At 51.4% G+C, this 139511-nt stretch overlaps 7 protein-coding genes across 13 annotated transcripts; 5 read left to right on the top strand and 2 right to left on the bottom strand.

Annotated features, from left to right (window-relative positions):
- Positions 1–29826: 29826 nt before the first annotated feature.
- LOC308182265 (olfactory receptor 52B2-like) lies at positions 29827–35154 on the top strand. The gene is made up of 2 exons (XM_080566542.1): positions 29827–29994; positions 31679–35154. Exon 2 carries the CDS (start codon positions 31716–31718, stop codon positions 32688–32690), a length of 975 nt encoding a protein of 324 aa, XP_080422668.1. The 5' UTR covers positions 29827–29994; positions 31679–31715; the 3' UTR covers positions 32691–35154.
- Positions 35155–39529: 4375 nt separating this feature from the next.
- LOC308182309 (olfactory receptor 52B2-like) lies at positions 39530–41370 on the top strand. Its single transcript, XM_080566702.1, has one exon. The coding sequence runs from the start codon at positions 40273–40275 to the stop codon at positions 41227–41229; it is 957 nt and encodes a 318-aa protein (XP_080422828.1). The 5' UTR covers positions 39530–40272; the 3' UTR covers positions 41230–41370.
- Positions 41371–45013: 3643 nt separating this feature from the next.
- LOC308187860 (ubiquilin-1-like) lies at positions 45014–48578 on the top strand. The gene has a single exon (XM_080576252.1). The coding sequence runs from the start codon at positions 45948–45950 to the stop codon at positions 47715–47717; it is 1770 nt and encodes a 589-aa protein (XP_080432378.1). The 5' UTR covers positions 45014–45947; the 3' UTR covers positions 47718–48578.
- A 1056-nt stretch (positions 48579–49634) lies between these two features.
- LOC308181944 (olfactory receptor 52B2-like) lies at positions 49635–58488 on the top strand. 4 transcript variants are annotated; one of them, XR_013941625.1, is made up of 5 exons: positions 49635–50112; positions 54173–54279; positions 54587–57055; positions 57156–57230; positions 57552–58488. XR_013941625.1 is itself a non-coding variant. In XM_080565813.1 (3 exons), exons 2-3 carry the CDS (start codon positions 54235–54237, stop codon positions 55553–55555), a joined length of 1014 nt encoding a protein of 337 aa, XP_080421939.1. In that variant the 5' UTR covers positions 49635–50112; positions 54173–54234; the 3' UTR covers positions 55556–58488. The 4 variants fall into 4 exon arrangements, 1 of the variants encoding a protein (XP_080421939.1); XR_013941626.1 differs by having other exon boundaries at positions 57156–58488; XR_013941627.1 differs by lacking the exon at positions 49635–50112 and adding an exon at positions 51493–53374 and having other exon boundaries at positions 57156–58488.
- A 21834-nt stretch (positions 58489–80322) lies between these two features.
- On the bottom strand, positions 80323–94216 carry LOC308182392 (folate receptor alpha-like). 4 transcript variants are annotated; one of them, XM_080566939.1, is made up of 6 exons: positions 93922–94103; positions 92881–93139; positions 92035–92223; positions 91591–91726; positions 91112–91360; positions 80323–89579 (listed from the first exon to the last, which is right to left on the bottom strand). In XM_080566939.1, exons 2-6 carry the CDS (start codon positions 93016–93018, stop codon positions 89575–89577), a joined length of 717 nt encoding a protein of 238 aa, XP_080423065.1. In that variant the 5' UTR covers positions 93019–93139; positions 93922–94103; the 3' UTR covers positions 80323–89574. The 4 variants fall into 4 exon arrangements, with proteins under 4 accessions (XP_080423065.1, XP_080423063.1, XP_080423064.1 ...); XM_080566937.1 differs by lacking the exon at positions 80323–89579 and having other exon boundaries at positions 90598–91360; positions 94086–94216; XM_080566938.1 differs by lacking the exon at positions 80323–89579 and having other exon boundaries at positions 90598–91360; positions 93922–94107.
- A 20815-nt stretch (positions 94217–115031) lies between these two features.
- On the bottom strand, positions 115032–126861 carry LOC308182051 (olfactory receptor 52B2-like). Its single transcript, XM_080566081.1, has 5 exons — positions 126217–126861; positions 120238–121894; positions 118037–119575; positions 116816–116965; positions 115032–116412 (listed from the first exon to the last, which is right to left on the bottom strand). The coding sequence occupies exon 5, from the start codon at positions 116373–116375 to the stop codon at positions 115425–115427; it is 951 nt and encodes a 316-aa protein (XP_080422207.1). The 5' UTR covers positions 116376–116412; positions 116816–116965; positions 118037–119575; positions 120238–121894; positions 126217–126861; the 3' UTR covers positions 115032–115424.
- Positions 126862–129269: 2408 nt separating this feature from the next.
- On the top strand, positions 129270–138044 carry LOC308182679 (hemoglobin subunit rho). Its single transcript, XM_080567688.1, has 4 exons — positions 129270–130577; positions 134921–136456; positions 136571–136793; positions 137873–138044. Exons 2-4 carry the CDS (start codon positions 136365–136367, stop codon positions 137999–138001), a joined length of 444 nt encoding a protein of 147 aa, XP_080423814.1. The 5' UTR covers positions 129270–130577; positions 134921–136364; the 3' UTR covers positions 138002–138044.
- Positions 138045–139511: the final 1467 nt, after the last annotated feature.

Here is a 139511-nt window from a genome sequence, read left to right as displayed (position 1 = left end):
GAACTGTTTTCCTGCTGGTTGTTTGAAACAGACCAATAGCCTCTGAAAATGTTGTGTTTGGGGCAGCCAGATCCTTTCCCAGCATGCAGGTTTGGCCTTTGGGGTACCTTGAAGTCCATTTGTATTGCTGTGCTTCCCACCACACTGCCCTCTGCCAGGAGCTCTGGGTGCCTGGGACACCGGTCCCACAGGTCCCGCTCGTCCCAAGGGTCCCACGGCCACAGCCCTTGGGCTCTGCTGTGGGGCAGAGCTTCCCTGTGCTGTGCCTGGGTGTGTTGGTCGGGGTTCTCAGCGCAGCGGTGCTGCAGATGGTAGGGGTGCTGTGCTGGGGGCGGGTGCTCGCTGGGGTCCAACTGAAATGAATTCAAATCGGTTCCTTTTTACACTTCATTAAATCATACAATCACAGAATGGTTTGGGTTGGAAGGGACCTTAAAGATCATCTAGTTCCAACCCTGTATGGGCAGGGCCCCCTGCCCCCAGCCCAGGCTGCCCCCAGACCCCCCACAGCCTGGCCTTGGGCACCGCCAGTGATGGGGCATTGACAGCTCCTCTGGGCAGCCTGGGCCAGGGCCTCACTGCCCTCAGAGGGAAGAATTTCCTCCTAACATCTAACCAAAACCTACCCTCTTTTAGTTTAAAGCAGTTACCCCTTGTCCTATCACTACTGTCCCTGATAAAGAGTCTCTCCTTCATTGCTTCATGTTTTCTGCTGGTGGTGTTCCTTGGGTGATCACTTACTTCATCCACACGCTAAACACTCCCAAGTACCAAATGCTGACCAGTACAATGCTGATAGCATTGTGTGCTCATCACGTATTTTATTTGAATTCAGTTCTGCCCATCCTCTTTGTTATGGTGTCACACGTGTCCCATTTAGACCTTTGTCAGGCTGTTGGTGCTTATCTGGTGCTCATCGGGCATGACCTGCCCAGTCCCCTTGGCCAGCTCCTTGTTCCAGGCAGGTGGGTCACGGTCCCTGCTCCAGACCCGTGTGCTTGGTGGGTTCCTCCCTGGCCATGTGAGCAGAGCTGCTGTGAGACCACAGCACCCATGTTTTCCATCCCCTCCTGTAGATTATAGAATCATAGAATGGCTCGGGTTGGAAGGGACCTTTAAATCGTCCAGTTCTAACCCCCCATCCGCCATTAGCAGGGACACCTCCCACCAGATCAGGATGCCCAAGGCCTCGTCCAATCTGGCCTTGAACACCTCCAGGGATGGGGCATCCACAACCCCTCTGTGCAACCTGTGCTAGTGCCTCACCACCCTCTGAGTGAAGAATTTCCTCTTAACATCTAATCTAAATCTCCCCTCTTTTAGTTTAAGACCATTCCCCCTTGTCCTGTCATTGTCTGCCTGAGCTAGAAGTCACTCTCCATCTTTTTTATAAGCCCCCTTTAAGTACTGAAAAGCTGCAATGAGGTCTCCGCAGAGCCTTCTTTTCCTCAGGCAGAGCAGCCCCAGCTCTCTCAGCCTTTCTTCGTAGCAGAGGTGCTCCAGCCCTCTGGTCAGCTTCGTAGCTCCAGACCCCGCGGGGCAGGGCTGCGTGCTGGAGGCAGCTCCCTCCGCCAGGGAGCCTCTCTGAGCTCGCAGCTCCGATGGCGTGAGTGCTGCCAGGCAGGGGCAGGGGCCCAGTGCCCCCCACCAGGATTCACAGGTTGAGGACTTGATGGGCCTAGGTGCAGACTATCCATGGACCTCACCAACAGTATGGGCACCTGTTGAACTCTGTCCTGGGCAGCTCAGGAAGATGCTTTGGTCCTGCTGCCCCTCGGGCACACCCCACGTGGACCCTTCCCACCTGTGCTGCACGTGCTGGGTCCCAGCAGGGGCAGGGATGATGCCAACACCTGCGTTCTCAGCCACGATGCAGCGAGGGCTCGGTCATGGTGGCTGGGCTCCCATGACACCCCTTTTCCCCACCCTGCCCTGCAGCTCAGCTCTTGAACAGTTATTTTGTCCTGGGTCTACAGCTCGGTGTGATTTCAAGGCTCCTGTCCCTCCTTTATGAAAAACTGGTGTGACCAAAGGGTTTCTCTGATAACTGGGAAACGGCTAGCACAGCTCCAGTCCTTCAGAAGGAAAGGCAGGAGAAGGCAGAGGATTGTCGAGCACTCAGCCACAGCCCAGTCACTGGAAAGAGCACGGAGCGTGTCCTCTTGTGATCCCTGTTTCCAAACAGGCAACGCGTGGGGAGGCAATCAGGAACAGCCAGCGCAGATTTTACCAGCGGCAAATTGTGCTTGACCAAGCACAAAGTTAAGGCTTAAAGTGCTTTAAAGCAGTAGCCCATTAAATATTTTGCCTGTTATCTTCCTGCCATCCCTCCTGTTAACGTCTCATTAGGTCTTTCAGTGATTGCTAGCAGCCCTGATGATGAGGGTTTGCAAAGCAGCAGCTTCACATGCTCCTGGCACAGCTCAGTGCTTGAGCAGACCCCCAGAGCCGAGCGGGGGCGCTGGGCGGGTGAGGGGGATGCGAGCGCTGCCCGAAGCCTCCCTCCCTCTCCTGTCTTCCTGTGAGCGCGAGGAGCTCCTGCACTGCGAGGAGGGGACGGCTGGCATTTACGGCATGTTATGTTGAGGAGCATGTCATGTCCTGGGTGAGGCAGTGCAGAGCCAAAGACAAGAGAAAAGCTCTGCCCCCCTGGGTGGCGCAGCCGCTGTGTTCCTGCGCTTGCCCCTTCCCAACCACCCTGGCTCAGAGCAGGGAAAGCGCCTGAGGGTGGCCAAGGGCTCAGAGATGCTTCAAGTCCGGTGCTGACTTGTGGTTAGCCAGCAGACTGGGGGAGCCTTCCTGCTAGTTACAGCGGCTGTCACGTGGAAGCCGGTAGAATCACAGAAGCACAGACCCACTGTTGGAAAAGACCTTCAAGATCCCTGTCTGACTGTCACCCTGACCTGTTAAGTCCCATCACTGTCCCATGTTCCTCAGTGCCACATCCACACATCCCTTCAATACCTCCAGGGATGGGGACTCCACCACCTCTCTGGGCAGCCCGTTCCAATACATGACCGCTCTCTCCATGAAGAAATTCTTCCTGACGTCCAACCTAAATTTCCCCTGGCTCAACTTGATGCAGTTTCCTCATGTCCTATCACTCATCACATGAGAAAAGAGACCACCAGCAGGGACCTCCTGAGAAACTGGAGAGCCTTCTGCACCATTGCTTGTGGTCTCTGTATGTCAGAACCCACATCCTCCTCTTCTGTTGAAGCACTTTGCTCTTTCTTTCTCAGTGTAAGTGCGTGGCTGTGCTCTTGCAGGTCTGTGTGACAAGGTTTGTTGGGAAGTTACAGGTTGTAACACTGAAGACCCAGTGAAATTAATGGTACTTGTATGACCTTAGCTTAAACTCTGAGGCTTGTTCAAATATTCCAAACCTAAAATATTGCCAAAGGCTCAAAAGCAGTTAGCTCTAGCACATCTGCAGGGGCCTGTAGCTCACATAATGCACCCGAGCAGGGTGAGACTGCCAGAGCTCGTGCAATTCTGCACACTATTTATTGTCCCATCCTTGGAAATTTTTTATTTGCCTGAAGTGTGGTACCTGCACCTTAGGTAGACTCAAACTCCTTCATCTAGACATTGTGATCTGAGATTTTGAAATCTAGCAGATTTAAAAATTAATTTGTAGTGGCACTTTCTCCACAATGTGCTTAGTCCTACAGGAAGAAGGCTCAAAAGCATTCTTCGAAAGATTTGCAGCCTCGGCACAAAGATGCAGTTAAGTAGGGCAACAGCAACTGAACAATCAGCAAAACAGGTTTATAGATTATTTACACAAAACTACAGCCCAGCTGTGGCTGCGGGCTTTGCATTGTAAAGCTCTGTCAAAGACATGGGTGTGGAGGTCACCCACTCTTGCAGCCCCTGCGCTCGGATGTGGTGCTGAGCTGTCCCCTGGGAAGGAGGGCACAGTGACTGCTTCCCGGCTCACACGGACGTAGACCCAGTCTTTGAAGGAAAGCAACCAGACAAAGCGTCCTGAGCACAGCCTTCCCCTCCAGCCAAGATGCTTCAGGCTTCCTGGTGGATTTCTTGTGTCTTCATGCTACAGGAGTAACTGCCTCAGTCCTGGCTGTTGTGGCAAGATCACAGAACCCCTGGGTGTGACCCCTGGGTGCCGCCGCTCGCCCCCTGCCCCAGCAGGGCCCCGCGGGGCCGCTCGCCCAGCCCCACGTCCCGGCGGCTGCCGGAGACCCCGCGGAGGAGCCCCCAGCCCCTCTCCGGGCAGCCTGTGCCAGGGCTCCGGCACCCGCCTGGCACAGCAGCGCTGCCTGGGGCCCAGAGGGCACCTCCCGGCCTCCAGGCTGGGCCCGGGGCCTCTGCTCCTGGCCCTGGGCACCCCCGGCGAGAGCCCGGCTCCGGCCTCTGCGCAGCTCCCCGCAGGCCCCGGCAGCCGCGGGGGAGCTCCCCCGGAGCCTCCTCCTCTCCGGGCCGAGCAGCCCCAGCTCTCGCAGCCTCTCCTCACGGCAGAGGTGCTCCAGGCCCTCCCGCACCTCGGGGCCCTGCGCTGGGCTCCTGCCACCAGCTCCAGGCCTCTCTGGCCCCGGGAGCACCCCAGGGGCGGCCTCCCCAGCGCGGAGCAGAGGGGCAGGATCCCCTCCCTGCCCCTGCGGGCGCTGCTTTGCCCCGAGCAGCCCAGGCCCCCCGCAGCCCTCTGTGCCCGAGGGCCCCCGGCTGGCTCATGCTCAAAGGGGCCGTGGGTCCGGCTCCCTGCCACGCCGCTCTCCCCTCATGCCCTGCAGGTACCCTCGGGATGGGGTCACCACATGGGCTCTGTCGTCCCAGCACTTGGCTCTCACCGTCAGCTTTTGTGCTCCCTCTCAACTGGTCTGCCGCGTGAGCTCTCGTGTCAGCATGCCCCCAAAACTAAATCCATCCAGCTTCCCACTGATGTTCTCCAGGAAAACTCGTAGTGGCTTTTAACCAAGAGAACAGAGCCTGCGGATTGTTGCCCGTGGTGCTGCAGCTCCACAATCATGATCTGTTTGTCTGCTGGACTGTTAACATCAGCATGAACGCATGCAGGCAGATATGTTTATTGGTAAGGTTTAGGAAATTAGGGACTGTCTGGAGATCTTCAGAGGAAGTGATTGCATCTGTCTCGAAATTTCTTGAATATCTTGAAAAAGAAGTGCTGCTGCACTTTATGCCAACAAATTGATAATCCAATTTCAAGTTTATAAATAAAGCTTTGTTCAAAAGTTATTTCAATTTACCCTGTACCCAGGTACAGAAACACCATATTGCACATTTATTGTTCTCTCTTAATGTGTGTCTGCAAGGAGGGCACAGACAGGCTCGATGTCTGAAGTCGGTTATTGCAGAGGAGAGGATGCCATGGACGAGCACCGAATACAAATGTAAGGAGAATTAACTTTTTCTGTTGTGAAGAAGGTTCAGACGTTCAGATTCTTTCCAATACACAACTCGGCTTCTATCCACACATATATGCAGGATTATGTTCTGCTTGGGGAACCTCCAAATACAGTGCTTCTCCTTTTCTCACCAAATAAATGCAAGCAATGGAATAGATGGAGCTGAGAGGACACGGGGATTTGTAGTGACTGAGCAGGGGTGGCACTGGGGCAGTCTGGCTTCTCGGTGACTATGCTGCTGTTCGTGAGATTTGGATGTGGTAGCTTATGCTATAATTATTTTGTCCCCCATTACTCCTTCTGCTATGCAAATCATTGCTGCAATCACTGTGAGTCTGGACGTGCTGCACTGAGTGCTTGTCCGCATGTCTGCCTGAATTTTGGAAGGTGAAATAATACTATATTGACATCTTAACATTTTTCATGAAAACTTTGGTCAATCTAGTTTGCCCAGAGAGCTCCTGGAGTCTCTGTGCTTGAAGATCTCCAAAAGCTGCCTGGATGTGGTGCAGAGTGGCCTGCTGTGGGTGGCCCTGCTGGAGCAGGGTGGGAGCGGATGGACTTGCCATCCAGCGGGGCACAGTGGATGGGAAACTTGCAGAGAAACCTCTGCAAATCTTCCTCTGCTGGCCCTGCTCCTCCTTGCTTTCTCCACTGCCTGATCAGCTGTCCTTCACCTGATTTTCCCCTTGCTCTATCAAATTGCTCGATGCAAACTTCTTGGAAAGGCTGTTCCTTCATGAAGACCCCTCTCCATCCTCCCTGTTCCTCCTTCATATTTCGTAGCCTATTTCCCCCCTGTTTCTGGACCTGCCTCAGGCTTCCCCACCGCAGTGCTGTTGTGCTCTCCTGGCAAGCGCTGAGTGTGGCAGGGGTCCATCACTGGGGGGAGACCCCAGGGCAGCCACTGTGATGGACGGGGGTGGCAGGAGGGGCAGCAATGCCCATGGTGAGGTGAGATTTTCTGAATCCGCTTTGGTGCCATACTGATGGTGGTGCTGCCTGGCTCCCATGGCACCAGGCCCTGCGGCCAGTTTGTCCCCACGCTTCCCAGCCACCCAGGTGTGATGCCAGCATCTGGCAGTGCCCTGAGCCCCACTGGCTGCCAGGGAGGCTGCCATCACCTCCCACGTGGAAATGCCTCCACCATTTTGTCCTTGGAAGATTAACCAGAGCCTTTATTCACCAGAGCAATTAGTCCTTCGCCTTTACTCCTGTGCTTTCCTTAAGCAGATTTATCTGGCTGATGCGCTGGTCTTGCGAGTAATCCCAACAAGCCCGTTTGTAACAACCCAATTATAATTCTTGTCAAAGACAAGTGACATACAGGAGGTGGGGAGGCTGACTTGTGTCTGAGCCCTGCTTGCTCCTTACCTCTCCCACTGAGCAAGGAGCATCAGCAATGGCAGGGCGAGCAGCCCCCACGTGACAGCGCTCGCTCCTAACACCCCAAAGCTGTGCCGCCTCTGCCCTGCTGCCCCTGGCCAAGCCCCCGCTGCTTCCCCTGTGCAGCTGGGGCATGGGGCTGCCATGCTTTGGAGCTTTGCCAAGGCTCTGTGCTTTCCTGCTCATGCCGAAATTTACAGAAACTGCAGTGTCGGAGGACGAGTGACAAAAAGAGCTTCTGGAGGCGGGGGCTGGGCTCTTTGCCCTTTAAGGTCTTTTCCTCTTCTAAACAGAAGGTCCTTAGCTGCGGGCTCTGGGAATGGAGGAACACGTCCTGGAAGTGTGCACTGCCCAAGGCGGTGGCAGCAGCCAATCATCACCCGGGAGGTGTCTGGGCCAAAGACGCTTTGCTGTGGTGGGCATGCAGCAGGAGACTCTGCGTGGTTCCTGGCAGGGGGACCCTGCCTGGCACGAGCAGAGCCCAAGAGAAGCCGATGGCTGGGGACATAGCGTGGAGCAAATGGTGTCTGCGCCACCCCTGGCGTGGGAGAGTGGCAATCTCATTAATGGCTTCAGTTTCAGGGTGCACTTGATCAATTTTCTGTCTACGTCCAACTTTCCCAAGGTCAGGGATCTTCAGATAAATTTTGAAAAAAATTCTCTCATCTGGAAACTAAATTATCCCACACGGCACTTATTTCAGCTCCTGTTTCTGTCTCTGCGACTTCGTGCTCTCTTCAATTCAGCTGCTATGCTATGGAAAATGAATTTCCTAGCCTTCAGACTGTCCGTGCTCTGTAGTCTCCAAGCCTCCTCACTGACATCCCTTTGCTGCTGCATAAGCCCGCATAAGTCCTTCAGGCTGACCAGCTTCCCAGCATGGAGCTGCCACCCCAACAATGGTGGGGGCTCCTGGGGCCCCTCTGCACTCTCAGGGGTCTGGGAGCCTCCACGTGCCTCCATCGCCCTTTCTGTTGCATGGACAGGCTGTGTGTGTAACCTCTTTTGGAGAGGCAGAGCCCAGAACTGCCGATACAACACTCGGAGAGGAGAAATTGGCATTTTTTAAAGGCCCCTTCCTTGTTCCTGCCTCTTTTCTGTGCACATGCCTGTGCCTATCCATGGCTGCCCACGCTCCTCCTGATGCCACCACGTGCAGCACCCATCACAGGACAGGACCTGGCTGAGACGCAGCATCCCCTTGTGCTGCGAGGGACGTGGGGACACCGGTGCTTTCTGAGCTGCTGCTGCCGGCGTCCCCAGCCCCAGGCGGTGCTGGCTGGGTGCTGCTCGGCGTGGGACGTGGGAGGATGGCTGTGCTTGTGCTGCTGGGCTATGAGAGTGTCAAGGTATATCCACAGATGTATACTTAATGAGGTGTGATGTCTAACATGTGAGGGGCTTCTATCAGCTCTAGGGGCAGCAAACACACTGCGCATCTATTGGTGTTTATTCGGCTTTAAAAGCAGAGCTTGTACCAGAAGAGAAATGTAAACCACCGCTGAGGAGTAAAACAGAAAACACAGATCAGAGCAATAAGCTGCAGAGTAATGAAAGACATTTCCTCTGGCAGCAAGCATGATTTAATAAACTTGGAGGGCAGCGCCGGTCCCTGCGGCCCCATCCCAGGCACAGCCCCGCGAGACCGCGGCCCCTGTGCGCTCAGCCCTCGCAGTGCGGCCGCGACGCCCCCCCGGTGAGCTCCCTCCACCTGCTGCAAGCACCAGGACGCTTCCTCTGGTGGCTCCCAGCATCCACACGACTCTGTGGGGGCTGCGGTTCCATCCGTGCCTCTGCGTCAGGATGGGTTTGGCCAAGGTCTCTTTCTGCACCCACCCTCGTGCAGGTTGGTGTTCTCCAGAGGCAGCGCTGGGATAACCCCCCCAGGCGCTGAGCTGTTAACCGCAGCATGAGCGCTCTTGCTGCCTGTGTGCTAGACACAAACATGCGCTAAAAGAGGGTTTCAGGGAAAGAAGAGCCCTGGATCACCAGTGAAGCACCGTAGCTCGTATCTCAGGGACTACAAGTTTCATCAGCACAAGGCAGTGACTGATTCCTCCATTACCAGCACCACCTATATCAAACCCAAACGGGATTAATGAGGCTGTGTTTCAAAGACTCAGCGACGTGCATGATGGCCATGGAGCAGAGGTCGCTTTCCTGCTGGGTTGTGCCCTGGAACTTCCCCTTTGCTCTCACCCGCGTGTCCTTCTGTGCACACCGAGGTGGCCAGGGCGTTCGCATGGTCCCCCAGGTGTTACAGCCCCACAGTTACCCTGCGGCACCTCAGCACCAGAGGCGAGGGAAAGCAGTGCTGGCTGCAGAGCAGTGCTGCCACCTGGGCACAGCGCTGGCCACGGGGCTGCTCCTGTGTTGCTGCTCCCCTGCCCAGTGCCTTCATGCCCCTGTCCCCACCACGGCAGGCTGTGCTGTGCCTGGTGTCAAGAGCCAGCCTCAGCCTCCACGTGGAGTTTAGGGAGAAGGCTGCAGCCTGGATTTTGTGCAGCCACTGCTTGCTTTAGGCCTCGGGGCTGAGTTTTTCTTAGAGAGGTGCCCCAAGCCTGTCAGTGCTCGAGACATTTGGACAATGCCCTCAGTAATATGCTTTAATTTTTGGTTAGCCCTGAAGTGGTCAGGCAGTTGGGCTAGATGGTCTCTGGAGGCCCCTTCCAGCTGAACTGTTCGATCCCATCCCATCCCCATCCCATCCCCATCCCCATCCCATCCCCATCCCCATCCCCATCCCCATCCCATCCCCATCCCCATCCCCATCCCATCCCATCCCATCCCATCCCATCCCATCCCATCCCATCCCATCCCATCCCATCCCCCTCCCCCTCCCCCTCCCCCTCCTATCCCATCCCATCCCATCCCATCCCATCCCATCCCATCCCATCCCATCCCATCCCATCCCATCCCATCCCATCCCATCCCATCCCATCCCATCCCATCCCATCCCATCCCATCCCATCCCATCCCATCCCATCCCCATCCCCATCCCCATCCCCATCCCCATCCCCATCCCATCCCATCCCCATCCCCATCCCATCCCATCCCATCCCATCCCCATCCCATCCCCCTCCCCATCCCATCCCCCTCCCCATCCCCATCCCATCCCATTTCCTTCAGTTCTATGTGGGAAGGTTTGGTGAGAGGTTGTATAATACAGATGACAACACACGCCAGAGGCAGCACCCTCACGGTACTGCTCCAAAGAAGCAGTCAGGTTTCAGGTGACGCTGCCGCCAAGGCAACATTTCCTCCATCTCCTGCAGCGATGTGAAGTAGAGAGAACTCAGGGGAGGCGTTTCATGCAAGCAGCGCTGGAAGGTGCGAAGTCGTACCAGAACAGACATTAACGTAACAGGTCTGACATTAGCGTGTGAGAGCGGCTGTGATAATGCAATAGCCCCGGCACTGCTGGCAGCGTCCAGCTACTGCCAGAAGCCCAAGCAGACCTTGTGTTTGTGGCTCTTGGGGGTAATAAAAGGGCTTTTCATCAGCCAGCCTGGCTCAGTCCCTTGTTTGTGTCATTTATCTACGATGTTTTTGCTCTTTTCTACTCTCTAGGAGGAACTATGCACATGTACCAAGTGCATTTTAAAAGATTAATAATTATTTAATAAATTATTAAAAATGTGCTTTCTTGTGGTGCTGCACTGATGGATGCACTTTTGTCGTGATAAATACGCTCCTGCTGAGGTTGTCAGCACAGAGCCTCCGCCCAAAGCATGTTTTAAGTGTTTATGATTGAATTGTTGTTTTGTGACCTTCCCTACAGTGGTGAGGCAGGATGGCTGCACTTGCCCCGGTGTCTGTTGCAACATCTTTCTTCAAAGAGAGCAGGTTAAATATGAATTTTGAAAAGCAGCAGCTGAAAAGGTCAGAATGATGTTATCAGTCAGTTTAAATTCATTGAGTACAGTTCCTGCTTTTTACCAAGAAAATACTGCTGGTGGAGGAACAGCGTTAATTAAAAAGCCCATGAGATGTGACGAAACCATTTTGCAGACAACACAATAAAACATTTATCAAGGTAAAAATGACAGGAGCATAAGTGACCGAGGATAATGAATGGGTCGTCCAGCGTCGGATGAGGTTCAGTGTTGAAACGTAACGCAGCGTGTTCAGGTGAGCCTTTCCCATTCCCTCCGGTGTAAGCAGCGAGGATGTGACCGCAGGGCCGGCGCAAGCGAGGGGTGACCTGGTGAGCCCAGCGGAGTGCCACGAGGGTCTCGCCGTGTTTTGGCCTGGCCCTGGGGCCGGGAGGGCCTCTCCCATCATGGTGACACGTCCTGGGTCTTTCTTCTGGGAAAACTGGAGAAGCAGTGATGCCGTCCTTTGTAAAAATGCCTGCTGGTCACTTTGGGGTTGGTGGTCAGCAAGAAGCACAAATAACCTGTCCGCCTTCCCTCTGGAGGCCCTGTCGGCCCTGGGGCTGGGACCACCCCTCGCTTATGGCTCTGCCTCGTGCCCTGCCCCGGCCGTGCTCAGGGAGGGCTTGGGGGCAGCGAGGAGCCCGTGCCCACCGCCACCCAGCCCTGCATTCACCCACCTGAGTTGGCACTTGTGTTCTCTCTACTCTTTCTTCAGCAGCCCTTGCTGTTCAAATCTGGGTTGTTTGCCCACTGCTGAGCTGAATCACTGCCCCATGATGCGCGGAGCCCACCTGAGGCCGCCCCTGCCTCTTGTCCCCACGGGGAGTTTGTCTGGTGCCGCGCTCCCCTGTCATGCCCCAGCCCACCCCAGCCGGGCAGCTGCTGGTGCAGATTTGGTACGGAACAGATTTAACTCTTCCTCCTTAGGCTGAATACCAGTCTCTGCATATTTCGTTATTTGTTGAGGAATTTAATTAGTTAACTCAGTTTGGTCGGGTGCTCTCCTGGACATGGGGGAGTGCTATGCTGCCAGCAAGAGCTCCTTTCTCTTTCTGCACACTGCTTGGTGTTTGCATCCTTGTGGTTGTCTTTTTTTCCACCAGGCTTTCAGGATGCTCATTACACCGGTGCGTTCAGCCAGGGCCAGGCATTCCAGCGTGCGTTTCCTAGCCCCATAGCAGCGCTGTTGATGCAAGCGTGTTGCTGTTTTGGTTCTCTTCTCTGCACTTCTATCAAGTGTCGCTCTACTTCATTTTCATCCGTTCCCATCCTTCACTCGAGGACTCTCAGTTTCCACGCTCCCCGAGCCGCAGACATTTCCTCTGACAGCGCTGCTGCTCCACCACGCTCCTGAGCCATCGGGGCTCCCCTCCCGCTGCCCCCCTGCTCTGCTGCGGCTGGCCAGGGGTCTGCGAGCCCTGTGGCACGCTGCCTGCCATGGGGGGACCTGCAGCGTGGTGGGAGGGGGTGCGAGGGGGGGGCAGGTGGTGGATGGGTGCTGAGAGCACTGCGGGTCTGCGCCCTGGTGATGTCCCAGAGGGGAGAAGCACCTGGGGGGGTCTCACTGCTACTGCTGGTAGGGAGCAGGGCAGGGCAGGGCGGGAGCAGTACAGCAGCACATGAACATGCACTGTGGAAATGTAGTCCAGCCTGTGCCAGCAGGTACATTATTATTTAATACCCGATTTGCCCTCAAAATATGTGCTCATATGCCAAGATTTTCCTACCAAGATGCCTAAGACAAGACCCACAAGCACCGTGGTGCTGACGCGGGGTGGGCTCAGCGCAGCGCTCAGCACGGTTCGCGGTGGCTCGGGGCACTGGAGAGTTTCTGGGCTCGCCTCTCCCCATCCCTGCCCCTGCTGCCCAGCGGTGGCTGCAAGAGCTGGGGTCAGGTATGGGCACTGGTTGTGTTAGCAGCCACCACTCTGGTCACTGGCACGTGGAACCCTTCTCACGAGGTTGTTTACGAGCAGAGCAAGGGTGCTGTGCCTGGACAGCTGCACAGCAACTGGGCGATGCTGTTTTCATAAGGATGGGAGCAAAACAAACCATGGGTGAAGTCACTGATTTAGCTCTTACTGCAAGTCCTACAGAGAGTGAACCCCACCAGGAGTCTTGGGACTGCAACGCTCTCTGTGGCCAGCCCTGAGCTGTGCTTCTCTGCACCCAGAGAGCAGTGTGGACGGACAGACAGACAGACGGGGCTGTCACAGAGCTGCTGCTGCTGCTGCTGCTCCTTGCAGGAGCGTCCCGGTTCAGGACCAAGGCTGAGCAACCCCGGTGCCCCGACACCGCCGCAGGCCTCTCGCTGGCTGGGACACAGCTTTCTCTGTGAATGGATTTTTAGATAATACCTTCTGGATTAATTAAAATTTGCTGGAGTAATTGGGAGATAACAACCTCAGCACTTATTGGAATACGAAGCTTAACAGCCTGATTATTGCACCATTTAATTTCTATTGGCTATTAGAAATTTCAAGCATAATGCAAATTATGATACTTTCAACCTTGCAGAATATTGAATTGCTGAAAGACCTGGAGCCACCAAGTGTCCCCTCCACTGGGGACGGGGAGCACAAGTGCATGGGTAGCAGGGCCATGGTGGCCTCCCCTCCCCGACACTGTCCCTGTCCCCACCCCTGCCCTTCATAGGGAGCTGAAGAACCTCAGGCTGCCAGGTGAGGTGGAAGCCAAACAGGCTGGGAACCTGCAGTTTTAGAGCCCTTCAGGTCCCATCATGGGAGCTGCTAAATGTTTCCTAAGACAGGTGAAGGACAATATTCATCATTTCCTGGAACAATATCCATCACCTCCAGGGACAATGTCCATCATCTCTTGGGACCATATCCATCATCTCCTGGGACAATGTCCATCATCTCTTGGGGCCGTATCCATCATTTCCTGGGGCGATATCTGTCTTCTCCTGGGACAATGTCCATCACCTCTGGGGACAATATGCATCTTCTCTTGGGGACAGCTCAAGACAGCGTAGGGTCAGGTCCTGGATGGGTTTGTCCATCAGCCTACCACACGCAGCCCATCCTGCAAACGACAGAGAGAGGCGCCCACGTGCCCCGGGGATGTGCAGGGGCAGCCCTCACGCTGCTGTGGGCTCTCTGAGCCGCTGTGCTGCAGGCGCAGCTCCTGCCCCATGAGGGTGCTGCCCGGCAGCGCCCCGCTCAGCTCTGCCACCCCGTGTGCCCATGGCAGAGGCACTGCCGCTGCCGGTGCCCCTGCACTGCCACCACCGTGCTGGAGCACAGAGACTCGATGTGGTTCTTGTGCGGGGACAACGCTCACAGAGGTTCCTGAGAACTCTTCCACTTCTCACGCTGTCACATAGTAAGACTGAACGTGGAGTTTCACGCCAAAGGTCTTTCTGACCCTGTAATCCACCAGGCATGGCCCCTGAGGAAGGATCATGAACAGGGCAAGCACGCGCAGCTTTAGAGTTTTTGGAATTAGAATAGTTGAGCTGGAAGAGACCCGCAGAGACACTTAGTCCACCTGCCTGACCACTTCAGGGCTAACCAAAAGTTAAAGCGCTAATGCTGAGGGCATTGTCCAAATGCCTCTTGAGCAGTGACAGGCTTGGGACACCAACGACCTTGCTAGGAAGCCAGTTCCTGTCTCTGACTGCCCTCACAGCAGAGAAAAGTGTCCTAGCGCCCCGTCTGAGCCTCCCCTGGTGCAGCTCTGTGCTGTTCCTGTGCCCTGCCATCAGCTGCCGGGGAGCAGGAGCCAGCAGCTCCCCCTGCACTGCCCTCCCGGGAGCTCTCCCAGGCTCCTGTCAGCTCCAGGCACCTCCCGAGCCCATCGCAGCCGATACGCTCCCTGCATGCAGGGTGCCAGAGCAGACCACGGCCCTCGCTATGTTACGGGCTCGCCATTCCCTGCAAGTTTGGTCCCTGCAGGCTGCCCGGCTGTGCCAGGGGGCCAGGAGGTGCCGCATTCCCACCGGGGCGCAGCCGCACGAGTCACAGGGCTTTCTGCTCAGCCCCTGCATGATATTCTCCCCGGTATCTCACGGGGGTTCCCCTGCTGCCGCTTGCCCTGCTTCCAGCCCCCAGTTTTGGGGCTCCCAGGCAGCAGTGATGACTGCATGCCTGTCTGCCTGCGCACACCCGGTGTCCCTGCTCTGTGGGGCCGCATCCTGCTCCGGACAGGGCCCATGCCCCGGTGACCCTGCCCCATACCTGGATGGGCACATGGCAGCTCCAGCAGGGACCAGTGCCCGAGTTTGGTTTCGCACGTGAATTTGGGGCTGTTCTTCCTCACGTGCATCACGTTGTGCTTGTGCAGACTGGCTTTCATCTGCAGTCGTGAAGCCTGCTGTCCTGCAGGATCCCTCTGCAGTTCCCGGGATTGTTCCTCCTCTGCGCCACCCTGCGCTACTCAGACTGACTGTAAATTAGCAGATAATGAAGTAGGAAAAGAACAGTATGTGTTAAGAGGAAAAAATCAGATATCAGCAGAAAATGCAAAATGCAAAAATAAAAACAAACCCCAGAACAATAATGTGCTGTGATTAAGCTGCTTAAAGAAGTGCAAACAAATTGCAATGAAAATGCAAACAAGTGGTGCTTACAGCAAGCACCAGAAGTAATTACACCAAAAGCACCTAAAACTGGTGACGTTTTTCACTCTTAGAGCAAACCGAGACTACCGTTTGAAACAGAACACAAGTGAATATTGTGCTTGAACAAATCAGTTTAAACATGCTGAATTAACTAATGAGAAGGTTTGGCTCTTAAAATTCCTCTTTAAAGCGCTGCCCTCACAGTGTCTGTGTTCGCACTGGTGCAAAGAGCCAGCCAGGGAGGCCCAGAGGCTGCTGAGGGCTTTGGCTTTGAGGAGGATTTGCCACGGGCAGAGGCTGAGCGAGGAACCTGCAGGCACGGTCCCAGCAGCAGGCTGGGTGCTGCAGCCCCCTTAAAACATGAAACTATGGCTCTCATTTCACCAGCCCCACCACTGTGGCCTCCGCTGTGCTGGGGAGGATGCTACCGGGACTGCCAGCATGCACTCTCCAGCTCATGGAAGCGTCTCTTCACCATGCAGATGTGCCTGGAAAACTACCTCTGTTGAACCGTCATCGTGGCGGTGCCGTGTCTCATGGTGGGGCTCACCAAATACATTCAGCTTGTAAGTAATAATTACAAAGGCATGCTTCTCCTTCCTGGCTGCTCTGCATCTGCCCAGAGTCAAGCTGAGATTTCTGTCTTGCTCAGGCAGAAACAGGGACAGATTTTTGAAAAACAAACCTCAGAAGGAAGGTCTCAGCAGTGCCCCTTGGCTCAAGGGATGCTGTGAGGGGAGCCTGCAGCCCTGTCCCGAGAGGGGCACAGAGGGAACTGGCACAGTGCTGTGGGGCCGCTGGGGGGACAGGGCTGAGGGTACCTGCACGGTGCAGGCGCTGCTCCGGGAAGCTGCTGCCCTCGGTCTGCACGCAGCAGAGAGCGGGGCTTTGTGTTCAGCACGAGTCACGTGCGTGCAGCTATACGTAACGCTTTTCACGTACGCTGTGGAAATATTTGCTGCAGTTAATTCACCACCAGCCAGGGCAGCATTTCACATATGGCTGCATACCACGAGATTTCCCCTGTGGGGCTGTCGTACTGCCACCCCCATCCACTTTCTGTGGATTCAGGTGTAGACATTTCCAGCCCCTAAGCACTGGACTGATCACAGAATATCCCGAGCTGGAGGGGACCCACCAGGGTCATGGAGTCCAGCTCCTGGAAGGCGCAGTGAAAGCAGAAAGCAAGGCTTCCTGTGCGGGGGGGCATCTCTCTGACAGATGTTAGAGCGACGAGGAGCCCTCTGCGGGAGGTTTTGGGCCTGCCCCCTGCCCTTGGCATCCCTCCTGCTGGCAAACACCTCGTCACCCACATCGTGGCCCGTTGCCCTCTCGCATGTCAGCCTGTGCTCCGGGATGATCTGGAAGATGCTGGTTTGCCTCATTTATCCAAAATGTGTGAGTGTCTCAGCTCCCACCCCTCTGCTGGGAGGGAAGGGCTTGGGTCCTTTTTGAGACACAGCTGGGGGCAGACTCAAGCAGATGTTTGGTGTATTGGCAGATACAACGGGTCTACCGAGTCAGCCACCGGACTGCATTTGAAGAGAGCTGCTGAGGACCGAGGGCAAGGTGTTACCTTTGGGACTACGTTGGGACCACTGTGTACACCCGAGGCTTGATTCACACCAGAGCCCCATCTCCAGACTGGTCCTTGCTGGCTCCCGGTGTGCTGGGGAAGGGGAGGTGACGGAGGAGCAATCGCGTGAGCTCTGCATGCCCCGGAGGTGGCAGCGGCTGGCCACAGCAGTGGACTCTTGGTGTTGGTGCCTGAGCTGGCCAGATAAAGACTCTGCTTTTGCAGCTCTGCTGCTTCTCCCCTTGCAGTACGCTGCCCCGGGCACCGTGCCCGGGGATGGAGGGCTTGGTCTGTGGGCACCCACTGGGGCAAGGGCTCAGCTTCAGATGGCGCCGCAGACGCATGAACCTGCACCACTGCAGCACCTGGACGCTGGCTCCATGTCATCATTTTCCCCCATTGAGTGTCATGGCTGGGAGCCTGCTGTGCATGAGACAGAGAGCTTGGGTGGGGACCTGCCTGAGCAAGAAGAACTGCTTAGCATGAGCCAGGAGCCAACAAGTCCACGTCCCAGAAAATGCTGGTGTAGAGAGCACAGCTTAAACTGCAAGCTAAATACATGGTTGAGATTAAAAGCAGAAGGGCAAAGAAAAAGTGTTTTTATCAGCAGCCACAAGGTCTAAACACTCTGATGTCTTGCGTATTAATGTAACCATGATCATCACAAAATAAAAAATACCAGATGTCACTAGATTTGTGAGAAGTTCCCACCTCACCCAGGAGGGCTGCGCTGGCTGTTCTGTGGGACGGCTGGAGGACAGCCACAGCCTCAAGACAGGCAGCTCCTTCTGTGGTGATGAGAGCAAAGGCAAACGTCTCTTTTGCTTCCATGCACCCACAAATTCTGCCAGCTCCCACTCACAGAACATTGCCTTTCCTCCACTTGGGAAGCAGTTACTATTTCAGGATTACTATTTGTAGCTTGGAGGTTTTCTCTCTGCACTCCCCTCTGCTTCTTTGGCCAAGTGGATTTGTTTCCAGCACCTATACTGTTAATTGTCAGACCTGCATTTAATCACCCGTATCTGGAAGCACCAGAAGAGAAGAGCCCTGTGCCTCTCCTTTGCCTCTAAGCATCCTCCAGGGATGGGCATGGCACGGGCAAGGCTCTAGCCCGGAGAGCGAGTGGGGCATGCACCCAGCGTCGGGGGGGCTCCAGAACCTGACATCCTCATTGCTGAGGGATGTTTGTGCTGTTGTGCTGGAATCAGCTCGGGCAATGACAATGGAAAATGGGTTGCTAAAATTAACTGTGTGGCAGGAACATTTTTTTCCCTAACAAAGGACTCAAACCACTGTACTACCAGATAAGATGACAAAGAGCGAGAGACAGAGACAAATCCATGAGCCACAGCCAGAGATTTCAGCTGCTGATGTCATGGAGGCAAGTAAATTCCTGCTGCTTCTGAAGATGTCAGTGCCTGTGTTCTTCTACTGAACTTCAGCTCTGCTGTGGGATAGATCAGCAGTGATAATGATGCTGTTAAAAATAATGGCTTCCTAACCTGGGATACATATTTGGTCATTATTAAGTTTTTGTCTTTTGGTGAGAAAATAAACCCTTAATACTAGAATGTGGAAGCTACTCATGATGGGATGCACCACAAACCAGAACAAGGATGCCCTTCCCAGACCCTTGCTTCTGCAGAGACCTGCTGTGCTGCCGTGCTGGTGTCACGCTGACTCTGCCTTCCCGTGGTGCTGGGGCCAGGGCTGTGCTGGTGGCTTTGGGAAGGGGGAATTCATGCATCAGGACCCCCAGCCTGGACCCGGCCACCCCCTGCCTCCTGCTGCTCTGCTCTGCAGGGCCCCATGTCTGCTGGAAGGTCCTGGTGCTCGCCTTGCCTCCACAGCTTCGCTGTGACTCAGGGCAAGGGGGATCGTACTGCTCCCGTGCAAAGCTCCCGGCTTGATGTAACACAAACCCTTCCACCAAGGCTATCAGGGCCCTTGCAGCACCTTTCCCCTTTGTGCCATGTCTCTGCTGGTTCCTTCCTGAGGACCTTGTGCTTGATGATTTTACTCTTGGGGATATTGTCGGCAGTGGTTTGGGTAGTGGAAGCCAGGGTTGGTGAGTAGTGCCAGCTCTGCTCCTGCAGCATGCCGGGTGTCCCTGCTGCAGCTGATGCCCAGTGGCTTTGGTGCTGCCACCACTGAATGGCAAGGTCCGTGCAGGGCCCGGGACCTGCCCATCCACCTTTGGGCTTGTGCTGCTTTGTGCTGAGCTGCTTGCAGCCCGAGATATCCTCTGTCAGGTTTGTGCTTCAGCAAGTGGCCTGGCTGCTCGTCACCATGGCAGGCACCGTGTAGCACCTCTCCCAGTGTAGCGCTGTTTTCTAGCTGGGTCCTCCTCGGCTTCTTGTGTCTCCAACAGTGGAAATACCTTGAAGTGGAACAGAATCAGCAAGCAGATGATTTCCGATGCCCATCTTCTTGCCAGTATTTCCTACACAAACAGCCAGCTGGGCTGTGTTATCTGAGCATCATTAGTTATTGCTCAGGTCTGAGATACAATCAGGTTTGTCCCGTGTGAGGGTGATCCATTAGGAGCCTTTCTTGGTAGTGTTCAGAAATGATTCCCAGGCCATGTTTACCCTGCTTGTTTCGTGCAGCACTGGACAAACATTGGCACTGTGAACACAGCATGCTGCTTGCAGTGCTCCGGAAGGCAGTTTCAACCTCCTCCATGCTTTTGTCCCCATCCAGTCACTGGAGGGGAAAGGAATCATCCAGGTGGCTCGGGATGTGTACCCAGTGCCCTCCAGTCTCAGTGTGACGCAAACTGTCACCGTTCACCTGGAGCTACCTGGGTTACGTGTGTCCTCATGGTGCATTACGAGTGGCCACCACCGCACCCTCGCTCTGTGCTCTGCAGGCACAGCTACGCTGCTGCAGCCCACGGTGAAACACCGGTGTGTGGGATGGCATGGGGACACAGCAACGCTGATGTGGTACCGGCGTGCCCCCAGCACGACTCTTACTGTAATACCTGATTTTCAGTGCTGTGACTTTCCTTGTGGAGAATGGGGGTGCTGGGGTCTGATGCCCAGGGCAGGCTCAAGAGCCCCATGGGATGATGTCTGTGGTAGCAGCCCTGTCCTCTACACGTCTACCTGCCGGGGACTTGGAGGCTGGACAGGAGCCCAGCAGGGCCCTGAGGTGCGGGAGGGCCTGGAGCACCTCTGCCGTGAGGAGAGGCTGCGAGAGCTGGGGCTGCTCGGCCCGGAGAGGAGGAGGCTCCGGGGGAGCTCCCCCGCGGCTGCCGGGGCCTGCGGGGAGCTGCGCAGAGGCCGGAGCCAGGCTCTCGCCGGGGGTGCCCAGGGCCAGGAGCAGAGGCCCCGGGCCCAGCCTGGAGGCCGGGAGGTGCCCTCTGGGCCCCAGGCAGCGCTGCTGTGCCGGGCGGGTGCCGGAGCCCTGGCACAGGCTGCCCGGAGAGGGGCTGGGGGCTCCTCCGCGGGGTCTCCGGCAGCCGCCGGGACGTGGGGCTGGGCGAGCGGCTCCGCGGGGCCCTGCTGGGGCAGGGGGCGAGCAGCGGCACCCAGGGGTGCCCCCAGCCTCAGCCACACTGGGAATCTGTGCTTGGCTCTAATGGTGGCCGGAAGGCTCCAAGCTGTTGGCACAGATCCGTGAGGCTGACGGGGAATGGGCAGACTTTCCACGAGATGTGAAAGGGGGAAAGAGTAGTGCCAGTTCCTCCACAAATGGGAAAAGGGGAAAAATAAGAGAGCAATCCATCTCCCTCTTAGTTCATTGAAAGTAACATAGAGGAACCTGTGACTGCCATAGTGCAATAACTGAGGAAAAAGGAGCACCCAGCTGGTCTGGATTCCTGTTGCAGTCGGTGTCAGCTTGGTTCAGAGAGACCTGTTAATGGCACCTCTCGCAGCCACAAAGCCAGAGGAGCAGGGCTAGGGCAAGCATGGCGAGGTGGCTGCAGCAAAGCTGCATGGAGCGGTGTGCCCGGGGCAGGTAGTCCCAGTCCTGGGGCACCACCTGTCCCCCCAGGCTTCTCAAGGCAGACTGCTGCCAAATCTGCAGCCAGCCTGTGGGGGCCCTGCATCAGTGGTGTGTCCATGAGCCTGAACTAATAGAGATGTGCTGTGAAGGCACCAGAAGGCGCAGGGGCAGGACCATCAGCTGCACAGACATGGAGCGCTGTGGCCTCAGACGAGGACGCACCAGCAGGACACAGCGCTGTGAAAGAGGTGGACACCGTCCTTGGGCGGGTGGATGGGAGCACAGTCCCTAGGAGATGTGAGGTGATCGATGCTCCTGTCCTGCGCGGCTGCAGCATGGCTGCAGCACCAGGCAGGCGCTGCCCCAGCACAGCGGAGAGCAGTGGAAGTGGCCACAGAGCTGGAGAACATTACGGAAGGATCTGGCATTGGGAGGCTGGGGAAGGGTGGACAGGGGACTTGCAAAGTGCCTGGGAAGAGGAAGAAGAGCTGCTCTCCTGGGGGGTGAATGAGGACGAATGTGTTCAATTCACAACACAAATCAAGAGTGAACATCAGGAACAAAAAGATAATGCAACAAAAACAAAAAACAAAAACAAAAACAAAAAACAAAAACAAAAACAAAAACAAAAGATTGTGGGGCAGTGAGATGAAACTCCCTCAAAGCAGGTTTGTGGCAGAGGAACTGATGTTCTTACACACAGAGGAAATATTGTCCCTAGCTGTGCCTGCAGGGGTGGCGCAGTGGAGGCGAGGCAGGGGCACATGGTGTGGGGCTGGTCCTGCTCTGGAGCCTGACGCTGAGTGAGGGGCTTCTGCAGGCTGGCCTCCAGCTCCGTGCTCAGCCTTGTGATTGCTAATAAACTGCTTCTGCAATGTGCTGAGCCTGGGGAGCTCCTGGTTCCGAGCCCCTGAGGGCACGAGCGTGGGTGTGCTCCCCCTCTGCTCTTGATAATGATCAGGAGAGGATGAGCCCCCTGGGCTTGGCAGAGGAGCGCTGCTGGTGAGTGTGAGCAGCTGAAGCTCAGCCCTGGCCATGTACAAACCCTTTCCAGGAACAGGTCCTGCATTCACTGCCTGGTGTGCCATGCTTGCAGCTTGCCCAAGAGCATCCCCATGCATCTCAGCGCTGGGAGGAAGAGCTGGAATCACCTGCTGTGAGACCCTGATGTCTCCGGGCAGGGTGATGGCCTCAGTGACGCCTCAGCCCCACAGGTCATAGAATCACAGAATGGCTCGGGTTGGAAGGGATCTTAAAGATCATCTAGTTCCAACCCCCCTGCCATGGGCAGGGACACCACCCACCAGATCAGGTTGCTCAGGGCCTCATCCAACCTGGCCTTGAACACCTCCAGGGATGGGGCATCCACAACCTCTCTGGGCAACCTGTGCCAGTGCCTCACCACCCTCTGAGTGAAGAATTTCCTCCTAACCTCTAATCTAAATCTCCCCTCTTTTAGTTTAAAACCTTTCCCCCAGTCCTGTAATTATCATATTGAGCAAAGAATTGCTTACCATCTTTTTTATAAGTCCCCTTCAAGTACTGAAAGGTTGCAGTGAGGTCCCTCTGGAGCCTTCTCTTCTCCAGGCTGAAAAGCCCCAGCAACAGATGGGCAGGGGAAGCTCCTTCTACCCCTCTGCTACTGCCAGGAAGAGCTGGCCCCAGGCTGGGACTGGGGCAGGGCTGCAGCTCTGACAGCGGCAGGGCAATCCGGTGCCCTGCTGCCACTGGGGACCTCTGCAGAGCTGTCCTGCTCTGATCCCCTGCTCGGGGGCTGCTCACACAGTGTCTGCCAGTAAAACATGCAGAAGGCAAGCCTTGGTGCTGCCTGGGGACGGGGTCCAGCAGCTCAGCCTTGCCCTTGGCTCTCTGTGGCTCCTGGCTGCGTTGGGCTCTGCTGGGAGGAGGACAGAGTTATCTGCAGGCATGTGCAAGAGTGAAACTAATGACAGGAGGGAGGGAAGAGGCAGATGCAGCCATGGCCACAGCACCTATGCAGGTGAGGAACGGTGCCACTGCGTGATGCTTTGCTGGTGCTGCATGAATCAAAGCTTCATGTCATCAGCTGGCTGCTTTCGATAGTGCACGACTGTTGTTTTGTACCTTTTTAGCTCATGGTAAAGGTGGTGATAAATGTGCTGTGGCAGTTTGTGAGTGCCGAGGTCAGAACAGACTGAACTTCTGCCGGTTACAGCCCTGCCCTCCAACCCAGTGTCCACTCGCTCTCGCTGCGTGCTCTCCACCTCGTGCAGGCAAAGCTCTCATAGGGAAGATGATCCTGAAAGCAAAAATAGCATCTCTGGAGCACTGGTGCTGTTGTTTCTCTGCGTCTTTGTTCTCTTGACCTCAAGGATGTGCAGTGTTTGCTGCTGAGCTATTATGAGCTGTGACCATCATGTTCTGCCTCCCCTCGCTTACTGTGTTCTTCTTCCATGGAGAAAACACTTAAAGGTTAAATACATACTAGTGGTTGCTCAGTGATTTTCTGTAGTTGAAAAGACAAACACAAAACAAACGCTGTGCGTTTGGGCAAGCACTGAGTGAGGATTCCAGCGTTGCTCCCCAGAACAGTAAAGCCCAGCTTTGGTGTTGGAGCAGGAGACGGGGCTCCTCCTGAGCATCTTTTCTGGTGTGAATGATTCCCCTCCCTCTAGCAAAAGCATGTAAAAGAAACATCAAAAGCACCAGCATCAACCCAGTGCGGTTCTCCTTAGCTGGGACTGTGCCACAGCAGAGGGACCAAGTCTCATCCAGGGCAGTGTCGTGATTTCTGTGCTCATGGTGCACCATGGAGTGGGAAGGAAAGCGTCACACGCCTGCTGTCCCTGCCTTGTGAGTTGCAGGTGCTGGGAGGAAAAAAGACTGTGCAATGAATAGTAATAATTAAAAATCCTTCCAAACAATGAGCTGTGTTAGTGTAGCCGGTGAGAACCAGCTGAGCCCTGCCTGGGAAAGCGAGCAGGTGAGGCTGCCGATCTCGGGCAGGGAGCATGGACTGTGCCGACCCTGTCAGTCCTCCTCGTCCTCCTCGCTCTCGAGCTGCCGGGCCTGCTCCTGTCCCCACAGCCCTGCTGCAGGGTGAAGCTGCAGTGACGGTGGGGGGATGTGAAGTGGGAGCAGTAGAGTGGGGCCTCCTGGTAGCTGCTGTGCCCCCAGGCTGGCCACGGCCCTGGGCGCAGCCCGTGGGCCTGCAGAGATGCCCCGGTGCATCACAGGCAGCCCCCAGGAGAGGTCTGAACCACCTGGGGCCCAAGCCATGTGCAGACCTTCACTGGTCAACATGCATGCCTCCGTGTGAGGTTGTGCCGTGCCATCGGGGAGCAGTATAGAGCAGCCAGGCTGGAAGCCGAAGAGCTGTGGCAGTGCTCACAGGCTGCTTCCAAAGTCTGACGAGTCAGAGCTCACTGCAACGTGTTCTGCACACCTGAGGTATCCCAGCGAGGACTACGAGGGTCCAAGCAGGGCCTGCACCAGGATGTATGTGCCTTGGAAACCCATCATGTCCTGGGGGCTGGTGTCCCCATGTCATGCCAGGCTGTGGAGCCCCCTCACTCTCTCTTCTAGTCCCCCACCGCAGCACTGCATCTCGGCTGGAGCCTCCGCTGCCATGGTCCCACTGCAGCAGGGTCCGTCCCTGAGCTTGGGCCGTGGGTCTCCACGGGCTGCTGGCTCTGCGGCATTTCTTACCTCGCAGAGACCTCTAGAGTCCACTCTCCTGAGCACTCAGCGTTTCTCCAGACTGGTACGCACGGTGCCGGCTCCAGAGGCTGCAGCACTCACAGAGCAGCTCTTCTGCCCCGCTCTTGGCCAAGCCCCTTGTGGCCTAGACGCAAGGGGTCCCACAGATATCCCTGTGCATGACCCATGCAGGGACAGCAGGGGACACGGGGCCTCCCCTGTGTGCTCACCCTCTGGGCATCATCTGTTCCAGGGCCCTGACCCTTGCCCTTTCCCCATCCTCTATCCCCACGGTGCTGGATTTTGGAGCAGGGAGCACTGTCCCCAGGAGCAGCCCCACAGGATCCCAGACTGCTTGGAGGCACCCCTGGGTGCCGCTGCTCGCCCCCTGCCCCAGCAGGGCCCCGCGGAGCCGCTCGCCCAGCCCCACGTCCCGGCGGCTGCCGGAGACCCCGCGGAGGAGCCCCCAGCCCCTCTCCGGGCAGCCTGTGCCAGGGCTCCGGCACCCGCCCGGCACAGCAGCGCTGCCTGGGGCCCAGAGGGCACCTCCCGGCCTCCAGGCTGGGCCCAGGGCCCCCTGTCCTGGTGCTGGGCACCCTTCCAGTGCCCACGAGGGTGTGGGATGCAGAACGGCTGGGCAGGTGGGGGCTGTTCCAGGACTCCTGGCCACTTGCTCTGCTGCAGCTGCTGGCACCGAGCGTGGGGAGGCAGTGTCTGTAGAGCAGGCTGCTGGCAAATGGACGTGTCTGGGGGCAGGAGAGGCAGAGCTCGCCTGTTTGTGGTGCAGCAGCAGCACATCCCTCCAACTGCGGCGCCCTGGTGCTCGCTCTCCACTGGGAAATGGCAGCTCAGGAAGGGCAGCTGTTGTTACTGGCTGTAGAAGAGACTGATACCCACCCTGGAGGAAACCCAACTTGTGCCATGGTTAGCTTGGCATAATGCAAATTCCTTCCTAAAATGAGGAGTGAGGGGAATCTGAGTGATGCATGTTGAAATGCACAATGCGTACGAAGAGAGACAAAAGCATTTTTTCTAATTCTGGGCATGACTCCCTTTGAAAATTTCCATAACTACTGTGTTTGTTGTGACCTCCTACTGCCCTCCAAGGAGCCCAGCGCCTCCCCTTCACCCCAAAGCCATGGGGAGGCATTACCTGGCTGGGGAGGAGAGGTGCCTGGCGGGGGGGAAAAGGGCCCTAAAGGGATGGGGTGGGTCGATGTCCATGCAGGGCACTGCTCAAGTGCTGTCTTCTCTGGCAATAAAGCCCTTCAGACAAAGTGTGATAAGCAGGATATATTCTTTTCCTGCCCTGGAAGATCCCACCAAAGATAAAGGGGTTTTAAAGTGAAACTCTTGCTTCGTGATGCCAAGGTTTTGGGGAGGAAGCTGGGTGCACAGCCCCGCTCTGCTCAGCCCTGGCAAGGCTGGAGGGGCCGTGGCTCCCCCAGCGTGATGCCGGCTGATGGCCTCTGCAAAGCTCAGTGCACCAGAGGAGCTGCAGAGGCTCCGATGTTACCACCATCCCCACGTCTGCAGGCTGTGCAGGGTCTCAGTCTGCCCAGGCTGCATCCGCAGGGAAGCAGTAAGCAGGGACATCGACTGGACCCGGGCATGGGAGGGATGAGGGGAAACCCCAGACTGGCCACATCCCAAGGAGGCAACAGCCTCAGCCTTGTCCCCAGACCGTGCACCTCACCATCTGCTTGTTGCTCCTTCCGTAAAGAGAGCATCCAGAAATCAGGGACAGTACTGACAGGGCAAGGAGTAATGGTTTTAAACTAAAAGAGGATAGATTTAGATTATACATAAGGAAGAAATTCTTTACCATGAGGGTGGTGAGGCACTGGCACAGGTTGCCCAGAGAGGCTGTGGATGCCCCATCCCTGGAGGTGCTCAAGGCCAGGTTGGACTAGGCCCTGAGCAACCTGATCTGGTGGGAGGTGTCCCTGCCCATGGCAGGGGGGCTGGAACTGGATGATCCTTGAGGTCCCTTCCAACCCGAGCCATTCTGTGATTCTATGAAAAATCCACAGCATGTTCCCAAGGCACTCGGGAGTTAGCAGGGTTTCCAGGGTTTCCTGCCCTGTGCCTGTTCCAACCCTTGAGGAGTGAGCACGGAGCTTTCTCCACAAACTTCGACAGCAACAGCCCGAAGCAGGCATGCAGCAGACCGGGTGCAGCAGGCCGGGTCCAAGCAGCCTCTCGAGGCTCCTGCTGCAACTAGGCGATGTCTCATGCACCCCCGAGCACTCCCATCACTGCCCTCTGCAGGGCCAGCCCAAAGGCCCTGTGGGGCAGGAGGGCTGTGGCTGCGTGGGCAAGCTCCATGCTTTGCTGCTGGGAGTGCTGCAGGGTGCGGGGAAGGTGTTCAGAGCACTTCGTGCTGGGTGGGGGCCAAAGTTCCTCCTGAATTAAAGGGCTGTGAACCAAGCTCTGGAACTGGAAGAGATTCCCCACAGCAGGTATGGTAGAAGCAGGGCCCGTTCCTGTTCTGTGCCTGCTCCATCAGCCAACATCCCTCAGCGCAGCACAGCGGGCACCAGCTGAGCCTGCCAGGTTTGCGTGAGGAGCTGCCTGCCTGGGACAGCTCATCAGGGGCTTTATTTCAGAGCACCACAATAGGAAATGGGCCCTGGGTACAACCAAGGCGTGCGGTGGGTTTGGAATGTGCTCCAAGGAAGCGGACGGTGGCATTTGTTTTGCACAAGTGCTCCCCAGTGGTGCACCAGCGAGGGGCCGGGGGTGGCGTTCTGCTTGGCTGTGCCTCAGCGTCCTCAGGCCCCGTGCTCCACGGCTGGCACTGCAGGGGTTGGCTGCTCGGTGCTGCAGCTGAGCTGCTGGCGATGCCGCACTTGTCACCCCTGCCCCAGCCTGGTGACAGCAGGAGGTACATAGCAGGGAAGAAGCTGTTTATCTGCAGGAATTTTTAGAAAACTGAGAGCCCAGAGCCGTGCTCATGAGCGCATTTCCTCCTGGCTGTGTGTCTGCACCAGTGATAAGTGCACGGGAATGTGCACGAGCTGCAAATCTGCATTGCCAGTGATGCAGAGAAATATCTTCCAGTGCCCAGCAAGCACGGCCAAAAAGGTCTGGCCGCAGGTGCCGTGCCAGGATCTGCCCCAGGCACCGGGTGGGACGAGCTGGGGTGCAGCACTGCATCCAGCCCCCCATGCCCGCATCGTGTTCCTGCACTGCCCTGTAGGATGAGACACTGCTGCCCATCCAGAACTCTCCACTGCGATCAGAGCTCAGGTGACAACTGCTTCTGTAGCTTCGTTTTGAATCCCCCTGCTGCTGTGGAGTCTGCAATACCTGCCCAGCAAGATATTTAACAATTATATTATGAACTGGGTGAAAACAAACTTAGTTTGGTTTATCTTAATCCTTCTACCACATTACTTCACTGAACAACATACAAAAGTTCTTTGCGTGAGTCTGCAGGTTGCCCACAGGTCTGTAAGGGAACGTTTTCAGGTGTGGCTTTGCAGCACGCGCCTGTGTCACCTCTGCCTGGTGCGATCATCCCTCCAAACTGCCAGGGTCTGACACAGCACCGGGGTTCCCGGGGGGGCCTGCAGACCCTGCTGCTCATGGCAGGAGGAAGACACCAAGGGGGAAGGTGAAAGCATCCCCCAGGGCTCCCCCCTGCAGGGCTCAAAACAGCCACAGTGACCTGGGCTAGCAGGGGGACAGTGCTGCTACGGGGCTGGGCAGGTGCTGTGCTCTCTGTGTGCTGAATGCCCATTTCCACGAGCTGGGAAGTGGCGTGGCTCTTCCTCACAGGCCCTGTGCTTTCAGGCTGAACAGCTTTGCCCAGCTTTATTCTGTAGAAACCACAGGGAGAGAAATAAAAGGAAATTAGAAAACACGCACTGGTAAGATGAACCTGCCACATGGGCTTGGAAGAACTCCTGCACGTGCAGGTGCCAAGATGCAAGGCATGGTCTGATGGGAGCGTGATCAGCGTTACCAGAGCAGCCAGCGGGAACGGGCACATTGCTGGCACAAGCCCTTCCAGACACTGAGCTGTTCAGGAGCCTTGGAGCACTCCTGCAGAAACGGGGTCTCCTTGGGACGTCCTCGGTCGCCACACACTGTGGTCCGGCACAGAGCAGGGCAGCAGCTGGGACGTGGCGGGAGGTTCTCGGTGCCCCCATCCCCACGCCCAGGGGCCAGCAGCAGCCGGCGGCAGCACAGCCCTGCCTGGCGGGGCCGACCCCTCCCAGCCCTGGTGGTCCTGGAAGCCCCTGCCCAAACTGGGAATTGCTGCAGTGCTCCAGGAGCAGACCCCTCTTCCTGAGCCAACTCCGGCAGCAGCTTGGGCAGGACTAAGCGAGGCATTACTGACGGCGTGCACAGCGCCTGGAGCTTTCCGGGTGTTCTCCGGGTGGACGAGGCGCGCGGCTCATGCAGCGCGGGCTGTGGCCGGGCCGGGCAGCTTGCTGGAGGCAGGAGACCTGCGCCGTGCGACCGCTGACACACTGGAGGCAGCTCCCAGCTGCCTGCCCGCCCCGGTTACCTTTTGTTCTGAGCCCGAGACACCGCAGCAGTGAAACGGAGCACAGCATCGCTGAATGATGAATGTTTCATTGCAGACCAAGAATTCATACTCCTTGATTTCATCCAAAAAAATACAGTTACTCTGAATCATTTTGCTTTGGTTCTTGGTGGAAAGAAATAATCAGTTCATAGAGTCCTATGAGTTCAGACCCATTTTTCTGCAGCATTGATGGGTCTTTGACATGTTGTTTGCAGGCAATATCTGACTTTCAAATAATCTTTTATTATTATTTTTTTTGCATCCTTTGAACAGAGCTGTTGTTCCAGTTCCTTCTTCGCAACCAACACGTTCTTTAAAAATGACTTTGCAGTAATGGTGTATTACAAATTATGCAGTCCTGGTGTTTCTGAGTTTCCAGTTGGTGCCAGTTCAGTCCAGCAGTTCAACCTGGGCACAAATCTCTGCAGCCTTTGCTGTTTTGCAATGCGATCAAGCCAGCTTGGTGCTTGCGGCCACTCTCAGGCTTTTGTAGATCATTGACCAAGGGCTGGAGCCTGAGGGAGGAACCCCTCCCACAGAGGCACGGGGCATGGGAGGCAGAGCTCAGAGCCTGTTTTGGGAGGTTTCACCAGCACAACAAGACAGTGGCTGCTCCATGGGGGACACAACATGACCTGGGCACCAGCTCCCTGGCTGCAGGCACGCGGCCGGCTCTGCTGTCAGTCTGCCATGCAGCCTGTGCCTGGGCAGGGAGAGCATGGAAACACTCGCAATGCAAATGATGGAGAAGCAGGAAATGTCTTGACTCACCTCAAGAGCGTTACCTGTGGTTAATCTTTAATGCACATGCAGTTTAAATGCCCACAAGCTGCCAGGCTGATGCTCCTGCTGCAGCTCAGGATGGGGAAGGTCCCCCTGCTGCCCCGTGCCTATTGGGGCTGAGCTCCTCGCTCGTGCTGGGGCTGCTGGGGTGAACTGCTTTGTGCTAACATCGGCGCCTGGGGCACCGCATTCCTGTTTGGAAAGAACCAGAGGCAGTAAATTGGCAGGTGAGAGAAATCTGTTTCCATACCACCGGAAGGGGAGGCGTAAGGGCTCGCTGGACTGCTTTGACCATATGCATTCGGGCACCGGCAGGCTTTTGGTGCCCAGGAATGTTCCCAGGTTCATTTAATTTACTATTCTAGACCTAGCCTATCTTTATCTGTCTCTGTTGAGTTATTAGTGTGTTCAGTTCTGGGGCCCCCTGCACCGGAAGGACATGGATGTATTAGAACGAGTCCAGAGGAGGCCGCAAAGATGATCAAGGGGCTGGAGCACCTCTCCTACAAAGACAGGGTGAGGAAGTTGGGGTTGTTCAGCCTGGAGAAGAGAAGGCTCTGGGGAGACCTTATAACAACCTTCTAATACCTAAAAGGAGCTACCGGAAAGCTGGGGAGGGACTTCTTGTCAGGGAGCGTAGTGATACAACAAGGGGGATTAGCTTTAAACAAAACTAAAAAAGGGTAGGTTTAGATTAGATATAAGGAAGAAACTCTTTGCCATGAGAGTGGTGAGGCAGTGGCACAGGTTGCCCAGAGAAGCTGTGGAAGACCCATCCCTGGAAGTGCTCAAGGCCAGGTTGGATGAGGCTTTGAGCAACCTGATCTAGTGGGAGGTGTCCCTGCTCATGGCAGGGGGGTTGGAATTAGATGATCTTTAAGGTCCCTTCCAACCCAAACCATTCTGTGATTCTACGTGACTTTAGTAATGGAAGAAGTATTTGGATAAATATTCATGATGTGCTGGAGGTCTCTATACTGACTGATGCTTTCATTGGACTTCTGGCTCATAGAGGACAACTTCCCTTCCTCATGAAAATGCTGAGAAACACTAACATGTCATGCACTCAGATACCCACAGTTGGAATAAAAACAAAACTAACTACAAGTGTGTCTGAAGATGGAAGGTTTAGCTTTGGTCCAAATCAAATCAGTTTTCATAGAACCTTAATGATCATCTAGTTCCAACCTGCCTGCCATGGGCAGGGATGACACCCAATAGATGAGGTTGTCCAGTGCCTCGTCTGCTGTTTTTGGCTCTGTAATCCCCGTGGGATGAGCAGGAGGCACTCTTGTTAAAAAAACAAAGCACTTTGCATCATTTGCAAATAGACAAACATGCTTCTATGGGTGGAAATTAGGGGAGAAACAAGTCCGGCAGAAGTTCGAGGGGCATGTCATGTTGTATGTCAGTCACACCCAAGACACCTAGCCATGTTGGAGCTAGTACAGTTTTTATGCCAGTTTTAACAGTTTCTACAAGGAGTTCTCAGAAATGAACTGGTCACTGATCTGAACAGATCAAGACACTATTATTTTACAAACAAAGCTGAACATAGCCCACTGGCTGTGACTAGGCAAATAATGGTGACTTTACAAGCCTTTTTGTGATAGCGCATAAAGTAGAGATAGATAGGACCTGACCTGTTGCACGGTGCAAGAGGAGGGACAGAGATGTTTTTCTTGCAGACACAGTTCATCAGGGTTGATGGGGAATAACGAATAAATCCATCCATACAGCGAAATGCACCAAGTGAGGCCCTGGCATCATGAACGGCTCAGTTGCAATTAGGACATTGCATGCACTGGTTTTATCATGTCTGGATGTGGGCATGGGCTGGCCTGCAGCATGTTGCTGGCTTGCCAGCAACACCTGGCTTGCCAGGCATTTATCCTGTTGTCTTTCTCATAGATAGCAGAATCATACTGACAGTGGGCACAGCAGCACCATGTATGAGCTCAACGAAAGCAGCTTTGATCCCATCACCTTCGTCCTGACAGGCATCCCAGGCATGGAGGAGTCCCACATCTGGATCTCTGTCCCCTTCTGTCTGATGTACATCACTGCAGTGTTCAGTAACTCTGTCCTCCTCTTCATCATCATCACGGAGAGGAGCCTCCATGAGCCCATGTACCTATTCCTCGCGATGCTGGCTGTTTCTGACCTCATGCTTTCGACCACGACAGTGCCCAAGATGCTGGCAATCTTCTGGTTCAGTGCCAGAGAAATTTCATTTGATGCCTGCATTACTCAGATGTTCTTCACTCACTTCAGCTTCATTGTGGAGTCTTCTGTCCTGCTGGCTATGGCATTCGACCGCTATGTTGCTGTCTGCGACCCCCTGCGGTACTCAACCACATTAACGCCCTCAGTGATTGGGAAGATAGCAGTGACTGCCGTGGTCCGGGGCTTCTGCATCATGTTCCCACCCATCTTCCTGCTGAAGCGGCTGCCCTACTGCGGGCACAACATCATGCCCCACACCTACTGCGAGCACATGGGCATCGCCCGCCTGGCCTGCGCCGACATAAGAGCCAACGTCTGGTACGGGCTGACGACGGCGCTTCTCTCCTCCGGCCTGGATGTCGTGCTCATTGCTGTCTCGTACGTGCTCATCCTCAGGGCTATCTTCCGGCTGCCATCCCCAGAGGCCCGTCTCAAAACCCTGAGCACCTGCGGCTCCCACCTCTGCGTGATCCTCATGTTCTACATGCCCGCCTTCTTCTCCTTCCTCACGCACCGCTTCGGCCACCACATCCCGGGTCACGTTCACATCCTCCTGGCCAACCTCTACGTGGTGGTCCCACCAATGCTCAACCCCATCGTGTACGGGGTGAGGACGCGGCCGATCCGGGAGCGCGTGGTCCGCCTCCTCTGCCCCGCTGGGCAGTGCCCCTGCCCCAGCAGCGGGGGCCACTGCTGAGCATGGCAGAGGGAAGGGGGATGCAGGACGGGGTCTGGACTGCAGGGCCAGGAGCGGCTGCTCTTCTCACCCTGGAGGAACAGACTTGCCTAAGAGGTTCTGGAGAAGCTGAGGGTGATGGGGTTTCTGGAAACACGAGCTTGGCTCATCAGCCTGTTCATTGCTGTTGGTTTCTCCTAAAGATGCTGCCCCTGAGTGCTCCATCTGGCAGAGACTGGGGCAAACAGGTCAGGTGAGGAGCATCAAGACTCGTGCTTGCTCATTTACCGTTGCCTTATTTTGTTTGCTGTCCTACAGCTTCATTTCTGTTTGCTCCTTCACTTGTTAGTGCCTAGACCATGAGCTGGTCATCAGAGCGGAGCCTGGTATGCCACCCACCACAGGATGGTCGCAGCGCTGCTTACCGTGGTGCAGATAACGATCTGCCCTCCTGTCCTCACAGGCACAGCTTGCGTTGCAGAGGGACCCCAGAACCTCCCACTGCTGAACGTGTTTACATGCTGAGAGCCCTGTGAGGTCTGGATGGGCTCTATTGCCCTGTGTTTAAAGGAAACATCCATTAAACCACAATGTCCAAAACTGAATTCAAGGCTTTAGTACGGACAGCAGAGGGACAATGGTCTCCCACACCCCACACATCCCATAGGAACATTTCTCTCTTTGCAAAAACGTTGCACTGCTGCAGTGCCCAGTGTGAGGTACAGCACACTTCGAGATCCTTTCCTGCCCGTACTGCTGTCTGATGACCCACCACGTTGTTGCTGTACGTTTGATTTATCCTTGAACACCAAAAGAGATTTGCTGAACTTCTTCTTGTTCCTCACATTGGTGTACCAGTTGTATCAATAATGCCTTGTTATCCAATGTCTACCTAAGGCTGTCAATAATACCTTGTTTTACCTGAAGCCAGTGGCAATCTGCCTCAATGAAAAGACACAGAGTGAGCACTAGGTATTGCTGGAGGAGCAGCAGGGCAGTTCTGCACACCTGTGTACAATCAGAGTGTAATTTCATTGTCAATCTGATCAGCAAGGAGAGCCCTTTTCCTTACCTCTTCCTTCCTCAGCAAAGACAGCAATGCAGGCTTTCAGGGCAAACTCATCTGCTGCCTCCCCTGCGGTGAATCTCATGCGTGGCAGAGTCAGAAGGAGAGGCTCTCATCCCGGTGCCGTGAGCACGGGCACTGCTGAAGGTCCCATGGGCAGAAGGGAGTGGAGGCAGCACGGCAGACCTCAGGGGGAAGCTTGCTGGAATTTCAGGTCTCCCGCTGAAAGATCAGTGTGCTCTGCACCACTTCCAAGGCGGGCTTTTGTCGTGTTGTTATGAAGTGCAGGACCATGGTGACTCCGACAGCAGCAGCCACAGTTCAGCCAGGATGGGACTGGTCCTCTGTCATCCTCACAGCAGGGTCCTGGTGGCCGTGCTGGCTCAGCAGTTAAATGCCAAAACTGCCGTAACCCATTAGCATCGCTGGGATGAGGAGGAGGAGGGGCTGCACCAGAGCTTGGAGACCTTTCCTTCATGTTTTCCTTTGTGTTTTACTGGGTGGGAAGTTGAGATAAACACTTGGTTCTCCTTTCTGCATTGCACCTATTGTCTACTCCATGTCTCATACACATTACTCAGAGACAGGGGAGTCTGGGCACTTTTTAGTGCCGCTGTTGAGCTCAGGGGCTTCCTGAGTCTGGCCAGTGACAGCCTTCCTCAGCTGGGAAACTGCCAGTCTTTTAAATGCAGTAATTGGGTAATTCAGTAATGCCTGAAGGCTCACACTCTGCAGTCCAGTTCCCACAGCAGTGCTAGGATCTGGCATGCTCTGGCCCCGTGTCAGCTGTAGGACCTGAAGAAGTGTCTGGTGTACTCGTGTCAATGGACCAGACCATCCCATGTTTCTGCAGAACATTCTTTTATGCCTGAGCAAAAGGGCAGTGGGCACACGCCAAGACCACAGCCTGACCGTGCTGCAAAGCCACTCCAGACCTGGGGAAGCTTCCCCAGAGGTGGCCGCATGCCTGGACGCCGGAGGCATCTCTCTTGGAGAGCTCACCTTATCTGTTTGCCCCACAAAATCTTGTGCCCCACACGAGGGGCCAGGAGCCAGTGGCTGAGGCTGGTCTGGCACGAGCCAGCACCCAGGGCTGAGAGCAGGAGCAGGGAAGCTCTGCAGGACCCAGCTGGCTCACGGCTGAAGGACGTAGGAGACGACAGGGCTGCAGCCACCCAAACCCTGCTCTGCTCTGGGCATCCCAGTAGCACAACTGCAGCTCCAAAAGAGAGGGAAAGAATCACAATTTCAGAATTTAAAACAAAAAAAAGTGTTTTACTCTTTCAGCATATTTCTTGTTTTCTTTGGGTATTCTCTGATTTCATCAAATTGCGGAACCCTGTGACAGGCACAACGGAAATGGAAGCGTTCACCTAGATCTGTTTGCTTAACAGTGATGATAACGGAGCTGGTTAAAAAGCTGTTTGTATTCCTGGGCTTTTTTTAATGTCCTCAAAATATGTATGTGTCTCTCTTAGCAAAAGGAAAGAATATTTGCACAGAGCAGCCCACATGATTTCTAATAGGAGACAGAGCTGTCTCAAAGGCAATGTGTCAGGAGAGCAAGCTGGTATAGGCAGAACATGAATACATTTGGGCTGAAATGAGATGCTTTAGGGTCTTTGGGGCAGTCGCAGGTGTTACAGCAGACTGGAGGCTGTGGTGAGGTGCTGGAAAGCTCGTGACAGCAAGAGACTTATTTGCTGAATCAGGGGTTTCCTCCAGCTCTGCTTTCCTACCCAGAAACAAGAACTGGTTGACAAAGCAGCCCTCTGCTGCTGTTTTCTCCTGAAAGCTTTCTAATCAGCTCGAGTAGCAGTTATCTGCCACCCAAATTTGTCAATACTAAAAGACAATTCTGCACCATGGTATCTTGGTTACATGGTCCAACTCATGTGGTTATTTCTGCTGCCTTCTTCACTGCTTCCCTTTTCTTGCCTTCCCTCATTGAGGAACTTAAGCACACGCTAGGCACAACAAATGTACATGCTAAGCACAACAAGCGTGCATGCTCAAAGCACACCAGGCAGTGGTGCTGTGAAGGGCCCCTTTATAAATGTCCAGGAGGAGCCTCATGCCAACACCAACAGCCTGGAGTTAGGGAGGAGGTGGCACTGCCTTGGGCAGGTGCTGCACAGATGGGACACAAAGCAATAGACTTGCTTCAAAGAGCTTCCAAACCAAGTATGAGTAACAGAAAATACACAGGGATCAACAGCAGGCAACTGCTGGCCCACGTGCTGGGTCTTGGCACCCCAGTGACCAGAACATCACTGATCTCAGGACCCGCTGACACTTGGACCGCTCCAGCGCGTGGTCCTGCAGCGCTCAGGGAAACCCCTCAGGGGCAGGCATTCCTGCAGGTACCCGCATTTTCACCTGGATTTAGTAGTCAGCTAGGTAGGGATGGGCTTTGTGTATACCAGGTGAATTCATTCCTTGTACCCTTCTGCTTCTCTGGCTTTCCAGGAACAGCTTAATACAAGTGAGGACCCAGTTTGAAGCTCCCAGCCCTGGCACTGCTCTGCTCCCTGGATGGATGTGGTGGCTGGGTCAGGGAGCAGCCTGCATGGGAAAATGTCCCTGAGTCAATGAATCACCAGCTCAGCAATTAATGTCCAAAGGGCATGCATAATGGGATATTAGCCCGTTGATCAGGAAGATTTATATTACTAACATGGTTAAAATGTTAGCTTAATAACTCACAGGAACTGTGAAGCCAGAACTTCTGCACTTTGAATTTAATTTCTCTTAACAGACCTATTTTTTGTTGTTGTTGTTGTTGTTGTTTTGTTTTTTAGCTCAGTTGATGTGGGCTGTTTGTAGGCATGTTGGGACTGCAGGGACCCTTTCCTGGGGAGGAGGAAGTGATTTTGGCTGAAGTTGTTTGTAGTTGTAGCATACGTAAAATGTAAATGAAATCTCAAAAACTTTGGGACATAAGAGGAAGTCAATGGAGTCACTAGAAGAGACAGTCCCCAGTGAGTGTGTGGGCAGGCTTACCAGGCTTCCATGCTCAGGGGACTCAAGCACGGGCCCGAACTGAGACCAGGCTTCAGGTCTGTGCTGAGTCAAGCCCTAAGCATATGCTATTATTGCGAATGCTCTTCAGCTGCATTTGAGTGCTTCACGGAACGGAGGCCGAGATAAGCACGGCATTCAGCGTGAACAAAGCCTTGAGTGTTCTCTGTTTAAGTACCACATTTCCATTCCTTTTGCTGCCGTCTACAATGGTGCTTTATTAATTGTTCTTCATCTGCAGATCGCTGTGGGTAATAAATTAGGGTGGCAAAGCTTAACGGTTTTACTGCATCTCACCTCCATCATCATTATGATTAGCAAATGTTAATTAATAAAAATCCCCAGTACAGTCCATAACTGGCAGGCAATACACAGCACATCCTCGTAAGCTGTCCTGCCTTCACTGGTTTGCTGTGATGTATGGGAAGTCCCTGCTGGTCCCCAGGGGTCCCGGGCAGCGCGAGGCGGCTCTTCCTCTGACCCCAGTGCCCAGTCTGCCCAGGGTCTCTCTGCAGGTTTCTGGAGCAGAAACATCAGTCCAGTAAGTCCATTGCTCTCCTTGGAAATGAGGAAACATTGGAAATGAGGACAAAATCAGCTAAAAAAGCTTGCAGCAGCAATGTTTGCTGATCTCCACCTCTGAGCTCCCAAATTCTCCGTTGTGTGCCACAAAAAGCTGAAACAGGACCTGCTCACCTGAAGCACGTTCAGCCCAGGTGTGGCAATGACTTCCAAACTCACACGTGACGGACAGGACCTGGTTTGCCCCTGCTGGCACCTCTATGGCCACTGAAGTCTCAGCCTGACCTCGGTGCCAGGGAAGGTGACGGAACAGGTCATCTTGAATGCAATCACACAGCATGTGTGGGACAGCCAGGGGGTCAGGCCCAGTCAGCATGGGTTCCTGCAGGGCAAGTCATGCCTGACCAACCTCATCTCCTTCTATGACCGGGTGACCCGCCTGGTGGATGAGGGAAAGGCTGTTGATGTAGTCTACCTAGACTTCAGCAAGGCCGTTGGCACGGTCTCCCACAGTATTCTGGAGAAGCTGGCAGCCCATGGCATGGACAGGTACACTCCTTGCTGGGTTAAAAACTGGCTGGGCGGCTGGGCCCAGAGAGTAGTGGTGAACGGAGTGAAATCCAGCTGGCAACCAGTCACCGGTGGTGTTCCCCAGGGGTCGGTGTTGGGGTCCATCCTCTTTAATATCTTTATTGATGATTTGGATGAGGGAATTGAGTGCACCCTCAGTAAGTCTGCAGATGACACCGAGCTGGGGGGAAGTGTCGATCTGCCGGAGGGTACGAAGGCCGTGCAGAGGGATCTGGACAAGTTGGGTCAATGGGCAGAGGCCAAGGGATGAGGTTCAGCATGGCTCAGTGCTGGGTCCTGCACTTTGGCCACAACAACCCCATTCAGCGCTACAGGCTTGGGGCAGAGTGGCTGGAAAGCTGTGCAGAGGAAAAGGATCTGGGGGTGTTGATTAATGCTTGCCTGAACACGAGCCAGCAGTGTGCTCAGGTGGCCAAGAAGGCCAACGGCATCATGGCTTGTGTCAGGAGTAGTGCAGCCAGCAGGAGCAGGGAGGTGATCGTCCCCCTGGGCTCTGCTCTGGTGAGGCCGCACCTCGAGTGCCGGGTTCAGCTTTGGGCCCCTCGCTACCAGAAGGACATCGAGGCCCTGGAGCGTGTCCAGAGAAGGGCTGCGAAGCTGGGGAAGGGCCTGGGACACAAGTCCTGTGAGGGGCGGCTGAGGGACCTGGGGGGGTTTGGGCTGGAGAAGAGGAGGCTCAGGGCAGGCCTTATTGCTCTCTGCAACTGCCTGAAAGGAAGGGGTGGGGAGCTGGGGGTCGGCCTCTGCTCACAGGTAACCAGTGATAGGACCAGAGGGAATGGCCTCAAGTTGTGCCAGGGGAGGTTCGGGCTGGAAATGAGGAGACATTTCTTCTCAGCAAGAGCGGTCAGGCGTTGGGATGGGTTGCCCAGGGAGGTGGCGGGGTCACCGTCCCTGGGGGTGTTCAAGGAAAGGCTGGACGTGGTGCTTAGGTTTAGTGGGTGATACTGGTGGTTGGGGGACAGTTGGACCAACCATAATGATTCTATGTTTCTATGATCCTATGGCCCTGGGAAGCCTTCAGGAGCCAGGAGAAGGCAGTGATTTTGCACAAGCTGTCATATTTGGGGGGGGGGGGGGGTAGGGGGGGTGATGCTTCAGCTGATTCACCAAGGCTGCTCTGGGGACAACCCAGAGGTCTTCAGGGCTCGTGCAGTCCCCACACAATTAGCACTACCTGGGGACAACAAGCTGGTGACAACCACAGTGCTCTTGGGATGGAGCTAGGAGCACAACTGTCAGTGCTGGACACAGTATAACCACTGCAGGACAGCGTGGGGTCTGGCTGGTGACCACCTAATACCTGAAGAGCACTGGCTCGGAGCTACTGCAGAAGTTCACCTGTAAATTTTCCATATCTTCTAAAATAGCAGTCCCCAGTGCCAGGCGGTTCAGAAGGTATCACTCTTTGTTCATAGTGCTGGCTCAACAGCACGCTGCAAACCAACAGCAGCTCAGAGCCCTAGTTTGTGCTCTGTGGGCATAAGACAGGAGGCGGAAGCCCCTGACACACAGCTCCTTACTCCTCGTGGCACTTTAAAGTCCCTTCAGACCCTCGACACTTTGATAATAATAATGCCCTGCTGCGCGTGGCTTTTAATTGCATCTTTGTTTATCTGATGAGGATTTCTCCAGATACCTGGCTGAGCAGACACTGCGGTCTGGGGATCCTTCATGAAACAGAGCATTTGGGATGGAAAGGGCTCTCCCCTGCCTTTCATGTGCCTTGCGTGCAGAGGAGCGAGCTCATGCCATTACAGAATTACGGACAGAGCTTTCGTACGGGCAGCCAGGAAGGACAGGACTGAACCAGGCTCCTTGTGTCCTGATTTCATCGGTAGCTTCCAAGCCACTCTGACTCCCTGAAGCTGGGTGCTCTTCAAACAGGATCCCTGAGCAGGATGGACACTGCACATGCCTCATTTGTGGCAGTCATAGGAGAGTAGGGAATTCTCCTAAAAATATTTCCAACCCTGAAGATTTTTCAGTTACAACATAAACTATGATCCTATCCAAAAATGTCTCCCAGAGAGGCATCCCTGTGACTGATGACTCAGGAGCACATCTTCTGCATATTTTGCTCTAGTTCCCAGCAGCTGCAGGCAGTTGGAGGCAGAAGATTCTCCTAACTTCAAAGACTCAAAGACCAGAAATGAGGCTGCCAAGCTCCAGTGAGGGGACTTGAATAATGGAGGGAAACCCTGATGGCCCAAACTGCCCAGTATTTAGCACTTCTGGACAAAATATGGTTCATAAGGTAAGTGTCTGAACCTTGAGCAGTGATACTCACGAGCTCAGCTCCTGTTTGTATCCTGGGCACTGTTTAGCTGCTCTCAGAGCCTTTCTTCCTATAATTACACAGCAACAGCAAGCAAGAAAAAACTTGAAGCATTGCATTGAGTCATGCTGGTGACGAACCTGTCAGGGTCTCACCCTGCATTCTTCATCTTGGTGGGGATACCCGGGATGGAGAAGTCTCACACCTGGATCTCCATCCTGGTCTGCTTGATGTACACCGCTGCCCTCCTTGGGAACACTGTCCTGCTGATCACCATCGTGAAGGAGCACAGCCTCCACCAGCCCATGTACATTTTCCTGTGCATGTTGGCAGTGTGCGACCTGCTGTTGTCCACTGCCACCGTACCCAAAACCCTCGGTGTTCTCTGGTCTCTCTCCACCCATATCTCCTTCAATGGCTGCCTGGCACAGATGTTCTCCGTCTATTTTGCTTTTGTGGCGGAGTCGGCCGTCTTGCTGGCGATGGCCTTTGATCGCTACATCGCCATCTGCGACCCGCTGCGGTACTCGGCCATCCTGACGCGCTCCGTTGTGGTGAAGGTCGGTGTGGTGGCCTTGGCCAGGAGCTTCTGCATCATGTTCCCTGCCATCTTCCTCCTCAAGCGGCTGCCCTACTGTGGGCACAGCATCATGCCGCACACTTACTGTGAGCACATCGGCGTGGCCCGCCTGGCCTGCGCCGACATCTCCATCAACATCTGGTACGGGGTGGCCGCAGGCTTCCTCTCGGCCGGCTTGGACGTGGTCTCCATCGCCGTGTCCTACACGCTGATCCTCAGGTCCCTCTGGGGGCTGCCTTCCTCACGTGCCTCCCCCAAGGCCCTGCACACCTGCGGCTCCCACCTCTGCGTCATTGCCATGTTTTACATGCCGGCCTTCTTCTCCTTCCTAGTGCACCGCTTTGGCCACCAGGTCCCTCGACATGTCCTCATCTTGCTGGCCAACCTCTACGTGGTGGTGCCGCCCATGCTCAACCCCATCGTGTATGGGGTGAGGACGCGGCCGATCCGGGAGCGCGTGGCTCACCTCCTCAGCCTGGGGGTCTCGGGCAGGGGGGCGTAGCTGTTCACTGGCACCTCCAGCAACACCTCCAGAGCTCCTCACGCTGTGTAGTATCACGGTGCACTTCGCAAGGCAGGCTCTGCCTGTCAGTATTTTCATTTACATTTTCAGCTGCATTTATCCCGTCCATGGCCTTTGGGAGCTGGGGTCAGGTCCAGGTGACTCGTGGGCAGGCAGCCCAGAGGGGCTGGTGGAGGAGCCACCAGGCCTGCAAGGCTTCCTCAGTTCATGCCAGGCTCAGAAAAACAGAAGAAAAGCAACTCCTTCTGCCATGTTCCAGTACTAAAAAGGAGAAATGGGATGATCAGAGGAATTTGACACTGCTCAGTTTGACATCAGCTCCAAATAAAGTAATGGAAAAGTGAATATGAGACTTAATCAATAAAGCGCGAAAAGGCAAGAACGCAATCAGTGGCAATCAGTACTTATTTCTGATGCTTAGTTTCCATAGAATCATGTCATTTCATTTTCCAATGACTTCCGTATTTGCGTGATAAAGTTACCCGAGGGCTGAATAACATAGTATATTTTTTTTCCCCACAACATTCAGATAAATAAGTCATTGTAACAAACAGATAGTCAAAGAAACAAATGATATGCCTACTTATAAATAAAGAAGTTGTTAATGGAGTTTGGCTAACTGCAGAGTCTTGATGCAGTGATAGTTCCCCACTGAGAGCTTGTTTTCCATATATTTCTGGGGAGATTCAGCAGAGATTGGACACCAGGTCTGACACTACGTATGATTTTTATCAGTTGTGTAAAAACAAGTATAAAATCATTGCTAATGAGGTTTTTAGATGATGCAAAGACCAACATGGCCATACTGTTGACAAAGGACAGGCTGTTACACGGCCAAGTCAATAGAGGTGGATGCAAAGTCATGCTCAGGAGGTGCAGAGAAGGGGCTGCAGCCCCTTCCCCTCTGGGGAAACGCGGGGGGCTGAGGGAAGGAGCACTTTGGTGGGGGCTCTTTGGGTGATGCTTGGCCGACAGGCCAAGTCCCAGGGTATTCCCACAGCCGTGCAGGGGCGCTGGTGGCGATGAAGGTCTGTGTTCCTCTCAGCCTGCTCTCACATCCTTCCGCCAGTCCCCAGCAGCACATTTCTGAAAACTGTTGGGAGGCTGGGAAGGGCCATGCGTGCGTGCTGCAGCCCCCTCCTTGGGGTGGGGAGGGAACAGGGAGGCTGGAGCTGTGGAGGCTTCCCGGAGGGACCCCGCTCCTTCCCCAGCACTGCCCAGTCCCTGTGCAACAGCTGCAGAGGGGCCCTGCGATAAAGACAGGGACAAAATGAGGGGGAGAGCACTGGGAGAAAACAGCACTTTGAGCAGCTTTGCTCAGCAACAGTAACGTCTGAGAGCTGGTTCAGTGTCCCCTTGTAAGCAGGGCATCTCACAGGGTTGTGCTGAGAAAGACGAGGTGGGGTGACCCCAGCTGAGTTAAAGGCTGTGAGAAATAAACCTTCGGCCCTAGGAACTGCTGGGTGTCACAGCCAACTCCTCGGAGCCCACTGAGCAGACCCACCCATGCCCACCTGTGCTAGCCATGGTGGGTGCTCCGTGCAGGTGAGTCTGGGGGGAGACATTTCATCCCAAAACCCACAGGAGCCAAACTGCCGCCTGACCAGCGCAGGAGAGCAGCCTCAGCAATGATCAGAGGCACAGCGCTGATGGGGTGCAGTGCAGTGCAGGGCAAGGGCTGGACCCAGAGCTCTGCTCTGGTGGCTGGGGCACTGCAGGGATGCTGTCTGCACAGCACAAGCTCAGGGAAAAAAGCACTTCTGACTAGCGACATATTTACATGAATTTCCCAAAAAATCCCCATTGCTGGGCTTGGTGAAAGACAAGCAGGTGAATTCTAGCCTGGCTCACCTGCCTGTGGCTCACACGATCCCACAGGTTGCTTCAGCCTTGAGTTGGCTGCCCAGGGAGGAGCAGGTGAAGGTGGGCTGCGCACTCAGCGAGGGGCTGGAGTGGTTCGTGGTGGGAGTGGTGCTGTGGTCCTGCCTGCTGCTCTGGGGTCACGACTTGAAAGACAGCAGAGATGTCTGGAGGGGAGGGAGGCACAACAGACATATTGTGCGAGTGCTGGAGAAAACACTTGATCTGTAATGGGAGCAAAACATTAACTCCTGAAGAGATGTAGAGGCATCTTCACTGCAGAATGGCTGTCCCAGGAGAAACCATCTGATGCTGAGCATCATTGTAATGCCCTTGAGAAGGATGAATTTGAATGAGTGGAAAATGAAGCCAGACATATTCTGATTAAAAGTAAGAGCTTTATTTTGAATAGTGAGAATAATTAACTGCTGTGAGAAGCTCCTGAGAGCAACAGTCGATTTTCCAGCAGTGACTATCCCAATCCAGATAATATGCCCATGTGGAATGGAAGTTATTTGGTACAAAGCTGGGCTCCCCTGAGCACCACCAGCCCCTGCGCCAGCAGCAGCGCCGCGGGTGCCAGCGGAGGTGCCTGCAGCAGCACCGCTCACCTGCTGGGGCCAGGCTGCTGCTCGAGCACCGTCCTGGGTGGGAGCAGAGACGGCTGTGGCAGAAGGTTCCTGGAGCATGTCCCACCAGGTCACGGCATCCCCCCATGGCTACTCATCCCCACAAGGAGGATGATGCCCTTGCTGCCGTGGGGGTCCCAGCAGGCGGCACTGTCTGCGCTCTCCACCGAGGATGCGGAGCAGCAAAAAAATCACACAGAGGATGACAATTTTTTTCCAGCAAACCTGGAACTCAGAAGGGCTGGCAGCAGTCTGTAACACAAAGACCTCCCAGGCTTGGTCACAGATAAGCAAGGTCTGCAGCTCCCTGTGGTGGAAGCACCAGTCGGTTCCATGGTTCATGCTGTTTGTGGGCCCTGGGGGCACCAGAAACTCTGCACAAGCTGCAAGCAGCAATTCTGGGTCAAGAAAATCCTCCCTCCTGCCCCCCCTCCGGTATGAACAATGTCTGAGGAGGAGCAACAGCTTCTAACATGCTGTAAAACCACAGGCAGTTCCTGGGACAGCCTCCAAGACCAGCAAGCTCCAGAAATTAAATTCCAGGAAGAACCAAAGCTGCTTAGGTTAAGGGCTCTCCTTAATGGGGAGGGAAATGCAAGAGTGGCTGGGAAAGTCCATCCTTCTAAGTTTCATCCCAGATTTACTTATCTCCTGATTTATTAGCGGAGAGGCACTACACAGGCACATTATTGGCATTTAGGATAAATCTGGGATGCGGATAGGAAGGAATATCCCAGCTGTGAGTCTGCCAGGTTGCTCCAGGGGGTGCAGCATGGGTGAGCTGTGTGAGCCTTTTAACATGGAGCTGTGCTGCGTGGTGGCAAATCGGAGGATATGGGTGCCAGTGGAGTGATGGAGAGAGCAAGCTGGCGCCAGTAGGGGTGTGTGTGCCAGCACAGTTTCATCAAACAAATAATTGCAGAGGAGCTCTGTTACTGCAAGCAAGCGTGCTGGGGCTCTGGACGTGCTCTTCACCTGGCATTTTGTCCAGAAGCAGAAACCATACCGCATCCTTCAGGGAGTTACCAGGTGACATGGTTAGTGTCCTTCAGGTGTGAAACAAGCTCTACAAATGGATGACATTTTTTTTTTATTTTTTTAGTTAAAAAAATACTTTGTAATTTATAAAATTGATATTAACATCAAATAACCTAAAGGCTATGAAAAAAAGACTCAACGAGTGAAGCTGTTGTTCTGATATGCACCTGGATTTTCATACTGGCTCTATGAAAGTTAGTCTCTGAAGTTTGCTGGTGAAGAAATGGAGCAGCAGCCTGGGAACAGTGAGAAGTTTTTCCAAGCACCACATAAGCGGGAAATAAAGAATGGGATGAAAGGAGAAATTTACCTCCTTTTGGCTTTGTTTTGAAACAAGCATTGGCTTTCGCAGCTGAGTGAGGTGCACTTGGTGGTGGTGGTGTTTCCCGGCTGAAGAGGGGAGGATGCCCCGGGCTCGGGCTGAGGAAGGGGGGTGTGCCCTGCTCCGACAGCTGTACTCAGAGGGGCGGCTGGCATGGAGGTGGCACTGCCAGAGTCTGTGGGGGGACAGTGCTGACCCGGGTGTGCATACACAGGGCTGGCAGCAAAGCCTCGGGGGGACACAAAGGCTGGCAGGCACCAGTGTGTTCCTGAAGCAAAGCTGGTGGGAGGGGTGCTCAGCGGTCCTGGCAGCGTCACAGCAGGGCTGGTGGGGCCAGCCTGCGCCGGGCCGGTGCACTGAAGTGGTGGAAGTGGTCCTGGAGTCTTCTCAGCCCAAATTTTCCTGTGTTGCAGTCTCCCTGTGTCCCTGAGACCCCGTTGGCTGTGCATGGCAGAGGTGAGGGTGCCCAAGCTCGTCTCCAGGGGAGGTGCCCCCACCGTGCCCTGCTGGTCACTCTGACACCAGCGTGATGTCACAACACGGGGCTGGCAGCGTGGCAGGGCTGCGTGGGCAAGGGGACGGGACGAGGAAGATGGGGGGACCCCTGGGGCGCTGAGCAAGGGGAGCAGCTGTGCAACTTCTGGCTGGTATGTGCACTCTGGGCGCACTGTGGGGAGAGGTGGTCCTTGTCCCCTTGTCACTGCTCCCTCCTGGAAGCTGTCACCATAGCAGGCACCACGACCACCCCTTGTTTCAGCTGGCAGCCATTGCCCCCCATCGCTTCCCACCTTCTGCCAGTGCCTCTGCTTTCTGACAGACTGAAGCACAGCCCCGATCTCAAAGCCACCATGTCTGAAAGCAAAGGGGATAGTCAGCCTCTTGTCACCATGGATTCCTCAGATATCATCAAAGTGACTGTAAAAACCCTCAAACAGAAGGAGCAGTTTGAGGTTGCTCAGAGCAGCACCATCCAGGAGTTTAAGGAAGACATTGCCAAGCGTTTTAAAACTCCCCCTAATCTCCTGGTGCTGATATTTGCTGGAAAAGTCCTCAAAGATCAAGATACTCTGAGCCAGTACGGAGTCCACAATGGGGCCAGCATCCACCTTGTCATCAGGTCCCAAAAGAGACCACAGGAGGGCCTGCCAGATCAAGGAGCTGCAACCACCCTGATGCAGCCTCCCAGCCGCAGTAATTCCAATTTGTTCTTCTTGGAAAGCATATCTGATCTGCAAAACCCAGGCCTGAGCCATCAGAATTTGTCTGAGCTGTTGATGTCTGGCCAGGAAATAGCGGTGCGGACCATGAAAGAACTCATGTCTAGGATCCTCAGTTCAGAGCTGGATCTGAACACCATCAACAACAACACGTTTTTGCAAGGGTTCCTCCTTGGGGTGACAGGTGTAAATATCCTAGGCCTGGACTCAACAGATGTGTCGGACTTGGTGAGTAGCATTGAAGGACAAGATGTGTTTGTGCATGGCTTGATAAGCGAGGTGGCGCAGAGCGCCTTTGTGCAGAACATCCTTGCCAACGCCAGCCTTGTCAGGGACATCATCATGTCCAACCCTCAGGTGCAGCAGCTGGCTGAGCAAAATCCCGAGATTGGTCACATTCTCACCAACCCACACACTCTAAGGGAAATATTAGAGGCCTACAGCAGCCCTGCTGTAATGCAGGAGATGGTAAGGAACCATGATCTGGCCATGAACAACCTCGAAAGCATCCCTGGTGGGTACAGTGCTCTGGAGCAGCTCTACAGGGAAATTGAGGAGCCCATCCTGGATGCTGTGCAGGCACAGATAGGCAACAACTTGTTTGCTGCACCAGACAGTAACCTGTCCCTGAATGGAGCCCAGCTACCAGCCCGGACAGAAAATCGGAGGCCGTTACCCAACCCATGGGCTCTGCAGTCCAACAGAGCCAGTGATAATGTATGTGACTGCGATGGACGATTGGCAAACAGCGGCACAGATGAGAGTCTTATTGTGCTGAGTTTGGGTCCTGCAGCAGGTGTGGTGGTCTCCAACTCAGGGGAGGCCCAGAGCATGGTCCAGCAGCTAACAGGAAACGCAGAACTCATGCAAAACCTGGAGGATGCGTTAACAAACCCCAACGGTCCAGCACAAATGCTGCTGAATAGCGATCATACATCAAGAAATGAAAACTCTCCACCTCAAGATCAAAGTGCACAGCAGCTACCACCAGAGATGGAGAATGCTGAGATTTCATCCTTGCTGAGAAACCCCAGGGCGCTGCAGGCATTGCTGCAGGTCCAGCTGGGATTACAGATCCTCACCACAGAGGCACCAGATTTCATGCTGAGTTTGGGGGACTCGCACGTGGAGCTGGATCTGGAAAGCATGGACGACTCGACACAAAGCAATGAATCTGAGGATGATGTAAGTTTGGTGTCAGAACAGGGTGAAGAAGAAGACCAGACAGAGATGGACGAGCAAGAACCACAGATCAGATATGAGAGACAAATGCAGCAGCTCCATGCCATGGGCTTCCAGGACCAACGTGCAAACTTGCAGGCTCTGATGGATGCAGAAGGTGAGATCAATGCAGCAGCTGAGATACTGGCAAAAGCACCGTCATCAAACAAGATACCGTAACAGGTTCATCCAAATGATGAACCTTGTTTGTTGATGATTGCGTTTCAGTCTCGTCGTACACTAAAGGTAGCAAGGTGCATACTAAGAAGTTGTGTGCTGTAGCATTCTTCAATCTATGAGAATTAATTCCCTCTTAGCTGCAAGGACATCTTGCATTCAGAAATGAGGTGTTCTGTGCTGTGAAACAGTGAAGGCCCTACCTGAATGCGGTGCTACCCATTTACAGATATGATAAGATAGATACAGAGTCCAGATGTGTATGCAGGTGAAAAACATGCCAGCAAAAGACACCAGGGAGGTAAAATGGTAAAATATACATTTTTTACAGGTTAGGAACCGAGCTCTGGAGATCATAGTATGGTAGAATCATTCAGGTTGGAAAAGACCTCTAAAACCATCAAGTCCAACCATTAACCTAGCACTGCCAGGTCAACCACTAAACCATGTCCCTAAGCACCACATCTACATGTCTTTTGAAGACCTCCAGGGATGGTGACTCAAACACTTCCCTGGGAAGCCTCTTCCACAACCCGTTCAGTGAATAAATTTTTCTTAATATCCAGCCTAAAGGTCCCCTGGTGCAATTTGAGGCCATTTCCTCTTATCCTATTGCTTGCTGCTTGGGAGAAGAGACCGATCCCCACCCCACTACAACCTCCTTTGAGGTAGTTGTAGAGAGTGATAAGGTCTCCCCTGAGTCTCCTTTTCTCTAGATTAAATAACCCTACTTCCCTCAGCCGTTCCTCATAAGACTTGTTCTCTAGACCTTTCACCAGCTTTGTTGCACTAATGCTGAAGACCAGATGATAAATGAGCATGGCTCCCATATGGACTCCAAAATAAATGGTGGCACTTTGACAGCTGTTTGTTTGTTTGTTTTTTTTTTTTTTTTTTGTAAAGGCCCTAAAGGAGAGAGGCAGGGAGTATCTGAGCCACCCAGCCTCATCCCTGCCACTGCAGGCATCAGCTTTTCCTCTGCTGAGCAAACTGTTTTGAAAGTCAATTTGTCATTTCTGCCACTGCTTCTCCTCTGGGAGTGAAGTCCAAGGGTTATGGTGAGGATTATGGCAACTATCCATGATGGTTATAACCTAGCTTTTCATCCTGAATATGTTCACAGCTGGTTTCTACCCACCTATCGTTGCACAGTTTTTAGTTTCATGCACTAGGTAAGAGTTTCTCTGATTAGCAAATCCCAAACCCTTTGTGCTTTCCCCAATGTCATCCACAGCACCAGGGATTAAGATAACTTTGTAAGTCTTGTCCCTTTTGCTTTGCTGTGTGTGAGCCTGAGGCAGTGCACAGGGTGGTGCCATATGCAGCCATAATGCCTTTTAAAGCCTTGTCTTTATAATACAAAATATGATAACTGATTGGGAGCTTTAGGGGTTTGAGGTTTGATGCTGCAGACTTGCCTATAATGACTCAAAACTGTGGTGTTAGGGAGATGGAGCAGCTGGGGATGTGCTTGTCTGGAGCTTCATCCCTTCTCCCAGGCCTGCCCTGGGTGAGCAGGGTCAGGATCAGCCCAGACCCTGCCCTCCAGCCCCTCTGCCAAGTTCTGCTCCAGTCCCATCCCTTCCCTCCCCTTCTGCTCCTGCCCTTCCCTTCTCTGCCCTTGCATCCAAGCATTGAGTCTCCTTCCTCCGGCTCCAGGTTTCCCACTCATTTCTTTTGCAAATGTTTCTCTCCCAGCATCCTTCCTTTACAAAATGTCCCATGAGAGGTTTTCTACCCATTTCTTTTTCCTCCTCCTCCCCCTCTATGGCTCTGCAGCCAGTAACAAATTTAGACTTTGCGTTTAAATAACTAGCAAGCAGTTTAAATAACTGCTTGCTATTTTGCATCTTGTTCATTCTTTCTCCTCTCTTCACCTTTCTGGAGGTGGTTGGAGGATTGGTCTGGGGAGATGGGCTGGGTGCTTGATGGACTGTGGCTGGAAAATGTCCTCCCTGTAGCAGACCCCATGCTGATGGTGCCTATGCCAGCAGGTGTGCCTCGTCTGACCTGACATGATAAAGCCAACCCCCTGCAGCAGCAGCTGCCTCTGGTGGACTTCAGCTCATCCCTCTCTCAGGAAGCCAGTCTCAGCTTCAGCCATAGGGATGTGATTGATGCCAGGGGCTGGTAGTGCTGGTTGCCACTGGCTTTTTGGGGTCCCCATGCAGCAGCTGTGACCTGAGGCATGCTGCTTGCATGAGGTCAAGAATCTCCTTGGTGGTAAACATTGCCACTGCTGCTTTGGGACCATGCTGCTGTGAAACGTCTCTGCTTTGGGCCATGCGCATGGAGTCAGATGGAACATCTGCTGCTAAGGTCTCCTGAAGCTGAACACATGCACAGAGCTTGTGCGGCCTGTCCTGGGCTGTTCATCCATGGCTGACAATGGAGTGAGGTAGGTGCAGGTGGTGAAATATAAATGTAAATGTAAAAATTTGATGTGAATTGTGCATCCAGCCTCCTCCTGCAGCCTGTAGAGTTGTTGGCACAGCTCAGTGTTCAACTGGAGGAGCCCAACACCACCTGAGATGCCCTTGGGCATCTGAGACATCCACATGGGGCTGGAAGATGTGACATGGGACTTACAAGACACCTGTGTCCCTCTAGATGAGTGGCTGGAGATGAGGCAGGACAGAATAGAGCATCTCAGAAGGTGCATTAAAAATGGTGAACACTTACACACAAAAGGCTGTTGGAACAAAGTATTCCATTAAAATGCTCATGTTTCAAATTCAAGCATTTTTAGTGTTTCAGTTACAATAAAGTGCTAAATTAATTTACAATTTTAAACACATTTTTGCTTTGTTTTCTTATAATTATTTTGGTAAACCTGGGAGGAACTCATGGCACATGAAATTTAACCAAATACAGATTTCTTTTTTTTTCCCCCCAACAAAAATGTCCCCCTGGCTTTGCTCAGCTTCTGAATGGGATGTTTGGTGTGAGCTGGGAGTTGCTGGAGCAGTGTGATCCCTTGTAGTCTGTGTAGCAGGGAGCATAGGAACCATCTGTGCTTGCAGGACAGCAAGGACTCCACCATTGCTTCCACATCCCCTCTCCTTGTTCTCAGAGGCAGCCAGGCTGACAAAAATCAGCTGTCTGCCTTGTTAGCAAGCCCATCCTCATCCTGAGAGCTGGGCTTCTTTAAAGGTGCCTAGGCACCAGAAGGCACAGGTGGTAGGGTTCGTGACACGAGGTGGCACCAGCACTGAAGGGGCTCCCGCAGCCCACTCCCAGGTCTGCCCCTGTCCGCCCCGTGCAGTGACCGTGCTCTGGTCCCCAGCCGGGATGCCGGCCCCTCTGGAGCCCTCGGGGTGCAGCAGTCCCAGTGCCTGCGTCCTGAACAAGCCAGAGCGCTGAGGCACTTGTGTCTGGGGGGCTATGCACCTTGAATGCTGCACTCCACCGTTGCTCCCGTGGAATTGTTTTTTTTTATGATCAAAGTCTTACTCCAGGTGTGGGTGTGCTGCTGAGTCTGTGACATTCACAGCTGCCCCTGCTTGTAGGCTACTTTGTACTGAAATGATTCAGCCTGCAGGAAACAGTTCCTACAGACTAATGTACTACTCATCCTGTGTGTGGAGTTCCTGAGGGGCTGCAGAGGGTCTCCACTGACCAGGGAGGTGGGGCAGAGTCCGGTCACTCGTGCGAGCAAGGTTCCCAAGCTCGTCCTCCCACATCCCCCATCCCGTCCAGGAGTGCAGCCTATGGCTGTCTGTCATTGCTTTATGGAACTTCTCCAAATTCCTTTATTGCAGTAATCACTGAGGGCATTATGTATCATGCCCAATAATCTATTCAAAAAGCAGGCTGTTATTTATAAATACGTGTTAAACTATTTGCAAAAGTAACTGCACCGAGTTTCTATGTCTGGCTGCTTGGCACTTTGGATAAGCCACAGCACTCTTAGACCTCATCGCGTCTGCTTTTCCAAAGGCTGTCTGTGGCTTGCTGCTGCCTGCAGTGACATTGTGACAGTCCAGCCAGGGCCCTGGGGACAGGCTGTGCAAATGGCACAGGTATAATTGTGCAGGTGCTGGTCTGGGCGCTGGGGACCTGCCTGCACTGAGCGACGTGCTTGTAACGTGTGTGATGTATGAGGGGCCTGGGGCAAGATCCCCGTGCCGCTGGTGGCTGCAGGGCGCTTTTGGCGTGACGCAGTGGGTGCAGTGCCTCCACCCGGGCCCCGTGCAGCCGGTAAAAGGGCTCCACGCTGCAGCCCTGCCTGGCTGCTGCCACGGACCCGTGCTGCTGCGGGGTCAAGGATCTGGTGAGCTGCTCGCGCTGCATGTTTGGGGCCAGGGGGATCGCTAGGACAGAGGGGCCACATCCCCAGTTCGCAATAACCTGGTGAAGCACCTTCCCTCACTGGCCAGCCAGATCGGCTGCTCTTAAGCTGAGATAACACGGTTTTGGGAGCGAGGCTGAGGTGGCGGGGCAGGAGCGAGCCCCATGCAGGGCGATGTCCGTGGGGCACTGCAGTGTGCACCGACCTGGGACAGCTGCAGCACTGAGCATCTCCCTGCCGCGGGAGAGCTGTGGATGTGCTCAGGCCAAGAGGGAAAACACTTGTGTTATTTTCATTCTCTCATCTGGAGACAGTAAGTCACTAGCAGGCTGTTTTCCCCTGCCCTGTTCTGTGTCCCCGGCTCCCTTCCAAAGGCTGGAGCATTGTGAAGGCTGCCCCTGGGGCGGGGGCTCCATCCACTCCCCCTCTGCAGCTCTGTGAAGCTGCTGCTGTGGTGTAACCGGGCAGGCAGCACACCTTGTAGCTGTCTGCTCTTCCCTGCAGTGGGTGGGGGAGAGACTCAAAAAAAAAAAAAAAAAAAAAAAAAAAAGGTAGATGTGTGAGAACACGTGGGTTGAGTTATGACCAGCTTAATAAGAAAGAGAAGAAAATTATATAAAGCCAAGAATAAGCAAAGCAATCGACGCACAATGCAATCGCTGAGCACCTGCCAACTGGTGCCCAGCTGAACCCCGAGCAGTGGCTGCCCCCCACCTCAGCCAGCCCCCCAGTTTTATATTTCCGTGTGATGCCACATGGCATGGGATATCCCTTGGGCCAGTTGGGGTCGGCTTTCCTAGTTCTGTCCTCTCCCAGCTCCTTGTGCACCCCCAGGCCCCTCACTGGCACGGCAGTGTGAGAAGCACAGAAGTCCTTGGCTCTGCATAAGTACTGCTCAGCAACAACTGAAACATTGGTGTGTTATCAGCACTGTTCTCATCCTAAATCCAAAACACAGTACAAAGAGTTACTCTGAAGAAAATTAACTCTATCCCAGCTGAAACCAGGACAGCTGTGTCCTCAATCAGAGCCCTTGCTTCTGCCACAATGACAAGAGATCAGACCTCTTTGTAATCCTCAGGCAGCTCTGTGGGAATGTCAGTATTTCAAGTTATTGCATTTAGTTAAGTTAAGCTAAAAAGATTTTAGGAATAAAAGGTTCCAAGGAATTGCTTGGAGGTAGTTGTAGAAGATACGTCCTTTGTGCTGTACTTGTGTTAGTGCAGCTTGACAGTGGTGACTAAGCTAGGAAGGGTCTGCTGCTGAGAGGTCCCTCTGGCACAGAGCTTCTGGCTGCGCTGTGATCCCAACCTGCAGGTGCAACGGGCCCTTGTTTATCTGCAGTTCAACATCTGGAGTTTGGCAAGAGGTGACTAGCTTTTAGTATAACAGCACAGAGTATATATACTATTAGCATTAGTAGTGTTTTCCATCTGTTAACATGCCGCATCTATTTTTATTTCATGCAATATTTATAATGAATTGCTTTAATTCATTTACAGCATTAGATAGTTTTTTATCTTCACTATTTTTTAAAGACTGTCCACTGTTATGTTCTTTCTATGGAGCAGGTTCCTTGGACACGAAACTGTGTGCCTCTGAGCATAAGCTGGGAACCAACTCCATCTTTAAAAATGCAATTGCTTTCTCATACATGGAGTCAATATTTCGGTATGCAGTAACCTCACAGGGGTATGGTTTTAAGTACTTGCAACACTTGTTCATCTCAGTTGCACTACGGGTAATTCCCATTTTGAGTCTTGGTATTTAAGAGCTGACTGACTATTGCACAAGCTGCTGAAAAAGAGAGGCATCCCACTCTAACTTGTGCGAGTCTGGGGGTGACCCAGCCTCCTTCAGACCCTCTGCAGGGCAGCGGTGCAGCCCTGTCCTTGGCTGCTGGGGGAACTCCAGCTCAGGGTCTTCCCCTGACCCAAGAGGCTTTCCAAGCGCCTGATTGGATTTTATTTCCACTCGACTTGCACTGACAGTGAGGTGCAGAGTGAGCCAAACCAGAAACTTTTCAGTCCTAAAGCCAAAAGGAAAGGGAGACAGAAGTCTGGAGATGAGGATGGAGGATGGGCAGCCAACTTCAATCCTAGAGCTAATTTTGTCCTAAACTCATGTGAGTCCACGTACCTGAAACTCCCAATTATCCCTTTTGCAGGTCCTGATGCCCAAGAATATCTCGTGCACCGCTGCAAGCACTTGACCTTCCTCTTGTGTTGCATGACTTACTCTCTCTACTCCAGACGGATAGTCCATCGGTTTAAGGTATTTGTGCAGTATGGGTTGATTCTGTCTCCATTCAGCCTGGTCTACTTGGAAGAAAAATACACTTATACCATCTTAAAATCAAGTGAAGAGAAAATCTGGACACTGTCACATACACATAGTAGGAGTACATGAGTATAAGTACCTGCTGCAATACGTTGCAGACCACAGGTCTTCATAATTGGGGTGGATACCTGCCACTGTGGCTGTTAGCTGATCAGCAGAGGTGATACTGGCATTTGATAGTGGTGGAAGAGCTTGAGCATGTGAAATAACATTCTGCAGTGCTTTCTGTCTTTGCTTTCAGGTGCAGCTTATGCCACCATTCAACCTTAGCAGCTCGACTCCAGCAACTTTCATCTTGGCTGGCATCCCGGGCATGGAGAAGTCACACATCTGGATCTCGATCCCCTTCTGCTTTATGTATCTGGCTGCCCTGCTGGGAAATGGTGCCCTGCTGTTCGTTGTGAGGACAGAACGAAGCCTCCACCAGCCCATGTACCTCTTCTTGTCCATGCTGGCTGTCACTGACCTGATGCTGTCAACCACGACTGTGCCCAAGATGCTGGCTCTGTTCTGGTTCAGTGCAGGGGAGATCTCCTTCGGCGCCTGCCTGACCCAGATGTTCTTCCTGCACTTCAGTTTCTCGGCAGAGTCTGTGATCCTGCTGGCCATGGCCTTTGACCGGTTTGTGGCCATCTGCTACCCCCTGCGCTACGCAGCTGTGCTGACACAGTCAGCTGTTGTCAAAACAGGGCTGGTGGCTTTGCTGAGAAGTTTTTGCATCATTTTCCCGTGTGTATTCCTGCTGAAGCGCCTGCCCTTCTGCGGGCACAATGTCATCCCGCACACCTACTGCGAGCACATGGGCATCGCCCGGCTGGCCTGCGCGGACATCTCCGTCAATATTCTGTATGGCCTCGCAGTGCCTTTCGCAGCAGTAGTGCTAGATGTTGTGCTCATTGCTGTCTCCTATGTCTTAATTCTTCAGGCATTATTCAGACTGCCTTCCAGGACTGCCCGCCACAAGGCTTTCAATACCTGTGTGTCTCATGTTTGTGTTATATTTCTTTTCTATGTTCCTGCTTTTTTCACTATTTTAACGCACCGCTTTGGTCAGGAAATTCCGCACCATGTCCACATTCTGCTGGCCAACCTGTACGTGCTCTTCCCCCCCCTGCTGAACCCCATCGTGTATGGGGTGCGGATGCAACAGATAAAAGAGAATTTCATGAAAGTGTTTCTCTGCCCCGCAGTTCGTTTTCTGCAAGAATAAGAACGAGATGTCACTATGAGAAAGTAATGAATACCTCAGCGGGACTTGAAGCCCACCCAAATCCTCCCTCTTGGCAACCGTAAATGTGGAACACAATGCATCCCCCGCAACACTTTCCCCAACAGTTTACAGAAAATGTAAGAAAAAAGATAAAAGACAGGCTCTCTAACTGGCTGCAGAGAGAGAAGGAACAAAGAAGGGAGAACCCACCCCAGCAATGTCACTTGTGGGGAATCCTCAACAAGCTGGAGGCAGGCAGCTTTCACTGTAGTGTGATGGTGAGATCCTTATCTCAGCTGTCTGCTCTGGAGTCAAGGGACAAGGTGTGTAATAAACTTGTTCTAATCACAACTGGCTAATGGAGTTCATTACAGGAATTGCTTCGTTATTAAAATTCACAGAAACAAAAAAGTCTCCCAAAGGGAAAACACTGAAATAAATGCAAGTACTGCAGGTTAGCATGGAGCTATTTGCAGCCCAGAGAGCCAACCGTATCCTGGCCATATCAAAAGAAGCGTGGCAGCAGAGTGAGGGAGGTGATTCTCCCCCTCTGCTCCACTCTTGTGAGACCCCACCTACACTACTGTGTTCAGCTCTGGGGCTCCCAGCACAAGAAAACATGGACGTATTAGAGCAAGTTCAGAGGAGGGCCACAAAGATGATCAAGGTGCTGGAGCACCTTTCCTACAAAGACAGGGTGAAGGGGTTGGGGTTGTTCAGCCTGGAGAAGGGACGGCTCCAGGGAGACCTTACAGTGGCCTTCCAATACCTAAAGGGGGCTGCAGGAAAGCTGGGGAGGGACTCTTTGTCAGTGAGTGTGGTCTTTTCCAACCTTTATGATTCTATGTGCTGATTGAAAGTGGTGAGCAGTAGTATCCAAGCTGCATTAGGGAGGGTACAGGAGGAGTGCTGGTTCTGGAGAGAGACAGTGCTGAACTACATCTCCCCAGAGCTGAACCGAAGCCCCCATTAGCTGCTTGGCAGGTATCAGACCTTGTCCCAGCTTTAGAGTTGTTGCAGATGGTCTAGACAGAGTGTCTGCAAATACAAACACCAGCTTCAGCCTGAGTATTTACTAGGTTTGTAGATCACACATTGAGCGTTTTCCTCCTTTGCTCTTGCAAATGCCTTCTTTTATGATCAGTTTCTGCTAATATTGGTTTCTTATTAATAAAGGCATGACATTTATTGCTTTTATGTAATATGCTTTCTCTTTTATATGAGAATATATTTTTTTTTTTGCCAGCACCTGTGGTGCATAAGCTATTGTTTTCAATTACAGCAATACAAGGACAGCTGTGGACAATTCAGTTTGGCTTCACCCTTATGGTACCTGCTAGAACTTACTCCTGTCAGTTCCCTCAGTTTGACCTGTGTCATGCCCATCCTTTCTCAGTCATACTATCACACTATCAGCCAGCTCTTTCCCATTGCTAGGGTTTGTTTTGCTGTACTTGGAGAAAGCATTGACACCTCCTGCCTGAACCACTACTTCATGAGGTGCATCTCTCTCCTGTAACAGAATGCAGCAGTCTCTTCTCTGATGTCTCAACAAAATTGTACGACTTTTTCCTGCTGTTTTTTTTTTTTTTTTTTCCAGGACTGCCACTAACCAACAATCATACTCTTCTGCCAAGGAAGTCAATGTCATACATGGAAATGAAGATGTGGACAGGTGACAGGGATGATGGCCACAAGGACTACATACATTTTGTCAGATGCATCATAGCATGAGTCCCAGCAGTGTGGTGTGTCCAGATCAAGCTGTTTGTAGAGCTCTTAGTAAATCTGCTTAGCCCTAGCACTGTAGGCAGTGGGGTTTGACACTGCATGGCCATTCGGGTAGGTGTTGGCCATGAGGGTGAGCCTGAGGAGAATCACAGAATGATATCCACCAGATCCATGTAGCACAGACAAAATAATAACCAGGATGAGTTGGGAAAAGCCATAATATAGTCTGTTTTCTTGTGCTTGTTTGCTACTTGTCTCCTTACAGCTTGAACTCCAGTTAGCATGTGCACAGCACTTACCACTTCAGGGATCTGGTCTTGGTTGAGATCAGGAAAACCAGCGACAGAGGATCCAACCCCTCTGCTCTGCTCCGCACTGGGGAGGCTCCCGAGGCCAGAGAGGCCTGGAGCTGGTGGCAGGAGCCCAGCGCGGGGCCCCGAGGTGCGGGAGGGCCTGGAGCACCTCTGCCGTGAGGAGAGGCTGCGAGAGCTGGGGCTGCTCGGCCCGGAGAGGAGGAGGCTCCGGGGGAGCTCCCCCGCGGCTGCCGGGGCCTGCGGGGAGCTGCGCAGAGGCCGGAGCCGGGCTCTCGCCGGGGGTGCCCAGGGCCAGGAGCAGAGGCCCCGGGCCCAGCCTGGAGGCCGGGAGGTGCCCTCTGGGCCCCAGGCAGCGCTGCTGTGCCGGGCGGGTGCCGGAGCCCTGGCACAGGCTGCCCGGAGAGGGGCTGGGGGCTCCTCCGCGGGGTCTCCGGCAGCCGCCGGGACGTGGGGCTGGGCGAGCGGCTCCGCGGGGCCCTGCTGGGGCAGGGGGCGAGCAGCGGCACCCAGGGGTGCCCCCAACCTCAGCCACGCTGTGATCCTGCGATGTACTTGCCTCTGACACCCACAGAATGCATCAGACAAGTGGGATTCAAAGGCCACATACAAAACACAAGAAGCACAGCTGATACAGATTGACTTAGGTCCTCAAAAGAAGCCTTTAAAGTGCACCTGTTCTGTTGCCCAGTTCCTGCTTCACTACACAGAAATGCTTGCTTGTTTTTTTTTCTTTTTTCTTTTCTTTTCTTTTCTTTTTTTTTAAATAAAAATCCGAAAGCTTTTACAGCACCAGGAAAAGTCAATGTAAACAAGCCCTTGAGAAATCATCTAAGTCCAGCAGCTGCTGTGCCTTAAGCCTGATCTCTTATAATGAAAACTGCCCCCAAACTTTTGTTTTAGCACTTGATATCTCTCTTTCTGATTCATGCAGATACTGACATTCTTTGTTGTACTGTGTATCCTAGATTTCAACAAATAATTAAAAAAAAACAAAAACCTGTCTCAGTTTCAAATCTGATCAAGTCTCACTTGGCTCCTTCCAGACCTGCCGTGTGAATGATCCAGCGCAGGCACAGAAGCTGCCAGGGAAAAGGGAACTGGTGCTACAGCACTCAGCAAACTACATTTTTACAGCGTTGTCACCGTTTCCCTCATAAAACAGAGATGATGCCTTTCTTTTTGCCAGAAATTAGTGATTCTATATAGAGTTGACGTAAGAAAACTAATCTAAGTTTGGCTTTGGTTTCCAGTCTTTAATTTGCATTAGGTCAAACCACTAATTTGGGCACTGAAAATTCTGCATGTCTCTCATCTTTATGCAAAGCACAAAAATCTCCTTGCATGAGTCAAGTCTGGGCTGATATTTCTCAGTAGGTTTATTTTAGGAATGTGCATGGTGCCCTGAACATGGCTTCTGCAGAAATGATAAAGGAGTGATTTTGCTGGACAGCTGCAGAAGTGAATAAACAGCACCTTGCTGATCAATAAAACCCTTTAAATTCGGGTGGTAGACCTGCGGCACTGACACAGCAGCGGCACTGGCCAAGCAACCTCTGCAGAAAGGTTCAGGAGAAATCGTCCCCTGCAATTTCAGCACGAGCAAAAGGACATGCATGGCCTGGCAGGATCCCACCAGTGGGACCCCACTGAGCCCATGTCACCAGGGACTTTGCATTGCTTCAACAAAACAATGCAAACCCACTTCCATCAATACTGTTCTAGCAGTTTGAATTAATAGAGGTCAAAACTCAGGTGAAATCAAGCACTGGGCCTTAATTTGCAATTCTGTGAACACCTCCAGAAATGCCAGTGAGTTGCACGGGTGAGCAATCTTGCCTGCTCAGACACCTGCTAAATTGGAACAGGTCCTGAGCCAGCACTAACATACGTTAAGCCTTATTTCTCCTCAGTTTGTAATCACTTTCTATAGTAGTTACCAAACTGTAGATGTGTTTCAATTTACATTTGTCACACTGTGTCCAGACATAGCCAGATCTGAATCTGCCTGCCTGGGCTGTGGGAACTGCAGAGGCTCAGCTGGCAGTGCCTGCCTCTGGTCTAGCTCATCGTCCAGGGCAGACATGGGGCAGGCAATGTCAGCACAAGGCCGCTCTGAAAATGATGCTGCAAATGGAAGTGCTTATAAGGTGAAGAGTATGATTTTGTTTTGTTATCTCCGTTAGAGTTGAAAGACTCAGGCTACACTGGTCCCAAAGGTGCATTGCCAGAGGTGGCGAGCAGCTCAGGTGCAGTGCTGTCAGTGTCACAGTTCCACCAGACCCTCCTACTGCACTGAGAAGCCAGTGCATCTCTTCTCTGGGCACAGCCTGGGAGGGACCACAACACACCGCAGCCTGCTCCCATTGCGTCCTCCTTGTCCACCCCAGGTCACCACAAGACTTACCATGGACATTTGGTCTAGGAGGGAGAGAACAGTGACCTTTCACACACGTCACCTGCACTCTGCAGATAGAAATGGACCTGCCACTGTGGGATGAACTGAAACTTTTATGAGGAAAAGCTGAGAGCCACAGGAAGAAGACAGAAAGCCAAGGGGTCAGCCCAGGGGTGCTGTCCAAAGGCAGCGGACACGCCTGCGTGTGGCACTTGTGCCACGCCTTGGGGTACACATTGCACCAGGCAGGGCTTGTGGATGAACCTTGGGCAAGTCTTTCCCTGGACAACTGCCCCCTTGTAGGTTCTCTTGCAGAAATCAGCCTTAGTCGTCATTGTGCCAGCTGGGAATCCCTCTGGGCTGATGGTGATGGGACTGGGGATAACCAGACCTAAACCACAAAGATTCAAGTGTTTGCATCAAAGGGATACACAGGGTGGTGTAAGCCAGCAGGCAGTGCATGCTGACAGCTGAGGAAGGCGATGGGAGCATTGGAAACACTGAAGACTGCAGTAGTGCCAGTACTCAGAGGAGGGGAGGGAGCAGAGTGCTTCACTGTGCACAACGTCCTAACTGCATTAGGTGGCCAGATGCAGGTCTCCAGTCAGCCACTGGGCCTTGGATCACAAGGAAGCACAAAGCCTCTGGGTGGAGAGGGGAGGACTGGAGTCTCTGGTGTGGGGAACATGGGTAGAGAGGCTCACTGAAATCAGAAAGTGAGAAAAGCTCACAGGAACCAGGTGGAGACTGTGTGGGTCTGCAAACCACTTCTGGTGACTCCAGAGAACCCAGAAGAGAGCATCTTTCACCACTGATCAGATGTCTGGGTCTAGCTCCTGGGGGTCACAGCCCCTACAGAGGGGCTGCAGCTGATTGAGGCTGGTCAGGGACAAGTCCAGATGTTGTTTTGCGATATTGTCGTGATGAATTTCCATTCTTTTATTGGTGTAAATGATGGGGTTTAGCAACAGAGGGACAAAAAGGTCAGCATACAAGGTAACATGAATGGAGGGAGCAAGGGCAAACACAAGATACAAGGGCTCAGGACCCTGTGGTGCCATGCAAGAGGCTGCAAGTCTTAAACTGAAATGGCTAAAAAAAAAGGCTTGCTTGCAAGATACATACTGGAGAGGGAAGTCCCTTTGGTCCATGTGCACAAACCTACCTGTAGATGGGAGATGTTGCCTGGTACGTGAATGAATTAACCTATTGCAAATTAAGCTTTCCTGATTTTAGGGGGAATGAATGCACAATATAATTTCTATCAGCAATCTTAGCTTGCCTCAAAAACACTTAGCTTGCCATGGGTGGAAATGTCTGCTTTTCAATGAGTTGTCTGCTGCTTTGTATGCAAGTAAGAGAGTAATTTGATTCATGTGTATGCTTCTGGGTCCACTTCTTTACCTCTCTGTTCACAATCTCAGCTGCACAATATCAAATATAACCTTGAGGCTGTCCAGTTTACCATGTGCTAAAGGACACTGAAAAGGTCAGACTGTCTCCTGATGTGCCATATGGAATAGGAATTCCATGCATGCAGTTGATTGGAAAAAATATTGCAGTTTTCAGAACCCGATGCCAGGTATAGGGCCATTTAGTCCTTAGGTTACCCAGCTCTTGACTCAAAGACCGTTGGAGAAATTAATTGCAAGCAAGACCGTCATATATTGTTTAATTACTAAGAGCTGGCAGGGAAAGTGTAATGGACCTTGCTGTCTGCATTTGGCTGCAGTTGGTCAGTGGCACCCGTCACTGTACAACTTGGAAGCTCATTATTTAAATGCGGGTGAAGCATGGTGTAGCAGCAGTGGGGAGGCACAGTGCCCCCCTGGGATCGCTCCTGAATGTCAGTGCAGCGGTCTGTGTACATTTGGTACAGGCATCACAGCGAATGCGAACAGTGATAGGACTAGAGAGAATGGCCTCAAGTTGTGCCAGGGTTTAGGCTGGAAATTAGGAGACACTTCTTCTCAGAAAGAGCAGTCAGGCATTGGGACGGGTTGCCCAGGGAGGTGGTGGAGTCACCGTCCCTGGGGGTTTTCAAGGAAAGGTTGGATGTGGTGCTTGGGGACATGGTTTAGTGGGTGACATTGGTGGTAGGGGGTGGTTGGACCAGATTATCCTGGAGGTCTTTTCCAACCTTAATGATTCTATGTTTCTATGATCTACCACGGAAAGCTGATTGCCAGTGCATTGAACCAACTGAAGAGCAAGGTTCAGCAGCTCATACACCAGGGAGATGACATTTTGTTAGTGCACGTGCAAGCCAACTGGCTTGGCACTGCAGGTAGGTGGTCCAGGCTGAGCAGCCTTCCTTGGTACCTGGCTCCTGCAGCACTTCGTTGCACAAGAGGGCTGATTTAGGCCATTGCTATCAAGCTGTTAGACTCTATCTCTAGCAGACAGAAGCAGACTTAATGGAGAAGTAAAAAAAAAAATTGTTTATTTATGAAAACCATTCATGAGTTGCAACAGCTACCTCTGGTCCTGTGCTTTTGGAGGAGCCAGCCACCTGCAGCGTGCAGGCTGGCTCAGCAGCATCAACATTTGACTTTCTTCTCACAGTGGTATCCTGCAGATTTTGAATATTTCCTCACATACATAAAAGGATGTTTTTCTTTCTCTGGACTGCTGTTGGACCACAGACTTTGCTTATCTTTCTATGCACCATGGTTAATTAATATAGGCTGATGCCAGGGTGTAAGTGACTCTGAGGTGTGCAGGGACCGTTTCCCTGCTGTTCAGGAAGGCGGGACATTGTGCATGCCAAATGCAAAAACAAGAACCACCTTGCTCAGCATGAAGCCTGGATGAGAGACCAAAGGTCACGGTCGTAAGCCCCAAACCACTCACAAAAGATGCTTATATAGAGCGTGTTTGTGTGCACTGTGCCGCAGTTCACCTCTTTGCAGTCTCTACTGAGTGATCAAGGAAAGAAGGCTGAAATCACCTGCCTTTGTAGGAGATGAAGTCCTTTTGTCTACATTATGTATGATGCTGCAGTTTCTTATCATTGCAAGTGAAATCAAATATTTTGGGTTACTTTAAACTCTGTTTCCAGGCTGCTTGTTTTCAGAAGAAATCCAAAAAAGTATTGGTTCAAAATGTTGTAATTTATATTTTGACAAGTGATTAAATTCTGAACAGTGAAATGAAAAGCCATTTTTTTCTTCAGATCTACTACCTAACAGGCAACATAACAATACTTTTAACTTTTTCTTTTTCTTTTCTCTTTTTAAACACATTTTATTTCCACTGTGTAAAGGTAAGACATAAAAGTTGGCATCACAGAATCATGCGAGCCAACATCTTGGGCAACAAAATGAGAAATTCATTCCACTGAGCAGGAGAAAATGGTGTGTAACGGATATCAATTTCATGGGTAGTACACCACTCTGAATTTTTAAGTGCAGCCTCTCAGGTAATGTAATAAAAATAAATAAACAAATAGGTTTTGCCTCCAAACATCATACAGGAAATATTGTTTAATAATGTACTAACATTCATCTTCTCTTGCCATATTCTCATTGTGTTTACATTGATTTGATGTACAAGGCAGCTGTAGTATTTCACATCTGCCAGAATTCAAGAGTATAAAGTAGTGGTAAAATGCACATTAAAACCAAATGATCCCTGCAATATAGAAAGAAACATGGATAATGCTATTGTCTAATGGCTGAGTCTAAAGACCAAGAGATATTTGCAGGCCGGTCAGACACTGGGGTTTACTGGAAGCCCACTTAGAGACCCGATGCCAAACCACAGAGCAGTGAGGCCCCCTGTGTGCCCCGGGGTGGGCTGACTTCAGCTGAAGCTGACTTCTCAGGACCCAAACTGAAGGTGCTGAGCCCCGTAGGCAGTGTGGAGAGTGAGACGCCAAGGCTGTTGAGGGACAACATGCAAAAGAAGGAGCACAGAGGTTGATGGAGATGTTTGTCTTTTATGACGCAGAAAGGTGCAGTTCTCAGCAGTGGAACTGGAAACGGTGGAGAGGGGGCAGCAGAGGAGGCGACACCAGAGGTGGACAGCCTCCACGCTGTCACTGGTAAGGAAACACAGCAGTCATTAACTCTTGGAGTCAGCGTGTGCTCTAGTTTTACACGAAATGAAGGAAAATGCCTGTGCTCTCAGAAGCGTGGGCTGAGAGCCTGGCTCCCCAGGAATGCAGTGGCAGCAGTCTTCTGCACCTGTGGGAGGTTCAGCCACGCATACCTTGGGGATGGGGCATGCCCCAGGTTTCAGCAGGAATGGTGAGGAAATCGCATGTGTGCGCGTGATGTGAACACCGCCAAGCTGTCTGGGACACGCTCCTCACTGCTCTGATACCCCACTGAGCTCACTCAGCTCCGTCAGCAACTGCAGCATCAGCCCCATCTCCCCAGGCAGAGCACCTGCACCCTCCAAATGACCAAGCAGGACCAGAGTCGCTGCCTATTCCCCAGTTAGGACACGAGCCTGTGACTCACCCAGCTTCCTACTGATCCTACCCAACAGGACCCCGGCCCCCTGCTCCCACCCCCTGTGCACCCACGCCCCTGCCCTTCTCCTGCAGAGCCTGGCCTGGCTCCTGCCTGGCACCCTGCGGTCTGCGGAGCCGTGGTGCTGCCTGAGCAGCTCCTTTCTCTCAGGACAGCAGGGACATTAACCTTCCCTGCTCCCAGGCACGCTACTACAGCCTGGGAAGGGCCCACTTACTATCATTGCTCATCATCCTCTGGTCCAGCAGTCATTCAGCCTGAAAGAAAAATGCAGGAACTGTCTTGTATGTTCCTCATCCTGATAGAGTCCGGTGGCCTTGAAAAGAGCCCAGCAGCATAGCTGTTGTGAGCAGGGAGGGGGAAAGATGGTGGAGTGTGACCTTACTTGTAATGGCTTGGGCGAGAAAGTCTCATACTGGGCAGTCTGTGCCCCATCTACACATCAGTCTGTTTTCTCTGCCTAGGGGGATTACAGAGGCCAGCTGGCTCTTCCAGGCTGCATTACATTTCCCCAGGCCAGTTCACCTGGCAGACACTAAGGACCTGAGAAGGGGGGAGGAGAGGTAGATTCAAACAAACCCTCCCCAAGGAATGATGGCAAGGCATCCCCTTCAGTTTGGTGTGGGAAAAAGTATTCCTAATGAAAGTTAAGCCCTTTTTTTTTTTTTTTTTTAAATGTCCTGATTATAAGCTTTAGAAACAAAGCAAAACCATCTCACAGCTGGAGTGCTCCTAACTCCCATTGAAAGCTGGAATTAAAAGTGCCAGAAAATTAAGCTCCCTGTCTCAAGGGTGGTTTGACTGTTACAGTCAACATGCAAGAGAGGAATCCTGGCCCTCAGATGCCTGTTATGTGTTCATATCACATCCTTGCAACAACACCCTGGGTGCTGGAGTTGAATGAGGGCTCCAGGAGAGCTCAAGTTTCCGCGTGTAAAACCCACGCTCTGACTCTGGTCCCAGGGCACATCTTAACCTTTCAGCATCCTTGTACCATAGGCTTACCCTACAGATATTGCAGTGACTGGAGGATGTAAACAACTTTGTCTCCATGTAGCCTTCACGTCTCACTGGCAATGCAGGAATAAAGCATAGGCACCAAAGCCGGCTGTGCCCGCACAGCTCTCCATGCTGGGTTGTGTACAGGAGTAGCGCTGCTACAGGTTGGGCGGCACCCTGACGCTGCAGGGGAATGCAGCGCTCCTGGGAACGAGCCCGCACACCATCTCCCTGCAGAAAGAAGGACACAGACCACTTCCAAGGAGTTGTCTTCTCCAGGCTACAAGACCAGGCTCCTGGTTTCAGCGACAAGGATGAGGGATAGTCCCAGTGCAGAGCAGCTTCTGCCCTGGGTAGGCAAAGAAATGAGACCTGCGGTTTGTCACCCTCCTGGGCTCAGGGAAGCCTATAGCCTTACCTCCTGGTCCTAACGGGGACACCTGCACAGTGGGATGTGATTCTGCTCCGCAAGATGGCAGAAATCCCACCAGTGCTACTTTAATGAGAATGAAATGGCAAGCTGCTGACTCATCGCTTATATTAAATATTTTAAAACAGTTGACTGTGTGAGCTAATCCTGCTATATTACGTGTGGGAAAACTGGAGGTATGTGAGCATACAGCAGTTATGCATTTGAACTTACCAGCCCCTGCATCAGGCAAAGAACAGAAAGTACAGAGTTCATCTCCTGAAGCCCTAGAGTTTGTTATTATTGCTGGGTTTTAATGTTCTCTGTGGTCAGATAATGGCCTAAATGTTCAAAAGTGACTAGAAATGTTTGATGTCCCATTGCCTCAGTACTCAGTGTGAGAATTCTTGATATGTGCTGGTTTTCAAAAAAAAGCACTGAGGTGTGTCTTCAGCATTGGATCAAAGAGGAACGCTTCGGTCTGAGTACCATAACATTAATTCACCCTAAATCACCAGTAATGCCTGCACTTTTAATTGATAGTTCATCTGTTCATGAACCCAGGTATGTATAAAAGAAGGCACTATCCAAATTCACTGCTGTGAATTCACTGCACGCTGCTCCACCCTGAGACATGCCACATGGCAGGCTGGGAGGTGTTGATGCTGAGGGCTGTCATGACAAGCAGCACCTGGATAAGCTGCTCTGTGGAAACAAAACACAGACACAGGTTAACCTGCCATTTGAAAAGGGGGAAAATGGGTGAAATCCTGGGAAACATATTTAGATGGAATTGATCCATCTCCAGCCTCTTCTTCAGGCTGTGAGCTCAGGTCTCTGGGTTTGTTTCCAAAGGAGATCCCCAGCAAAAGGATGGCTATGGTGAGTGTAGATCACAAGCCTTTATATACACTGCTGTTTTTTTTTTTTCTTTTTTTTTTTTCCTGGAGGTTTGAGCTATCATCTTCAGATCAACAATGCCTTAGTATAACTGAGAAAGCTTAAATCATGACCATGCAAGAGGACTGCAGCTTTGCTTGTAAAAGGGAAGGAGACAGATGTCTTTTATTAATTTCAACACCAGCTTCGCTGAAACGGATGCAAGAACTAGAGAAAGGCTTGAAATATTCTTTGAGAGGTTTCCCCTTTGAGCATGAACCTTAACAATTAGCAGGGCTGTGGCTTTCACATTTTAGGCAGAGATTTTCAGGGGTATTTAATGGACTTTAGCAGCCAAGCCTTTCAATCTGCTGGATGCTAGGCAATAGGACTCATTTAACCTCCCCTGTCCAGGTGCAAGTAAGAGAGCAAATACACGTTGGAATAGTGCCTGTTGCATTCCTCTTAGGCAACATAAAGATAGCAATAAATAAAAGTCCTATGCTAATGAATCATTTCTTCCAGAGTTAAGATTTGCTCACTTCTGATTCTGTATCAAGTGTGAGTCATCATGACTAAGGCATATATGCTTGTCTGTGTGCCTGAAATAACGCTCCTTAGAGAGGAGCTGCTGGAGTCACAGCCTGTTTCAGCACCTCCCCGCCCTGGGGCACTCTGAGCCTTGCAGGATTTGATATTGCTGCAGTTCAGAGTTCATTACCTGGACATGTGAAGTGCAGAAAGAGACGTGAGCTGGGCAGATGGGCTGTCTGATGTGCTTAGGCACTCACCAACCTCTGGTGGGGGCGTTCATTAGCCACTGAATCAGGTCTGAGCTCTTACCACTTTGCAGGGTTGATCACTGTCAAAACAGTGAGAAAGCTCACCCGGAAATGCTCAGCTACATTCCATGAGGTTACAGAATCACAGAATGGTTGAGGTTCAACAAAAAATGCAAATTCTTGCACCTGGGACAGAACAGCTCTTACATCAGTACTGTCTGGGACTGAATGGCTGGAGAGCAATTTTTCAGAAAGGGTCTGGTGGGACGTGAGCCCTCAGTGTGCCCTTGCAGCAATGAAGACCAACTGCATATTGGGCAGCATTCCTAAGAGTGCAACCACCAGGTCGAGGGAAGAGATTTTTCCCTTTAGTCAGCAAATGGGTGACTGCACCTGGAGTACTTTGGCCAGTTATGGATCCTTCCATAAAAGCAACAGTAACATTGCTGAAATGGAGCAAATCCAGGTGAGACTACTAAGATGGTCGGGTGGCTGGAGCTCATGACACAAAGAAAGGCTTAAGCAACTGGGTTTGTGTAGCCTGGAGAAGAGAAGGCAAAAGAGGTTTCTAATTAAGTCTTCTAATACTTGGAAGAGATTACAGAAAAAATGGAGTCAGATTCATCAGAGATGAAAACACAAGAAGCTGTGGACAAAAGTTGAAATAGGGGAAAATTCACTTGGACAATAAAGGAAAAATTCTTCCTCATGGAGGGCAGGACATAAGTCATTGGAAATTTTAAAAACTCCATGGGACAAGGGCCTGAGAATCCTGATCTATGCAGACATTAAGATTTTGAGCCACTTAACTGGAGTGTATAAATTTGTTTGCACAGGCACATTTAACATATTGGGGAAGAAGAAATAAAGGAAAACAGTTCTCAACAAAATGTGTATGGAGTCAACCCCTCATTCAGAACCTCACAAATATGACCCATCATACTGCCACAGACCTGCAGGGAATCTGTCTGCTTCAGGGACCCATGGCACCATCATCCCAATTCCCACATGTACTAACGAGTAGGCACAGCTTTCCAAAAGGAGCTCTTTATTACGTTACAAGTGTAAGGTAGGGCTGTTGCATACTTTGAGTATAGGATGCTGGATATACCCAGTGCTTGTTCATCAGATTGGAAGCATGTTTACTCTTAAGGATATTATAGGTTTAAATCATAAAATTTTGTTTTCCATTTTAACTTTTTATTCTGAGCAATCAAGATCAATAACTGCTTCAATACAACACTTCTCATGTATCCGCCACCGCTGATGAGTTCTCAGAGGCTCTTAATCTCTCAAATGACTTATTTCCTTGCATAAAGTAACCAAAGGTATTAGATATGCTATTAAAATAATTTATAACACCATGGGCCTTACAAATTTTACTAGATAGGACATTCTTTGCAGAACCGGCTCCTCAAAGTCCACTGCACAATACTCCTTCCTGCTGAAGCGCATATGAAACACATGGAGACAGGAAAGGGAGGGTGGGGAGAGTGAGTGCACATCTGCATGGCTTTGTAACAGTCATCACAGCTTCGTGATTTAAGAGTATTTGTGGTGTACCATTAAAGCAAGCCATTTAGCAGCCACTCTGTTAGGAAGTGTTGGGTAGATGCTGACGGGGTGGTACCGGGCTGCCCTGAGCCATTCACCAGGCTTTTCTCCATTAGCTGGGGAAAGCTGCCTGTCTCCCCAAGGCTGCCTGAGCACAGGAACAGCTTTGATTCTTGTGGAATGTTTTTTGTTTTTTGGTTCTTCTCCAGATACAGGGATCAAGTGCAGGGTTGTCCAGTGGTTACCATGGACAGCCCCAAACACATCACTTGCATGTGTTTTTCTCTCTTTTAGTATTTTTGACCCTCCTTTTCATGACCTTTGACTCTATCTTTCTCCACTCCAGTCTTCTCTCAGATAACCTGTCTCTAATTACTTTTTTCTCTATTGGCTTCAGTTCTGCTACATCGCTACCCAAATTTGATATTTCTGATAACATTATGTAAGTCATCCTGACCTTATATGGTATTACTGATGAGGTTACCTAGGAGCTGCTTGGCAGGTAAGACTATACTCCCCAAGGTAGACTTGAGCATCCATGAAAGAAGAGTGGGCAAATATTCATCGAAGACTGTTGCCGTCACCTACATTTAGGTAGGGTACAGAAGCATTTAAGACTTGTGCTTTGCTTGGTTCCCAAAGGCTCCATAAATGGTACATAGGTTTAATCAGATGTTGAATTATTTCCTAGACTGGGGTTTAATTCTTGATTACAATACTCATTAGAAACACTTGAGTAAGTTATGTTACCACCTCAGTGGCCAAGAGAAAAAAAATCTTTCATATTTATGTATTTCTAGAACATGAGCTTCTTCAGTGTGCAGTGGAAATACAACACACCATGGAGTAGAGAGAATTATATGATAAATCACAGAATAAAAGATCATGGACTATGTTTTAAAGTTACATAGCTGATGAATTCAATACGATTATTAATTGTTTCTGTCTTCACCTGGAAGTATACTGTCAGTTGGTAAAAATGGACTATACAGCATAATTACTTCATCCCACTAGTTTATGGGGAGCAGTTAGTGAAGGCAATTTATGTGCTGTGATAGAGAAGCTCTTTCTTGACATGAAGACCTTGATGAACCCCCTGTGTATCTATTTAGTTTTTATGCTGTAGATGACGGGGATTAGTGAAGGGGGGACCAGAAGGTAGATATCGGCCAGGAGGACATGAACAAGAGGAGAAGCGTGTTTGCCAAAACAGTGAACCATGGGGATGTACAGGATCAGGACAGCCAGGATATGGGACAATCAGTTGTTCAAAGCCTTGAGATGCTCCCTCTGGGATGCGATGCTCAAAATTGTCTTACAAATCATAATATATAATGAAACAATAAGCAGTGGATCTAGTACAATTTTGAGGATTACCACGGCTAACCTATACATGCGATTGAATGTGATGTCTGCACACACCAACCTGATCAGGTCCTGATGCAGACAGTAGGTGTGGGAGCGCACATGGGACTGGCAGAAGAACAACCTTCTCAACAAGAAGATTGATGACAGCACTCCTAACAGACATCTGCAGAGGGCAGCCAGCCCAATCCTGCCGATCCTGGCAATGGTGAGGATTGAGGAGTATCTCAACGGGTAGCAGATGCCCACACAGTGATCAAAGGCTATGGCCAGGGGCACTGAGGACTCTAAGAATGAGAAGGAATGAATGAAGTAACCCTGAACAAAGCAGGAGTCCAAAGTGGTTTTCCTGTAGTTGACACAGAAAATACTTGTGACAGCTGGCATTGTAGACAGAGACAAACCCAAATCAGAGATGACCAGCATGGCCAGGAAACAGTACACGGGCTTGTGGAGGCTCGGATCAATCATGATGACAGAGGATTGTGCAGTTCCCCACAGAGGGTGCAATGTAAAGGCAAGTGAAGAGGATGGAGAACCAGACATGAGCAGCCTCCAGAAGTGGGATGTCTGTCAGGATAAATGCAGAACGGCAGGTGTTGGAGCTGTTGAATGACCACATGATGGATCTGGAGGCATCTGCATTGAAATAAGAAACCCTCAAAAGATATGGGTATCATAGAATGATAGAATGGTTTGGTTTGGAAGGGACCTTAAAGACCATCTAATTCCAGCCTCCCCACCACCTACCACTAGACCACCTGGCTCAGGGTGTACTGCCCACTGACCAGAAAACACACATACATGTAGTTATACATGCAAATGATGTAATTTCATAAATTACCCAGGTTCATAGCAGTGGTTAATAAATGTACTGCTGATTATTTTTCCCTTTTCTTTTATGGCTATGGAATAAAATATCAATAAAAGAGAGATAAATTTACACCAAAGCATCAAGCAATTTGGAAATTTATCACCCATCTCAATATGTTAGAAGTTCCCAACATTATTTTTATTTTTTACTTTTTATTTTTTTAACTATGGCTGATTTAAAGTCATAAATATTGAATAAATCACACCTGTCCATCCAACAGTGAGCTAGACTTTCCTACCTGCTGTAATTCAGATTTTGTCTTGGGAGGTGAATTACAGTACCCAGGATATTTGATTTTTTTTTTTCCCCACTGGAAATATGACTAGTTATCCAACAAAACTTGTAATTGTTCATCTAATAAATAAGGAATGAATAATGACTTGAGAAAATTTAAAATACAAATTCAATACAAATTTTACCTGAGGTATCAGCCCAGAAAAGGAGCTTTCAAAGAAAGCGATGAGCAGGAATAAATCTTATGCCAGTGCAGAGTACCCCAGATTATGAACATGGGAATAGCCTGGACAGGGCAGCCGGTGCTTGTGTGCCAGACAGGGAACCAGAGGTGCAATGTTTGCTGCTGAATGTCTTCTGAATAGAAACCCTTGAGTCCCTGCGTAAAAAGTCGCTACTGCAAATGAGAGATCTTTCTAGGGACTTTGAGGCCCTGAAACTTGAAGAATAGCACTGACACAGAACAAACCTTGCACAGCTACACAGAAAAAAAGAAAAAAAGAGAGAGTGTTTTTTCTTATTCTCTGTTGAAAGAAATCTTTCACTGAAGGAATTATTTAGTTTAGAATGCGTGATGGGTAAAAGAAAAGCTGAATTAACCTAAAAATTGTCCATCAGTCTGTGCGTGGTTGACAGAGATGACTCTTCAATATAACCCACAAGCACAACATGACCTGGTAACTGGAAACTGAAGTTACACGGAAATTGGACTGAAATGAGATAATGCTAGTTAGCAAAATCTGAAAATAAAAAGGGACACTGATGAATCCTTCATCTTTTGGAATTGTAAAGCTAGGAACAGAAATTCTTTTGAGATGCATGCTTAATCTGAAGCCCACATGATGGGCTTGATGAGTAAATTTGATATGAAATTCTTCTGTGAGGTGATGCAGTATGACAGAGTAAAACACCACAGTGAACCTTTCTGATCTAACATTTTCTAACTCTTCTGTAACTACGGGAAAAAGCCCACCTGAATTAACATATTAATTAGAACAAAGAGAAGAGATTAAACACTATTTCCTTACTTTACCCTTGAGTACCATGCAGCTACACCTCTAAGCATCACAGCCAGGCTCTGTAAGTGCCATTTGAGCAGATGTGAAACCTCATGGCAATGTTCCTGCCCTTCATATTTCAGAAACTCACACAGGTCTGCTGCCGAGGCTCAGTTTTGACAGCAGCGAGGAAGCCCAAGCCATGCTCAGCCTACAAAGAGCTGCTTATGAGGTCTCTGAACTGCCCCCAGGGACCTCAAATGAAAGTACTCGGGGTAACAGACAGAAACAACAGGGAATCAGAGCCAAACCTGCCTTCAGTTCCGGCTGAATCAAATTCAGCCTGGCAGCAATGTCCACAAGGATTAGGGATCAAGTGCCCCCTGTGCAAGGAGCTATGCAGACTCGCGTCAGAAACCTCCTTCTCTGGGTTGTTTTCTTGCAACCCAAGGCAGTGTTGGGTGCAAATAAGCCCCCGAGCCCTGGCTTCGCCTGTGCATGGATGAAAAGATTGCTGCTGTCTGCTGGTTGATGCCAAGTAGCAGGTCCAGGGCCTGCTACAACCATTGCGCAATCTGGGGTGGGCAGAGCCAGGACCAGTCCCACCGGCTCCTGGATTTCCATGGCATTAAAGCTCATTCATGTGCTGTGGCCAGCTGAGACTGGTGTTTATCTGCTCCAGTCACCTGCAAGCCAGCTGTGCACCAGCTGCAAGAGCGGTACTGGTGCACACAAATGCTTTATGTGTCTCCTCCTTGCTTCTGTGTGTTCTGGGGCTCCACAGTCCCCAGTGCCTTGCTCACATTTTCCTTCTGCTGCATCAAGGCTTCCTTGCTGAAGCTCTGTTTTTGGGAATGTATTTTCCTATAATAACTCTGAAGTCCAAAATGGGGTAACCCTTCCTCAGAAGGGATCTGCATGGTGTGCTGCGGGCTGACCAGAGGTGCACTTGATGCTGCTCTGCTCAGGATTCCCAGCACCTAAAGGGATGTGAGATCATCTATAAGGTCATCTCCTTACTGTGATGGCTCTGATAAATAGAATTCTAAATGACACTTCACAGGGTCTGTGCACCGTTCTCACTGGGGCCACCACAGAACAGCACCTCCCTGTGAGCTGGGAGGATGTAGCGGCTGGGAGCCTGCTTCGCCCACCCCAGGCCACCCACCTTTCAAGCTCCATGGATCCCCTTAGCCCGGTGTCCTGTCTCCTTGTCAAATGCTTGGTGGTCCTCCATGGGGCTGGACCCCCTGTAAGCTTTTGCTGTCCCTGGCTGGGGTGGGAGGCCAGTTGGCTGCAGAACAGGGAGGTGAACGAGACCTGGAGGAGCTCAGGGCTCCTTTGGGGAGCTCGGTGGTGCAGCTAGTGCTGTGACCTGGGCAGTGTTCGGGGCAGGACCACATGGCAAGCACGGGGTGGGGAGGGGGTGTGTGTGTGTGGGAGCATTGCTCTGCGAACCTCCATTGATCTGAAGCTTTGGCACATCCTGAACTGAGAGCAGTATTTTGTGCTGAGTATCCCTTAATGGATTTTTTTTTCTTTTTTTATGTGGCTTTGTCTTATTACTTGGTTGAGCCCCTGCAGAGTTTTGGAGTTTGCAGTTCACTCTGACAAAATGTTCCAAAGCTTAATCCTGTTGAGTGAAAAACACCTCCTGTAATTGGTTTTAAATTTGCCACCTGCTATTTTATTTAATGCTTCTTAGTTCTTGTATTGAAATAGACAGCAAACAGTTAGACCCGAGTGTCCTCTTCAAGACACTCCTGATCCTACAGAGCCCTTCCCCAAGCCTCCAGTCACCTCCCTTCCAGACTGGAGAGCCCTCTCTTGCACCATTCTTCCTTGCATGGTTATTTTTACCTTGACGTTGGTTTATTTATTCATTGTTTATTTATTTTGATTATTTTAACCTTGCCTTTGTTTATTTTTGTTGGCTCTTTCCAAAGTCTCTCTAGTGCCCGTAAGAATATGTCGAAGGTGACAGAATCTGCAGCTGAAGGCTGTCAGATCAAGACCTTTTCAGCTCAGAGGGAATAGTAAGTAACAGGGAAAGGAGAAAACAAAAACCAAAACAAAAACACAGACAGAAACAAACCTGACAGGTAATGGGGACAAGCAAAGGCAAACTTCAGTTGCTAACTGATGGGCATTAAAAACTCCAAGCACAACTTTGGAGAGGGTCAGACTGACCTTTGTAGCTAGTAAGAGGAAGGAAGTGGTGGTCATAAAGATTTGGGACATCTGGGGGTCCTATGGGACAATGCAAAACAGTCCGAGGGGGAGTGGCAAGGGTGGACAAAGGGGAGGGTGGAAAGCGAGGAGAAGGGACACAGAAGGAGCTGACGGCAGCCACACACCGGCTGTGCACCAGGGCTGATGGCGGCATCCAGGCCAGAGTGCTGGCAGCAGCCCCACAGCAGCAGCCGGGGCGTGAGCTCAGGGCTGAAGGCTGTGCCACGGCATGCAATGGGAGCTGAGGGTCACAGTGAGAGAGCCGCCACCTCAGTGCTTTCTGTCCCAGCACCATTGTGTATGTCGTCCCCACCATGTGTGTGGCACGGCGCTTACCAGCCTGCTCACGTGCCTCTTGCCACGTTGTGCATGCAGCTTCCACCTACACTGACAGCCACAATTTCTGGGATGAAAACCAGTCAGATATGGGAGAATTTTCCAAGAAGACTTAATATATTATTCCTGAAATATTTCCTTGAGTGTTTCCTTCACTGCTCAAAGGCAGCTGCATGATCTCTGCCCTCGTGCAGAGCTCTTTCAGTATTGTACTTCAGCGAACTCTGGCTTACAGTGATACAGGGAAACAGGCAGAAACAACATTTTGTGTATGCTAGAATCCTTTCTAGATTGATCATTCACTCATATGCTCTCTGACAGCTAACATGGCCTGTATTGAACCCAGCAGCTTGTTTTTCTACAAAGCATCTTCCAAAAAGTCATTCAGTCAAATTCTATGCAACTGAAAAGCTGGAGAACGCAGCATGTTCCTCATGCTTCCACTAGCTTCTACCAGTGGTTACCCATCACTGCTGCTTTCTGGCCTCTGCCCTGGAATCTGCCACTGTGCTGGAGGCAGGCAAGAAGCAAATACACCTGGAGAAATCCCTGCCGGTAGGGCTGGCCTTGGGCTCAGCAGCGTAGGTGGTGAGCTGCCGTCTTGATCTCAACAGCATGGGTATAAATACAAAACAAAATTAAGGGGCTGCTGCAGTTCCAGAGTAGCATGATGTGAGCGAGCGGTGTGTTTGGGTTAAGCCTGTCTTTGTGATGACCTGCATGAAGAAAACAACTTGCCTGTTGTGCAGAGAATGAGGGAACTTTATGACTGAGACTAGATGAAAAAAACACAATATTTCTTTTCCCCTGAGCCCTCTCATCCTTGCTTCACATCGTTCTGCCTGAAAGCAACTTCTGCACAGACACCCCCGACTCGGGAAGCACCAGACAGCTCAGGCACCATGGCATGCCCAGCCCTGACACAGCACCACTCACAGGCGCCAGCTGCCCACGTGCTCCCAGCATCTCAGGAGGCACTCTCTGCCTCCAGTGAGCCGTGTGCCATCACAAAGTGCCAAATGCCAGCTGTAAGGTTGTTCAGCTGTGCCTTCACTGAGCTGCAGCTACAGCTACAGACCCTCCATGCAGCACACGTGTCCTGCACTGCCTGTCCTGCGTGCATGCTGGTGTGGCACCTGTGGCAGTGCACAGAGCTCGTATCTGCTCGCACGGTGCCCTGCAGCGGCTGCATGCACCTTCCCTGCGCTTCCCTAGGCTGCCTCGGGGATTGGGCTGGCAGCAGGGACTGCGGACTGGCTGGCTCTGAAGGTGCTGAGCCTCCGTGGTGCCTGTCACTGGGAGTAAGATTGACCAGAGTGTACAGAACCACAGCGTGCAAAACCACAGCGTGGCTGAGGTTGGGGGCACCCCTGGGTGCCGCTGCTCGCCCCCTGCCCCAGCAGGGCCCCGCGGAACCGCTGGCCCAGCCCCACGTCCCGGCGGCTGCCGGAGACCCCGCGGAGGAGCCCCCAGCCCCTCTCCGGGCAGCCTGTGCCAGGGCTCCGGCACCCGCCCGGCACAGCAGCGCTGCCTGGGGCCCAGAGGGCACCTCCCGGCCTCCAGGCTGGGCCCGGGGCCTCTGCTCCTGGCCCTGGGCACCCCCGGCGAGAGCCCGGCTCCGGCCTCTGCGCAGCTCCCCGCAGGCCCCGGCAGCCGCGGGGGAGCTCCCCCGGAGCCTCCTCCTCTCCGGGCCGAGCAGCCCCAGCTCTCGCAGCCTCTCCTCACGGCAGAGGTGCTCCAGGCCCTCCCGCACCTCGGGGCCCTGCGCTGGGCTCCTGCCACCAGCTCCAGGCCTCTCTGGCCCCGGGAGCACCCCAGGGGCGGCCTCCCCAGCGCAGAGCAGAGCAGAAGGATCACATCCTTTGACCTGCTGTTGACATACTTTGCCTAATGCAGCCAAGAATACTGTTGGCCTTCTTAGCAGCACATCACTGGCTCATGTTCAAAATAATGAAAGCAATCATGCAGGAAGCACACAGGGATGGGCTGCTCACCGTCTCTCCTCATACAAAAATCATCCTTGCTTCCAGTGGTCTCCAATGGGCCTAGATTGGGGATGTTCCTCACTGCGGGTCAGTTACCCTGGCTATGGCAACATGGCCTGGTGGGGACAGACAATCCTGACTTCATGAGGTTGTTCTCCTCCTATCTCTGATCAATTATTTACTTTCACACAGACACAGACCATAACAACTGAAAGCTGCACCCGGTCAGAGCAGAGTGGACAGCAGGTGACACTTGAAACACCTTGGCCAACTGTGGGTATATTTTTCCTGTGATTTGACACTAGTTCTGGCTTCCTTTTGATCGTGTGCATCCCCATTTTGGTCAAAAATCACCTATTTTTCCACTAGCTCTCCAAAGCAACAATGGATTCATGTGCTCTTGTCCATTAGGGATCACTGGCTGCAAGAATGCCCCTTCACCCTGGAAGCTGACCCACAGGACAGCACTAGTGTTGGTGGAGATCATTGAATCATAGAATGTCCCATGTTGGAAGGGACCCACAAGGATGGAGTCCAACTCCTGGCACCACACAGGTTTACCCAAAAATTCAGACCGTATGACTAATAGCACAGTCCAAATGCGTTTTAAAATCCGACAGGCTTGGTGCCATGACTGCATCCCTGGGGAGCCTGTTCCAGTGTGTGACAACCCTGTTGGCCTTCTTAGCAGCAAGGGCACATCACTGGCTCACGTTCAACTTGGTGTCCACTAAGACCCCAGGTCCTTTTCTGCAGAGCTGCTTCCCAGCTGAGAGACTGGCAAGAAACCCAGGTGTGGTGCCTAGGAGTACCTGGTGCCTGTGCTGAATCTGGTGGGGATCCAGTGGAGACCCACAGAGGTGGTGGTGCCCAGGTAGTAGATCAGCCTCTGGACACCAAGGGTCTCAGGTGAGCCGAGGTGATTTTCAGGCTGCACAAACAATCTAGTCTGGATCTGCATGGGCATGAACATGCAGACCCCGGTGACAGACCCATCTTCAAGCTGACGGAGCAGAGGTAGACGGGGTGGCTTTGAGAATGGGATGCCAGTGGCCAGGATGGGGTCTCTGCTGGGCACCCCACTGAACATCTGAAGCACGTCCAGCAGGTGCAGCACCGGGTCATGTCCTTGTGGCAGCCATCTTGCAGCAGAGATGGTGTGATTCAGGATGCGGGTGTATTGGTGTAGATCTGCTCTTTTTTACATAGCCATCATATTTAGGAACTTTTTCAAATTAAACTATTTTCTTCTGACTAAAGCAGGAAGGATATTAACATCTTATATGGATTCTTTTGAATAAATGATATCTCTCTATTAAATACACAGCATCATGCACATTACTTTTCTGGCATGGGGCCTAGCTGCCTCCTTTCATAGTTATGGGGGAGAAATAGGCATCACCAAGGTGTTTTTTCTTGTCCCATCTTAAGATGCATAGCATCGACCTGGTAAGCTCCTGACAGTTCCTGACTCTCCACTGGATAAGGAAGTTAACTATATGCAGCTAGATGGCCATCTTTTAGAAGCTTGAGGTATTTGGCCCTGAACAAGTGAGTTTTTCCCAAAATCTTGTTTTCTGTTGTTATTTCTAGTATAATTTGTTGCTAGGAAAATGAGAGTACAGCCACTGCCAGCCTGTGGTGCAGAAGCCTCGCAAGCTGGCTGTTTCATCCCAAGTACAGTTCATAGATGTTGGTGGATCTATCTACCACGGCCGTATTTGTTCCTGTTTTCAGCTGTTTTTTCAAACTGGGGAGTTTTAGGGCCTGCTGAAGGTGCATTCAGCTGCCACTGGGTAAGTCAGTCCCCAAGGTAAGCCAGGGGAAGAGCCACTCTAGAAATCAAAGCTGAGCACAGCTGGGTTGGACTCTCAGCATCCCAGGACAAGGGAAACTTCCAGGGAAATACGAGATGGCACATGGTACAAGAGAAAAAAAGTCTCAAAAACAGAGCATATTTGCATTGTTCCCAGGTTTATCTTTCTAACCACATTCCCATTCTGAAAACTGAGACCTTCACTTTCGCTGGGCTAGAATTAATGCATTTTGCCCTTCAAGATTGTTCTGTGACCCAAAGTGAACACGGCAGTTACATACCGTATTGCTCCTCCTGGAGCAATGAAACCCAATTGTTTTGCATATGGAATACTGAGATTTGGGTCATATGCAATAACCTGAGCACTCAGCATAATTGGCTGTGGCAGCCAGACTGCGGGCTGCCAATGCTGGTTGACAGAACCAGGGGAAACTTTCCCTGCTAGGCATTACAGCCATCAAGAAACAAGCAGTACTGAAGCAAACCAATCTGATAAGAAAATAGAAGAAACATTAGATAGTGAGATCATGTCTAAGATAGTGAGGTCGGTTTTCTGAAAAATTTCCTTGAGTACAGAAAACCTGCTTTTGACCATGTTTCAAATTGAATGCTTAAATGTTTTTGCCTCTCCTTCCAGGTGCAATATACAGCTGAAGGATGATCCATTTCCAAATGGTCAGCATGATGTTGGGTTTTATTATATAACTTATCCCATAATTACCCCAGGTTTTGGGAAGTAAACCCTTACAGGTCCCCACAGAAATTTAATGCTGACCTCCGCAGTGCCCCTGACACTGACAGTCATCAGATCAAGGTGATTCACCCATTAGAAAAAGATAGCTTCCACATCAGTAATTATTTCATCTTCATTCATCAGAAGGACACGGTTTTGCTATTGGGAACAAAATATTAAGTATTATAAAATGGTCACTTATTTTTTGAAAAGCTAATCACTTTAATGCCAGGCCATTTTTACCTCTAGCAAACAACAACCATTAATGACGCATTTTCTGAAAAATGTGTTTTTATCAGATGTTAGCTTGCTGACCCTGCCTTTTATTTCAGAAGAGAACTAATTTCTTTTATGAGCCAAAAGGATGTAGTTGGAGGACAAGCTTACAGAAGAGCTTTCTTTCTATAAAATGTGCTGATTTAAATAACAGCCTGTGATCACGTGGCTGCCACCCATCTCTGCCTTATCGTTTGAGCTTCCAGGGGTCCTTGTAGCTCCAGGGGCCAGAAGGAGAGACATGACCGTCATGGTAGCATCCTCTGTGTGCATCCAAGCTCCAAGGAGGTGCACAGCAAGAACATTTCTGCTCACAGTCAGGGTGGTCCTCAGACCTGAGCTTTGTAGGACTCAACAGCTGGCTTCAAACCAGGATGGTCAAGAAAAACAAATAAACCTTTATTTTTAATACCTGAGAAATGCATTCTGCAGTACAATTTTTTGATGGAAATACAGAAAAGCCAAGAACGATGGTAGATCTTTGCCAAAATCCCAGTATTTATTATTACTAAAGCAATACAAATGAGTTCAAACCTCATATTATTGATTAGTAAAGATCATTACATCACTAGACAAAAGACGTTGTTCTATGCACACATAAGGAATATCAAAATACATTTACAACAAATGAAGCGTGCAGGACAGTGATAAAAAATATATGTTTAATGTGAAAGTTTAGATAGAAACACAAGAAGTAGTAATGGAAGGAGCCTCAAGAGATTTTGTAGTTCACCTGTCACACTAAAAGACAGCAGTTTACCCAAACCATCCCAGGATATTAAGTTAATCTGTTCTAACTCTCCTGGATGGTACTTCCATATCTCTCAAAAAGATCTTGTACTTGAAAGGAGCCCTCACAGTTTATGTTCTGTACCCTTTTGATTATTTTTATGCTCTCCTTTTACTAGCAGGTCTTCATGATTCCTTACAGAAGGTGCCCCAAAGTGCATTTTGGGGGCTGAAAAGGGCTGGTTACTTCATGTGCTCTGGGTGCAAAACTCATATTCATCATTTCTGTCATGGTGTTCACTTTGGATTTTGTTTTCATGTTTATTTTTGAAGTCCATGACATTGCTGACTAATGTTTGCTTCCCAGCTCTAGCATTTCTTGTCATCTTTGGTATTTCCCAAAGTTTTCTTGTAGATATACTACCTACCATATTTCTATTAAAAAAAAAAAAATCAAATCAAATCAAATCTGTGGATTAAACTTCCCCGCACCAGAGGAGGTTTAGGTTGGAAATTAGAAGACATTTTTTCTCAGAAAGAGTAGTCAGGTGTTAGAACAGGTCACCCAGGGAAGTGGTGGAGTCACCATCCCTGGGGCTGTTCAAGAAAAGGTTGGACATTGTGCTTAGCGACATGGTTTAGTGGGTGATACTGGTGGTAGGGGGATGGTTGGACCAGATGATCTTGGAGGTCTTTTCCAACCCTAATGATTCTTTGATTCTAATACGACTGCTGTACTAGGCACTTTGACACTAGTGTTTGTAGACAGAAATGCTCCTGTTCCTGCCAGCCCAGTGGCGTGGGTTACAGTTTTAGTTTCACATCCAGCATGCCAGAACAATTCTACATTTCAGCTTTCTCCCCATTGTATTTTTTTTCAGTTCTCCCAGCTTGTTCTCAACAGTAAATTAATAAATGGTCTGCGTATCCAATCACCAGAGAGAAGCTGGAGCTACGCCCAAAGTTTTAAATAGTGAAGTAGAAATAATAAAGGAGACCTCAATCTGATACTACTGCATGGAATATACTGATTAAAAAGCAGATCTTTTGAGCAAAATCAGATCTCCATACCCAAAGTGGCATAACAACAGCTACATTCAGACCCAGAGAAACTGCTATTTCTTTACAAGCTCGTTCATGAAACAGTGAATAACTGAAGAAATAGGATAGCTTCCTTCAAATCCCTGTTTGACAATAAATAATTGACAATTTTTTCTTTAAAAAAAACTCTTTTTCCCACCAAGATTTCTGCCCTCACTTTGTAGTAGTTTCACAGCTTTGTTGCCCTTCTCTGGACTCTCTCGAGCACCTCCATGTCCTTCTTGTAGCGAGGGGCCCAAAACTGAACACAGTACTCGAGGTGCGGCCTCACCAGAGCCGAGTACAGGGGGACAATCAGCTCCCTAGCCCTGCTGGCCACACTGCTTCTTATACAGGCCAGGATGCTGTTGGCCTTCTTGGCCACCTCCTTCTTGGCCACCTGAGCACACTGCTGGCTCATATTCAGCCGCCTATCAACCAGTATTCCCAGGTCCTTCTCTGCCAGGCAGCTTTCCAACCACTCATCTCCCAGCCTGTAGTGCTGCTTGGGGTTGTTACACCCCAGGTGCAGGACCCGGCACTTGGCCTTGTTGAACTTCATGCAGTTGACCTCAGCCCATCGGTCCAGCCTATCCAGATCCTCCTGCAGAGCCTTCCTTCCCTCGAGCAGATTGACACACGCACCTAACTTGGTGTCATCTGCAAACTTACTGAGGGTGCACTCAATCCCCTCATCCAGGTCATCGATAAAGATATTAAAGAGGACTGGCCCCAGCACTGAGCCCTGGGGGACTCCACTAGTAACCGGCCTCCAACTGGATTTGGCTCCATTCACCACAACTCTTTGGGCCCGGCTATCCAGCCAGTTTTTAACCCAACAAAGCGTACACCAGTCCAAGCCACGAGCAGCCAGTTTCTTGAGGAGAATTCTTGAGGTGGGAAACGGTGTCAAAAGCCTTACTGAAGTCAAGGTAGATCACATCCACAGCCTTGCCCTCATCCACCAAGCGCGTCACTTGGTCATAGAAGGAGATCAGGGTCGTCAAGCACGACCTGCCTTTCATAAACCCATGCTGACTGGGCCTGATCGCCTGCTTGCCCTGCAAGTGCCGCGTGACGACATTCAAGATAATCTGCTCCATGAGCTTCCCTGGCACTGACGTCAAACTAACAGGCCTGTAGTTCCCCGGGTCTGCCCTCCAGCCCTTCTTGTAGATGGGCGTCACGTTTGCCAGCCGCCAGTCGACTGGAACCTCCCCTGATAGCCAGGACTGCCGATAAATGATGGAAAGCGGCTTGGCCAGCTCCTCCGCCAGTTTGCTCAGTACCCTCGGGTGCATCCTATTCGGCCCCATCGACTTGCGCACATCCAAGCTCCGTAGCAGGTCGCCAACCATTTCCTCATGGATAGCGAGGGCCACATCCTGCTCCCCATCCCCTTCCACCAGCTCAGGGTACCAGGTATCCAGAGAACAACCGGTCTTGCCGCTAAAGACTGAGGCAAAGAAGGCACTGAGCACCTCAGCCTTTTCCTCATCTTTTGTAACTAAGTTTCCCCCCGCATCCAGTAAAGGATGGAGATTCTCCTCAGTCCTCCTTTTTGTGTTGTTGTATTTGTAAAAACGTTTTTTGTTATCTTTAACGGCAGTAGCCAGATTGAGCTCCAGATGAGCTTTGGCCTTTCTAATTTTGTCCCTGCACAGCCTCACAACATCCTTATAGTCCTCTTGAGTAGCCCGCCCTCTTTTCCAAAGATTATAAACCCTCCTTTTTCTCCTAAGCTTGAGCCACAACTCTCTGCTCAGCCAGGCCAGTCTAGTTCCGTGTCGGCTTGTCTTTGGGCACGTGGGGACAGACCGCTCCTGAGCCATTAAGATTTCCTTCTTGAAGAGTGCCCAGCCTTCCTGGACTCCTCTGCCCTTCAGAACCTCCTCCCAAGGGATTCTGCCAACCAGTGTCCTGAGCAGCTCAAAGTCAGCCCTCCGGAAGTCCAAGACAGCAGTTTTACTGGTCCCCTTCCTGGCTTCGCCAAGAATAGAGAACTGAACCATTTCGTGGTCACTCTGCCCAAGACAGCTCTCGACCACCACATCTCCCACCAGTCCGTCACTGTTTGTGAACAGAAGGTCTAGCGGGGCACCTCCCCTGGTAGGCTCTCTAACCAGCTGCGTCAGGAAGCTGTCTTCCACGCTCTCCGGAAACCTCTTAGACTGCTTTCTCTGGGCTGTGTTGTGCTTCCAGGATATGTCTGGGAAGTTGAAGTCCCCCATGAGAACAAGCGCTGACGATTTCGTGGCTTCTGCCAGCTGTCTGTAGAACTCCTCATCAGTCTCCTCATCCTGATTCGGTGGTCTATAACAGACCCCCACTAGGATGCTTGCCTTGTTGGCCTTCCCTCTGATCCTAACCTATAGGGACTCAACCTTAACATTCCCAGCCTCAAGTTCCTCAACATCTAAACACTCTCTAATATAGAGCCACACCACCACCCCTTCTGTGCTGCCTGTCCCCTCTGAAGAGCCTATAGCCAGACATTGCAGCACTCCAGTCATGAGAGTGGTCCCACCACGTTTCCGTGATGACAACCAAGTCATAGCCTTCCTGCTGCACGATGGCTTCCAATTCCTCTTGTTTGTTACCCATGCTGCGTGCGTTAGTGTAGATGCACTTCAGTCGGGCCATTGCCTTCTTCCCCGGCTTTGCCATTGTTCCCCCCGGCACAGCTCCAACAAGCCTTCTTTCAGCCCCATCCCCCTTCTTTCCTAGTTTAAAGCCCTCTCAACGAGCCCTGCTAGCTCCTGGGCTAGGATCCGTTTTCCTCTTAGAGATAGGGACCCGTCTGCGGCCATCAGGCCGGGTGCCGAGTAAAGCGCCCCATGGTCAAAAAACCCAAAATTTCTGTGTTGGCACCAGCCTCTGAGCCACGTGTTAATCAGGTGGGCTTTCTGTGTCCTCTCGGTACCCCTCCCTGCCACTGCAGGGATAGACGAAAACACCACCTGTACTCCCGCTCCATCCACTAACCGTCCCAGTCCCCTAAAGTCCCATTTGATAGCCCTCAGGCTTCTCTCTTCAATATCATCACAGCCAGCCTGGACTATCAAAAGAGGGTAGTACTATCAAAAGAGGGTAGTAGCCAGAGGGGCGAACCAGGCTGGGAAGCTTTCTGGCAACATCCCTGACCCTGGCCCCAGGGAGGCAGCAGACTTCCCTGCGGGTAGGGTCAGGCCGACAAATAGGGCCCTCTGTTCCCCTGAGAAGGGAGTCGCCTACTACGATCACCCTTCTGTCTTTCTTGGTGGAGGCAGTCTTGAGGCGTGGAGTCGGCTTCCTCGCCCTAGGCATCCTCCTGGGTAGACTTTCTACCTCGTCCTCACCCACCGGTCTCTCAATCTCCAGGGCCTCAAATCTGTTGCGTAAGGGCACCTGGGAAGGTGGGGCCGGTAGGGGGGGCGTTGCCTGCGAGGTCGAGCAGGGACCTGTCTCCATCCCTCCTCAACTCCTAGGTCACCTCCCTCTGCCCGACAGCGACAGGGCAGGGGGTCCATCCCTATTTGGGGTGTCTCACCCCGGTACCTCTCCTTCAGGCCCTGCACGGAGTCGCTCCACCAGTCTATCTCCCGCTCACACTCCCTGATAGCCCTCAACCTCTCCACCTCCTCTTTGAGTTCTGCCACCAGGCGGACCAGGTCATCCGCCTGCTCGCACCTCACACACACGGTGCCTCTGCCTCCCTCAGATGGCAGCAACAGGCTCAGGCAGTCCCTGCACCCAGAGACCTGAACATCGTTGAGCAGGCGGTCAGTCTGGGTGGTTACAGACTGTCTAGAGAGAGCGCTCTGCCTGGTGTAGACCACCGCAGCCCAGCTAGCGGTCGACAGCCGTTAAAGGTGTTGTTCTTATGGGCGGGGGGAAACTCTGCCCTGTGCGCCCTCCCTGCTCGCCCTGCCTGCGCGCACTGTCGCGCCCGCCCTTCTGACGCACCGCGCCCTGTTTGCCCGCCCTGTTCGCCGCGCTCCCTAGGGGCTGCTTTGAACGGCCGGGGAGGGGGCACTGCTGGCCCTGCCTACGCCTCGCCAGCCTCCTCGCGGGGGCTGCCGGGTCCTGGCGGCTCCCTCGAGCGGCCTCGATGTCAGAAAAAAAGCCCTGCCTGTCCCAATCCCCTGCTCCACTGCAGAACGCGCCTGCCCCGGAGCCGATCGCCTCGGCAAGTGACAAAGCGTCACTGCATCTTTTCCTCAAATAATTACCACTGATTCCATGGGAAATTTAATATTTCTGTTCATGCCTATAGAACTTTTGTTCGGGCAAAACCATAAACCCTGCTCAAAATGGCAAATGGTGCCACGAAGAGGAAGATATTTTGTGAGAGACTGAGCGGTTTTCTGCTTGCAGAGGCCCAGACCTGCTCTCTGTCTCCTTCTGCAGCATGCTGTGGTCAGTCCTGCCTGGCGCCGCAACTCCTGGTGACCCTCACGGGCCACAGCCAGATGAGACTGTGTACATCCCCTCCAAGCTGCCCATCTCTGGTCCCAACCTCAGCTCCAGCAGCACCCCCAAAAATGTTGCTCACCCCATGGCCTGGCTTACAGCAATCTTCTGCAAACCAGTCACCTTCCGCTCCCCACGTCAGTGCACAGCGCCCACGAGCCTGCTCAGGTGCTTCTTGCCAGCTTGTGCATGTAGCTTCCACCTGCACAAAACCCCATCATTTCTGGGATGAAAAACTAGTCTGATCTGGAAGAAATTGCTGAAAATTGTCAACCCCCAGAACCTGTGCTCAAACCCCAGAACAAGCTTCCTAGAGAGGTAGTTGATGCTCCATTCCTGTCAGTGTTCAAAATATGTTCAGACAATGCTCTCAATTAACCGCGCTGGGGTTATGTGGCAAGGTTTAGGTAGGAAGAGGCTGCTGTAAGAAGAACACAGCAGCTGACCTATGTCAGAGAAGAGACAGTTCCAGCCAGTGCCAAAAGACCCACCACTGGCCAGAGCTGAGCCAGTGAGAGATGCTGGTGCCACTTCTGTGATAACATATTTAAGACAGGCTAAAAAAAATGCTGTGCAACAGCAGCTGGGGGAGAGGAGTGAGTAACTGAGAGAAGCAAACCTGCAGCCCCCAAGGTCAGTGCAGCAGGAGGTGCTCCAGGCTCACAGCAGCAGTCCCCCTACAGCCTGTGGAGAAGCCCCTGGTGGAGCAGGCTGTCCCCCTGCACCCACGGGTCCCACACGGAGCAGATCTCCACGCTGCAGCCCGTGGAGAGGAGCCCACGCAGGAGCAGGGGTCTGGGGGGAGCTGCCGCCCGTGGGGGACCCGTGCTGGAGCAGTTTGCTCCTGGGGGATGGACCCCGTGGGACGGAGCCGTGCGGGAGCAGTTCTTGAGGAGCTGCTGCCTGTGGGCAGCCCCCGCAGGCTCAGTTCGGGAAGGACGGCATCCCGTGGGAGGGTCTCTATACTGAAGCAGTGAAAGAGACTTTTTATGTGGACAAATAGTGAAAGGAAAAGGAGGAATGGCTTTTAAAAAGGATAGATTTAGGTTAAATATGAAGAAATTCTTTACTCTGAGGGTGGTGAGGCACTGGAACAGGCTGCCCAGAGTTGTGGGTGCCCCATCCCTGCAGGTGTTCAAGGCCAGGTTGGATGGGGCTTCAGGCAGCCTGGGCTGGTGTAGGGAATCACTGTGCGTATTAGGGGAGTTGGAACTAGATTGGCTTTAAGGTCCCTTCCAATTCAAGGCATTCTATGATTAGAGTGAAGATGGAGAAGCAGATGAAGTGTTATGGACCGACCGCAACCCCCACTCCCTGTTCCCCTGCACTGTTTGGGGGCAAAGAGGGTGGCTGAGCCCTTTTCCATTGTATTTTCCCCCCCTTTTCCTTTGAGGAATGGGAGTAAGAAAGCAGTGTGATGGAATTCAGCAGGGTAAAACCAGTACAGTAACTTAGCTTTTGATCAGTCCTGAAGAGGCCAGGCAGTTAGACTAGGTTATCTTTGTAGGTCCCAGCCAGCTCAGCTGAACCATTCCCTTCGCTGCAAGGCCTCCCACCCTTATCCCATGCTTTCAGGGAGCTGCACATCTTCCAGCACAGAAAGTCACCTGTCTCTGGCATTGCAGAGCCTGTTTTGTTTCTCAGGACCTGCTCAAGCCCAGCTCCATCTCCCCCAGGGACATAGCCATTGCCCACCCACAGCCAGAGGCCTGTTGCCTGCCCCATTCTGTACCTACAGCATCACACACTGCAGGAGGACACCTGGGGTGTGGGCACCCCTGCTGCTCAACTGGCTGCCCTTTTGCCTTCCTGTTGCCCTCAGCAGACCACTCTGACAGCTCTGCTGTGCTGGCATTTCCCTGCATACACTGACATTTCCCACTATCGAAGAAGTCAGAATGCAAGAGCAACCTGTTTTCCCAACCTGATGCCCTCCTCAGACGCCATCAAGCTCCTCAAACACATTAACTCCTTGAGTGGGAGTGTGTTCCACCCCCCCACCCCCAACTCCTTTTCACCTGGGCTCCCTATCAAAACTCTACCCAATTCCTACCAGCCCAGGGTTGCTGTGGGCTTGGCTGTGCCAAGCCCCCCCTTGCAGCACCCAGGGGTCACTGATCGCACAGTGCTCCAAAGCACTGCTGCAGAGAGCAGCCGTGGACCTTTCCCAGCACTGGAGTTGTCAATCTAACATGCCCAAAGGATGCAGGACTGATCCAAAGTCACGTGATAGCAAAAGAAACATTACATAGATCCTCCCCTAACTCAGGGCTGATCCTTGAGGATCAAAAGAAAATCCAGTTGCTTCAAAATACCAAATACTCACATCTGGTATTGTAGACAGAGACGGACAAAAAAAATTATTAAACATAAGAATTTGTACATGAGCTTGTAGAGGCTCAGATCAGTCCTGGTGGCAGACAGGATTATGCAGATCCTCACAACTGGCACAAGGAGAAGAAAATGGGATGGAGAGCAAGTTACAGCTATCTTCCATCCCAGCAATGCCTGTCAAGATTAACAAGGGCTTGCTGCAAACCACTGCTGTTTCATGACAGCACGGATGCTCTGCAGTACACCACAACAGGAGGGTTTAAAAGAAGATCCCTTCCCTACACCTCACACAGTAAAAATGGAGGGGAGTAGCCTAGCCTGGAAAGCAAGAAAAGTTTCCTGCTGTCAGCAGTCACAGCAACATGACCCTCTCCCAGCAAGAGGTAAGATACAGAAGAAAGGTGGGGGGGGGGGGAGAGGGGGGGGGAACGGGACAGGACACAGAGAAGATCAGACAAAACCTCTTAACTAGCTGCAGACCAACTTACCCAGATAACATGCAGCAAGCAAAATTATCTTGCCATTGTCAGGCACAGGAACAGTACCAATAGAACTGGTAAAATGCCCAGTGAGTGTCTCCAAAAAAGCTTCTCATAAAGCAGAGATGTGACACCGCAGCCAACTTGCAACTGAGCCCAGAGCAACTTTCAAAGGATAGAACTGCACATGGCTGGGAACAGCAAGGTCAGATCACCCACCCTCCAGGGTCCACACCATCCCTGAAGGGGATTCCACTATGCTTATAGGAGACAGGTACCCAGTGTTGTTTTGGCACAATGGCAGAGCTGACTAGAATTTGCATGGACAAGAACCCTGTGGATAGGAGAGAGCTGCCCAAAGGGGATTTTCTTTGGAAAGCAAACCTGCTCATGTGTAAGATGTTTTATTTTTGTCCTTCACGGAGACCACTGTCACAGAAAGTAGGTCCAGGTGCTTCCTCTTCCCCATCCATAGCTGGGTCAGACAGTGCAAGCCTCATACTCTGCATGAAGGCCAAAAACATCTTCCGGCCTTTCTCAGGCCAAGGTCCTAGGCTAGTCTGCAAAAGTTGAAGCAACACATTGAAGAGGGGGAACAGAGAAAAAAGTGCTTCTGTTATACGTAAAAGCAAGCAGTAAGTAACCAGCTGCAAAGACTGTATCATTAGAATTCTTTTTTTTTTTTTAAATAAAAAGAAGGAAAAGGAAAGCCTTCTGGAAACAGACATTTTGACGTAAAGACTCCTTAAATCAAATAAGGCTCTACAGGCTGGACACCTGTGAATTTTGCCTAACCTAAGCAGCTGTATGTGTTTCCTCTCTTACCCTTCTCCTCACTATTGCTTTTTAAAGAGTCGCAACATTTTTTCCTCCAGGGACTTGTTCCCACCTCAGAGTAAGACAAAAATCAAGCACAGCAGTGAGCTTTCACAGAGCTACTTATGCAGTCTGCAAATCCCATGTGGGAGGCTAGGAACTGCCAACCCAGGGGAGAGAAGGTCAGAAGCAACCCAGACATGGAGCCAAAGCCAGGTCCTACTATGCAGGGGATGCAAGCTGTACCAGCTGGTGTGACCTTTGCTACAGCTGTACAGGAGAGGGAGCTTCCAACACACAAGCTGTGGACAGCTGCATGATGAGGACTGTTCTAAGATGCTCCACAGAGGTGCTTGCTGGAAAAGCAGGTACTATTTTCACCAGGCTGCAACAGCAGTTTGGCAATCCATGCCCAGAATGTCAGACTCTTCCTGCACCCGGCATTGGGGGGTCTGGCTCAGACAGAAGGGGAATAAACATGGGAGAGTGATTGTGACTATGGAGGAGACATACATGCTTCCCTCACGCCTAGTGTACCTGCTGCGGACCACAACTATCTCCACACCTCCTCCAGTGAGATGGAGCAGAGGCCAGCAGCTAAGGAGCTGCCACAGGCCAGGAGACAGGACTGCAGCTTTCCTACCCCCAGGCAGACTTCACTTTTACAGACCTCACTGCCACCACCCAGTCCAGCAGCCTCATTCCACCCCCAGAGTGCTTCCACCTCCTCTACAGGAGGTAACCTCCATACAGAAAGGCTGATTCAGAGTAATATACTTTTATTACCAACACTTCACAGAGTCAAGAAAGGACCAAACGCCAGAGCTCAGCTGAAGACCCTGAACAAACACTGCCAATACAGAGCACACCCAACAGCACCTGACTTATGGACAGGAAACAGCAAGCACAGCGTGGGAACAGACATGAAGGAGCTCCTACATGAGAGGAAGAATGCCTGGTACTGCCCTTCCTAGGGCTGCAGAGAAATAACTGCCTTCATCAGCAACTGAAAGCAGCAGCAGTTGTCAAGGTCAACAATTTATGCTGAGCACGTACTGGGGCACATCACCAGTTTGACCAGACCTAGGTTTCACCCACACCAGCTTCTCCTGTAGGAGCCCATTCCTTCAGAGCAGTGAAAGCCACATGCCTTTGGGGAGCTGTCACAGAGACCCCCATGCATGGGGCCCACAGCTCCTCACTCTCTCAGAGAGCAACACCAGGGCCAGAGGCAGCAGGACCAGGACAGGCCATGGCAGTGCACACACAGCTTTACCAGCCTCAGGAGTCACGTTCTCCATCCCCACAGGAGAGGATCTCTTCTTCCAAGCATAGTACTTCGCCACAACCACATTGGGGTTCCCCCGGGCAGGGTCAAACCACATCTGGATGCAGCGTCCACTGCCCCGACGCTCTGTGGTATATTTGTAGGAGTTGGACCAGATCTTCTCACACAGGTCTTTTGGCTCAGGGAAGACTTGGGTGAAGGGCCTGCATATGGAGCCCCAAGGACAGCGGTTTGTTCCTGCAGAGAGTACCAAAAAAAGAAAGCAAACAACAACTTCAGCTAACATCCCCAATCTCTTTCCTTCCATGTGGGAGAGGAGGCCACCTGCTATCAGCCTGCCCACAGCTCATCACTGCATCACAGCAGTGATGGATAGTGGCTTGACCACACACCAGGCAGGAGCAGGGACAATCCCAGGGTCTTGCCTGTGGGTAGGAGGAAAGGCTTTTCCCACAGAGCCCACTGACCTGTCGCCCAGTTCCAGCCCTTGTGCCAGTTGTCTTTGCATGTGACATAGTCCTTGCAGTCCTCCCACCACTCCTCACAGTCCTCTTTGCAGAGTGGCACATGGAGAATCCTCTCCCGACGCCAGCTGCTGTCAACCTACAAGGGAACAGGACCATGCACACTGTTGGCAGCCCTCAAAAGCTAAGGGGCAGGATCTGCAGGACCTCAAAGTCCCATCCTGGCTCCTTCCACTGGGGTCCAGAGCTGATCTCAGAAGAAGTTCGACCCCAAGGGAGACATGCCTTGACAACAGGCAGTTCGTCCATCAGCCTATCCAAACCCAGTAGGAAAGGTGAAGTGTCCCTGAGGAGCACGCACCCATACATGCCACACCATACCATATAGAGGGCCACCATAAAACATATTGTGACCTGTTGCATTCATCACGTGGGATCTAACTTTACCTGGTCAATCCAGGGCCCCAGGTTGGGTGAGCACTCATACAAGCATGTGTCCTGGATAAAGTGGCGTTTGCACTTGGATGGCATCACCCCACAATGGTTCCAGTTGAAGTTGTACAGGTAAGACTGGTCCTTGTGGGCTTCTGAACTTGTGTTGGCTGTGCAGCAGGCATTGTCCTTCCAGGGAGCACACTGCAACAGAAGAGGAGACAGACCAGTTGGGGAGGTCTTGAGGGAGCCCAAGGAGGCAGAAACCCATCACCAGCAAGAGCATTTTCTCTTCTCCAGCCAGCCCTTGGACACTTCAGACCAAAGAGCTTAGGGCTGCAACAAGATGGAGTTAGAGGAAGAATATGAGGACCCAGAAGGCCAGATCCTCACCAGGAATTGGTGCCAGGCAGAAGAACAGAAGAACCACTACCTCCTGTGCCCTGGCTTGCTCTTAGTCCCATCCCTACCAAGATCTGCCATCAGAGCTGCACAGTAAGAATATGCTCTTGCACTGATAATAGCATTGATAAAGGGAGCAAAAGAGAGGGTCTTTCCATGCCATCCATTATCTGTTCTTATCTTAGTTACCTAGGCTTTGGAAAGGATACCCCTAGTGAAAAGGGGGTAACAGTGAGATGACAATTCCTCACAGCACTGCACTTCCCCTCACCATTTTCTAGAGGGAAGCATCAAACAAGCCTCATACCCAGCACAGGCCACCTTCTTCAGGTGGGTGGTTGCTAAGCCTAAAGCACAAGCAAGCCCATATCACCTGGGGAGGTAGGTACAGGGGTCCCAGACCCAGACAGGGGTCCCAGACCCAGACAACCCCACCTAACTTCAACAGCAGCATCGTACCTGGCCATGCAGCGTCCCTTCTGGGCCAGGCTTGGTTTTGTGGTGTTTGGCATCCATACAGACGTTCAGCAATGGGTCCTTTGCAGGCATCACTGCCGAGGCAGCCAACAGCACAAGCAGCACCTGCCCTGCTCTCATCTCCGCAGCCACCCTGTTCAGGTCAGGGGATGGGAGGCCGGAGTTGTGCGGGACAGGGACAGCGCAGGAAGGGGTCTGCCACAAGCAGCAGTAGCCAACACGCTGCACAGGCCACCTGCTCCTGAGGAGGGACAAGCAGACTGCCAGCAGCTCACAGCACCAAGGACACAAGTGCAGCTCCCCCAGGCACAGCTGGAAGGTCAGCCACACTTAGCACCAAGGACTGTTTTGTAGTTAACCTCAGACATTCCACAAAACACCCTGACCAGAAAGGGGATGCTATATGAGACCTACTCAATTCATTAAGCCACACCACTGTTTCAGAGCAGAGCTTTCAGATCCTGAGCATTTTTAAATGAATAGACATTGCTAGTTAAGGGGTCTTTTCAGCTAGTAGTTTAGGAGTTATAGTTAAATGCACATGGACAGTGATCTACAAGAGATCCACCTTGCTTTCAGGAGTACAGAAAAAGTCTTTGTTTTATCTGCATCTGGGTCTTTGTCTTTTGTCTATGCAGTCTGATCTCAGAGTTGTGGGTCTCTAATTTCACATTACCATGCCTTAGCCTCCTCCGCCCACCCACAGGTTAATAGGACTCTTACAGTAGCTTACTACAGAAACAGCACTGTTTCACAATCCTCGTGAGAACAGGGTAAGGGTCCAAACCAACCACCTTCCACAAAGTATGTTGCAGAGCACAGGAGAAAGACAAACTACTTAGAGCATTAAATGAGCATAAAGTGACACAGAATATAGTGATTACAAAACTGAAAAAGCATACACATAAACGTGAGAGCTAAGAAGTAGCTAACTCGCATCATACCTATGTGCATAAGATAAACTTAACTCCCTCCTTTCCCCCCCCCCCCCCCCAAAAAAAAAATCACAGAAAACAACCTTACCAGTCCAAGTAGCCTTTAAGTACTCTGTAAGACCCTAAAAGCACTCACTGCAGGAGCTTCCTGGGGTCAGCTTTAATAGGAATGCCTTCTAACACAGGTGCTGGCACTTGAAATTACTTTCTTAATATGCATAACGAGCTTTAACTTCTGCCAGCATTCATTACCTTAGAAGCAGTTTTGTTGGTGTGACAACCAGCTTGCCCAGCCCCTTTCACAGGCAATGCTTTCTGGTCTGGGAAACAATCTGGCTGTTTGTTTTGAAGGACAGGTCTCTTATCAGCCTTGGCCATTCATAACAAGTCCTTTTTCCTCTACTTGCCTTACAGCAGGCGGTTTTAATTTGCTGTACACCGTTGCATAAGATAAAACAAGCAAGGAAGCACAGATCCAGGAAGCACCAAGAATAAAAAAAGAAGTGGTAATTCTCATCACAAAAGCAGGATGTGCAGAAATAAGCTCTGTTGTCTCAGAGGAAAGAATAATAACTCCTAACACAAAGAATAGATGCCAGCTGATGAAGGGAAACAGTGCACCTTGTTGCAAAAACCTGAAAACAGTAACTAAAGCTACAAGTAAGGGTCTGCTCACAAGAAGGGAAGTGCCCACCCTCTGCAAACGGGTGGGATCTTCCTGCTGGAACAGCACAGGTTTTAGGGTTGTTTTGCTCTTTTCTTCAATCACAGCACTGACTTTTTGGTGATGAATGCACTTGCTTACAGAGCTCATCTTCTTAAATTTAATTCATGAACACTTTGAACTCCACAAGACCCTGTTTTAGTGAGTTCCATAGTCTAGTGGCATGTTGTATGAATAATGACCTCTATGCGTTCCTTCTGAACCAGCCCTATGCTGTTTCCATTTCTCATGCTTTTAGCTGTCATATTGGAGGTGACAATGAGCAGTCGTCCCACACTCATCTCTTCTATGCCTTTACCACCTCTCTCAAGACTCCTCACAGTTGTCTCTTTTCAAACCACAGCCACAATCTGCTCACTAATCTGTCATGGCAAGTGTTTCTGCTCCCCAAGGCACCAGGGCTGCAGCAGTATTTCAGATGCACAGCGCTGTGCTTGCCTTGTTTTCTGTTCCTTGCCTAGGAATTTCTAATATCTGGTTTGTTTTTGGACACTGCTGATCACTGAACTGTGTTGTTGTAAAACTATCGTAACTGTGACAGCTTGTTCCTGAGAGATAATTGTTAGCCACGAGCCTATCATTTTCTATGTGAAGATTTCTGTGGATTTTAGTTTTTTTTCCCCAGGTGCATCTCTTTATGTTTGTCTGAATTGTTTTTTTATGTGTTGTTTTATTGTTCAGAGGCTCAGTTTTACTAGGGTCTTCTGCAGATTTTCTCAGCTGGCCCTCCTGTTCCCAAAGGAACAATCTCATCAGCAAACATGGTCACCTTGCTGTTGTCCCAGATAAAATCAGTTGAAAAGCAGAAGTCCCAGCACAGACTCCTGCAGGGGCTCACTCTAAAGGACAGCCATGTGCCTTTACTTTCTGATTCAGTTATTCACTAGCGTGTGGGACCTCATTTTCATCTCACGGCTTCTTGTTGGATGAAAAAAAAAAAAAAAAAAGCTCTCGGGAACCCAGGCAGAGTCAATTGCTTGGATCTGCCCCAGCCAGAATACTTTCCTATCCTTTGAAGACCTGCAATAAATTAGGGAGGCTTTCCTGCATATTAAAAGAGCCATACTAACTCTTTACATATATGGAATTTATTCACGTACCTGTTGCTTGTTGTTGCAATTCTTTGTCACATTTTCTGCAACCTTTTCCCACATATACCATGCTCATGGTTGCACAGTTCCCTAGGGCTCCCCAGAAGGCCCTTCAATGTGTCCAGTGTGAATGTCTGCACCCTGTCTATTGCGTTAAAGGTTAAAATAATTGGGGGTGATGCCCAAGTAGTCATTATAAATCTGGTCACATTCAGTGTACTGAACTATCATGATCATGCACAAATAACATAATACGCCCTCAGTCAAGTTGTGTTCCATGAACTACTATGGCCACACCTTAAAAGAGTTTGGTCTCATTCAATAACTACCACAGCTAGATTAATGAGCAGTGCAATTTATCAAAGCAACAGATACACAGGTTCTTTGGAATGCCAGAGATAATTCACTGTCTGCAAAGCACGTCCCAGTACCAAAAGTATGAGTAACACCGCCTGGCTACAAATGCGGTAAAAGCTATAAAGCAACTCTACAGAGATGTCTAAGTTTCCTGGGTAGGCACTTGGTGTAATCAAGTGTCTGAATCTTATCCAAAGGCATCCCAGTGGGGTGGGAAGAGACGTTCAGCCTGTCAACTGATCCCAGAAGTCAGAAGGTACCTTTCGAGATGGTATCTTCTCTTTCACAATGATATCTTAAGGTGTGTTCTGGGTGACTCAGGGTCTGCATTGGACAGGAGCTTGAGGCACCTGCCTGCACATTGGTTCTTAGTGCCACTGGAGAACACAGGTGTCATTGAGATGCCTGATGGTGGCCCACATGGCTTCCTGCAGCTGCTGCTACAAAGGGTCTTGGGTGTTATTATGCTCAGAGTCATATTTATTGGCAAAATGGAAGCCCGCTTGACGTATAAAGCAAAGAATTTATTGTTAGTATAATTGAAATCTAAAGAGTCTAATACAAGAATCACCACCCTAATCTAGCTATTACAGTTTTTTTTTTAAAAAAAAGTGAGAGAGAGGGCCATGAAGATGATCAGAGGTCTGGAACACCTCTCCTACAAAGAAAAGCCGAGAGCTGGGGATGTTCATCTGGAGAAGAGAAGGCTCAGGGGTGACCTCATTGCAGCTTTTAAATACTTCAATGGGGGCTTATAAAAATAGATGGAGATCAACTTTTTGCTCAGTCAGATAATGATAGGGCAAAGGGAAATAGTTTTAAACTAAAAGAGGAGAGATTTAGATTAGATGTTAGGAGGAAATTCTTCACTCAGAGGGTGGTGAAGCACTGGAACAGGTTGCCCAGACAGGTTGTGGATGCACCATTCCTGGAGGTGTTCAAGACCAGGTTGGACAAGGCCCTGGGCATCCTGATCTAGTGGGTGGCGTCCCTGCCAATGGTGGGCGGGTGGATCTAGATGATCATTAAGGTCCCCTCCAGTTACTTGTAGCCAAGAGACTTCCAGTGCCAGCCTGTGCCCCACCTTTTATCATCCCATGCCTGCACTCCCCTACACTGCATCCTCTGTCCCCACTTCTCAAGGCCCCTGACATCATGCTAGACCTGTATTTCTTAGCACTACAGCATGATGTTAGCCATAAATATCTCATTCAGCACAGAATAGCTACTTGTTGCTACTATCTGCTTAAAGCTGAAACTACGGGTGTACCATATAACTGCAAGCAAAAAAAGTCATAGTCACTTGGTCAGCATACTGGTTGCTGTTATTGCTAAATCTAATTAAAAAAAAGCTTGGAGAGAGAAAACGTGACCAGCCTCACTCCTGAGACCTTGTAAACTCCATACAAAGCCCACGCATGGCACAGGGCTACAGGGTAGTGTGCAGGACTTGTGCCACAGGTGGAAACTGAGGGCATCTCCAGTGGGACTCATCACCATGGGGACAGCAACTGAGCTGAGCCCTGGATTGCCACCAGCTGCTGGGGTTTGTGATGCCCGATGCAGATGGGGACCTTGCAGAAGGACACCCACCACCAGCACAAGGAGACATCTCACAGAGGCACTCGTGTTTGATCACCTCTTGCTGGAGCTGGAGTCCTTCAGAAGTGAATCAGCATTTGGCTACAAGAAGAGCAGACAACTCTAGGGGCCCTGAGGGAACATCTAATCTTTTCTTCCTTTCCCTGCAAAAATTGTTTAAAATACCCCATAAAAGACTGTAAGCAGGGGATATCTCGATGAACATAAAAGGAATGGGATAAGGAAGAGATATATTTTACATTGGACAGATACTGTTACTTCAAACATTTCATTTCAAATACTTGCTTGTTCCATCCATCAAATTTTTTGTTGTCTAAAAAATTTAGGATTTAGAAGGTGGTTGCTAAAACGGAAATCAGAGATTGCATGACACACCTCTTGGATTACTCTGGTTTGAAACAGGAAGAAAGAAGTTTTCTTGGCCCAGCTTTCCTGTCCACTACGTACCAGGGCTTGTTAAGCTGTGCAGGTCAATGGAGGTTGTGAGTGTTGCTCAGAGAGAATAAGCAAGGCAGGTCTGGTCTCTCCAGATGGATAGCTCAGAGAAAAGATGTAATCTCTGCTATTCAAAAGCATGCTGGGCACTCAGGTACCTCGGGGAAAGGAGGTGTTGGTGGAGAGGTGGTAGATGAAGGTAGAGAGACTGAAAATGCTATTTTTTTTTTCTGCTGCTGCTCTGCAACAACAATCAATCATTTATTTCAGTGGGTAAATCTCACATGTTCTGCTTTCTGGAAAGTTAGGAATAGAAACTGCTTCTTTTTGATAAAGTGCTTTAATATCCCTAAATGAAGATGCTACACATATTGAAGTTGTGTGTGAGCCAAGAAAGAAGAAAAACTGAGAACAGAAAGCAAGAAAGGATTAAAAAGAAAAAAAGGAAAATGACAGTCAGAGATACGTGAATGAAGACAGAGCCACGGACGGAGTGATCTTTCTTAAACATTACAGTTCCCACCTGACACTGGAATGTCTCAAAAACCTCAGGGACCTCCCACAGTGGTTATAGACACAGTTATCTCAGACCCATGATAAGGGCAGAATCTCTCTGGGAGCCACAAAACAAGATTAAAATTGACCTCTGAACACAGGTTGGGAAAATAAACTCACGGGCTCATGTGCACATGGGAGTGCTTGGACATGGAGAAGGAGGCAGCTCAGACAAAAGACTGAGGAAAACCCCTAAGTTCACTTAATTACTAAATTCTGTATTTCAACTCTCTTGCAGTGCATTTGCGTGAGCTCATCTGGATGCACATGGATGAGAGGCAGGGGCCTCCCTGTGCCTTTGCCCAGTGCTCATTCTCTGTACCACACAAAACTCCCCAGGTGCAAGCCTCCTTGCTGCGCAGGAAGATGCTGCAACATGGGAGCGAGCTTAAATTGGACAAGTGAGGTTTGAGTCCCTAAAGATCATCCCTGAATACCAGCAACAAATTCTGTAATTTCTCATTTGGTCTCTACGTGTATCTGTTTATGCTGCTCTCAGCTCCACTGTGTTTCCTCTGCTCAGAGGCAGCTTTCACCTTCAGCCTGCTGTACCACCAGTACTTGAGCCATGGCAGGTCAGCACCAGTGGGCTTACGTGGTGGAAGAGCAAGGGCTTCATTCCTTGCCTTGTGTTCTCTCTGAGATGGCTGCTGGCACTGTGACAGCCCATGGCAGTGGTTCTGCTCCCTCCCTGTAGAGCAGCTACCAAATTGCAGAGTTCCCCAGAGATGTCTGCAGGGATTGGAACACTTGGGAGGCACATGTAAAAGATCAGGGCGTGATCTCTGGCAGAAACCAAAGCACGGAGCCCTTGTGCTGTGCTGGTGAGTGCCTCCCCTCTCTGCTGCAAGAAGGCGAAAGCTGTCCCATGGGTTCGGACTGTGGGGCTGCCCCCAGCTCCTCAGCGCCAGCAGTAAATCCTCTCCAAGGGTGCCTGGGCTTGGGCAGCTCCCACACGCCATTACCCCATAATGTCCCAACTTCTTTGTTGTATTAGTGATCATAGAGGTCATGTCCCTGCACAGTCACTGGAATACGTGTTTATGGACCATTGTTCATTAATTTGTCTAATCCCTTTTTAAATTCCCTGACGCATAATCGATTGTGACAACAGGAACCAAGGCAGTACCAGTGAACAGCTACTTTACGGCTGATTATACTATTGCAATTACACTATTGCAAAAAACTATGCAAGCATGGAGACACGTGAAAACTTCCTGGACACCCTTCCACAAGGGCAGCAATGTTATGTGTTTCATAGAATGGTTTGGGTTGGAAGGGACCTTAAAGATCATCTAGTTCTGACCCCCCTGCATTAGTCAGGGACACCTCCCACTAAATTAGGTTGCTCAAAACCCCATCCAACCTGGTTTACCTTATCTCATTTTATCTCATCTTAATCCTATCTTAATCCTATCTTAACCCTATCTTAATCCTATCTTATCTTATCTTATCTTATCGCTACAAAGATGGTGAAGGGCCTAGAAGGGAAGATGTACGAGGAGCGGCTGAGGTCACTTGGCCTGTTCGGCCTGGAAAAGAGGAGGCTGAGGGGAGACCTCATCGTGGTCTACAGCTTCCTTGCAAGGGGGAGTGGAGCAGCAGGAGCCGATCTGTTCTCTTTAGTGACCAGTGATAGGACCCAAGGGAATGGAGTCAAGCTGCATCACGGGAGGTTCAGGCTGTATATCAGGAAGAGGTTCTTCACTGAGTGGGTGGTCATGCACTGGAACAAGCTCCCCAGGGACGTGATCCTTGTGGGTCCCTTCCAACTTGGGACATTCTATGATTCAATGATCTCCACCAACACTAGTGCTGTCCTGTGGGTCAGCTTCCAGGGTGAAGGGGCATTCTTGCAGCCAGTGATCCCTAATGGACAAGAGCACATGAATCCATTGTTGCTTTGGAGAGCTAGTGGAAAAATGGGTGATTTTGACCAAAATGGGGATGCACACGATCAAAAGGAAGCCAGAACTAGTGTCAAATCACAGGAAAAATATACCCACAGTTGGCCAAGGTGTTTCAAGTGTCACCTGCTGTCCACTCTGCTCTGACCGGGTGCAGCTTTCAGTTGTTATGGTCTGTGTCTGTGTGAAAGTAAATAATTGATCAGAGATAGGAGGAGAACAACCTCATGAAGTCAGGATTGTCTGCCCCCACTAGGCCATGTTGCCATAGCCAGGGTAACTGACCCGCAGTGAGGAACATCCCCAATCTAGGCCCATTGGAGACCACTGGAAGCAAGGATGATTTTTGTATGAGGAGAGACGGTGAGCAGCCCATCCCTGTGTGCTTCCTGCATGATTGCTTTCATTATTTTGAACATGAGCCAGTGATGTGCTGCTAAGAAGGCCAACAGTATTCTTGGCTGCATTAGGCAAAGTATGTCAACAGCAGGTCAAAGGATGTGATCCTTCTGCTCTGCTCTGCGCTGGGGAGGCCGCCCCTGGGGTGCTCCCGGGGCCAGAGAGGCCTGGAGCTGGTGGCAGGAGCCCAGCGCAGGGCCCCGAGGTGCGGGAGGGCCTGGAGCACCTCTGCCGTGAGGAGAGGCTGCGAGAGCTGGGGCCGCTCGGCCCGGAGAGGAGGAGGCTCCGGGGGAGCTCCCCCGCGGCTGCCGGGGCCTGCGGGGAGCTGCGCAGAGGCCGGAGCCGGGCTCTCGCCGGGGGTGCCCAGGGCCAGGAGCAGAGGCCCCGGGCCCAGCCTGGAGGCCGGGAGGTGCCCTCTGGGCCCCAGGCAGCGCTGCTGTGCCGGGCGGGTGCCGGAGCCCTGGCACAGGCTGCCCGGAGAGGGGCTGGGGGCTCCTCCGCGGGGTCTCCGGCAGCCGCCGGGACGTGGGGCTGGGCGAGCGGCCCCGCGGGGCCCTGCTGGGGCAGGGGGCGAGCGGCGGCACCCAGGGGTGCCCCCAACCTCAGCCACGCTGTGGTTTTGCACGCTGTGGTTCTGCACACTCTGGTCAATCTTACTCCCAGTGACAGGCACCACGGAGGCTCAGCACCTTCAGAGCCAGCCAGTCCGCAGTCCCTGCTGCCAGCCCAATCCCCGAGGCAGCCTAGGGAAGCGCAGGGAAGGTGCATGCAGCCGCTGCAGGGCACCGTGCGAGCAGATACGAGCTCTGTGCACTGCCACAGGTGCCACACCAGCATGCACGCAGGACAGGCAGTGCAGGACACGTGTGCTGCATGGAGGGTCTGTAGCTGTAGCTGCAGCTCAGTGAAGGCACAGCTGAACAACCTTACAGCTGGCATTTGGCACTTTGTTGGAGTTGGAGTAAGATGGACACATAGGTGCCTCTAGCCTTAACCGTTATGTGATTTTACAAACGTGGCCTCTCCAAGCCTGGTCTTTTCCTGACTGGGGAGTCCTGGACCACTCAGTCCTGCTGGTACAAAGCTGTTCCAGTCCTCTGATTGTACATGATGCCCTCCCTGAATCCTCTCATTTATGTGTGCCCTTGTCGAAATGAAGGAACCTGGTCTGAGTGAATGTTAGGTACATGCAGCAGGGTAAGGACGATTCGCTGATGCTGATTCCTGTCCACTCCTAGCACTCAGCTTGTTGTTTTTTTTTTCTCTTAAATCCTTCTGAACAGTAACCATGGGGCTGCTCAGCATGGAGTAAAACAGAAGGATTAACATACAGATGCTGTCCCTGTTTTACAGACTCTTGCTGTGCTCTGCAGCATTACAAGGGATAGAGCTCAGACCTCAGCTCAGGTAAGAGACCACAGGCTGGAGTCTTGTGTTAACAAATTGTGACTAGCCCTGGATGATGTAGAATTATGGCTAAGAATGGGGAAACTTTCTGTCTTTAACAGCTAAAACTTCTCATAGACTAACATGGGCTCTGTTTTCAGAAAACTTTTTCTCCTGAAGGCCCTAGTAGACTGTAGTCAACCCATTTCCTCACCACAGCAGCAAATCCACCACATATTAAGTCAGATTTACCTGCTCAGCATAAAATCAGAACATAGTGACTAGTATGAATTATTAAGATTTATATTGCTGCATTTTGCTATGCTTTATTGCTGTTTAAATGACATTTGGATTAGAAATTTTGTGTACCTGCCAGGTATTTAGAAAATTCTCCATGGATTAAAAAGAGCACATAGTCTTTCTGGGGTTTATTACTGTAGGTGCACAATGCATTTACAAAACCGACGCAGCTCTCCTGGCAGCTGTTTCTCCAAGAGCCTGTTATAGAGCTTGGGCAGTCACCATGAAGATGTGGAGGACATCCCCTGGCAGTGTTAGGCGAGTGATGAGTGTGTGACGCAGTGGCACTCGGAGATGTGGCTCTTCAGCTGAGTTCAGGTCCTTGAAACCAGGCACCAAAGCATGTGCTGGATGGGAAGCAGGAGAAAAGAACAGGGAGGGAGAGCTGGCGTGAAATGGCATCTCATCCTGGAGCAGGGCTGCAGCAGTCGGGACGGAGTCTAACTACCTGGCAGTGCTGCAAATTCAGCCATTATTGGGCAATTGTGAACTATACTCCTTTTTCCTAAAACTAATAATGTTTATAGCAATTGTAACATTACATGTTGGTATTTATCATAGCAACGTTAATTAAAGAAGTTAATGGGCTCATGCATATATGGTATTTATTCTTGCCATAGCTGAGTGCAATGGTAATGTTTTTAACAGTATGCTCCTGCACTTTCAAGCTCTCCTTTAAATAGCAGTTTATACTGCAGCATTGTGAGAGGCAGAGTGCATAACATAAATCTGTTTGCATAGATTTCACAGAGTTATGATACTGGATCATTTCTAGTTTGTGTCTTTGATTCACTAATTACAGGCTTAACTTGTGCTTTAGTTAAGCACTTTAAAAGCTGAACAATCAGACATAAGCGAATTTCAATGACAGTACAATAGTCATGCACGTTTATTTGATATTTGTCTTGCTGGTTTACTGCATGTGAGGTTTCATCTGTTCCAGATGATTTTGATAAAAGGAGCAACATGAAAAAGGAAATTTAAATAATCTTAACCCCCCTCCATTTTCCAGCTGATTCTGCTCATGAAATCCTAATTTGCAGTACAGCCTCTTGTTTGCCTGGCATGCAGTGATACATACAGCTCCTGCAACCTCTCATGATGACCATACCATTTTTTTTTTTTTGGTCTCCTCATTTCTTTCTCCTGACCTGTCTTTAGATTTGAGACTTTTGGTAACAGGTATTTTCTTTTCATTCTATACCTCTAATATTATTTTAAATTATCAGGTCTGCACTTCAACGCACAGCAAAGGTACAGATATTAGATACTACTGCTACCAATTGCTTCTCTTCCTGGCCTACGTGACTGAGATGGTACTAAAAAAGAAAAAAAAAAAGGCGCTAAATAACAAGAAAATCACACTTTAAACTGCAAATTTTCAGTTAAATGAATATCAGTGCTGGACTTGTGTGCCACTTCAATTGTACTCTTATATCTTGATTCATGTATTATCCATAGATACCCAATGAAATAATTACTTAATGGCTGTGGTTCAAAGACAGCTCCATCACCTGGGAAAATCCAGTTTTTAAGAGTTTAGCCTGCTGAGAGGCCTAGAAAGAGGAGCAAGTATAAAGAACTCCTGAGAGCACTAGCAAGCAAAGAAGTGGACACACCAAGAGGAAAGGTTTCTCTTCATAGTCAGTGCCATGTCCTGAAACAATAGCAAATACTTAGGGTAAGAAAGCACTTCTATTGGGGTTGGGCTGAGTAGAAATCTATTTGGAGAGTTTAGTGATGGGAAAAAACAGGAAGCAAAACACCAAGGTGTTCAAGAGATGGAGTGAAAACAACATTGGGAATATTGTGAAGAACACTGAGAGTGGTCACTGGGGCATCTCAGTGGAAATTTGTGGTGGTCCAGGAAGGAGAAACAGACAAAAAAAAAAAAAAAAAGGGAAAAAGAAGGGTGGTTGTCTGAAAGACAGCAAGCCGGTAAGTCATTTTGTGGTGCTATTTGTTTTACAGCAAGGACTCAAGCACTAATTCCATAGTTAAGGATGTTTCTGGCAAAATATTACATGCCAAAACAATGTCTACCCATGGACTTCTGTTTAGATAAATAAAAATTGGAAGGAAGGACTTGTAAACACATTAAATTTCTGAATAAAAGAGACAACTCTATTTATCATCATGTACATTTAATAACTGCGGCAGACACACCATTGTAGTTTGTGTGCAGCCAGATTCCAAACAGTATCAACATCTCTAAAATTCACTGAATGCAGTCAGGAGGCTTTTCCTATCAATAATGCATCCACTTCAAGATTCAGGCAAATGATTCTCCAGATTCAGGAAAACAGTGCTTGAGTGGAGGTGCTAGCAGGGAAGACCTGGGTGTCCAGGGCAGGCATTTTTTAGCAACTTCCCCTGTTTCCATTTCCTTAGGTCAGTACTTGATACACTTTTTCCTTCTGGCTAGCAGGACGCAGATTTAGACAGCTGAGACTATGGGTCTGATGTCATCTGTTGCCTTAGCGTTAAAGTTTCCCTCATGCCTTTATGCTCCACACAAATTACTTTGTGGCACAGAAAGGTTTTAGAAAGTCAGGATGAAGCACCTTCAGAGACAGAGTTCACCACCCTCTATGGTCACTTTGTCCAGCAGCAAATCATAGCCACAATTAAAAACACATGCCTTGCTTTACCTTAAATCCAAAAATTGTTTTAGATTTCATAGAATAATGGAATCATCGAATAGCTTGGATTGGAAAGGACCTTAAAGACCATCTAGTTCCAACCCCCCTGCCATGGGCAGGGACACCACCCACTAGATCAGGTTGCCCAGGGTAGTCTTTGAACACCTCCAGGGATGGGGCATCCATAACCTCTCTGGGCAACCTGTGCCAGTGCCTCACCACCCTCTGAGTGAAGAATTTCCTCTTAACATCTAATCTAAATCTCTCCTCTTTTAGTTTAAAACCATTCCCCCTTGTCCTGACATTATTTGCCTGAGTAAGAAGTTGCTCTCCATCTTTTTTATAAGCCCCATTTAAATACTGAAAGACTGCAATGAGGTCACCCCGGAGCCTTCTCTTCTTTCGGCTGAACATCACCAGCTCTCTCAGCCTTCTTTCATAGGAGAGGTGCTCCAGCTCATCTTTGTGGCCCTCTTCTGGATCTTCTCTAACAGACTCACATCCTACTTGTGCTGGGGGACAAGACTACCAGTGGGACCTCACAAGGGCAGAGCAGAGGGGGACGATCACATCCCTTGACCTGCTGCCACCCCTCTGTTGATGCAGCCCAGGATGCAGTTGGCCTGCTGTGCTGCAGGCGCGCACTGCTGGCTCATGCTGAGCTTTTCGTTCCCCAGAACCCACAAGTCCTTCTCTGCAGGGCTGCTCTCAATGAGTTCTTCTCCCAGTCTGTGCTCATGTCTGGGATTGCCCTGGCCCAAGTGCAGCTCCCTGCACTTAGACTTGTTGAACCTCATTAGGTTCATGTGGGCCTACTTCTCTACTTTGTCCAGGTCCCTTTGGATGGCATCCCTTCCTTCTGTTGTATTGACAGTACCACTCGGTTTGGTTTCATTTGCCAGCAGGCAACATCAAAATGTCATCATACACACAGATGGGCACTGGCTGTAGGTGTAAAAACTTCTCAGACCTCAAGTGTGAAGAGCAATGGAAACTTGCGTGTTAAACACTCCTGAGTGCTGTTAATGACTTCAGTACCCCACCGGGGCTCGGGGGGGTCCCTACTTTCCCAGTCTGCAATCCCAAGTTTGAACCAGAGACAGAGACCATTGCTCCTGGGGGCCAAGCACAAGAGGAGGTGAGCCCATCGCTGCTGCCAGGGACCACGCCATGTCACAGGTCTGCGTTCCAGAAGGAGAGACACAGGATCGCTACACTTCATTTGCCTATCAAACCCATGCCTAAACAGCTGTGCAACATTAGTATATGCCTTTTTCATGATGCTTTACTGAAAAAGCATTCACTCAGGCAAAGCATCACTGCCTGCTGGAAATGCTTCCACCACGACATGTGCCCTGACTGCAGACTCTAACAGCCATAGTGACTTTTTACATAAATACTTCATTTTTGGAATAGCTCTAACTCATTATGCTAGATATTCTTAGCCATTTTAGAAAACACATGCACCAAGGAAAGATTGTATCCTAATTAACGGTATTTTTCTGCACAGCATTTTAAAGCAAAGTGAACACCCTGCATTTCAGGACAGAATGCAAAACAAGATTTGAAACTCCTCTCCTCCAGGCCTGTTACAGTCCTACCCAGCTCACCACAGCTGACATACAGGACAGCCAGGCATGCTGAGCCAGGGGGAACACAGGGGGAACGCATCACCTCCCTTCCTGGCAGTTCCTACCTGAGCAAGGTGGGATCCCACAGAAAAGCTCAGAAGATGGGGACCGGACTCTGCCATCCCAAGCACGGTGCCTTTCCCTGCGCCTAACCCTGAGCACACTGTGCCAACACAGGGCTGGTCCTCATCTCAAAGGAGAAGCAAAACCAAGGGCTGCAGAAGGCAGCAAGGAGAGGAGTGGGTATTCAGCCACGCAGGGCTCACACCCCTGAGCCTCAGCAGGAGCTGGGCTGTGATCCAGGCACAAATGTGATGAATGTGAAATGCCTCGGACTCCTTCCTGAGCACCAGTCAGTGTGCTTTATGCTCGATGCCCACCAAACCCTTCTGCACCAACAAGTGTGAAGCAAAATGCTGGATGACCAATCTCCTGCACAGAGCAGCCCCTGACCAAACGTGGCACACGTCCCTGAGGAAGGCTCTGGGGACACCTGAGCCTCTGGGCACAGTGGCTGGTGGCCACACCGTGCAGACTCCCAAAACCCTGAGGATAGAGCTAACAGAGGTAGCATTTGTTAGAGCTGTAAAATTGTAATTATAAAAATGCAAATACTGTAAGTATGTAGCTGCAAATATGTCAGACAAATGTAGTTTACGGTGAGAGATGCTGTCTTTTATTAGATGTTCTTACAGTCAGAGAAACTATAAAAAGCTTTCAAACTCGCAAGCTGTTCTTTGAGTCTGAAAGGTAGCAATCTTCATGGCTAAATATAGCTTGAGAAGAACATCTCTCAGATTTATGGCATGTATCTCACATTTCTGTTTAATGCACATTTTTAGCATTCGGTGAAATCAGAAGTTTGCATTTTAGGGTGTTTTGCTGGTTGCCTTGGAGTCCAGCTCTAGGGTAGGGTGAGGTTTCATGCGTTTTCCTGTGTTTGCCTTTGGGACAGCGAGGTAGGCACCTGGCTGCCACAGGGCTCTCTCCCCTCCAGTGCACGTGTGACACATGTGACACATCCCAGGAACAGCCAAAGAACCCTCCCACGGTGCCACGGTGTGTCCTCCCCAGTGCACCTAGCTCCGACCTATTAAAGCTTTTTCTGTTCACCTTTGGTGCTGCGAAGGGCTTTTGATGGAGACCAGAGCGGGGCTCAAAGCCGTGGAGGACTGATGTGCATTGCCAGTGCAGGAGAGCTGTTGTGTCTTCAACAGCCATCCAGAAGGCAGGAGCTGTAGGAGAAATTTTCAGCTCAGCAGCTGCCTAAATCAGAATCTACCACACTGGGTTTTCAGGCCCAGCAAGGCGTTCAAGTGAGTGCACATGCGGCCAGACGTGACTGTGAAGCACCATGGCCTGAACCTCACAAGTAACCTGGCTCCTTCTCCACCCTGACCACGCTGGGTTTCCAGTCACTGGCATGGCCATGGCACCATGCACAGAAGCACTGCAGAGGACATCCCTCCTCTCAGTCACCGGGACAAGGGTTGGAGCTGGAGGTTTACCATTTGTTTGGAACATTTGTCTCTTGCTGGACAGGTTCTGCCTTGTCTTCTCTCCACGCCCCAACATGCACAAAAAGGAGCGTGTCCACCTGCTCCACTGCCCCTCAGCTCCAGCAAGGGAAGGCAGGGATGAGCAGGGCCTGGGGAAATCTGCTGTGCTGCAAGACCCATTCATTCTCTGCCCCGTGGGTGTGCAGCACCGAGTTCTCTACCTCTGCTGTTCTCAGCGCAGGCTGCACAGAGACAGGCAGAAACAGGGGCTGGCTGCAGTCAGGACACTGCTGTACCCATCACAGGCTGTCAGTGTGGCATGGCCAAGGTGAGCACTGGGCTGGTAAGGGAGGAGGCTGAGGAGAGGTGGTGGGGCCATGGGAGACCCTCTGCCTCCTTCCAGTGCCACTGAGCCATGGGGGCTCCTGCAGCAGAGGAGCTGGGGGACCAGCACCCTCCAGCCTCCTACATCAGACACCTTCCTGGCCCATGGGCCAGCTGTGCAAATCCCTGTACAGCTCCTGCAGCAAGTGGTCAAAGCTTGGCGGCTGGATCTGCAACCTCTGGGCCATCCCCAGCCATAGATGTGTCCATCCCTCTCCCATGTAGGCTACTGAGGCTGTACTCCGTCCCACCTCCCTCACTGCGGGTCATTTTGGCTGTTAGTGCTGTAAGCTGTGATGGACTGCAGCTGTCTGTTGCACGTTGGGAGGGCAGAACAGCCTGTGGGGCCAGCGGGGGTGAGGTGTGCAGCCCGTGGGGTGCTGACAGCCCATCGCAGGGCAGGGAGGGAGCCGTAAACCCAGCCACTCATCCCAGTGTTGTTCTTCTCAATCTGTATTTAGCTTTGAAGATAGCTGTGATCTTAACTCATGCAGAGACCCCAGCATTTGGTACCCACTGCGCATGGCTGATTTCCCCAAGAGGCAGGAGGAGGGAGGCTGGCAGCTGTCCCCCAAGGGGGTGGAGGGGGCACAGCAGGACAGAGCCAAAGCACACAGCGAAGCAGCCCCTGATAAGCACATAGGCGTGGTTTGTTTGCCATGAGCTGCAGCACCAGATGGTTTTTATCTGTGGCTCTGAGAGTGGAACCTTGCCCCTCTGGTGGTGCTTCAAGGTCCAGCAGAAGGGCTGTGTCTGTAAATACCGTAAAGAACAGAATTTCAGCTGGTGATCTGAGTGCTGCATTTCCATATATGTACATAAAAGGCGTAGAAGGTCTGAAGTCTGCACTGGTTGGATTTATTGTGTTATTGGCAGTGCGAAGATGGGAGGTTTATAACAGCAAGATGCATAAGTGTATAACGATGTCTGTTATTCTGCTTAACTGGGGGCTGTGCCTAGCTTGCCACAGCCTCCCCCTTTCAGCTGCAATGTCCTCGTGCTTCACTGCCAATTCATTGTAAGGGGGAGTCATCCACTTCTGTCTTTTGCAATCAATAAGATTAAGAAGAAATTAAGAGACAAAGAACCAGGTAAAGATCATTCTGAAGTGAATTAATAAGCAGGGAGTGCTTCCCTGCATGCGCAATGTTAAAGTGCAGTTTAAAGTGATAAATATCATGCGCAATGTTAAAGTGCAGTTTAAAGTGATAAATATCAGCTGAGACTCCTAGCTGAGTATGTCACTACAGGGATTGCAGGGCTACATGATAAATCCTTGCTCAGGACTCCATACACTTCTAATATAAAACAAGTCTAAGGATTTTTAGAGCATGACAAACAGAAGGCTTTGATTCTGCTGCACTGGCCACAGCAGACGCCCCATTATTCACATATGACAGCATCTGTCAAGGTATTCATCTATCCAGATGTTTGCTTTAAAATCACTCTGTTGATGGGTATTATCTTTTGGATTCTTTGTTTTGCTCTTGGTCATCAATAGGAAACTAACTAATATCTTGTACTTGAAACTTCTTCTAGTTCCTTTAAGACTTACAGAGTTGGGGGCACACTGTCACTCAAACATGGTGGGACCCGAAGTGACACGAAGTCCTCCCTTATTTGGGTTCAGAACCTGGTATTTTTCAGTGAAACTAGTGGAAATTTAGAGAAACTCCAATAAAGGCAATGGTCTTATTTCCATTTCACAGTAATATACTGAGATTGATGACTGATCTCATCTCAGCCTCAAGTACTACTAAAGAAAGCAATTTTACCTCTTCGCTGCCATTCAGATACCATGGCAAGGGAGAGAGGAAATATCAGAAGCCTGGAAAAGGCAGAGAAAATAAATATCTTTAAAACTGGAAGAAATGAGGTCTGAATGCTCCAAAGAGAACAGCCTCCTGGGCCACCAAGAAACTTCCAGCAGGCTGAGTACCTTGACCTGATCACAGCCAGCAGGAAAAGTGTAAGAAGGGGCCAGCACAGGCAAAGGCCACAGGAGCAAACTGCTTGGGCATGGGCTGGGGCTGGAGCCACATTTGGGAGGTGCTGAATTGCCAGGGCTGCCCAGGCACAGCTTTGCTTCGCCACCCAGCCCAGAAGATGCTGGAGGTGGTGCTGGTGGTCACCGTCTGGAGTCTCGCGTGGCTGAGCAGCGAGGAGGAGGCTGGGCTATGCCGCTCGGCATGGGAACAAAGGACTGGTCCTTGTGGTGCTTGGCTTTGTAGCACAAGTTGCCATGCACTGCCCAAAAACCTCCCAGCTTCCAGCAATTTGTGGGTTAGGAACTCCCTGAGATACTCATATTCTTGTGTTTAAACTCTAGGGTAGATTTTAGCCACAATCCCTAGGAAATTTGTACATAAAAAAAAGGATCAAGTGATAGCTTTGGGTGAGTAAAGTAGGCAAACAAAAGTTTTTACAAATTTGTCAAGTACAAATTGTATCAATCAGATCATTTCTCTTCTGTGGAAAGGTAACAGTTCACACAAAGGGAAAAAGAACATCTGTCTTAATTACTGAGATGAATTAGCATACATATCACATAGTATTTTCATAAACGAGTCAGTGAATATTGCTGAGCTTGAACCATTATAGGGACATTTCAAATCCTGTTTCTTTTTTCTTTTGTGGGTAAAATGCAAGTCTAAATGAGCCTTTTGGGCCTGATGCCAGTGTGGGCAGCACAGTGAAGATAATATTTATTAAATCCACAGCTTTGCCAGAAGCATGAAAGAAAGAATTGTTAGTACCCTGGGTAATTTGAAAAAGTGGAGGAATGGCCTGAAAAAAAAAAAAAAAGGAATAAAATCCACAATCAGGAGATGGGAAAAGCAGGAAAGTCTGCAGTGTTGATAGTGGTGTTTATAAATGAAGCAGAAGACACCAGAGTCATGATACAGAGAAGAGGGACATTGTGCTGGGATGCATCCAGAGCAACATTGCCTGTACAGTGTGTTCAATTGGCCTGCGCTGTCCTGGCGTGGTAAAGTCTCATCTGCAGATGATCACTGCCACAAAAGATGTAATTTAGTCACCACTCTGACCTCCTGAGCTCTTCCATTTTTACTTTCTTGTGGTTTATAAGATAAATGGAAATCTAAGTATTTAGTTCTAACTCCACATAAGGAGTAAGCTGTATGATATGATGAGAAATACAGAAGCTGACTGTATTAATTTTCTGAGTTCTACTAGAAATGCTAGGTATTTTATGAATGGCTGTCTATGTGTCTATCTCCCTGGAAAGTTTGTATATCACACTTCTGCCAGAAAGGTTTTCAAAGTTGATGGCAAATGAGACAATCAAACCTGGCAGGAGAATTTGGGGGAGAAATTAAAAAAAAAAAAAAAGAAAAAAAGAAAAAAAGAAAAAAAGAAAAAATGTTAAAACAAAACAAAACCAAACCAAACAAACAAACAACAAACAATGCTTTACCATACGAAAAAGAAGGACTCCCAGCTGAACCAGAGGAGGTATTTCTGTGAGAGGATTGCTAGCTGTGCCTTACGCTGATTCTGATCCTGGAGAAGAGGCTTTAAGTGGGTATCAAAGCTATAGGGGAAAGCTGAAATATTAGGATTATAAATATAAAATGGTTGTGTGTTTATAACTTTACTGAAATCAGGATAATTCAAGGATCATGAAATACAAGGTTCCTTAGCAAGTAGATCCCACAGATCTCAAATATACAGATGATGCATAGCAGTCAGTTGTTATTATTAATGACAATCAGCACAAATTAAAGCAGTGGTCCAGGATGTATTGGTCTGTTGCCATAGATGGCCTTAGTCCTGACTGGATTTGTCCCACATATTTGACATTTTACCTGCTGGTTTTATTTTAGATGAGGACTGTCTGGCTCAGGACAGAAAGGAGGCCCGTGGGGCTGGGGTCCTGGTGGACACGAGTTAGCTCTGCACCACCAGGACACCTTGCTGTGAAGGCAGGCGGTGCTGGGGCGGTGCTGACAGGGCTGCATCTGGCAGGGCCACGGCAGCAGTTCCCCCAGTTTGGCACAGGTGAGACCGCGTCTGAGCACTGGATCCAGCTCGTGTCCCGCAGTGCAGCAGGATGGAGCCAGCCCGGTGCAGCCCCCAGGCTGTGGGGCTGGAGCCTGGGACACGTGGGTTTTATTACCGAGCCATCCTCTTTGGTGTGTACGTCAGCAAGAAGTATTTCTTCCACACCTTCCCCATGACCAAATCTGATGGCTTGTGACTTAAATGTACGCCATCTTTATGGTCAGATCATAGAGTCAAAGAATCACAGCATGGTTTGGGTTGGAAGGTACCTTAAAGATCATCTAATTCCACCCCCCCTGCCGTGGGCAGGGACGCCTCCCACTAGATCAGGTTGCTCAGCTGTGCAAAAGATGTGGCTTCTCGCGTTGCACAGAAGATACTGTTGATTGGAAGAAATGCATTTGACACTGAGTGATTTAACTGCATAAATATTTTAACCAAATGTAATTTCTTCTATTGATTTGCCTCTTTAAATAATGTCTAATAGAGAATTATGTTCTATCTACTTTCTTTGGTTAAGGAAAAAAAAAAAAGGAGTAAGTTCTTCAATAAAGTTTAAAGAAGAGAAGCTGGCAGCCCACGTCTTGGACAGGTACACTCCTTGCTGGGTTAAAAACTGTCTGGGAGGCGAGACCCAGAAAGTGGTGATGAATGGAGTGAAATCCAGCTGGCGACCAGTCACCGGTGGTGTTCCCCAAGGGCTGGTGTTGGGATCCATCCTCTTTAATATCTTTATTGATGATTTGGATGAGGGAATTGAGTGCACCCTCAGTAAGTCTGCAGATGACACCGAGCTGGGGGGAAGTGTCGATCTGCCGGAGGGTAGGAAGGCCGTGCAGAGGGATCTGGACAAGTTGGGTCAATGGGCAGAGGCCAAGGGATGAGGTTCAGCATGGCTCAGTGCTGGGTCCTGCACTTTGGCCACAACAACCCCATTCAGCGCTACAGGCTTGGGGCAGAGTGGCTGGAAAGCTGTGCGGAGGAAAAGGATCTGGGGGTGTTGATTAATGCTCGCCTGAACACGAGCCAGCAGTGTGCTCAGGTGGCCAAGACGGCCAACGGCATCCTGGCTTGTGTCAGGAGTAGTGCAGCCAGCAGGAGCAGGGAGGTGCTCGTCCCCCTGGGCTCTGCTCTGGTGAGGCCGCACCTCGAGTGCCGGGTTCAGCTTTGGGCCCCTCGCTACCAGAAGGACATCGAGGCCCTGGAGCGTGTCCAGAGAAGGGCTCCGAAGCTGGGGAAGGGCCTGGGACACAAGTCCTGTGAGGAGCGGCTGAGGGACCTGGGGGGGTTTGGTCTGGAGAAGAGGAAGCTCAGGAGAGACCTTATTGCTCTCTGCAACTGCCTGAAAGGAAGGGGTGGGGAGCTGGGGGTCGGCCTCTTCTCACAGGTAACCAGTGACAGGACCAGAGGGAATGGCCTCAAGTTGTGCCAGGGGAGGTTCAGGCTGGAAATGAGGAGACATTTCTTCTCAGCAAGAGCGGTCAGGCGTTGGGACGGGTTGCCCAGGGAGGTGGTGGGGTCACCGTCCCTGGGGGTGTTCAAGGAAAGGTTGGACGTGGTGCTTAGGGACATGGCTTAGTGGGTGATGTTGGTGGTAGTGGGATGGCTGGACCAGATGATATTGGAGGTGTTTTCCAACCCTAATGACTCCAGGATTCTATGAAATATTAAAAACAGAGTACTGGATATATTCATGAATGTGATGCTGTGAATATCATCCCTTTGTATCAATTAATTGGGGAACACAGTAATCACAAAGACCTGAAAAGGGTTATCAGTAAGAACCGTTATTCTCAGTGGATGCAAAAGAGAGTTAAAGATGAGCCAGAAAAAGCATGTGCAGGCTATCAAGAAAGACACAGTTCTAAAAAAACAGGTCTGTTGGTCTGCAGAGGAGCGAACAAGCAAGCTTCTCAAGGTGGGATTCCTGCTGAATCTATCATCTCAAACAGGCTGGATAAGCTGTGACACCTACCACAAGGATGCGTTGGCCACAGGTTTTCCCAGGGTTTCATGTACTAAACTAGGAGTGTATGTCTGCACCATGAGCCCTGTGTTCCCAGGGCACGTGTGCCCAGGCACAGGATGGGCTGCCAGCGCACGAGCAGGGAGAAATGGGAGTCTTCCTTTCCTTAGTAATGCATGCATCGTTCATCCATGAATTTATTGTGTACCACCAGAGATGGTAATAAGGACAAGACATACATGATCAAGACCAGTCCTTGAAGATTAGTGATTTCCTATTTGCATGCAGGAATTCCTTAGGCTCTGGTTGTGCAGTGGGACTTTCCTGCATTTTGCCACGTTGGACACCGAAGGCAGAGGTGGATGAACACACAGAAGCCACCTCTGTTCCAGCTGCTTCTCCTGGCCTTGTGATGTGCTGCAACCAAACCCACTGAAAAAGCTCTGAGTTCATGGGATAACACCAGATTACATCAGATAAAATTCTGGTATATGGTTCCCCACTAATTTCTCCTTTTGTAGTAGTGATGGGATTTATTCTGAAGAAGCATCTCATAAGCAGGAAAATTGATCAGTAGCGGTGTTGTGCTGAGTCTAAAAGAGGAAGAAGTCGTGTTATTTCACACACATGCACTCTGCTTCCCTGGTACAGAAAATTTCTCTTTCTTTCGGGGGAATAACATCCTTGTCACCGCAATTGCCCAGTCCTAAAGAGTATTTGGGACACCTTTTCTCTGATTAGTTTGTTTTTCACTGAGTAGACAATGGGGTTTAGCATGGGTGGTATGAGCACGTAGAGATTGGCCAACAGGATATGAACATGGTGAGGGATGTTGTGGCCAAACCGAAGAGTGAAAAATGAGAAAAATGCTGGTGTGTAGAACATCAATATAACACAGGCATGAGAGCTGCAGGTGCCAACCGCCTTGACCTGGGCATCCTTGGAGGAGAGCCTGAAGACAGCCCTGAGAATGAGGCTGTATGACACCCCAATGAGCACAACGTCCAGTCCCGGGCACAGAAGGGTGGTGGCAAAGCCGTACCAGATGTTCACGGAGATGTCGGTGCAGGCCAGCCGGGCGATGCCCATGTGCTCGCAGTAGGTGTGCGGCATGATGCTGTGTCCGCAGTACAGCAGCCTCTGAAGGAGGAATATTGTTGGGAACATCACACAAAAGCTCCTGGCTATTGCAGCCACCCCTATCTTGGCTATCACTGGGTGTGTGAACACGGTGGCGTATCGCAGGGGATTGCAGATCGCAATGTACCGGTCAAACGCCATGGCCAGCAGAACGGTCGACTCCACGATGAAGCTGAAGTGTGTGAAGAACATCTGGGTAAGGCAGGCATGGAAAGATATCTCCTTGGAAAGGGACCAGAATACGCTCAGGGCTTTGGGCACTGTGGAAGAAGACAATATGAGATCTGCCACCGCTAACATGGCCAGGAAGAGGTACATCGGCTCATGGAGGCTTCTCTCCGTCACAATGACAAATAAGAGGACAAAGTTGCCAAGGAGCGTGGCGATGTACATCAGGCAGAAGGGGATGGAGAGCCAGGTGTGCAGGTCCTCCAGGCCTGCCATGCCCAGCAGAAGGAAGGAGGCAGGCTGCAAGCTGGTTTGGTTGGTAGCCACCATGGTGGGATGATGCCTGTGTCAGTTCGGACTCCCTTCTCTGTAAGCAAAAACAGGAGTAGGCAGCACCATTCATAAAATGTAAAAAACACACTCGGATTTCTCTGGAGCACTTTATTTGTCTGGATTCTGAAGTGGGTTAAAACTCACTCCCCCACGCACTGGGGAAGTGTGCTTGAGATACTGACCCCAAAGCAAGCAACAAATTAAATTAAAAAGTGTTTCATAGACTCAGGTGTTGAAATGCAGCAGAGGTGCTCACAAACAGTCACAAGTCAATGCAAAAGCCTGGTCAGGCACCCAGGAATCCAGACCCCCTGACTCTAGTTGCTGTTATTTATTGTGCTTGTGTTCTGTAGCACCCAAAAGCATATGAGGCACATGACAAGCTGGGACTGACTGACGCTGATTTTACACAACATGCTATTTCTTTCAGTACCTACCTCACCTCTCTCCTCACTCATTCACTCCACATTTTGTGTGACAGCAGACTATGATCTCTGCAAGGCAGGGATGGCTCACACAGCACCCAGGGCAACAAGGCTGTTTACTGATGGCTGCATCACATCAATATGAAAGGATGATCCGACAACCTGCGCAGAACAAAGCAGTGTGGAAGATCAGCACCACGCAGAGTACGTGGTCTCAGGGAATGGCTGTGTGCTTGGGAGGCAGAGCAGCTGCTGAATTTAAAGCAAATTGAGAAGCAAAGGTCTAAGGCAGAGCACAGCACTGAGAGACAGACAAGCTGTGCCACGCCAGCATGGAGTTTGCACGGAGATGCTCAGGATCCTTGGAGTTTGCTCATGTCAGTTGCCAAGGATTGCCCCACTGCATAACCGGGTGGAGGGGCATTTCCACTGCAGCAGGGTGAAACGCATCCCCTGAGCCTGGGCAGTGCTGCCCTGGTGCATCCTGCCCCGCACTGCCCCACCTGCCCCAGGTGTGCCCTCAACAAGCCCAAATCCTCCAGTGAGCAACATGTACGGGGCTTGCGTGCGCAGAGTCCTCTCCGTACTGCTGCAGCTTTTCTCCTGGGTGTTACCCTGCGACTTTTCTGTGCTCCCACCTCCCCTGCAAGTTGCTCAGCCGGACGTAGAAGGTGGTTTGCAGTATATTCATGGAAATGACAAAGCCACCAGTGAGGGCAGCATCATCCAAATTAGTCAAAATTTAAAGAGTCATGAATGTTTCCTGGACAATGGGCAGTCAGTGCTACGACTCTGGCTGCTTCTCTGGCAGTCAGCTGGCTGCTGACCATCGCATGAGCCCTTGCTGGTACTGCTCTGCTTCTCTGAATGCACATCCCAGTCCTCTTGTTGGGTTATACAGAACAGGCAGCAGGAGGGCATCAGGCAAGCTATCAGCTGTAGAGCCAGGTTGGACCTGCTCCATGCCAAGCTGGTTCTGGCAGGGCCTGGGGAGTGCTCCTGCAGGCAGGCACCGCAGGCAGCCACTGCTCAGGTCATAGGACCACAGGGTGGTCCTATTATCTATCTTTTATTATCTATCTATTAACAAACCTGCCGGGACAATTCTGCTTCTCATCTCAGAGCCTAAATTGGCAGCTTGGAGTGATCTGGGGGAGCTTTTTACGTTCTGGCTCAAATAAGGCACCTCATCTACAGCAACCTACCAAGTAGCAGCTGCTGCAAACAACTCACCGGCTCCGTGACAGCCAGGAACGAGGGCATCGCCTCTGGACCTCCCCGGGCCGCCTGCAGAGCAGAGCGGGGAGACAGCGATGTTTGAGCACTCCTGTGCATCCCCACGGGGCTTGCATGCAGCTGGGCGGGGGCAGAGCTCTGGTTTGTGCTGCTTGGGCAAATGTGATGAAAGGCACAGCAAATGAAGAGGATTTTGACTGGAACTCATTTAACGTGGGCTGCCTGGGCAGACATTACCTTCTGTTGCCTCTACAGATGGGACAAAGCCATCAGAGCACTGTATCAGCTCCTTCCTGGGGGGACTGGGATGAGATGAGGCAGCTGAAGACACAGATGAGTGATGCTGACATCTTCCAGCCAGCCCTGCAGAGATGATGCAGGCTCTGCTGTGCTCACTGCCTTTAGCCTTCCTCTGCCTGCCTGCGTGGGCATCTGAGTGCTGCTGCTTCAAGCACCAGGGAGATTAATACAGTAAATGTGTCTGCTCTCTGCAACAGGCTTTCATTGCAATTCCTGGTCTGAGTGTTCAACATTGGCTTTGTGAGGATTCTCTCTGAGGACATAAAAAGAAAATACAGTGTTAACAAAGGGTGGGAATGGGAAACAGGTGGGTGAGCAGAAAAAGGTCGTGGGGGAATGGAAACTAATAAAAGTATGAAAGAAATCAAACGTGGGTACCTTAAATTAAGCAGTAAATCTAGATTTAGTTGCTGAAATAAAAACAGACAGATTGCCTTTACCCATATACTTTCTTTTTCTATTCTTTGAGTCAGGAAAATTATGACCTGACATCACAGGAATCAACATTTCAAAATTAGATTTTCAAGCTCCCAAAATTGGAATATTGCAAAAATTCTGTCTCCAGCTGCTAGCATGTGCACGCCTTATGGCTGCCCAGCCCCAACACATATACTATAGCACACAGCCCCTGGCTCAGATTGACTCTAGTGCAGGAATTCATGGTTTTAATGAAATAAGGTCCACAAGCCCCCTTGACCCACTTGACATATATGTGGCCTAGGCAGGCCAAAAGTTGATTTTTAACGCCTGCAAATCAATACTATATTGCTGAAGCTGGAATTGTCTGTCCCATGCCTGACCTGGGTATCCCACCCTGTGGTCACCCAGTGGCACACAGATCTCAGTGTTGGGGTGAGGGGCTATTTCGGCTCAATTCTCTCTCACCCTTCCCACAGGGACCATGACCTAGAACAGTCCCAAACATGTCTGTTTTTGGCATTGCCCAGTGGCTTTCAGGGGTTCCCATCTCCTCTCCCAGACTGGTGATGACCTACAGCTCAGGCCTGAAAAGCAGGCACAGATTTCAAGTTCCTCAGTTTTTGGACTTTCAGCCTAAAAGTATCAAAATCAAGACATGGACACGTTCTGAGTTCAGCAGCTGTATTTGTGGGGTGGGGTCAGGTCTCTGTGCACAAGCATCCTTTATCAGATAATGGCTTCACTGGATCTCCACTTCAGGAGGCTGCTTAGGCGAGGACCCTCTCATGGAGACTTCACTTGCATTACACTTTATCCCTGCTTCAGAAAAAGGAGAAAAGGAGAAAAGGAAGAAGAAAAGGAGAAAAAACTTGCTGCAAAGTTTCTGGCATGGGACATAAGGCCTACAGGGTTAGTCTGCCATGGGACAGCCTGTGAGACCCCATGGACTTGCTGTCTTGTTTGTGGTCTGCTAAACAGAGACAGCCCCCTGCCACACACACGTCCCCTCCCCACAGGAAGAGCTCAGCGCGATGGCAGCCCCTCTCCCCATCCCTCTTCCCATCCCCCTCCCCATCACTCTCCCTAACCCTGCTCCTCATCCCCTTTCCCCCTCCTCCTCCCCTCACCCCATCTCTCTCCCCACCCCCTCCCAATCCCCAATCCCAATCCCTCTCCCCCACCCCTCTCCCCATTACCTCTGCCCATCCCTCTCCCCGTCCCCCTCCCCATACTCTATCCCCATCCCCCCTTCCCACCCCCTTTTCCTCCCCTTCCCCCATCCACCCCATCCCCCCTACTCACCCCTCTCCCTCTCCCCATGCCCCCCACGCCCCCCACCCCCCACTCGCCCCCCCATCCCCCCACTCGCCCCTCTCCCCGTCCCCCACCCCCCACCCCCCCCGCCCCCCCATTCCCCCCCCCCCTCTCCCCCCGCTCCCATCCCCGCGCCCAGCAGGGGGAAGCCGAGCTCCGCGCACCGCCCGCCGCGGGGCCGGTCCCGGTGAGCGCGGTCCCGGGCCGGGGACTGGGGTCCCGGTGCCACCCCGCTGCCACCGGAGCGAGCCCCGAGCCCTGCCCGACCCCGGGGGGCCCGGCCACCGGCAGGTGCCCGGGGGGCTCCGAGCTCCAGGCGGACGAGCGCAGGAGCGCGGGGGCTCCCTCCGCAGGGGGCTGTCGGAGCTCGGGGCGCTGCGTGCCCGTGGCCGCATCTCGCTGTGCTGGAGCTCGCCGAAGGCCCTGCAGCCCCCCGGGACCTGCGGAGCTGTGCGGGGGGAGCGGGGCTGCGTGAGGGCAGCGGGGTCTGCCCAAGAGGGGGGCTCTGCCCAAGGGGGGGCTCTGCCCAGGAGCCCCGGGGCCCGTCCGATCGGTGTGCCCAGCAGAGCTCCCCAAAGCTCTGATACTGGAAGTAGCGGAATTGCTGGCCTCCGAGGTCTTCTGGGGGGACTTATCACCTCGGTGTACGTAGGGGGTGCTTATACGCGTCCTCGCGGTTTTATAGACATCAGCCAAGCACGGCAGGATGCGCTGGAACCACTGGTTTTTTAGTATTTTTGTACTTGCCAGTTACAGTGTCTCCCGGGGACGTATTGATCATAGTTGTTATAGTGCTGTGTGCGCAGTCCACGACAAACACTGGCAGAATAAATTAAAACAGTTCTTAAATGCTGAAATCGTTTTAAAATGTCCTTCCAAACGTAGTCAGTCTATACAGTGCCTGCACCTCTGGGTCAGCTGGAAGAGAACTGCTCCTTTGAAAGAGTGCTAGCCATTAGCTGAAGTGGGAAGAAATCCATCTCTGAGGTCTAAATGAGCCAGCCTGAGGAACGCGTTGTGCTGCAGAGCCTTATGGAAACCCCAGCATACTAATTAGCTCAGCTTAATCTAAGAATGACAATCGTGTCAAGAAACCTGGTGCTGCAGTCTAACCCAGGCAAAATGTTCCAGGCAAAACAAAACAAACCTAGTGAGGAAGGCACTCGTGTTTTAAAGAGAAAACAACAAGACAAAACTTTTGCTTAATGTTTGAGAGTCCAGAAGTCATTGGTGTGTATAAAGCGTTCCTCCTGCAGAGGGAAATGACTCCAGCAGACCTGGGGGCGTTTCTACGCTCAGCCCCTCCGTGGACCCGGCCACTCCAGCTGTGTCTGCAGGCAGCTGCCCGACCGGGTGAACCCTGCCAGCCCCAGCCCCAGCCCCCTGCTCCTGCCCAGCCTCTTCCTCCATCTCACAAAAACGGATCAAGTCCTAATGGCCAGTGACCAGCCTGGACTTCCCGCGGCCATGCATGGTGCCAGGTGGCCAAAAGGACCACCACAGAGCGCAGCGCCTGCCCTGGGGCTCTCACGGACACTAGCAGCGCTCAGGCAGATGTGACCAGCACTACCCAGCCCCAGTCCTCTTGGATGGCTGGGCAGGACAGGATCCGACCCTCACCCGCTTGATTCAGTCACCCTTGTGTATGTGGATACCTCAAACTCTGGAGCAGACCAGAAGCCCGTCCAGATCCAAGTCTGGACCCTAGACCCCATTTGCGCACTCTCCAGCTCCAGCCCTTGGTCTTTCCAGTCCCTGGTCTCCTCCTGCTCGCCAGTTAGTCCAGCTTGTTGTTTGTCACCAAGTCCCACACAAACACTGCTGCACACAGACAGTAATGTCACAGAAAAGAAGACAAGATAGGCTGTGGTGGCCAGGTGCATGGCCTGGAGGGTGTATTGATTAGCAACTTGCTTACACTTACTTGATCAGCCCCTTTACCACCCCATCCACTTTCCCATCCCAGTTCCTCCCTGGATCCCTCCTTTTCTTCACCTTTGGCGCTTCTGAGCAGTGCATAAAATATCTCGCACTTTCCCTCAAGCTCCCTAAGTTGTCCCCTATAAAGTTTTACACAATCCCACAAGCCCCCTCAGCTATCCCACACTGTCAGCTATTTCCCAGGGGACCCATGATAATTTTCTTTCTGCCTTCTCAGCAGTTCTGCTTGAACCTCTTTCCTCCTGGCTCCTCCAGTGGCCCCTCAGTCACTGACCTCAACGTTGTGGTCTGTGGTATTGTCTCTGAGGTTTGGGGTTTGTGAATCTAGATGTAGTTTGCCTCTGTTTATATGCTGAGAAACCTTTAACCAGATATCCTTAAAGTCTTGCATTGCAGGTAATGCATTGCACCTATCCTTCTCCTTCCATATACCTTTTACCTTCCCTGTATCCTTACACTGGCAGAAGCGCTTGACATGTTCCCCTCTCCCAGCTTGTCTTCCTGGGGGTTGAACTTCACATAAGACAGTTGGCAGTAGCCATCATATTGGCTTTACTGGAAAATGGCAGCCCTGGACTTGCAGACCCCTCGCTGGCAGAGCATCCTCAGTATCCGTCTCCGGATCACTTTGGTTTTCATGCTGTAAACGATGGGATTCAGGATGGGTGGAGCAAGGAGATGGAGGTTGGCTGTGAAAGTGTAGACCTGGGGGGACACGTGTTTGCCAAACCGATGCATCATGGAGAGACAGATCATGGGGATAAAGAAGAGCAGGACAGCACAGACATGGGAGATGCAGGTGTTGAGGGCTTTGAGACGCTCTCTCCAAGTTGCAATGTTCAGGACGGTCTTAAGAATCAGAAGATAGGACAGGAGCACAAAGAGTAAGTCCAAACCCAGTGTGGAGAGTAGCACAAAAAGGCCACAGGCGCTGTTGATCTTTGTGTCAGAGTCTGCGTGTTTGATGATATCTGGATGCAAGCAGTAGGGATGGGAGAGCTTGCTGGCCGTGGAGAAACACAGCCGGGTCAGTAGGATCGGGAGTGGGAATTGGAAGAGGATGGTTCTTATGACAATTGCCACACATATCTTGGTGATCACTGAGTTGGTGAGGATGGAGGAATATCGTAGGGGGTGGCAGATGGCCACGTAATGATCAAAGGCCATTGCCAGAATGGTGGCAGATTCAATATCTGTGAAGCTGTGAATGAAGAACATTTGGGAAAAGCAGGTGCTGAAGCTGATCTCTCTGGCCTCCAGCCACAGCATCCTCAGCATGGTTGGGAACACAGATGTGGACAAGCCCAGGTCAGCCACAGCTAGCATGGCAAGGAGTAGATACATGGGTGCATGGAGACTCTGCTCTGCCTTAATTATGGCAAGGATGGTCCAGTTCCCCAGCAGCACCAGGAGGTACACAGAGCAGAGGAGAACAGCAGACCACATCCGAGTGGATTCCCATGCTGGAAAACCACCCAGAAAGAATGTTAGAGTGCTGGTCTGGCTGCTGTTGGTCCCAGGTGGGATTAAACAGGGATGCTTCATCTCATCCCTGAATAGCTGCACTGGAATGTAAGCCAGCAGGGTCACAAACCGCACACAGGCAGTGAGAAATACTCCGGGATCCCTTCAGTCTGAAGCTGTGGATAAAAGGCATCACCAGAGCCGTGCCACAGCAGAACCTAGCAGGAGCTGTACCGAAGCAGTCTGAGCATACTCATCACCTCCCTGTGTGCATGCACCGACACGGAAACCACGCACTGGCAGAAAGCACGTGCTGTGTGTTGCATGTCCAGTGTAGTCAGGATGTAGCTCCAGCTGCCTGGTATAGCAGGGGAAGGAACAAAAACCAACCAAACAACAACAACAAAGTCCATGAGTGACTGTGCAAATACTAGCTGAGAAAGGGAAGTGTCATTGTGATTAGAGAGGGCTGTGGTGAATCCTGTTCTTGATTTCCGTGCTTTTGCTGGGAATTTCCAGTGAAAGAAAATGGACGGGATGCCAAACTGCTTGTGCAAATATAGCAGCTTTCTTAGGAACAAAGACCAGTAGAGCTTGGTCCTTTTAAACCAACAAAACACAGGCCCTGAACAAACCCACAGAGGGAAAAAAGATCTGCCTAAGCTGAAATACAGTAATTACTCACAAAGCAACACGTGAAAATTGGGCACAGATAGAAATAAACTGGAAGTTACAAGGAAGCTGTATTATGGTGGGATGTCTGAATATCCTCCCACTAGAAACACAGGAGGAGAAATGGCACTGCTTTTACAGAACATTTTCTAAGGGAAGTTTTCTAATGAGGGAAGGCAGCGCCTCATGCTGCCAGGAGGGATGGGGGAGGTACTGAAGGACTGCAGTGTCTGGAGTCCTCTCCCCACAATACTTGCAGGCTGCTCTGCGTGTCTCACCCTGGTCCTCAGCCTGTCTTTGAAGGACCACCCACCACAGGGGCTCCCACGCCCCTGGCATGGTTCGGGGCTGTAGGGAGCAGAGGCAGCACACTCTCAGCATACATCACTGAGGGTCACTGAGCTTCCCGCAGCCCCAGGCCAAACTGGATCTTTAGCACCTTCCAGAGAGGTCTTTCTACCCTACTCTCCTATAAGGATGTTCTGTGGAAGCCTGTGGGAATGAAATAATGCATGGGAGTGTTTTTTTTTTAAGAAACTGCTCTGGAAATGCCTGATTTTGACAGCTGAGTGAGCTCTGTTATGGAGGTCCATGTCACCTTACCTGGAACATCCACCCGTAATTCTAAAAAAGCATTTGAAACAACGTGAGTACCTGTAAAACCATTACATTTAAAAATACCTTTTGTTATAAATTAATTATCCATCACACCTTTATCCACCTTGTAAAACCATTACATTTATAAATACCTAGATCTACCTATCTATTCAGAAAATTGCAGAACTATTTCCACTCTGTGCTGAAATCCTCTATTCCCTGGGACCTTTCTTTGCCCTTCCTGCCTCAGCACACAGGTTGACGCCTGATCCAGCACCCCTGCGTAACTGCAAGGACAGAGCAAGTTCTGTGGCTTGACCTGGGCTTGCACGAAGATGCAGACTTCAGTGTGTGGGAGTTCTCTCCGGTCCTTCAGAGATGCTAATCAAAGATCACCTCTGCATTGTGTGGAGGGGAAGGAGAAGGAGTTACAGGACAAGGTTATCTTCAGACACAAGCATCTGACAGGAGCAGTTAGAGCAGTGATAATTCCCAGCTCAGTCTCTACCCTGAGAGCACAGGATCTGTCAGAGGTGTTGTTTAATTGCCCCAAATTTCTGCTGTGCCCCATCTCTTCACCTAAAGCTCCGGCAGCGCTGGATCCGGGCTGGATGAACGCTGCATCAGCTACTTGCACCAAAACCTGGGGAACCTCCCTGTCTCATCCCCTCTTTCTGCAGGACAGCAGCACACCGCCACCGCTGCAACAGAGCCGGGAACGTGGCTGTGCTGAGCTGGTGAAGTGTGAGCTGGGGTGTGCTGGTGGGGAGAGGAGAGGAGAGGAGAGGAGAGGAGAGGAGAGGAGAGGAGAGGAGAGGAGAGGAGAGGAGAGGAGAGGAGAGGAGAGGAGAGGAGAGGAGAGCCCTGCTCCTGCTCAGCGGGCAGGGTGCACTCCGGGTGCCCCCGCGGAATGCAAGGCGCTCCCGGACCCGAGATCGGGTCCCTCTGAAGCTCTTGCGTGTCACAGCCTGTCGGAAAGAGCCTGAGCGCTAAGGAAGGGAAGAGTAAGAGCGAATCCTGACGGCTGCTCGTCTTAGTGATGACTCGTTTTAACATGTGCAGCTTTATGGACTCCACAAAATGACTGATCCCACACGTGCACCCCGGGATTTCACTGAGACCAAGTGTCCTCAAGACACTGTGAGAGGAAAAGGGCTGCGCCCTGCTCCAGCACAGAAAGTGGCACTGAGCAGATGCAGGGATATCTATTCCCCTTCACAGGCAGCGGAAAATAAGAGTTTGGGTCTCTGAGAGCTTTCCCATCTCTGTGCTAGGCCTCTGCAATGGGGAAGAGCACAGCTCCTTAGAGCAGCACCCACCTCGGGCAGCTGAAATGAGCCGGCCCATGGGAGGATGACGGGGAGCCTGCAGCTGCATCAGGCCCAGTCCCCTGCTGCGAGGAGCCGGGGCCGGCTGAGCCCCGGCTGGTGGCACAATGCAATCTTCAGCGTGGTCAGGAGCCCACTCACCTGCCTCGCTCACGGCCGGCCCGAGCTTCCCACCGGCACCGCTGCGGTGGAGCAGCCTGTCCCTGACGCCAGGGCTCACCGCGGCCGAGAATTTATAGCAGATCCCGAGCGATCCCCGCTGCAGGAAAGGGCTGGCCTGGGAGCAGTGGGATTGTTGCTCAGCACTCGGAGCAGATGCATTAACCCCCACAGCAGCAGGTCCACCCCGGCACGCAGCGCAGCTCTGCACCGTGCCGTTGGTCCCTGCCGATGGTGACAGGAACACACCCTGGAGACCCCTTCGGAGGCAGCCTCCTCCTGCTGTCCTCCCCCTCCCCAGAGAGCTGAGCTCTGTGTCGGGGTGGCAGGCGGGTGGGTCCCCAGGGTTGTTCCCAGCCCCACTGCAGTTCTGTGGGTTTTGAAGGCAGCCCTGGAACAGGTCTCTGGAACAGACCAGAACTATGTGGCCCTGTGTCCTGTCCCCAAAAGTGGCCTTATGTGAATGCCTACAGAAGAATGTAGAAGCAGGGCAAGTGGGCTTGTTAATCCTCCAAGCCCTTTCTCACACTGGGCACTGTGAGATGATCCTCGGGATGTGGGGTGAGCTGGGTAACACACTGTGCTTGGCTGGGCCAGAAGAGATGCTCCAGGACATCCACCTGCACCCCATCAGCTCTCCGTGGGTCTTCTTCGCACAGGCCCCTTGCTGTACCCTTATCTTGTAATTGCAGTATTGCAATTATACTTTAATTCAGAAGGTCAGCAGCATGTCAAGGCGTGATTTAAAACTCCTGTCAGCACTCAAAAAGGATCTTGTGAGAAGCAGAATGGTCATGGGGGACTTCCTTAATCTTGGAATGGATTTTACTGAAACACTTGGTGCACTGGTGAATGAAGTGTTTTGAAAACAGCATAATAATAAAATAGACACCCTGGGAGGATTTCACCTGACAAAAGGAAATAAGAACAAAATGCTTTCATGGCCTATTTTTTGGTGAGAAGAAGAAACTGAATATTTAGTGCTGAACATTGTAGCTCAAGAGCCTCAAAGTGGATGGAGGCGGTCAGAGTTCAGTATCTAAAGCTATATTTATTACTGTACTCTTTGGGGCCTGTCTTCCCCACTGGTAAAACAGTGAAATGGAAAAATATGGTGCACAGGGATGTGGTGAAGGTATTTTTGCTGCAAGGAGGAACTGTGCTGGGGAAATGTTAACATAAAGATCTAAACCGTTGCCATTGTTCCAGTGGAGGTTTGTTACAGCAGCCAGCACAGCCCCTGCGGCTGCCAGCAGGGAGCAAATGGGGCCGGGGGCGGCACCGCAGCAGCTGCAAGGCCGAGCCCCACGCTGAGCTCTGGGAGCACGCAGGGGTGGTGGTGCTGGGTCCTGCCCAGGGCAGGGTCCCGGGAGTGCTGGCAATGCCTCATGCCACCATGAAGTGAGGGAAGACCCTATCCCTGCCCGGGACACCTGGGTGTAAATGCCGCATGGCCACGCTCGAAGCACAGCAACCTCTGCAAGAAGTCATTGCAGGGGCAACCCCTCCCAGTGCTCGGCCCTTGCTCCCCGTGGCCCCATGTTAGATGCAGGGCTAGGGGGTAAACTTCTGCAGTACATCTCTTCCTGCAGCAGGGATAGGCTGCCACAGGGATTGGCCAACAGAAGACTGGAGCTCAGCTGGTTTCGGTAAACCAGGGCACCAGGAGGAGATGCCAGAGCCCTCCCAGTCCGGAGTAGCTCCAATGGGGTCTGCTGCCTCTGTGCTCAGCCATGCAACCAGAAAGCACCAGCCTCCCACGTGCGTGTGCCTGTGGCTAATTCCCGTCACAGAGGTGTGCATGTGAGAGGCTCTGAGTGCTGTTGTGGGGGTCACAGAAAAGGATGAAAGGAGTGCAGAGGAGGAGAAGGGTGAAACTTGGAAATTCAGCCACAAAGACAAGTCTCAGACCCAGAAGGGTATGCGAAGGGACTTGGTCCCAGCCTGCCTGCCAGAAGCTGCAGTCTTGCTCTTGATGCCTCATCCCTGGAGGTATTCAAGACGAGGTCGCATGAGGCCATGAGCAACCTGATCTGGTGGGTGGCATCCCTGCCTATGTCAGGGGGGTTGGAACTGGATGATCTTTGAGGTCCCTCCCAACCCGAGCCATTCTATGATTCTATGATGGAGACGAGGTGAGGCCGTCCTCCCCATGGGGATCAGAGGCTGGGGAGGCAGACCTGGGTTTTGCTGGCAGGGATGTTTACTAAATTGGGGAGGGGAGTTCACTGGAGCATAGCAGCTTCGTGCTGTGCCAGCAATAGCACAGAACAAGGCATTTGTCCGGGCAGGGAGGTGACATCTTCGCTGCTTTGCTCAGCTGTGGGCCCTGCACCCTGCCGCACACCCATGCCCAAGGTGCAGCGTTTATCACCGAGGTCAGCTCAGGAGCAAAACTCACCCCAGCCAGGTGGGCTGCTGCAAGCAAAGGCAGCACTGAGCCCCCTGCCAGGCTTTGCCCTTGCTCCCCAGCTGGTGCTGCCTTGTTGCATGAGAGGATGGACCCTGCAGCGGGTCCATCCCCCCTTCCTGAAAGCCATGCCTCAGTTTCCCTGCCTGGAGAAGAGGCTTCACTTTCATTTGCAGGGTGCTGTGGTTTACAGCTGAGATGCTCCTCATCAGAGCAGTGGGCTGCTGAAGGCATTCAGAGAACAAAGCCGCTGCTCAGGCTGCTCCCCACATCAGCCCTGAGGTCTGATCCTCCCCTTCCCCGTGCTGCAGGGCTTGCCCCACCAAGCGCTGCCTTTTAAACATGGGCAAACAGGCACGTCCCAGGGCAGCGGTGGTGCCTTCAAATGCTGGCTGCGTGCCTGTTTGGAAGTGGCTTGTGTAAAACAGCAGCTCCCGGCGGTCCCTCCCTGGTGAACTTTGTGCATTACGACATGCAGGAGTTCATTCTGGACAGCCTAAAGCTTCCGCATGCAAATGTTCTGTGCTGCGAATTGTCCTGAACCACACTTACCCAAGACTCCTCAAACCCAGTGAAAGAGGCCAGCATTAGGGCCTGTGCGTGGCCAGCTCAGCACTCCCCTGCACGAAGCCATGCTTAGCACAGCCCCAAGGGCATTGCACCGTGGTGGAGTGAGTCTGAAACTACTTCCCAGCCTGAGCACTAATGAAAGCCTGCTTAGGAAGTATTGTGTTGTGCTGTAGCCCTTTTGTTGGAGGCAGGCATGGGACTGCAGCACTCAGCCAGGCTGGGATTCCTTTCCTGAAGGGGATCTCACCCTGCCTGGAGCATTTTGGGACACTTGGGGTGAGCAGCCGCCCAGCCTCGGTTTTCCCACCATTGAACACCACCCACCAGGAGATGGTGTGCTGGGCAGGGCTGGACCTGAGCTCTGCCAGCACAGGGAACCAGGGGGCACCCTGAATTCCTGAGAGACTTTCTCTGGGTGGGGCAGCGAGGTCTTGTGCTCCCCTCTGCTCTGGAGACAGGAGAGGCTTCAAAAGCAGTGGCAAATTTCAGTCCCCTCCTCAACACACAGGAAGAGGATGGAGAAAAGAGGCTGCCCATCAGGACACGTCCCACTGTCCCCTTAGGAGTACAGATCACCTGTGCCTGCCCCTGAGCTGGAGGGAAGTGGAGAAGCCCTGCTGCTGCAGGGGCACGCAGGCAGCCCTTGCAGGGTAATCAGGGGCCACACGCCCTCCCGGCTCTACTAAGAAAGAAAGAAAAAAAAAAAAAAAGCTAAATATTTTTCAGCTGGCTGCCACACTGCCTCAGCAAAAATATTTTCTGCTGCGTCAGAAGTCTGACACAGCACAAAGGGGAGCCAAGGACTGCCTTATCTCTGCCCAGCCGTGCTCTGTTTGCACCAGCAGCATTATCACCCCCGCGCAGCCGCGGGTGGCCAGGCTGGGACGGGCGGCCGTGACTCAGCACCACGGCCGGTGCAAGCTCGCTGCACTCCACTGACGGCTGGAGAGCCGCAGCAGTGCCATGGAAATCACTAAAGCATCCTACTGCGGAAACTGGACTTGACTGTGGGAACACCAGCAAGAGCCCATCTGAGTGCCCGGAAGCGGTGCTGGTTTCAGAGCTGCCTCTCTGCCTGGATGTCTGAAGGGCAGCCCCAGAATCAAGTGTCCCTCGGGGCTGGGTTGATCCAGGGTCTGCGGGCTCAGCTCAGCCCCACACACCCTGAGAGAAAGGGCTCAAGTCGTGCACCAGTCTCAAGTTGCACCAGGGGAGACTAGACATGAGGAAGAATTTCTTCATGGAGAGGGTGGCGAAGCACTGGAATGGGCTGCCCAGGGTGGTGGTGGCGTCCCCATCCCTGGTGGTATTTAAGAAACGCGTGGATGTAACGCTGAGGGGCATGGCCTAGTGGTGGAAATTGGTAGGTCAGGCTGATGGTCAGACTTGGTGATCTTTTCCAACCTTGGTAATTCAATAATTCCATGATTCTATGAAAGGGGCTCTTTTTTTGGCGGGGGTCTTTGGTTAAGGCAGCTTTTCCCAAAGCAGTGGTGGGTAGAGCCAGGCAGAGCCGCAGTGGGCCCAGTGCTGGGGCACTCGCCGGGTTCCTCGGAGCTGAGCTGCTCCTTGGGAGAAAGGATGGGAGCGGCTGCAGGGAAAGCAGGGCCATGTGCCCTTACCCTGAGCACTCCGGGTTCAGGTGTGTGTGCAGTGTGTGATCACTGCATTTGTGCCCTCCGGCGCTGCCCAGCTCGATGCGGCCCAGCACCTTCCCGGAGGAAGGCAGCCCCCAAACTCCAGGCACTCCAGGACATGGCATGCCGCTGAAGATTAAGGCTTTGGGATATGAGCCACATTTTGGCTGGGTTACTGGCAAGAGGCTGCAACATGTTTACACTGAAGGATTTTAGTGTGTGAGCACGTAACACTTGAGGACTTTTTTGCATTGCTGGTTTCCTGGCCAGGGCACTATTACTGGCAGTGCTTATTCTGTGGCATCACAATCATTTATTTCACCTGAAACAGGCAAAAGACCCCAGAAGGGATCTTTTCTGTGGGCCTGGTTCTCCACCTTCCCTCCTTCAAGTGCTCACTTCTGCTCTGGCAATGCACAGGGCCCTCAGGATCACCATCAGGGACCCCCACATTGCTAAAGGAGCAGGGTGAGGGGGCTCAGCTCCTGGTCAGCTGTAACTGTACTCACTTTGCACTGGTTGCGTTTGGGCACTGGTGATGAAGAAGACCCTGAAATCCCATTCTGTACCACCTCTTACCTCCCCTAAGAGAACAAAAAATGAGAGGAAATCAGAGTTTTCCCATGGATACTGTGACTGCACACCGGTGTGGCTGGGGAATGGCAGCAGCTGATGTGTGGCAGAGGTGTGCGGAGGTGTGCGGGGCCGGACCCCGGCCCGGCTGGCAGTGCAGCCCACTTGGGCTAAATGCAGGGGCAGAAAGCCGGCCTCCTGAGCGCAGCCAGGTGCTGACGTTTATCTCGTGCTGCAGCCAGGGTGGCGAGGAGCTATCTGGTGCAGGGCCACAGGGTGTGGGAGGCCAGGGGCTGCCGGCGGGCGATAGAGGGGCCGGCAGAGCAGGGCAGCGGGGTGTGAAGCGGCCGATAGGTGCCTCCTGTGCTGCAGGCCTCCGGGATGCGGCAGCGGCCTGAACACGGTAGGGCAAGTCAAAGTCCCCACTGGAGAAGCGGGGCGGCCGTGGTGCCAAACAGGGACGGTGCTGTGATGGAGACACCTCACGAACCTGATCATGGAAAACCCTGTCTGGCTCCTGAGCCCTGTCTCAGTGCACTCGGGGAAGCGCTGCGCTGGCCCTTGTAACGTGCCCCTCTCCTGGACTGTCCCCCCGCCCCGGTGTCCCCTGGGCTCGGTTTGCTCCAGCCCAGTGCAGAGGCTCTGGTAGGAGGCCAGAGGCTGGAACCTTTTGCCAGGAACCTGTGTCTGTCTTGAGTTGAGCAAATGAAAGCCCCAGTGAGGAAGAGGGATAAGAGCAAATGACTGAATCAGTCACAGGCAGGAAAAACACTGCCTTAAGGGATACTGCCTTGGAGACATCTTGTCATGAATAAAAAAGCTGTTTTTCTGCCAATTTCTGGATTGCTTTTGCCCGAGTTCCTGCACTGAGGGATAACTCAGAAGCTGTTTAATTAAATCATTAGCTTTTCCCTGAGTGTCCTGGCTTTTATGCCCGACCTTGTGCCTCACATCCCTTCACCTCACTCAGCTCTGAACCGCCTGTAGCCTGTGACACTGGACTGGCTTTGGAGCTGAGTAGCGCTTGGTGAATCCCTTTACAGGGATACAGGGACAGCGATATATGAATATGGTCAGGTCCCCTCTCCTGTGGTGCCCTGGAGGTCCTCTGTATATTCCTGTTGTGACTAGCCCCAAACTGCACACATTTCAAACCCACAAGACTTCGGACAACATTAAAGAAATACAGTGCACAGTAAAAGACTATAAGCCAGCTCAAATACTGAGGACCATGTCTGGATAGTAAGTAGGTCATTATACGGCACAAAGTTCAGGCTGTGAGTGCCTGATGCTGGACTACCTGAACAGTGGCCCAAGCAGGCAAATGGGTGCTCCACTCCTCTTGGAATCAGGGCTAAAGGGTATGAAGGGTTAAGGGTATGAAGGGCCTGGCTCTTGAATTGAGATATCCATGTTAGGGGATGAGTGGCTCTCTCTGACCCCCAAGTGAATTTTGCTAGCCTCCTAATAGGAATGAGAGGTGGACAGACAGAACCGATGTTTTCCTGTTGTTTCTTCCACTGATGCAGCCAGTAGTTTATTAATGCCCTGCAATGCAGAATTTTTGTGTTCCTGACCTCTGCAGCTGGAAAAAAAACAGGCTAATAAAAGGTACATGGCACAGAATCAGCACTGCCACAGCACCCTACCAGCAGCAGCCCGGGCACAGCCCAGCGCCAGCCACATACTCGCTGCAGGTGTCCAGGGTCTTGTGCTGGTCCCGTCATCATGTTCCCTGGCCTCTCAGTCTGGTCACAGACTGAATCTGCTGTGCCTAGGGGCTGACTCTGGGACAGGGCAGCACTCATTTAACCTGCAGTTATGTTTCTCCTTAGTTTATTGCTACAGCACAGAAGCCATTTGAAATGACTTTGGGTTGAAGGCAGAGTGCTTAGGGCGATGAGCCAAGGCTAAATTAGAAAACTCTCCTTGTGGTAATAAGATCAAGCTCACTGCCTACTAGCTGTAAAACTCTGATCTGCTCTGACTCTCCACTGTGGCGTGCCCACGTCTCTTCTGCCTGGGGTCTTTTCTGTCTCCCCTTGCTTCCTAAGGAAAGAAATGACACCATCAGAGATTCTTGGCTTTCATGTTCAGGCCAGTAACAACACTGTCCCAGACAGGGCAAGGTGTATAAATTATGGTGATTCAGACCAGCCTGTTGCTGCACTGCATTTTCCCAAATCTGTCATTGTGTCCTGAAAGGGTCTAGAGCAGGAGCCCTGCTTTTTCCTTAGGGTCTGTGACCATCCTGTAAAGCTGTCCTCCGGTTCCACATTCAGGGTTCACCTGGACGGTAACCTGAAGCCTGCTTTTGTCCCTGGAGCAGCTCTTCAGAGGGTGTCAGCATTAGCAGCATGGTGGGGGTGCGAGTTAAAATGAGGCACCAGGGCTAGACTGGACACAACCAAAGTGCCCAGCGGGGCGGGAGCAGGCAGCAGCCCATATGTGAATTTACAGCCCAGACTGGCTGTAAGGGGTTGTTGCTGTTATGGACTCTCCACATCAAGAGGTCCCCAGTATGCCCCTAACCTTATTAGCTGTCTGATTCACCTGCTGTTATTCATTTTTTGAGTGCCCATCTTACAGGATGTAAAGAGTATAAGGAATTGCTGTAGGTATAAAACCAGTCATTAAAAGGGATCAATACGGAAGAGTGGTGCTAAATGAGCTTGCCTCAAAGCAACAGCTGGAACATTTCAGCCACTTTTTCCTGTTTCTTCTGCTTCCCCTCTCCTCCCCTTGGCTCTTTGGGGCCACTGTTAAGCATCTCGTGAACACCTGTTCCTGGTCCTGCAACTGCACAAGCAAAAAACAGACCTGAGTGGTCTCAAAAAACACTCAAAACAGACCATGGTGTGGGATCAGAACCTGAGGTTTCTCGCTGTAAGCTATGTCTCTGCCTGCTTTTCCATGGAGTCCAGAAAATCAGCATTTTTTAACCACAGATTCTTGCTAACAACAATGCTTCAGTTAATATTCTCCTCCAAGCCTCTGTGTTTGATGCTGTTCTGCTTCTCCCAGCTTCACATGCCTATCTGCCACCCCTCCCTGAGCTTTGTCATGCTGCTGGTTCAAATGCAGAAGAAAAGCATCATTATCTTCTCTCTTTTAAAGTTCACCTTCACAGAGTTGAAAATGAAACTCCCATCACCAATGAGGCAAATGCACTGCTAATAATAGACCCAGATGTAGCTTGGATTTTATCTTCAATGTGGGTTTTCCAGCAAATGCAGGCTATAGGATGAGAAAATGATAAATGAGAAGTCCATGCTAGGCCATGTATTGTCCTCCCCCAGCTGCACGTACAGCTGTTTTGGCCAGCTCTTTGCTCTGCTGTATGTACTGACTCACATGATGTGAATATCTGTGTATGAATTTAGGGTTGCATATATTTGATTTAATGCTGTGAGTCTTGCCTTACTAAAAACTGACAACTTCTGAAGTCTTGAGATCTCCTCACGAACACGGGTGTGTGACTCTGTCTGTTCTTTAGGTCAGAAACTACAGCACGCACTGGCCACCTGTATGATACATTTATCTGCGCTGAGCAGCCTCCACTCCACATTGTGCTATCAGAGCACCCTGGTGACTCCCTTGCAGCTGAAAGGGGCCTATGTGCCTTGCCCAGGATTCAGAAATTAAAAAAACAAACAAACAAGAAACAACCAAACAAAAAAATAAAAAATTGCCTCTGAGGACGCTGCAGCAAGGATCTGAAATGTGACCACATCCCTGAACCACCCCAACTGGAGCAGTGAGATGCCCATGCTTGTGCCACTGCCCTGTGCAGCTCCATTCATGTCATAGGATTTATAACTGGAATGGGCCAGAGGTCTGGATGAAACCTCCTAGACTGCCTGCAGACAGACCCAAGTCCCACAGCCTTGCCAGGACATTGCATACCTCCTGCATGCTGGCTTTGCATGCCTGTGCATGGGAGCACAGTTTTGCCCAAAGGCTTAACATGTCCTTCCATTCAGGAAAAACAAAAATCCAGTTCAAGTGGAGACTGAGACCCAGAGCCAAGCAGAAGCCTTTTGTCAGGCTCTGAAGTGGTGGAAGGGGATGTTGCTGGTCTGGCTGCAACATGGCTGGTCCTGCTATTCTTGTGCAAGGCCTTCAATTTCCCAGAAGGGAGAGGACAAGGAAGTGCCTGACCCATTAATGCAGTATGACCATCAGAAGAGCAGAGGAACCTGCCCCAGCCAGTGCCTGCCAGCTCCAGCATCCCACTGCAGTCCTGCAGCCTGGGGCAGCGGTGAGGTGCAGCCTCTCCCTGGGGCTAACACCAGTCGTGGCCACATGCCCTGGGCGCTTTGGCACCCCGTTCAGGTGTGAGGCTCTGGGCTGGCAGGATGACGTTTTCCACACTTCCTCCTGATGAAAGGTGCTCGGTTTGATAAATGGGCAGCAGCTTCTCTGCAGGTCTGTGCATCCAGAGCTGCAGAGCTGCAGCCAAGGGCAACAGCCCTCAGCATCCTTGGGAAGGTGTTCCTGTGCAGAAATGCCTGTGCAGTGCCCAGCTTCATAAATCAGGTCACCTGCCATGGCAGAGAAATATCCCTGGGGTTTAGAGAGCCTGTAGATGCTGCAGAGGGGCCAAATTCGGGTGCTGCAGGCATGAAGGCATTTTAAAGTACCTTGCACAGGGGTCAGCGGATGGAGGGGAGGAAAGGGAGATAAGGGCTGCTGTGTCCTGAGCCTGCCTGTTAAGTGAGTCACAGGGCTTTTCCCTTGAAGGCCACAACTCGCTGCAGACTGACCGCCCTGTGGACAGGACTCCCCGCTGGTGGACCCCCCACCCATCCTCAGCCAATGACCCCCCAGCACGGGGCGGGGAGGAGCTGCCGGCAGCGGATAAAAGCCCCCAGGGGTCTGCCGCTCCGCTACAAGGTCCGTGTCCTCCTGCAGCCACACGCTACCCTCCGTCCGACACCATGGTGCACTGGTCAGCCGAGGAGAAGCAGCTCATCACCAGCGTCTGGAGCAAGGTCAACGTGGAGGAATGCGGAGCTGAGGCCCTGGCCAGGTAGGTCCGGCTCCCGGGCATCGGCTCGGCTGCACCTGCATGGAGAAACCGCTGCAGGCATAGGGGGGAATGCTAACGGGGTGTGTGTGCTCGTGTCCCCCCTTCTCTCTGCAGGCTGCTGATCGTCTACCCCTGGACCCAGAGGTTCTTTGATAGCTTCGGGAACCTGTCCAGCCCCACTGCCATCATCGGTAACCCCAAGGTCCGCGCCCATGGCAAGAAAGTGCTCAGCTCCTTTGGGGAAGCTGTGAAGAACCTGGAAAATCTCAAAGCAACCTACTCCAAGCTGTCCGAGCTGCACTGTGAGAAGCTGCACGTGGACCCCGAGAACTTCAGGGTGAGCCATGCGTGGGGATTGCCCGTCTCTCCCTCCACCTAACAAATTAGCTCAGTGCCTGGAGGGTTTAAAGAGCATAAATAACAGAGATTTTAGGTGCCAAAGAGAAAGGGGCTGCCTTGGATGTAATATGTGTCCTTAAGAGGAGGAGGGAAGGTTGGGCATTTGATAATGTTAGGGAAGGGGCTCCATGTGGTTACAGATTTGGGGACAGATCCAGGGACATGCCCTGACTGCCTGGAGGCTTGTGCAGGCACAGCTGGAGAAAAGCAGGAGGAAGAGGAGAGGCTCAATGATGCTGAGGGTGAAGAGGACAGCAGGAAAGTGCCTGAAGAGTGCTGCTGCTGTGCTGGTGCCTCTCCCTGTCACGTCCTGCCCCTAGGGACGGGGACCACTTCACCCCCACTTTTTCCAAGGCTGGCAGATGTGGGAGGAGAGGGGAAAAGCCAGCATGGGATGGAGACCCAGGGATGCTCAGGATACGGATGCTGATGGGAAGAAAGGCCCTAGAGATGTAGGCTGGAATTAAAAACAGAAAGGACAGGTCTGTGTGGGGGTAAGTTCAGCAGAGGAGGGAGGGGAGCACGAGGGGAGTAAAGGAACGGAGATCAGGGTGCTGGGGATGAAAAGTGGCTGTGGGTGGGGAGTGGGCAGTTCAGGCTGGAGGGGATTGGGAGGGCTCGATGTAGCTGATAGCCTCCATTTCAGCCCCTGCTTCAGCCTTACTTCAGGAATGTAGCAGGCAGAGCTGGTACGGAACTGAACCCCAGTTAAGTAGGCATGGGGATTCACAGCAGAAAAAAGAAAAAAAAAAAAGCTAAAAAAGGTTTGGAAATACACTCTAGAGTTTGGAAAAAGTAGATGTGAGAAAAGGCAAGGACGGAGCTGGTGGATACTGGTGCATGTGGTCGGCACAAGACATTTTCCTGCACAGAGAATTCAGCTAAAAGAGCTTCTCTGAGTGGCAGCCTCCAGCACCCAACAAAGCAGACGTGTTTGCCCTCCAGCACCTGGGTCCTACATGGGGCAAAGGGATGCTCAGTGCCATGCTGACCTGATTTCCTTTCTTGTCCCCCCAGCTCCTGGGAGACATCCTCGTCATTGTGCTGGCCGCACACTTCACCAAGGACTTCACCCCTGCCTGCCAGGCCACTTGGCAAAAGCTGGTCGGCGTGGTGGCCCACGCTCTGGCCTACAAGTACCACTGAACGCTCCAGAGGCGGATGCAGCTGTAACAGTCAATAAAAATAAAACCAAACAAAACATTTTCTGAGCTTCTTAGTGTGCTCCTGTGTCTCTGCAGCTGCTTGTGGGAGGGAGAGAGGGAGGGAGGGAACAGGGGGTACAAAAGGGGGAAGAAGGTCTCAGGGCTGCTGGGAGCATCACAGTCCAAAAAAAGCAGCCAGACTAGCCTAAGGGAGGATGCTTCTCCTGGCTAGTTGGGCTCTCTCCGGAAGGCACCAGCCTGCTCACTGCTGCCTTGTCCTACCTGCCCAGCTGGGCTCGTACCAGCCACCCAGAGCACCATGCACAAAGGGGTGCTGGGGGCATTCAGAGCTCCAGTGGGACATCTGGAGATACTGGCCTGTCAACAAGCTGTGGGCACATCCTGGCCCACCGAGTGCTCTAAGCTTGCCGAAATTGCTGGGGAAGATTTCTGACCTATTCTGCACAGAAGGCCAAGCTGCAGGGCCAGCAAGAGCCCTCTGGCCCTAAACCTCTCCACCTGTACTGTGTGCAAGGATATAAATTTGGAGAGATTCACTCAAGACAGCTTAGACAGAAATGTGAGATTTCGTAGTACTAATGTATCTTCAAGAAGATGATAAAAAGCATTTTCTATGTCAGCAGTGAAAATGCTCTTCCCATTACCCTTGGGCGTTTTGGTCAGAATACACTCTCTGCAAGATGATGTGGATGGTCTGGAGAGGAGGGGTTGAGGGCAGCTTTTACATGGGACTGATCAGAGCATTTTAAAGTCAGATTAGCTTAATGAACAATGATTTTTTACTGTAGTGGAAGGATTCAACATAAGCACATCAGTTTCAGGAATGCTTTTTCAGGAGTAACTTAAAAACCAACAAGGACAGATGTCTGTGTCTCAGAATGATGAAATCATTGTTTTGCAAGATTCAGGAACAATTTTTCTCCTTTTCTGCAGATAAAGCGAGGATTTGCACTCATGACCACCTTATGCCAGACAGCCATCCAGTCTGACAGGCAGAGGATCCAGCCCTGCCAGCAGTGCCAAACACATCCTGGGCTGGGGGAAAAAAGAAACCAGCCCAGCTTTCCTACAACATGTCATTCTCCTTCCAGTCAGCAAGTGGGCATTTCAGCATGATTTCAGGAGGTGAGACTGTACTCGGTGTCCTGGTTCACTCTAGTTAAAGTTCAGACCTTTGGCAGTTGCCACCAAAGACAAAAGGTCGCCTGCATTTGAGGCAGGGCAGACACCACACGAACACAGTGGTGTAGCCACATTCAGCTGGGTGCAGGCCAGCGGCACATACCCCGTGTTTGGCAGAGACGCTGATGGGTTCCCTCTTCCTCTGGGACCTGATTTTCTGCTGGGCTCAGTGGGAACCTCTCGCCCAAGCAGCTCCCTCCCAGGAGGGGCTTCAGGCACCAGCAGTGCCCCGGCGCATCCTGCTCCCTGACCGTGCACTGCAGCCAGGGCTGGGATGGTCTTGTTGGACTTATTATGGCAAGGAGCAG

The sequence above is a fragment of the Anser brachyrhynchus genome (genome assembly GCF_964034855.1).
Source record: "Anser brachyrhynchus genome assembly, chromosome: 1".
Taxonomy (NCBI): domain Eukaryota; kingdom Metazoa; phylum Chordata; class Aves; order Anseriformes; family Anatidae; genus Anser; species Anser brachyrhynchus.
Note: the sequence above shows the minus strand (reverse complement) of the source record. Positions and strands in the feature narration are given on the sequence as shown.

Coding starts and splice junctions, on each gene's coding strand:
- LOC308182265 (XM_080566542.1), top strand. CDS start 31,716: ATGTATGAGCTCAACGAAAGCAGCTTTGATCCCATCACCTTCGTCCTG.
- LOC308181944 (XM_080565813.1), top strand. CDS start 54,235: ATGACTTACTCTCTCTACTCCAGACGGATAGTCCATCGGTTTAAG. Junction 54,280..54,586: donor GGATAGTCCATCGGTTTAAG/GTATTTGTGCAG, acceptor CTTTGCTTTCAG/GTGCAGCTTATGCCACCATT.
- LOC308182051 (XM_080566081.1), bottom strand. CDS start 116,375: ATGGTGGCTACCAACCAAACCAGCTTGCAGCCTGCCTCCTTCCTTCTG.
- LOC308182309 (XM_080566702.1), top strand. CDS start 40,273: ATGCTGGTGACGAACCTGTCAGGGTCTCACCCTGCATTCTTCATCTTG.
- LOC308187860 (XM_080576252.1), top strand. CDS start 45,948: ATGTCTGAAAGCAAAGGGGATAGTCAGCCTCTTGTCACCATGGATTCC.
- LOC308182392 (XM_080566937.1), bottom strand. CDS start 93,018: ATGAGAGCAGGGCAGGTGCTGCTTGTGCTGTTGGCTGCCTCGGCAGTG. Junction 91,727..92,034: donor TGGGGCCCTGGATTGACCAG/GTAAAGTTAGAT, acceptor GTTCCCTTGTAG/GTTGACAGCAGCTGGCGTCG. Junction 91,361..91,590: donor GGGCTGGAACTGGGCGACAG/GTCAGTGGGCTC, acceptor TACTCTCTGCAG/GAACAAACCGCTGTCCTTGG.
- LOC308182679 (XM_080567688.1), top strand. CDS start 136,365: ATGGTGCACTGGTCAGCCGAGGAGAAGCAGCTCATCACCAGCGTCTGG. Junction 136,457..136,570: donor GGAGCTGAGGCCCTGGCCAG/GTAGGTCCGGCT, acceptor TTCTCTCTGCAG/GCTGCTGATCGTCTACCCCT. Junction 136,794..137,872: donor TGGACCCCGAGAACTTCAGG/GTGAGCCATGCG, acceptor TTGTCCCCCCAG/CTCCTGGGAGACATCCTCGT.